The sequence below is a fragment of the Dipteris shenzhenensis genome, chromosome 10 (assembly GCF_047967505.1).
Source record: "Dipteris shenzhenensis isolate YYH24624 ecotype China chromosome 10, Dip_SZ_1.0, whole genome shotgun sequence".
Lineage (NCBI taxonomy): Eukaryota > Viridiplantae > Streptophyta > Polypodiopsida > Gleicheniales > Dipteridaceae > Dipteris > Dipteris shenzhenensis.
In genome coordinates this window covers 12,191,189-12,335,367 of record NC_141605.1, presented here as the reverse complement: position 1 = coordinate 12,335,367, position 144,179 = coordinate 12,191,189, and the positions used below count along the sequence as shown (strand labels likewise).

General features: G+C 43.6%; 1 protein-coding gene and 1 non-coding gene across 2 annotated transcripts; one reads left to right on the top strand and one right to left on the bottom strand.

Annotated features, from left to right (window-relative positions):
* The first annotated feature begins 33,962 nt into the window (after nt 1-33,962).
* On the top strand, nt 33,963-34,034 carry TRNAP-AGG (transfer RNA proline (anticodon AGG)). The gene has a single exon. It is a non-coding gene; the product is annotated as a tRNA-Pro (tRNA).
* A 2,999-nt stretch (nt 34,035-37,033) lies between these two features.
* Nucleotides 37,034-142,408, bottom strand: LOC147897409 (Asparagine synthase family protein). The gene is made up of 13 exons (XM_087380420.1): nt 142,195-142,408; nt 141,783-142,113; nt 134,313-134,530; nt 133,448-134,200; nt 98,144-98,276; nt 67,085-67,190; nt 66,876-66,969; nt 41,486-41,658; nt 38,694-38,793; nt 38,423-38,539; nt 38,277-38,333; nt 37,926-38,063; nt 37,034-37,550 (listed from the first exon to the last, which is right to left on the bottom strand). The coding sequence occupies exons 1-12, from the start codon at nt 142,261-142,263 to the stop codon at nt 37,956-37,958; spliced, it is 2,259 nt and encodes a 752-aa protein (XP_087236546.1). The 5' UTR covers nt 142,264-142,408; the 3' UTR covers nt 37,034-37,550; nt 37,926-37,955.
* Nucleotides 142,409-144,179: the final 1,771 nt, after the last annotated feature.

The following is a 144,179-nucleotide window of genomic DNA, read 5'->3' as shown; positions in this document are numbered from 1 at the left end:
CAGAGAAAAGATGTCTAAGTTATTGTTTAAGCTATATTATCCATGTTAAAAATCAAATCCCTATGGCAATGATCTTCTCCAATGTAGGCTCCAATTTTCACACTTTCATTGCTTCATTACTATTATTATTTACTAAACTTGAGCTTGTACGAACAATCGATTTTTGTTTTCCTTGTATGGCATTAACATTTTGCCTTAAAGGAGCTTTGGCATGTTCTTTTTTGCATGTTTGGTCACAAAAAAAGATCTTTGGTATACTCAATAAAGCTATTGTTGATTTGTGGTTATACTCTTTGAATTTTATCATCCATTATACTATCCATGTCCTAAATTAATCCAAGTTTTGCTAGTAACTTTTCCATTGTTTTGTCATTTAATTATTTACTATACTTTGGCTTTAGCAATAAATAGATTTATTTTACGTTTAAATCCATTTGGCATTCATACTTTGCTTTGAAAATTTGTTTCATAAACGTATTCTTATAAACATGAATGTGTTGTGAGCCAAGATTAACTGCAAAAGAGTACATGAATTGTATACTTAACCATAACATATTGTTTTTCTATCTTCTATTGTTTATACTCATGTTCTCTTTCATGAAGAAAGTTACTATAATTAATGTTCTACTACCATATATAGTCCAATAGCCAATGAGAAGAGCATTTATAGTCCAATAGTCAATGAGTATGCAACCAAATTGGTTCCCAATCATGTCTCACATCAGTCTTCTTATTACATATAGGAAATTAGAAACATTGAATAAAAATTTGTATTCCAATCAAATGAATTATGCTTCTCCTTGTCAATACCAAATAGTAAATAACTCATTAGTATTGACAATTAGTTGGACAACAAATTTCATGTAGTCGGCTGCACTTACCCAGCTTATTGAGTAAAATGAAACATAAGAGTTCACCAAAATGTGGCAAGTATGGACTTTTCAATTGTTTCATAAGCTCCCTTGTGTCTAAATATGTGAAAGGTTTCTCATGGTGTCTTGTGAGGAACCCACCAAAAGAGCAAGAGTGAATAGGCTTAATAAAAGCACAATAGCTAAATAGAAGCAAGTATAATGAGCAACAATTGTAACCAAGTGAAGGTTCACCAATACGCTTATAAGATACTAATCAAGAGAGTAAGAATTAATAAGCTCAATAAAAGCACAATAGTTCAATAGAGCCAACCATAACTAGCAATAGTTATTAACCAAGTGACAACTGGTAGCATGGAGTAGCTTAAGAGATCACATATAGAGCCATTCCAAAGTTTTGTTTGCCTACCACACTTATTTACAAAGCAAATGGATCCAACAACACTACAAGACTCTCACCAAGCAATCCCAATGCATAAGCTTATGAAGGGCATTAAAGTGATCTACAATTGGAAAAGGGATTTATCAAGAAGTAGAAAAGAAAGTAAAGCTAAGAAGAGTACCGAAAGCTTTGGTGATACATACTTAAGCTTAGAAAAGGAAAGCTTATAGAGGCACATTTTTGGGAAGCTCACATATGTTGACAAGGATAATGCCTCAAAAAATTATGTGGCTGAAGACTAGTCCTTTCTAGTATGTAGATATGATCCCAATCTTGAGGTCAATTTACTCAATGTGAGTGACAATTCAGATGCAATTTCGTATCTTAATAATGGTGCATCTAGGCATATTGCTTCCAGGAAGCATTTATAAATTGATCTGTAGCCTACACCTATTGGCAAAATAGTATCCAATGCCAATAATTCTTCATATTCTACAAAGGGAGTTGGGAAGATTAGTTTTTCACTAGATAATACAACAAATTTTTGTCTTCTAGATGTCTGTTATGTTGTAGGAATAAAGAAGAAAATACTTTTGGTTTCCTCTTTTGGTAGAAGAGGATGTGCTCTCATATTTGAGGATGATCATTGTAAGAGATAGAAAAAAGACTACAAGAGAGTCACTGCATGCAATTTACATCATGGTTTATATCAATTGGATACACATGATAGCAAAATGCAAAATGCTGGTGTGGAAACAGTGATATTCACAATGACATATGCAAATTTGTGGCATGCTAGATTTGGGCATGTGGGCTATGGCAAATTTGTAGCTTTTATAGAAAACATAATATGTTATTGAATGTGCCTACACTAGAGACCCTTTCAAACATGTCTATGAATGATGCATTTGGGGAGATGCATACGATTTCCTTTTTAGGGGATGAATTAGTTAGAGCTCTCAGAAAATTGCAACTTATACATAGTGATATGTGTAGTTGCATGAGGACACCATCCTTGGAAGATTTTGTACATTGTGACCATTATTGATTATTTATGTGCTTTTAAGATTTTGTTACCATGGATGAAAACCAGATATGGTGTGTGGCACAAAATTTATGAACATATAGGGGGAGAGTACATTCAAATGCTTTTATGGCATAATTGTAAGAGAAGGGCATTAAGCATCCTTGTATAATGCCACACACGTTAACAAAATGGTGTTGTTGAGAGGAAAAATAGATCTTTGATGATAATGGCAAGCTAAATGATCAAGGGTAGAATCGTGCTCATCAAATTTAGATGGAATCCATTATGTGTGTCACACCTATTTTGAATATGTTCCCAACCAAAGCCTTGAAAACCATCACACCTTTGAGGCTTGACATGAGAGGAATCCCAAGGTTAGGATAGGGTGTTTGGTTGCATAGCATATGCACATGTGCCTCAATGGATGAGAGGCAAACTAGATGATACAGTAATGAAATGCATCTTTGTTGGCTATACCAGTGAAGTAAGTATTAGTTATACCCACCACATCCAATATGTGCTAGTAGATTGTGTAACCAGATAGCCTCACATGTTGCAATTGTTGTCCCTCTATATTTAGCCTTTGTAGAAGACAATGCAATGGTTGGTTGCTTCTTTGAAGACCATGACATTGCAACCCCTCTAAAATTGAATACATATTGTGACATAGATCTCTTATTTGCACTACCTTCCCAATCGACATCCATGCATACATAAAGGTCGGGCTCTACATCAACCTTGTAGTGCACACCATATCCAAGTGCATTCTTGACATACCGCATGATCTTGCCAACTGCATCGAAGTGTGGCTTCCTGGGTGACTGCATAAACTAGCTAACTACTCCAACTGCATAACTAAGACCAGATGAGTAATTATTGAGGTAAATCAAGCTTCCTATCATTCTCTAATACATGTCTGGATCCTCTATCTCATCACCCATATGTGCTGACAACTCAACATTTCGATCAAGTGGTGTACTCATGGGCTTGGCATGCAGTCATGCCATATTTTGCAAGCATGTCTAAAGCATATTAACGCTACAACATCACCTTCCTTGATGACCTCTATGCTAAGAAAGAAATGTAGCTCTCCAAGATCTTTCATCTCAAACTGAGCTTTCACTTGTGTCCTGTGACTATGAGATTGTCCACAAACAGAATGAAGGTAAATGACAAACTAGCCATATGTAGAGAGAAGTAGTTTTTGAATTACCACTCTAATTATTAAGTTTCTTACAGTCTCAAAGTTTAAGGATCAGAAACCATTTGAGATGCACATTTTCTCATTTTGACCATGGACGACGCATACCTAAAATGTGTATCAATATGCCTATATCATACCTCTATGTATCTAATAGTCATGAAAATTTTGAAAGACCTTTAAATACATAATTCCCTTATACTTTCAAAAGTTCATAAGAATTTTACAACATTTGTATGGTGGGACATGCAAATTTTCTCATTTTTCACTATGCATTGTGCACAATTGTCAAGAAATCGTGAATCAAAATGCTTATACCATACATGTGTGTATGAAACTTTGAAAATAAATTTCAATGAGTAATTAAATTAATGATTGAACATCATTTTCATGGTGGGATGTGCTAATTGTCTCATTTTCAAGCATACATGGTGCATAAGTGCTGAAAAATTATGCATCAGTGTGCTTATACCATAGGTGTATGTCTTTGATGGTTACTAAACTTTGTAAAGAGTTTTGGATAATTAATTACTATACTTGGAAATTTCGATAAGGTTTGGACATAATTTGTAAGGAGGGACATGCACATTTTCTCATTTTCGACATGAACTTTGCATTGTTGCCAAAAGACAAGTAATATGGGTATACCATACCTCATGTGTCTAATGGTCATGAAAATTTTCAGAGTGCTTTCAATGAGAAATTCCATTATATTTGCAAAGATTCATAATTATCAGGCGTCATTTATATGGTTGGACATGCAAATGCACATTTTCTCATTTTCAACCACACATTCTATGCAATTGTTAAGAAATTGTGAATCTGCATGCTTATACCATACATGTATGTATGATATGGTCATTAAAACTTTTCAAAGACATTTCACTAAGTAATTCCCTTATACTTCCAAAGTTTCATAAGGACCATACACTATTTGTATGGTGGGACATGCACATCTCATGATTTTCTAACACGTATGGCACATGAGTGTTTAAAAATGCACATTTGTAAATATGCACCATATATGTATGTGTCTAATGGCCATGAAAATCCATAGGATGATATTTTTTATATATGCAAAATTTCATATGAATAGGACATCATTTCTTTGATAGAGTATGACAAAGCATGCATACTTACTCATTTTTTACTCTGATGGCGCATAAGTTCTAATAAGTTTTATTATTTATTTTTTATATATTCATTATGCATGTATAGGCTTAATATCATTAAAATATTCCATGAATTATACTTTGATGACATGGTAAGTAAAATAATCTTAAGTGACTAAACTATTAAGTACAATTTAAATGAGTTAATGTGCTAGATCAATTAACTAAGAATAACAAGCATTGACTTAGACTTAACCATGGATTGTTAAGTTTCTAATGAGATATTAACATAACTTAAGAGGGTCCTAACTTGAGATGAACTTCAAAACATTGTTTGGATTTCAAATAACAAGGTCCCAAGCTAAAACATAAAAAGGATTTAAGATTTAGAGTGACGTATGCACGAGTGCAACCGTGTGGTTACTTGTAGCTTTAGGGTTTAGATGCTCTAGGTTCAACAAGAAAAACCTAATATATTGATCCACCCCTCACATAAATCATTCATTCCATGACTCACCACTCATTCTATGCAACAAAGATGAATTGACTTGAGGAGTGAAACAAGCCCATTTCTAATCAAGGTATTCCTAGATCCTTTGCTCTTGTCTTCTTAGCTACTTGGTTTTTTTCTTCTAGAAATTTCCTCCAATATATGCAGCCGCCTTATAGAGGGTTGGCTATGTAGCTTGTGTGCCTACGACTCGGTGGGCTATAGCTAGCCCTATATAAGCAGTTCTCTATGATTGGCTCTCACCCCTTTATAATGACTCTCACCTTTCCCATAGTGCATTGATTTCATCACCCCTTCCATAATTTACTCACTTCATCACCCCTCCATAATGAATCATTATATGCAGTAGAGATGAAATCAATGTGAGGAGAAAAATGAGTGAAACAAGTCCATTTCTAATTGAGGTATACCTCGATTCGTTTCTCTTGTTTGTTTTCCAACTAGTTTTTCCCCCTCCATGTTTCTTCAAACATTTTCAGTAATCTAGGCAGCCCCCTAACCATTTCCTCCAATATAGGTAGCATTGTATATAATCAAGGTGGCCCCCCTTATAGAGAACTACTGCATTGGTTATAGCCATCCCTCTATAAGGGGGGACTACAACCCCCCTTATAGAGGGTTTTTCCAAAACCTGCATTAGCCACGACTACACGGACTACAACAAAAACTCTATAAGGGGGCTTAAACATGTTATGAATTCTCTCTCTCATTGAATTCTCTCAAACAAATTTTTTAGGGTTTGAATGCCCTCCAAAAAAGTTGTCAAAACAAAAACCTATACATAGCCCCTCACCCCTCTTATAACTCATTCATTTCATCCAGATTGAGAAAGAAGAGGAAGGAAGACAAAGGAATCAAAGTGCTAAACAAAAAAACATGAGGAATCAAACATCCCTAGTTGATTTATTCCCAAAAAAATCTCTCAACTTCCTAGAGTTTCTATAGATATTAAATTATTGATTATTGTAAATTTTCCTATAATCCGATGCCCCCTTATAGGGGCTGACTATAAGTTGCGAGTTGTATGACCTTGATCTAGGTCTTCCTTATAGAGGGATGACTATAATTTTTTTATAGAATTTCTTTGTTCGTAAAGATAAAATAGACCAATTGTGATCCGATGCCCCCTTATAGGGGCTAACTATAAGTTGCGGGTTGTAAGACCTTGATCTAGGTCTTCCTTATAGAGGGATGGCTATAAATTTTTTATAGAATTTCTTTGTTTGTAAAGATAAAATAGACCAATTGTGAACGGGAAAGGAGAGGTAATGTGATAAGCGAGTGAATGGTGAGTGAGAGGAGGGGTAATTAAATAAAGAAAGGATGGAAGAGTAAGGCAATGATTTCAAGGAAGGAAGGGATCATTAACAAAGGGTAGATAGGGGAATGATTTTGAGGAAGGTGAAAAGGGATAATTAACGAACAAATGTGTCCAAGGAATGACAATTAAGAGAGCCAACAGAGGGAAGGTAACACAATGGTTTTGAGAGAACAGAATTGACAGAAGTAGGTCTACTAAAAGAGAGAACAAAGGGAAAGTATTTATGAATAAAAGATAGGAATTAGGGAAGGTAATGGAGGGAGGACAGAGGGAAGTAGCTAAGAGAGGACGTAGGAAACATATAGTCGTGAGTGAGTCAAAAAAGGATGAAGATTGGAAATGTAGGTAATAGATAGTCATAAGCGAGTTAGGAATGGATGAAGATTGGAAAGGACATAAGGATTGACTATCTACCTGATAAAGGAAGAGAAAGAAATGTATTTTCTAAAAACCCCATAATATCCCATACACAAATAACTCTCACCCCATACCAAGGTATTTATAATTCATACCTATGGTATTTACAATGATCCATTCCACTCATCCTCTCAATCCCATAGAATATCTTAGAAAATAGAAATAAGTGAGAGCCATTAGGCTATCACTTAAGCTCGAGCATCCCATTAACAGAGGTGAGCGGTGATGATGAGGGATTAGGCTTACACGGCTTTGAGAGGGACAGACAAAAGGAAAAGTCTTTTCCTCTCCTACTCTAAAACATAGTGTCTTTTCTTCCCCCGCGCTAAAAAAGAAATGTATTGTCTTTAAAAAATGATGATGCCTTTTCCTAAAAAAAGAGGAGGATACGATTTGTTTTGAATTCAAGTAAGTAAGATTTTTAATTTATTTATCTTCTCACACCTTTGTTTATGAAATTTTAATTTAATCATTGTTTTTTAAATTCTTTTTTGAAACTTGTGGTTATAGTTTAAGTCAAAGGAATTATTTGAACACAAGGGTAGTTAATAAAAAGGTGGGTATTTGATCTTTTTTTGACACATTAACAAGTGGTTAGAGTCTTGCTTCTATAGGGTATTTATCTTATAGGAGGTTGGGGATTTGATTTTTATTGATCTATTGCATGCAATAAGACACTTGACTCTTGTGTAGGGTCCCTATACAAGTCGATTTGTTGTATGGAAAGTTCGGGATTTGACTTTTTATGATCTATTGGCAATCAGTAACACCCTTGCTTGTTTAGGGTCCCAAGTAGGTGAATAGGACCTGAGTAGGGTCCAATGTAAAGGGTCCCTAAACAAGCGGATTTATCATATAGGAAGTTGGGGATTTGATTTTTCTTGATTTGTTGGCAATGAGTAACACCCTTGCTTCTGTAGGGTCCCAAGTAGGTGCACAGGATCTGAGTGGAGTCCAATGTAAAGGGGTGAGATTGGAGAGAGATTCTTCAGACCATAATTTAATAATATTAGTTTTAATAGAATAGATAATATATTATATTATTTGTAATATAATAAATGCCATATTATAATATTATAATATGTTTAATTATTTTATTTGTTAAATGAAGGCTTTAGGTAATCAAAACTAGTATATTATATGATTTATAAGATAATGTAAACTTTTAATATAATAAATTTTGTTAAGTATTTTTAAATAAGTGCTTACGCTTTTATATTATGTTTATAAACGACGCTTATAGTTACCAAAATCTTTATTATGTTTGGATATATATGATTTGAAAATTATGGATCTTGACCTAGATTTACCAATGCTTTTGTTGTTGCCCTTAATGGTCTGTTGCATTGAGGGTTTTACTAAATATGTTTGGGTTGCAAGCGTCATATTGGGAACTTTGGATATTTTGAAACACTGTGGAGGATGTAGGCGTCTTCGGTGTTGACTTTTGGCGTCCCTTGTAGTCCCTCCTATAGACATGATTGGTTGCTTATGTGTGTTAGTATAAGGTGACATGGAGGTAAGTTCTCTTTATGGAAGTGCATCTTCAGATGTTGTGTTTTGGTTGTAAGAGCCCTCATGTAATTATCCTCTTCCATGGGTTGCGCTCCATAGGTAGAGGATTTCTCCTTTGAAATGACTTGTCACAAAAAGATAGAAAGACCATATAAATTATTAAAGCTACATTGGCCTACCCTCCAATAGGAGAGTGCCCATGTGTGGACGACATGTGTATTTTCGCTAGACCAACCTACATGCAAGGGATCATTCCGAATGAGGGGAAGAATGTGGATCTAGGGCAAGGCAAGTGACAATGAGACAAGACTTGAAAGGGTAAGGTAAGTGATAATGGAGGGAGGGATAGGTAAGTGATAATGAGACAAGACTTGAAAGCGTACCACCCTTCTATTAGTAGCCCTTAGGATCGAAGGCCTACATATCTCATTTATACTACTCTTAGCCTATAACACATTTAAACCTACCTTTCAAACACACCCATGTGTCCTACCCATTCCTATGCCCTAGGATCTAGCATATGTCAATGGTCATAATTTATTATTACATCAAATATTCAAATACATAATCCATGGCTCTTGGCCATTATGCGTACCTAACATACCTTTCATGTTAACACTTTTCATCAATTAGCCTAATGCAATCTATGCAATAAATCTTGTCATGACTGATAGAGAGCTTTTCACTCACACCAATTGAGTTAAGTTCAATGGTGAGTAGCCATGTGATACGAAATACATGTTTTATTTGAAACTACCTTTGACTAAGGTTTTGTAGTGCAGTATAATTTACTTTATGATGTTCATGTAACTAGTAGTGCCTGAGAACTCTTTGGTTATTGTTCATTTACCTTTCTCATCAAAGATCTCTCTCTCTCTCTCTTTTGTCTCAATGGTAAAATAACAAATTGACAAAATCCCAATGCCACCAACGGGACATTTTATTGATTGCAACCACCACCAAGCTAGTTCTCCTAGAAATTATGTACACCAAGTTTGTTAGAATGCATAACTTAAATGAGTTAGCTTTTGGAGAACATGAATTTTCCAATCATTTGAATAGGACGCTTGAGATAATACTTTGCTTGGGTCCACTAAAAAATGGCTGTTGCACAAAGGATTGGCATGCATGATTGTTAGCAACAATGATTGATTGGAATTACTAATACAATAGTGTTTTTTTTTTTTTGCGGTAGAGTTCATCTTGTATTAAAGTAAAAAGCAGAAAAAAGACAAACCTCAAAAAAATGAGGTAGGAACCTTCAGTTCCAAATCTTTCCTACAAAATTACATGTCTCATTCTTTTTCCCAAAAAACTATATTGCTTTTTTCGTGTCCTCTATGATGGCTATAGTCACCAGTCTCCCCAAGTGTGGTCTGTGAAATGCAAGGTTATTTCTCTGTCTCCACACATGGGTTATCACGTGCCCTCTGATCACTTGCAACACTTCACACATGGGGTCAGTCAGCCTGCATCTGTCCCCTAGGAGTGCCATTTTCCAGTTCATTTTGAAGGTAATGTGAGCTCTTGCCAGGCTGAGTCCAATCTGTTTCCACACATCCCTGATAAAGAAGCAGTCCCAGAATAAATGCATATGAGTCTCCTTGGCATCCTTGCAGAACAGACAAGTCGAACTTACATTTGGATTCCATTTAGCGGTTCTTGACCTCACCGGCATTTTTCCCACTATAACCCGCCAAAGAAGAAAGTTCATTTTGTATGATGGTGTGGCCTTCCACACCCTATTGAGGCGTGCGACCCATATAAGAAATTTGTCATTTGGGGCATGGAACCTCCACTGTCTACTTGCAGATAGGGGGGCCTCAAGAGGAGAGTTCTCCTTAAAGTCTCTTAAGCATATTCTAGAGAATGGTTTTCCTTGATTCCAAACAAACCCTCTGAAACCCAGTTCTTCTTGAAAATATTGGCTAGTAGGCCAATCTCCCTTAATCCTGCTCAACAAAAGAGTAATTACCTCACCTTCCCATGCCGTTAGCCCATATCTCTGCACAATGGTCTCAGCATATAGCCACTTTAGCCCACCAGGATCCCAAATTTGGACAAAGGTCTGAATCCCCTTCTTGAACATTCTAGCAGCCAGCCGAGGGTAGCTCTTAAGGAGAGCTGGGCCTGTAATTAATGGCCAATCAGATAACCAAATTGACCTCCCAAGAGATGCATCACCATGGAGCGACCTTAGTCCCCCCACAGACAACCCGTCGATTTACCCTTCCATATTTGCACTAGCCTTGCAAGAAGTTCAGATTGGGGAATCTTAACTGTAAATTTTGATAGTATTACATCTTGCCAAGGATAGTCAATCTTTTTTGGAGCATTCAGGCAAATGAAGAGTCTTGAGATTGTTGCCATGGTTGACTGCTACCTAGCTGTAGTAGCCACTTGCTGCACAACACGCCATTTTTTCCTTTCATAGAAATCAACCCTAGACCACCATTGTCCTTTGGAGCTGTCATTAGCTCCCACTTCATTGAGTGCCATCTCCCCTCCCATATGAAGTTCGCAATAAGTCTGTCAACAGTCCTTAGATTTGTTTTGGAAAAAGGAGTAACAGAAAGAACATAGACCAAGGTAGACTCAAGCATATGCTTTGCAATTGTAATTCGGGCAACAAGGGAGAGGGTTTTCCCAAAACATCTATCAAACTTGTCCTTTATTTTCCCGATTTCCCAGTCAAATTTATCTTTTAGGGAAACTCCTACCCCAATTGGACACCCAAGATATCTCAAGACTTGTCCTTTTGGAATCCAATTGAATTCAAAATTAGCTATCCATGGAGGTTCCTCATCCCAGCCAACAAGCCAAAGAGCTGTCGTCTTGTCCTTATTGACTTTAGAGTCAGATAGTGTAGCAAACTCATCCATAGTTTCCAAAAATCTATTTATGTTCTCCTCTGTTCCTGCCAGAAAATTGGTGTTGCCATCAGCGAAAAATTGCAAGCAGAACATCTTCCCACCTGGCATCTTTAAGCCCTTTAGGCTTCCACTGTTGAGTGGCCTATCAATCTGCACTAGCAGAGGCTCTGTGACTATGGCGAACAACAATGGGGCTAATGGGCAACCTTGCCTTATCGATCTTTTGAATTCAAACTGTTGATAGTGATAGCCGTTTACTGAAACCATAGCCCATGCATTTGTGAACATGTTTATCAACCTGCAAAATCCACTGCCAAACCCCAATGCATCTGATTCAGAACTGCTTCGTGAATGTTTCTGCCAGTAACAAACCCAAATTGATGCGGGTGTATGAGCCCTGACAACATGAACTTGATTTTGTCAGCCAAAATCTTTTTTATCACTTTATAGACCGTGTTGAGCATAGACAAAGGCCTCATTGCCCCGGAGATAGCTTGTTATGTGACTTCAGAATTAGTTTTATAACACCCGTGTTTAACTCTCTAGGCATCACACCCTTAACCCTGCACCAATTTATGAGCTTAACCAGCTGAGTTTTGCATGTATCCCAATCTCCTTGGCCTTGTATAACCGTGTATTTAATCTCACCTTCAGAGAATGGTCTCTGCAGCATAGTCGCTTCAAAGTCTTGCACTTTGCGAGGCATATCAGCCAGGAAGGACCTCATTCTAGTTTCGAAGTCGACTGGCTTGTTGGGTCTTGAGCCTGAAACCTTTGCCAAAAGATTAGCAAAGACTCTTGCAATATCCTTGCAATATCCTCATCTCTGGTAACCATTTTTCCTTCATCATCCTTAATCATGGTGATGGCCTCTCTCTGTCTCTTTTCCTTTACTACTTCAAAAAAGAATGTTGATGGCCTATCTCCCCCCTCAAGCTATCTGAGTCTAGACTGTATTTGAGCGGCTGCAAGTCTAGGGCTTTCCTGAAGGGCCTGTAGTAATGCCTCCCTTGCCATACGGGCATTGTGCTCTGCAAATTTGTGGAGCTTTGTCCTGTCCCTGCCAACTTCTTTTGCAACCGATACTACAGCTCGGGTGCACCTATTCCACACCCGTACAGGATCCAATAGCCTCTCTCCAAGCCAAGTGCACCTGATCATCAAAGTGCTTATGTCCCATCATAGCCGAATTCCATTTGAAGGGCACAAGCCCTCTAGCCGGGGCTTTTGCATGTAGCAACTCAAAAAACACCAAAAGTGGGAGATGATCAGACGCGAACGAGTCACTCAGAATCTTACCATGCACTCTAGGTTTTATCCACCATGCACCTTGCGAAAAGTAAATCATATCCAGGCGAGCAGCTCTCCATGTACTACCTGCTTGCTTATTATTCCAAGTGAAGACTTGAAGGCTATTGAGATTATCAAACGAAACCCAGTCGATCAGATTACAGCTCCTCTCAAAGAGTTGCCAGGCGTCCATTTTGTTGGCTGTACCTTCAGCACTTTCGTGAGATCGGTCTCGAGCACTGAGGACCGAGTTCCAGTCCCTGAGCAACAAGGCCTGTTTCCCCTCAATAAGTGTCCTTAGCCTTCCCCATAAGGCTGTTCTCTCAGCAGAACAGTTCGGGGCATAAACTGAGATGCCCATGAACTTGACCTCCTAAAAGGAGAGCTCCGCGGCTATGTATTCCCCCCTGGAGCGGTTTTGATAGACAGCACTGAGAGTTGTTCACTAATGATGAGAGCAGCCCCCCCCCTTCCCACGTGAGAGTTGTTTTTTGATGATGAGAGCAGTCCCCCTTCTCGCGTGAGGGCAGTTGCTAATGCAATTGTAGCCTCGAATACAGATTCCGTCAAGATTTCTGTCTCCTGTCTTGAACTCCTGCAAGGACAACACCTTCGGCTTATGTACACTAAGTAACCTCCTGACCACTTGCTGTTTCTAGAGAGCACATGCACCTCTTATGTTCCATGAGATAAAGGCTAAGTGTGGCCTTCTGGCCTGCGCTTCATCCCGCATCATAATCTTCACCTCTATCCATCTCCTCCACCAGTGGAGCATAGATATTGACAAAAGCTCTACCTCTTCTTGCTCTACTCATAACATCTCTGAGGGATTCGGCCCTTCTGAGGCTCGATTCTCCCTGGTTATCTTCATGCAAGGTTTTCCGTTCCAGCTTCTTCTTCTGTGCCACCTCCATAAACTTCTTGAGCATTTCAGATCTACCCCTGGGGTTCGCTTCAGGATGTTTACCTTGTTGAGGTGCTTCACCCAGAGCCTTCTCTGTTTGGGCACGGCACTTGCCATCCATGGAAGTGCATGCAGCACCTGCATTTTCCCTGTGTCCTCAGTCACCGGACCTTCCATCGTCTTTTTTTCTTCCTTCCCCTCCGGTGGAGCAGCGGGCTCATTCTTCTCAGGACCGCCACGTTCGGGGCATTCTCTTGTAAAGTGGTCGCTTCTCTTGCAGAAGTAGCACGCGTCAGGGAAGAATCCGAAGCGAACTTCAATGAAAACACTCCATCCATTAGGGAGTCCAACTCCAGCGCCTCGAATATCTCCCTTCTCCTAAACCCACAGGAGGCATGCTTTGGGGGATGCTCTTTTGGGTTGCACAGGAGGCAGATAAAGAGCCTTGCCGAGGGACGATGCCACTGTGATAAGCTGAGGGATGGTAAGCTCATTGAGTCCGGGGAAGTGCACCCACACAGGGCATGGGCATTCATGTTGCAAGAACTCTTCAGGAGTAAATGAAGCACTCCAAGGAATTACGTACACCAGGTTATGGGATCTCTGAGGCTCAAGAGGCCTCCTATTGTCAGAAAGCATGGCTGAGCGAGCGAGCTAGAGCTCCTCAGCTCCTCTCATCCCATTCGAATAACATGATTCCACACAAGAGCGTGTGGTTGAAATCAAGTGCATCCTCCATCCATTTGTATATGGGAAGATATACAATTTGTTACCAACCCTTGAGCTCCTTGAATCTTCTATCTTCTATCTATTCTATAAGGAAGGAGGAGGGAGAGCCACGTGGCGGGAGGGAGGAGGGAGGATGGAGAGCCACGAGGCAGACTGTGCGAACTCAACTGTGGGAGGCAGACTGCGCGAACTGCCACTGCGGGGGACTCAGACTGCGAAATGCGCTACGAGCATCGATGAAGGTGCCACGTGGCACACAATGGGCGGGACTCGCAATTGAATGCCCGCCGTCCCGCCATGCAACTCTGACCAGCAGACTGCACACAGCGCTAAGGGAATGAATATGCCATGTGTCGCGATGGGAGGGGGAGACTTGAACTAGTCGCCAGCGTCGCCATGCATGCCAACGCCGCCACGCCATTAATCCTCCAGGCTCTCCCGCTCTCGCTCTACCTAGCATCTAGGCTCTGATGCGCCTCTCTCTCTCCGTTCGAGGAGTCGAGGTAGTGAGGGACTGTGAGGCTCCATTCTCCTCCTTTTGACGGATGTGCCATTCTCTTGCCTTCACTCCCACATCGTCCTCTACGCTTTGCGCAGCCTCGCTCTTGCGCATCGTCCTCCATCCACTTGCACGTCTTCTCCAGCACGTCCTGAGCAAAAATAGCGCCTCCTCTCCCGCATGCGACCTTCCAGCAAGGTCAGCATGGTCCTTGCACAATTGCACTGTGGTGTGACTGCGCCATCTTCAACTACCTCCTCATTGTCCTCAGCAGACTTAGGCTCCATCAACTCGCATGTCCTCTCCTCAGAGTCTACAGCCTATCCGTCCACTGCGGCATCCTTGGCGTCCTTGCACTGCGTGATTGCCTCAACGAGCCCTTCACGAGTCTCCACTCCAGTCCTCTCGCATCACATACCCAGCTCTCAACTCACGCCGCCAGCTCTCGAGTCTCGCCTAGGTGTGGTTGCCAGGTCGGTTATTCTTTTGTTACATAGGTGTGGATGCCTCAAGGGGTGTTCTCAGCAGTGCTATATTAAAACTTTTGTATGGGCCATGGCAAATTTTTTATGTTCGAAAGTTTATTTGTTTATTAAATGATAGAGAGAGAGAGATTTGTATGTGGTTCTAATAGCTATATCTCCACATTTGAGAAAGAGAGAGAGAGAGAGAGAGAGAGAGAGAGAGAGATTGTGTGTGTGTGTGTGTGTGTGTGTGTGGTCATCCTATCCCCTCTCAACACCTCTTTATGCATTCAAAATAATCGAAAGCATTCTGATCTTATAATTCGTGGATGCTTAGTTTTTTGGGAGGGGAAATTGAACTGAGAACCATTTAAAAAAAAAGATAATGAAGGAGAGGGGGAGAGAGAGAGAGAGAGAGAGAGAGAGAGAGAGAGAGAGAGATGGAAAAATATAATGGAGGCTTGAATTGAAATATGTTTTCAAAATCAATGAAACCACATTGATCCTTTAATTCGTTGACCTCAAAATCATTGCAATACCTTGGGAAGGGGAAACTGAACTAAGAACCCTAGAATATTGTTTTCTTATTCAATGGACACTTAGATTCTTGAGAGGGGAAAACCTAAGCAAGAACCATTTTTAAAAAAAGGTAATGGAGGAGAGAGAGAGAGAGAGAGAGAGAGAGAGAGAGAGAGAGAGAGAGAGAGAGAGAGAGAGAGAGAGATGGAAAACTTAAGCACGCACCATGTTTCGAAATAATCGAAAGCATTCTAATCTTATAATTCGTGGATGCTTAGTTCATTGGGGGGGAAATTTAACTAAGAACCATTTTTTAGAAAAGATAATGAAGGAGAGAGAGAGAGAGAGAGAGAGAGAGAGAGAGAGAGAGAGAGAGAGAGAGAGAGAGAGAGAGAGAGATGGAAAAATATAATGGTGGCCTGAATTGAATTATGTTTTCAAAATCAATGAAACCATTATGATCCTTTAATTCATGGAAATCATTGAAATACCTTCTTGGGAAGGGGAAACTGAACTAAGAACCTTTGAATATTGTTTTCCTATTCAATAGACAAAGCAGTTAGCCTATTTAAACCAACTTTGAACATTGACACCTCAGTGGACAGTAGCTGAACTTGTTCTTTCAGCTTATCAACTTGTAGTCTACACCCATTCTCACATACAACTGCCCCTTCTCCACCTCTCCCCAAAATCTGCTGCATCCATTGATTAGATTCCTTAACGCTATTCTCAATTTGAGAAATCCTTGCAATGAGAGTTCCAGGGAATTCTGCCGTGCCCTGCGCTATTACTGCAGCACCATCTGAATGGATTTCTCCCCACAAAGACCCCAAATATTGTGTGTTCATGGCACATGCATCCTTATTATTCTCGCACATGGCTTGAATGGACTTTAAAAGATTGTAATGACTTGAATGCTCAGTTGCATGGGTTGAAGCTCTCCCCCTTGTAAGTCGTTTCATTATATTAGCAGTGCGACGTTCGCAGCTAGACTTAAAACGCTTTGAAGGCAACTTGGGACCGTGATTTGCTCCATGGGTTGAAGTCTCGGCCCTTGCCAAAACTTGATTTATCACATGAAGGCTATCTGGCTCAGGAAAAGATGACAACACAATGTCAGAAATTGCAGAGCCCTCCAACCTAGCAGCTTGCTTCATTGCCCGAAGGCTTTGTCGCCCATGGAAGCCCGACTCCCCAAGATTTGGAACAACGGTAGAAGCCATTTCTGGAGCTGCATCCATAACAAAATACAAAAACCTTTTCAGGTATGTATTGGCTCAATTGTATAATTGGATCACACAGATTCCATAGAACAAACATGAGCAGAAATGAATTGCCATAGGAGGTAGATACCCAAAGATTGTAGCCCATCTCCTCTCAGCAAAGAATTTGGAATCAAGTTGGATGGATTGAGATATTTGTGAATGAGCTCGTGCCAAGCACTCGTGCAAATATTTTCCGATTCAAAGGCGGTAAGTTGCTTAGAGTGACCAAGGATATGGTGGTAGGAAGTCGAAATCATAGGACATGTTAAAAGGAGAAATCGACATGGAAGGCACATGGCCCTAGCGTCTATTTCAAAAATCAAATCCCCCTAACCTCCCCTTGCCATGCATTAGCCTCCTCTAACGAACCCTAAATCTAAGACCTTAGTCCTATGATTTCTACTTCCTACAATCTTACTATCTGCTCATGAAGGTGCTCCTGAGAAAGATACAATTAACTTTGGACCTTTCATATCCAACCACATCATGGACTTATTTCACTTCTGTCCACCATTATATTTTGCTCTGTGTGTGTGTGTGTGTAGCCCCATCTATCATCCAATCGCCTCATCTCTCGAGCTTAGTTCTCATGGCTATAAAGCACATGACGTGAAACACACTTAATCCTTTACTCTCCTTGAGAAGCAAGACTAACTTCTGAAAGAGGTTAGATTAGATCACTTAGGGAAGAGGATGCTGGCTTATCTCTAGACATACTGCCAGCTCGATGCTCCTAAGAAAATACAAATACCTTGAATGATTACTGATCCAAACACATCATGGCCTTGTCTTATTTCACTTCTGCCTACCATTATATTTCTCGTCTCCTCTCTCTCTCTCTCTCTCCTCTCTCTCTCTCTCAATGTAGCCCCACCTATCATCCAATCGCCTCATGTCTCAAGCTTAGTTCTCATGGCTATAGTCCACATGACATGAAACATATTTGATGCTTTACTCTCATTGAGAAGCAAGGCTAGCTTCTCAAAACAAAGGTTAGATTAGATCACTTAGGGTAGAGGGTGCAAGCTTATCTATAGACATATTGCCAGGTCATCAAGATGCTCCTACGAAAGATACAATCACATTTAATGATTACTGCTCCAACCACATCATGGCCTTGTCTTATTTCACTTCTGCCCTACCATTATATCCTTTCGTCCTCTCTCTCTCTCTCTCTCTCTCTCTCTCTCTCTCTCTCTCTCTCTCTATGTGTGTGTGTGTGTGTAGCCCCACCTATTATCCAATTGCCTCACGTCTCAAGCTTAGTTCTCATGCCTATAGTCCACATGACATGAAACATATTTGACGCTTTACTCTCATTGAGAAGCAAGGCTAGCTTCTCAAAACAAAGGTTAGATTAGATCACTTAGGCTAGAGGGTGCAAGCTTATCTCTAGACATATTGCCAAGTCATCAAGATGCTCCTAAGAAAGATACAATTACATTTAATGATTACTGATATCCAATCGCCTCACCTCTGGAGGTTACTTCTCATGGCCATAATGCACATGACATGAAACATACATAATCCTTTACTCTCCTTGAGAGGTTGATTAGATCACATAGGGTCCAACCACATCATCGCCTTGTCTCTAACTAATACACTAACTTCATTCACTTCTGTCCATCAATATATTTTCCCTCTCTCTCTCTCTCCCTCTCTCTCTCTCTCTCTCACCTCTATTATCTTTTAGTTCTTCCGTCTCAATAATATAATCATCTAGAAACTATAAGATCATAATGGTTTGCATGATTTAAAAAATGTAGCTTACATTTAATGATTACTGGTCCAATCACATCATCGCCTCCATTATCTTTTAGTTCTTCCATCTCAATAATATAATCATCTACAAACTTAATTCCTTTCTGTCCACCATTATATTTTCCCTCTCTCTCTCTCTCTCTCTCTCTCTCTCTCTCTCTCTCTCTCGCCTCTCCTAAGAGATATGCACAGACAAAGCAGGCATGGAGGTATGAGACTCTACACACAGAGCAGCACAACCACATCATTGCCTTGTCTCTAACTAATACACTAACTTCATTCACTTCTGTCCATCAATATATTTTCCCTCTCTCTCTCTCTCTCCCTCTCTCTCTCTCTCTCACCTCTATTATCTTTTAGTTCTTCCGTCTCAATAATATCATCATCTAGAAACTATAAGATCATAATGGTTTGCATGATTTAAAAAATGTAGCTTACATTTAATGATTCTCGCTCCAATCACATCATCGCCTCCATTATCTTTTAGTTCTTCCATCTCAATAATATAATCATCTACAAACTTAATTCCTTTCTGTCCACCATTATATTTTCCCTCTCTCTCTCTCTCTCTCTCTCTCTCTCTCTCTCGCCTCTCCTAAGAGATATGCACAGACAAAGCAGGCTTGGAAGGGGAAATTGAACTAAGAACCATTTAAAAAAAAAGATAATGAAGGAGAGGGAGAGAGAGAGAGAGAGAGAGAGAGAGAGAGAGAGAGAGAGAGAGAGAGGGAGAGAGAGAGAGAGAGAGAGAGAGAGAGAGAGAGAGAGAGAGAGAGAGAGAGAGAGAGAGAGAGAGAGAGAGAGAGATGGAAAAATATAGTGGAGGCTTGAATTGAAATATGTTTTCAAAATCAATGAAACCACATTGATCCTTTAATTCGTGGACCTCAAAATCATTGCAATACCTTGGGAAGGGGAAACTGAACTAAGAACCCTAGAATATTGTTTTCTTATTCAATGGACACTTAGATTCTTGAGAGGGGAAAACCTAAGCAAGAACCATTTTTAAAAAAAGGTAATGGAGGAGAGAGAGAGAGAGAGAGAGAGAGAGAGAGAGAGAGAGAGAGAGAGATGGAAAACTTAAGCATGCACCATGTTTCGAAATAATCGAAAGCATTCTGATCTTATAATTCGTGGATGCTTAGTTTATTGGGAGGGGAAATTTAACTAAGAACCGTTTTTTAGAAAAGATAATGAAGGAGAGAGAGAGAGAGAGAGAGAGAGAGAGAGAGAGAGAGAGAGAGAGAGAGAGAGAGAGAGAGAGAGAGAAGAGAGAGAGAGATGGAAAAATATAATGGTGGCTTGAATTGAATTATGTTTTCAAAATCAATGAAACCATTATGATCCTTTAATTCATGGACCTCAAAATCATTGAAATACCTTCTTGGGAAGGGGAAACTAAACTAAGAACCTTTGAATATTGTTTTCCTATTCAATCGACATAGATTCTTGAGAGGGGAAAACTTACGCAAGAACCATTTTTTAAAAAAGGTAATGGAGGGGAGAGAGAGAGAGAGAGAGAGAGAGAGAGAGAGAGAGAGCGAGAGAGAGTGTGTCTAGAAGTAAAATACGTTGCTATATTAGATAGAGACAAGCTACATTTTCAAAATCGTTGAAATGATTGTGATCCTAAAAATTTTGGATGCTTAGATTATTATTTTAAATGATGCAAACACACACACACACGCACAAATGTTTAAGACAAGGTATATTTTTCAAAGTAATCGAAAGCATTCTAATCTTATAATTCGTGGATGCTTAGTTTATTGGGAGGGGAAATTGAACTAAGGACCATTTTTTAAAAAAGATAATGAAGAAGAGGGAGAGAGAGAGAGAGAGAGAGAGAGAGAAATATAATTGTGGCTTGAATTGAAATATGTTTTCAAAATCAAAAAAACCATTCTGATCCTTTAATAAAATATTTACTTACTAATAAATGTTTGTAAATATAGCCACAATAATATAATCTCCCAATACGCATTTGAAGGCTCTCTCCTGCTTATTATTTTTAAAAACAGCTTCAATGCAAACGCGATTTTTGTAGTATTCCATTGTTTAGAGAGAGAGAGAGATTATATGTGTGTGTGTGTGAGAGACACTGTGTGTGTGTGGGGGGGGGGGAGGCGGGATTTTTTATAGAATGTTTGTATGTGGTTCATTTTGAGAGAGAGAGAGAGAGAGAGAGAGAGAGAGAGAGAGAGAGAGAGATGTGTAGGGTCCATCGATACTAGGGGAAGATGAGAGGGGCTTGAATATCTAAGGAAAAGAGAATTTGAAAGAAAATGAAGATAATGGAGGAATGAAAGGAGGAAGATTTGAGCAAGGAAGGAGAGAGGAGAAGAGGGAGTGTGCACCCTATGATAGACACCATGTAGACACATATGCTCCACCCTCCTTTACCTTCAACTAATTACTGATTTTAGTATATTCCTTAACTTGCTGGCGTCAGTCTTACGTGCATTTTGGGAGATAATGGTGTTAGAAGTTTTGTACTTTTGTGCCTCTAGCCTCTATCTATAGCATGCTTAGAAGTGTACGTGCCATTTTTAAAGAGAGAGAGAGAGAGAGAGAGAGAGAGAGAGAGAGAGATTATGTGTGTGTGTGTGTGTGTGTTGAGTGGCATTAGTCATTTCAAAAACCCCCGCCCCCCCACTCTCTCTCTCTCTCTCTCTCTCTCTCTCTCTCCCCCTCCCTCCCTCCCTCCCTCTCTCTCTCTCTTTAGCGCTCTCTCTCTCTCTAGCTACGATTTTATGTGTGTGTTTAGTCATGGCATTAGTCATTTGAGAGAGAGAGAGAGAGAGAGAGAGAGATGTATAGTTATACGAGCGCCCTTGAGCATCTATCTTCTATCTATTGCCTTCCCTTCCTTGCCTCATCCCATGCTCCTCCAAGCACATAACAAAAATCACTTCAAACATCCACTTTGAGACATAACTGAGCATCATCTGCCCAAAAGTGAAGGAAAAGTATCCCCTCACTCATGGAGGTACATTGGAGGTTTGCGGCATAAAGAAAAAGGTGAGGGAGTGTGATTCAGTTTATGGAATCTAGACCATGGAGGGCCCATGTAGTGAGGCGAAGGGGTGCAATGACTATTTCATTACATGCACCGAAAACAAAAGAATATGGATTAAATCAAATAAAAAGGTGTAAGGCATTAGCTTAAATTATACGTGGGGGTGTATGTCATTACGTATTTCTATGTGTGAGAGAGAGAGAGAGAGAGAGAGAGAGAGAGATGTACAGTTCGCTTAGCTTTACTTTTTTTTGGGGTTGTTTTTCTTGCAGGTGCTTCATTTTATTGTTGGACTAGCACTAGCTTCTCTCCACAGCTTTTGTTTATCCAGGTAGGTGATCACTTTTTTTCCAATTGACATTGTGTGTGTGTGTGTGTGTGTGTGTGTTTGCATCTTAAACATTTTCAAAATCATTGAAACCATTTCGATCTGATAATTCATGCATTCTTTGTTACATTCCTGAAACCATTCTGATCATAATTCGTGGACACTTAGATTCTTGGGAGGGGAAAACTGAACTAAGAACCATCTTTTTTCAAAAAGGTAATGGCGGCGAGAGAGAGAGAGAGAGAGAGAGAGAGAGAGAGAGAGAGAGATTTAGAAGCTACATTTTTAAAATCATCCAAACCATTATGATCTTATAGTTTCTAGATGATTATATTATTGAGACGGAAGAACTAAAAGATAATGGAGGCGAGAGAGAGAGAGAGAGAGGGAGAGAGAGAGAGGGAAAATATAATGGTGGACAGAAGTGAATTAAGTTAGTGTATTAGTTAGAGACAAGGCGATGATGGGGTTGGACCAGTAATCATTAAATGTAATTGCATCTTTCGTAGGGGCATCTTGATGACCTGGCAATATGTCTAGAGATAAAAGCTTGCACTGCCTACCCTAAGTGATCTAATCTAACCTTCATTTTGAGAAGCTAGCCTTGCCTTTTAATTGACTTTGCTTTCTATTTGGAATTCTTTGCTTCCTTAGGACACATTGTGTGTGTGTGTGTGTGTGTGTGTGTGTGTGTTTGCATCGTTTAAGACAAGCTACATTTTCAAAATCATTGAAACCATTTCGATTTGATAATTCATGAATTCTTTGCTTCCCTTAGGACACATTGTGTGTGTGTGTGTGTGAGTTTGCGTCGTTTGAGACAAGCTACATTCATTGAAACCATTCTAATCTTATAATTTGTGGACGCTTAGATTCTTGGGAGGGGAAAACTAAACCAAGAACCATGTTTTTTCAAAAAGGTAATGGAGGTGAGAGAGAGAGAGAGAGAGAGAGAGAGAGAGAGAGAGAGAGAGAGAGAGAGAGTATTGACGGATTTATCTCTCCATATGTTTGCATCGTTTAAGACAAGCTACATTTTTAAAATCATCCAAACCATTATGATCTTATAGTTTGTAGATACTAGAGGCGAGAGAGAGAGAGAGAGAGGGAAAATATAATGGTGGACAGAAATGAATTAAGTTTGTAGATGATTATATTATTGAGATGGAAGAACTAAAAGATAATGGAGGCGATGATGTGGTTGGACCAGTAATCATTAAATGTAAGCTACATTTTTAAAATCATCGAAACCATTATGATCTTATAGTTTCTAGATGATTATATTATTGAGACGGAAGAACTAAAAGATAATAGAGGCGAGAGAGAGAGAGAGGGGGAGAGAGAGAGAGGGAAAATATATTGATGGATAGAAGTGAATTAAGTTAGTGTATTAGTTAGAGACAAGGCGATGATGTGGTTGGACCCTAAGTGATCTAATCAACCTCTCAAGGAGAGTAAAGGATTATGTATGTTTCATGTCATGTGCATTATAGCCATGAGAAGTAACCTCCAGAGGTGAGGCGATTGGATATCAGTAATCATTAAATGTAATTGTATCTTTCCTAGGAGCATCTTGATAACCTGGCAATATGACTAGAGATAAGCTTGCACCCTCTACCCTAAGTGATCTAATCTAACCTTTGTTTTGAGAAGCTAGCCTTGCTTCTCAATGAGAGTAAAGCATCAAATATGTTTCATGTCGTGTGGACTATAGCCATGAGAACTAAGCTCGAGACGTGAGGCGATTGGATGATAGGTGGGGCTACACAGAGAGAGAGAGAGAGAGAGAGAGAGAGAGAGAGAGAGAGAGAGAGAGAGAGAGAGAGAGGTTGATGAAAGAATATAATGGTAGGGCAGAAGTGAAATAAGACAAGGCCATGATGTGGTTGTACCAGTCATCATTAAATGTGATTGTATCTTTCGTAGGAGCATCTTGATGACCTGGCAATATGTCTAGAGATAAGCTTGCACCCTCTACCCTAAGTGATCTAATCTAACCTTCGTTTTGAGAAGCTAGCCTTGCTTCTCAATGAGAGTAAAGCATCAAATATGTTTCATGTCATGTGGACTATAGCCATGAGAACTAAGCTTAAGACGTGAGGCGATTGGATGATAGGTGGGGCTACACCGAGAGAGAGAGAGAGAGAGAGAGAGAGAGAGAGAGAGAGAGAGAGAGAGAGAGAGAGAGGGGACGAAAAAATATAATGTTAGGCCAGAAGTGAAATAAGACAAGGCCATGATGTGTTTGGACCAATAATCATTAAAGGTATTTGCATTTTCTTAGGAGCATCGAGCTGGCAGTATGTCTAGAGATAAGCCAGCATCCTCTTCCCTAAGTGATCTAATCTAACCTCTTTCAAAAGTTAGCCTTGCTTCTCAAGGAGAGTAAAGGATTAAGTGTGTTTCACGTCATGTGCTTTATAGCCATGAGAACTAAGCTTGAGAGGTGAGGCGATTGGATGATAGATGGGGCTACATACACACACACACACACACACACACACACACATAGAGCAAAATATAATGGTGGACAGAAGTGAAATAAGTCCATGATGTGGTTGGATACGAAAGGTCCAAAGTTAATTGTATCTTTCCCAAGAGCACCTTCATGAGCAGATAGTAAGATTGCAGTATGATTGCTTGGTGATGATCATAGGACTAAGGTCTCAGATTTAGGGTTGGGTAGAGGAGGCTAATGCATGGCAAGGGGAGGTTAGGGGGATTTGATTTTTGAAATAGATGCTAGGGCCATATGCCTTCCATGTCGATTTCTCCTTTTAACATGTCCTATGATTTCTACTTCCTACCACCATATCCTTGGTCACTCTAAGCAACTTACCGCCTTTGAATCGGAAAATATTTGCACGAGTGCTTAGCAAGAGCTCATTCACAAATATCTCAATCCATCCAACTTGATTCCAAATTCTTTGCTGAGAGGAGATGGGCTACAATCTTTGGGTATCTACCTCCTATGCCAATTGATTTCTGCTCATGTTTGTTCTATGGAATCTGTGTGATCCAATTATACAATTGAGCCAATACATACCTGAAAAGGTTTTTGTATTTTGTTATGGATGCAGCTCCAGAAATGGCTTCTACCGTTGTTCCAAATCTTAGGGAGTCGGGTTTCCATGGGCGACAAAGCCTTCGGGCAACGAAGCGAGCTGCAAGGGTGGAGGGCTCTGCAATTTCTGACATTGTGTTGTCATCTTTTCGTGAGCCAGATAGCCTTCATGTGATAAATCAAGTTTTTGCAAGGGCCGAGACTTCAACCCATGGAGCAAATCACGGTCCCAAGTTGCCTTCAAAGCATTTTAAATCTAGCTGCGAACGTCGCACTACTAATATAATGAAACGACTTACAAGGGGGAGAGCTTCAACTCATGCAACTGAGCATTCAAGTCATTACAATCTTTTAAAGTCCATTCAAGCCATGTGCGAGAATAATAAGGATGCATGTGCCATGAACACATGATATTTGGGCTCTTTGTGGGGAGAAATCCATTCAGATGGTGCTACAGTAATAGCGCAAGGCATGGCAGAATTCCCTGGAACTCTCATTGCAAGGATTTCTCAAATTGAGAACAGCGTTAAGGACTCTAATCAATGGATGCAGCAGATTTTGGGGAGAGGTGGAGAAGGGGCAGTTGTATGTGAGAATGGGTGTAGACTACAAGTTGATAAGCTGAAAGAACAAGTTCAGCTACTGTCCACTGAGGTGTCAATGTTCAAAGTTGGTTTAAATAGGCTAACTGCTTTGATGACTAGGATGAGCCATAAACTAGAGCAGGTCGCAACCCGTGATAATTAAGAGACTCCTGAGACTTTTATGTCACTTTTTGTACTGGAATCCCAAATGCTTCTATGGGATTCATGTACTTGGGTTGCCCTTATGTTATTTGGCAAGACAAGTTTGACTCCTGAGACTTTTATGTCACTTTTTGTACTGGAATCCCAAATGCTTCTATGGGATTCATGTACTTGGGTTGCCCTTATTTTATTTGGCAAGACAAGTTTTTTGCAAATGATTATATTTACTTTCATTTGACGTATATATGGCAATGGAAGCTAATTTAATTCAATATTTGAATTGCCTATTGTTCCTTCCCATTTTCATTTTATTTAAGATATACTCAAATATTTGTAATTTTTTTGCATCATGACTTCGCATAAATGCTGATGCAATGCTTATACTTTTTTTGAGATGGTCAACTTTGAGTTTTTTTAGGTATGTTAGCTTTGGTTTTTATGTTTCAAATGATGGTTGCACATATGGTATTGTATTTTGCTCACATGTTGAAAAAATATGAGCATTACTCTTACCAAAGATAGTGAGACACTGAAACTTGGTCATGGGACACTATGAGTTCAATGCATAGATGGTCCGCTCTCAATTTTAGATAGATGGGAAAGGGATGGCTTTGCTAATTAACCTTGCTTCTTGCCTTTCTAAATTATTTTCTTCCTAGGGCACATTTGTTGAGATCCATCAATTTTGTCATGGTTAGGGATGATGCATAAGTTATTTGATTAAGCTATTTTTCCCTTTGAGGAATAGATATTTATGTAGTTGGTTGAGTGGATACAGAAGATGGCAAGACAAATAGAAGAGAGGCTACATTCAATACATTCTCATAGGAGAAGATTGTTGGATTCAATGCGGGTGGCCCGTCGTGCTTATGCTATACAAAGAACAAGGTCTAAAACACAAGGTGCTAGAAGCATGAGGGTGGTTGTGGAATCTATGGGTGTAGAAGTAGGAGTTTGCAGTCAACATAATCGGATACATGGATGCAGTAATGTAGCGTGCATTGTGGCTGAAAATACACTGGACCTCAATACTTCAGTAACAGTAGGTAGAGTGCATCAACATGCTTCAGTGATAGGTACACCTACTCAAATGGATTCAACGCAGGCGGCCCGTCGTAATTATGCTATACAAAGAACAAGGTCAAAAACACAAGGAGTTAGAAGCGTGAGGGTGACTGTGGAATCTATGGATGTAGAAGACGGCCTTCGCAAACAACAGGACCAAATGTATGGGCATAGTAATGTAGCGTGCATTGCTGAAAATACAATGGACATCAATACTACTCAAATGGATGCAACCAGGGATGCTACTCATTTAAGAGCCCGAAGGCATGTTGTTCACAACAGGGCTGTGATTTTGGGTGTAGGGGGAAGCCTCTCTACCTTGCATACTTTTCCGTTAAGGGAAAATGTAGAGCATCCATTTTGTATCCACTGGTCTTCAATGCTCCTTCTCTTCATGCACTCGGATCCATGGATCATACATGCAGCTTTTGCCAAGCTCAACTATGGAAACAAGAGATGCGAATGCATATGCATCAAGTTGTGGGCAAGCACTATTGCAAAGTTGGTCGTGTGTCATTGTTGCCATTAGAAGAACCACTAGAGATTTTGAGAGTTCTACTACACGGACATGATGCTAGAAGCAGACTGTTTAAGAAAAACATTAGGGCTTATAATAGTGCCATGGCATTTGTTTCATTGGGAGCCCATGTTGATCAAATGTTCCATGGGAATGGGGGTATACAAAACTTTCGGGTCCATGGTAGTGTGTATCATCGGGTTGGAAATTTGTTGCCCGATGAGGCTAGGAAAGAGATGCCACGTTTTGCACAGTTGTATGTGTATGACACTGATCATGAACTAGAACACCGTTTACATGGGATGCCTGGTTTGGATCCAGGCATTTTGGAGTTGTTGCAGAGGATGATGCACGAGTGCAATCCATATGCCAGTGCATTGATGGCTATTGGGCAACGGATGGTTATTTGTGAGAGCCGCTCCACCTCAAGGCAATACTTGGCTCCTATGGCTAGCGAGGTTGCTGCAATCATGCCAGGACAAGGGGATGACTTCGATATTGGAAATCGGGACATTCAGATTTTTAGCCGCAATGGGTTTGTGCATAGAATATCTAATTTTCACCGATCATACATGCCTCTCATGTATGTTCTTTTGTTCCCTTGGGGGGAAGATGGTTGGCATCCATATATCCCATATAGTGATGTTCCTAATCACACACCATTGCACGAGATACGTGGACAGAGTTGTGTCACCCAGAGACAATACTACGCATATCGTTTGCAAGTGAGATATGATACAAATGCATGTCTTTTGCGTGGGGGTAGATTGCTGCAGCAATACATGGTTGATGCCTACAGTAGCATGGAAGAGTCCAGGTTGGTGTGGATACGAAACAACCAAGCTTCCCTACGCGCTGAAGTCTATCAAGGGTTGATGGACATGGTGAATACAGCTAATGGGACACGTACTGTGCTTGGCAATGCTGCAGGGCGTAGGGTGGTGTTGCCTTCTTCTTTTACGGGAGGGCCTCGGTATATGTGCCAGCTATACCAAGATGCTATGGCACTTGTCAGAAAAAGGGGAAAACCTGATTTATTCATAACATTCACCTGTAATCCCAAATGGCCTGAAATATCTATAGCATTGTTGCCGGGGCAAACTGCGCAAGACCGTCCAGATTTGACAGCCCGTGTGTTTTTCCAAAAGCATAAGGACATGATGCAGTCAATTACAAAACATAATTTGTTTGGGAAGGTGGCTGGATATGTGAGTGTCATAGAGTTTCAAAAGAGAGGTCTGCCACACTCACACATATTGTTGATATTAGAAAGTGGTTTCAAACCCGTGGAGATCGGTCACTATGACCGATTAGTGTGTGCGGAGTTGCCAGATAAGGCTATGTTCCCAGAGTTGCATGATATTATTGGGCAATGTTATGTCCATGGTCCGTGTGGTGCACTAAATCCATCTGCAGCTTGCATGGTTGATGGAAAATGCATTCGTCATTATCCACATGGATTCTCACAGATGACTATTGTTGGCAACGATGGCTATCTAGTTTACATGCGTCGTGATGATGGTAGAAAGATACAAGTGAAAGGGGGTGTGATTGATAATCGTTGGATTGTGCCATTTAATCCTTTCCTCTCCGTGAAGTACAAGGCACACATAAATGTTGAAATGTGCTCCACAATCACTGCAGTTAAGTATTTGTATAAATATGTGTACAAAGGTCATGACAGAGCCATTATCAAGATGCAGCTAAATAATGTAGGAGAGCAAGGGCATTTGCACAACATAGTTGATGGTGGCATTGATGAGATTAGTAGTTACTTAGATGCATGTTACATGTCAGCATCAAAAGCATGTTGGCGGATTTATGAGTATGCCACACACGATGAAAAACCCGATGTGCAAAGATTGTAGGTTCATCTAACGATGCACAATAACGTCATCTTTCAAGATGATGATGATTTGCAAAATGTTGTAGGCAGGGAACAAAATCAAAAGACCACCCTCACAGAATGGTTCACTTATAATCAGTTGCAGTATGACGCAAGCAACTTGCTGTATGGTAACTTGCCAGACAAGTTGGTTTGGAACAAAACCAGTAAGCGGTGGACTAGAAGACAAAAGGGGAATACCATAGGTCAGATGTACAATATTTCCCCCTCAGCTGGTGAGCTCTACTTCATGCATATGCTTCTTAATGTGTGCACGGGATGCAAGTCCTTTGATGACCTATGTACTTTTGACAGCCAAGTGTACCCTACTTTCAAGGCAGCATGCATAGCACGGGGATTGTTGGAGAGTGATGATGAATGGATTGTGTGTATGCAAGAGGCTATGTTTTATCAAAATAGTGCACAACTGAGACACCTATTTGTCACAATATTGGTTTTTTGTGAGCCAACGTCTCCTCAACTTTTGTGGGAAAAATTTTCCCTTGAGCTTTCGAATGATTTTTTTAATATATTGAAATCAAGTATGGGGAATTTAATTGGTCATCGTGAACTAGAAATAAAGAAGGCTGTATTGCACTTGGAGCACATTCTTCAAGAACATGGGCGAAGGTTGTTGGCTGAGTTTGACGGAATGCCTGTTGTAGATAGAACATTTTTGTTAGAAGCTGGAAATGGCTTATTGCAAGAAGAAAGAATGTTTGATTGTGTGAAAGAAGCACAGACTGCCCAGCAAATGGAAATGTCCTTGAATCACTGTCAACGTGCTGCATTCGATCGGATTTTGGCAAGGGTCTATGGAGATGGTGGTGAGGTCTTTTTTCTTGATGGTATAGGAGGGTCTGGAAAGACCTTTCTCTACAATTGCTTGCTCTCTCGATTGCGTGGGGAGGGGCTCATTGCTTTGGCATGTGCATCTTCTGGGATTGCTGCATTATTGCTACTAGCCAATGGATGCACGGCACACTCACGATTCAAGATACCGTTGGAGCTGGATGGTACTAGCAGTTGCAATATTAAAGTTAATAGTCAACTTGCAGATGTTTTGAAGATGGCTAGGCTGATAATATGGGATGAGGCACCCATGACTCACCGGTTTGCTTTCGAGGCACTAGACAAAACTTTGCGAGATATCATGTCCTTTTTGGTGGGAAGGTGGTATTGTTGGGGGGGGATTTTAGGCAAGTCTTGCCAGTTCTTCCAAAGGCAGGACGAGAGGACATTGTCAATGCTACCTTATGCCACTCAAGGATTTAGGGTTGCACTATAGTATTGAAGTTGACGCAGAATATGCGGGTCCTTCGGAATGGTGATAATTGTGCTGAGCAAGAGTTCATGCATGGGTTCTGGACATTGACAATGGGATAAATAGATGTACAAAAGAAGATAATGTTGTGATTCCATCGCATATGCTTTTAGAGACATAGTCCATGGAAGGCCTCATTAGATGGGTGTATCGAGGGCTTGCAACTGTTTTGGATTGTGCACCATACTTTCGAGAGCGCGCTATTCTTGCACCTCAAAACATCGAGGTTGATGCAATTAATGCTACGGCATTGAAGGCAATGCCCGGTGAGGAAAGGGAGTACCTAAGTGCAGACTCAGTGGACAACTTAGGGGGAGATTCCTTTTTGTTTGTAGTCGAGTATTTGAACAGTCTTGATCTTGGTGGTGGATATCCCCCGCATCGGTTGGTTTTGAAAAGGAATGCTTCTATAATTTCGTTGCATAATTTGAATCCTCGCCAGGGTTTGTGCAATGGGACACGGTTGATATGCAAAGAGTTTCACACAAAAGTGTTAGAAGCTAAAATCATTACCGGTAACAATGCTAGTGATAGAACGTTTATTCCAAGGATAACATTCATTTCGACCAACCTTATACTTCCATTCAACATGAGGAGATGGCAATTTCTTATCCGATTGGCATTTGGCATGACAATCAATAAGTCACAGGGCCAAACATTGTCAGTTTTGGGGCTATACTTGGCGACACCGGTATTCAATCATGGCCAATTATATGTGGCATTTTCACGTATCCGAGCATCAAACGCTGTTAAGGTTTTCATTTCGCAGAGTGCGTCTGATGCCATGGGCGAGGAGATGGATAATACTTCTACCACAAATGTTGTGTACAAGGAAGTTTTGCAATTGGCAACAGGAAGAGCCTAGGAGTATGACATTGCTCTTTCAAGCCCTCCTCAGACTTTCTTGGGTGGAAAATCTTCATTTCGGTAATCTTTGTATAGCTTTTTTTAGGTTCTTTCAATATTCCAACTATCATAGGTCTTTGGGAATGTTGTCTATTTATACAAAGATGAAGTGAGACGTAATATTTCATGACTTTGTCCTTGATAATGTTTGGATTTCATTTTTCATTTGAGTTATGGGTTTGCAATACACTACAGGCTATTTTCTCTTCAAAGCCTATTGTTTTTTTCCAGTATATGTAGATTGACACGTGCATTCTTTTTTTGCAATGTGATAGGATGTCTAGGCAGTTCACGTTTGTCACCAAAACAAGAGCACAGGTGCAAGGTACATAGTTGCTTGACAACCACGTTTTATGTTGACATGTTTAATAGTATAGTCACTCACTTTTAGAAAATTGTAGATCCTACGGGCTGGGGATCTCTAGAGAGCGCACAACTGTTGTTGGATTTGCTTGAGCTGGAGAGCTACCTTGGGTAAGAACTGTGTGCATTGTTTAATGCTTTATTTTTGTTAAAACAAAAGTTTTTTTGGATTATATTTGAGTGGGAAAACATGCTATTGTTTGTCTTTTAGGACTGTTCCTGATTCAAGGTTTCTAATGAATCTCCACGTCCACAATTCTTTGGATGGACGAGTCCATTTGGGATATTATGCTGTCCTGGCTTACCAGCTTCATAGGGATGATGGACCACAGACCATCACTGTTCATTGGCTGGGATACTATGAATGTGTGCAGACACGAATTTTCTATCAAGGGCAAAATGGAGACTACACGTACACCTTTGTCAGCGTTGTTGACAGCCCTTTGCATCTGAGTAAGTACTCTAAAGAATGAGTTGGGTTTTACCAACATACATGTATAAAAGTTTTATGGCTCAATAATTATAGTTCCTAAATTATCTTTCTATGTGATGCTGGTCCAGATACGATTGTTGATACTCCGTTGTATGTTTGTAGTCGCGGTGGACGGCGCGGATGTGGTGGACGTAGACTGAATGGCCGTCGCAGGCTTTTCCCTGCAGTACATGGCCGTAGACTTTTCCCTTAGGGATGTTTGTGTGTGTATTGTAGATTTTGTATGTTCAGTTATGACTTTATTTTGCGGCTGTGTATTTGGATATATCAATCAGTTCTTTGATGTAGCTATTGCATGTTCAGACATGTGACTGCACTTTTGGATGTGATATTTTTTGAAGTACTCTGTCATAGAGAATTTTTTTTTGGGACATGGCGGATGTGGAGTACATGGCCGGCACAGGCTTTTCCCTATAGTACATGGCCGCAGACTTTTCCCTTTAGGGATGTTTGTGTGTCTATTGTACATTTTGTATGTTCAGTTATGACTTTGTATGCGGATGTGTATTTGGACATATCAATGAGTTCTCTGGTTTCACTTTCGGATGTAATATTTTGAAGTACTATGTCATAGACATTTTTTTTGGTTAGAATATGTTGCTAGTTTCAGACATTTTAGCATCTTGAGACCCGGCGGAGCGGGTTGCTAGCCCGTCGTAGACGGGTCAGGTTACTCATTCCTATTATCCACAACATGGTCACATCATACCGCCTCCTTAGGTTCCATTGATAAGTTACTCTTCATTATTGTGGCTTTGTTTAAATTATGTGTATCTCTTGTTCTTCACTCTGCTTCCTTAGCAAAATGTTTTACCATGATGAGCATGGAAAGTGCGTTATTTTTAATCATGAACCCCACAAAGGGGTCCTTTGTCATCTTGGACCTAACATTTATGAGTCTTTTTATTGTTCTTTATAAGAAAAGTAATTTATCTTGTTGTTGCCTAGTACAACCATATCCTTCGTACAAAGGTCACTTAATCAATAGTTACCATTAGAAGAATTTTTAAAATTATATGAATATAAATCTAATTTTCCTTTTTGCAAGAAATATGGGGAAATTATTTTGGGGTTTCGGTTTTGTTCTTGCAATTTGAAAGTGGAGCTTAAGTTGATGACTAATTCTTAGAGGTACTACTACTTTCCCCTCTAATATTAAATGTGAGTGGTGGGATGTTGTGATGTGGAACAATAATTACGAACAAAAAGGTTTTCAATTACAAGGGGGAATTTGAGGTCAAAGAAGAGAAACTCTTGATGTAATACAAGCATGTTATAAATAGGTTGGCAAGGTGACTCTTCGATACCATGTTAGAGCAGAAGAGAGGAGGAAGGATGTAAAATATAAGAGAAAACAAGAGATACTACTCTTGTAAGGAGGAGGAGAAGAGTGTAGGATGCCAAACTAAGTACGGATTGCGTAAAACTAGGTGTTATGAGGACCCTAGAGGGCAGCGACAACACGGTAAGTCAAAAGAGCTATATTGCATATATAGGTAGAGCAACGCCATACCGACCCATTTTTAAAATGGCAAATGATTAGTGAAAAGAAATAATATAAGTGCGTTTATATTGCCAACCAATGTCACATCAGGGCATTTGGTCTAGTGGTATGATTCTCGCTTAGGGTGCGAGAGGTCCCGAGTTCAATTCTCGGAATGCCCCTTTTTTGAAATCTCAAAATCAGGTTTGATTTCAGTTTTTAATTTCAAGCAAAACTCCATCTTCTTCGAATGAAGTAGAGGCTTGTTAAAGTCGCATCTTATCATAATCACATGCTTCACATTTGTTAACAGAGCCAATCTCCGCAAAACAGTGTTAAATCTTGCAATGCATCTTCAAGAAAACCAATCGTTTATATCCGTTTAGCCTAAAGCTCTCTTTGTTACATGAAAACAAATCTGCGCAAGACGAATGCATATCGTTTAGATGAGGTTGCTGATGCCAAGGAAGACAAATATAAGTTATGTGAATGTATAAAGCCAAAGAAAATGTATTCCATCCGAGGCCTCGAATGGAATATTAGCTGATGCAGGAAAATTTTCAAAATCAACGTCAACACAATCGCAAAGCAGGAAAATGAGGCGCAGACAGAGAGAGGAATAGAGCGAGAGAGAGAGAGAGAGATAAGGGCAGAGCACAAACAGAGTGTTTGAAAGGACACACAGAGGATAAATGAAACCACATGTCGGCATATTCATAGTAAATGAAACCATCGGCATTCCATGCTACATGCTATGCATATATCTCGAGTCCTTCAAATAATTTACTCAGCTTTAAGAGAATCCATGGTTTACATCTTTAGATAATAAAATCCAAGAGAAACATTATGTGCTATATGATTCTCAAGGTATCTCTTAAGGGAGGCATCCTCTATCTCTATATGAATAGCATCTAGAAGAGAAGTGTTACATACTCCTTTTGAGGATGTATCCATTGAATTCCTCCTAGAGATTAGCAAGGCATTTGATCATCTCATAAGGATCCGCAAGTTTTTGAACGAGAACGTGTATTTGCATGAACTTCCATATCCAGGTACACCAATGTAAGTTTTATACACTATACATAAACTTCAAAGCTCATATATCTTGAGCAAGTGTGGTCCATGTTGTCTAAAATATATTCATCACATAGATTATTTGTCAACAAAACCCTTCACAAAACTTATAGACAACAAAACAAATGCATGAGCATACGCTTGTTTATACCATAATAAAAATATATGAATTTAAAGCTCAAATTATTAGCACGTTCATGAAATAGCATAGGGTCAATCCAATAATCCATCTACATGCGAAAGAGATTGAGAGGCATACCTAATGCAATCTCAAAGCAAATGATGCACTGAGGCATACATATAAATTCCTCAAGCAAATAAATTATGCCATCCTTATTTAGAAAATGGTACACGAATGCCAAACTCATTGTTGTGCATCACATAATTATGGGTTTGCAACACCCAATTGATCCTAAAATTAAAAAATATTCATATAATGCCACACACAACATGCTATGATAATTTCATACACATCCCACCACAATTTATAACCACTACTCCTATTATGACACACTAAAAGTCCCACAAATGCTAGAAGATAGATACTTCATGGTGGAGTAGTCTGGCTATAGTCTTAATTTGGCAGTTTGTCCAACTCTCAAGGTTGCAAAAGTCAATCAAGACTACAATTCAACACAAACACGAGGAAGATACAATTAATCAATAAAACTAAACATTAGGAGCAGAAGCCTTTCGTTTGCCTCGTCCAAAATTAAAAACAATAATACTATCATTATATTCACTATTGACCTGACCAAAGAACCTCTCATTTACAGCCACAACAAAAGTAGAACAAACCTGCCAGGGTTTGCTTGAGTAACTATGTTAAAAGTTGGATAATAGAATTATTAACTTACAATCACGAAGCACCACAGTAGTTACTAAGCAAACTACATATGGTTTTCAAAAAGAATTATACATTCTTTGCCCACATTCTAATCAATTTCTTTGAATATACTCCCTTTTCAATGCTTTTCCCAACCAAGTATCATGCCAATTGCACATATATAACATAAATGTGGGAGCACGGCCTAATGCAATGTAAGCACATGCAATATGTATACATGTTAAAGAAATCAATTAGTATTACTCCTATTACACATATTGGATGCAATGCATAATGCATTAATGCAATCACTCATCAAACTTATATGCACTAATGCTAACCTTACATGTGCAACTCAAATACAATCAAAAGTTTGACTTTCTGTTCTTTCATGTGTCACAAAGTACAATGTGAGAATTATAAACGTTTCAATACCATCGCAAAGAATTTGATATAGTGTAGGACACTATCTCATGTGTGTTAATTGTGTAGGCGTCACATCTTTGTGCAAACACTATTCTTGCTACTAGACATTTATGATCGAACGTTGAAGTAAATATTTATGACATACTATATGCATGTGAATCTTAGTTAATGAGTATAAGTTTTTATCCTAAAATTATAGTACTTGAACCCTCATACCACTCCCTAATTGTGCTTCTCATCCTTATATTCAAAAGTTCCTACGATTGCAACATATTTTTATTGAGATGTTCATCATCATCTCATTCCTTAATGACTTCTATAGATAAACGTATATTCCATCTCCAACATACACACATTATGCACAAATACTTATACCTACTTTGACAAACAATGTAATGAATTATTCAAGCTAAGGACATCAGAACAACATATAGAATAAACACATGGAAAAATACCTAGACTCCATGCAATCCATCCAAGTACATGCAATGTGTGTTAGCTGATTGGATGCTTATTTGGTTAAGTGAATTACCTTTCCTCTAGGATACATCAATTACATAAGCAATACATATGATAGCATGATATTTAAACGTGATTAATGAAACTGATTTGGGATTAAATTAAAATTAGTCATCACTTCATGTAAAGTTTGCCTTTACTATTTTGCAATCGTATTTGGATGAGTTTAAATATCTTGTGGCGGATTTGGCATTTCGATGGATAACATATGATTTTAAAAGAGCAAAAGTTGATAGAGATTCCACCATTACAAATCAAAAGCATATTTGTCCTCCTAACAAAACCATTATTCAATGAATAGTATGCGTACCAATCATTCATGTCAAAGATTGGAAATTGACTAACATTGATCTTGGAGAATTCTTTCTTAGGAAATAAGTGGATCTTGTAAATGCATGTCTATGCACAGAGAGAGATCATTATGGCGTGATTCCAACACCCTGGAAGAGCACGAGAAGGGTTGACTATGCCCTTTCCATCGAGTGGTAATAATACTACCCACAGAAACCTCTCGTATACCACAGAACCAGAGGCATTTTTTTCACAATGCAAAAGTCTGAAGAAATACTGTCCAAGACACAAGACATTCTCAAAAGCCCTCTGTACCTCTTCCAGCAAAGGAATTTCTTAAGAGACTTGAACATGTGTGACTTTAAGCAGAATGTCAAGTCCTTGATTGCAACCATGCTCAGAGTACTAGCAGATGTATGAAAGTGTAAAAGCTATTGATAATGCACTCTTTTTCCATGTGGGCCCTAGTCATTGATCATCTTTCTCCCTGGACTGTCAATTTTGGCACAAACCCCATGTCTGTAACTGCAAGGGTACAGAAAGATCGTTCCCCATACTTAACCTGCATCCATGAAAGGAAAGTACAATTCTCAAAACACCTCAACACTTCAGAAGTTAGCACAGACAAGATCAAACAGAAATAAAAATTTAATAACTTCTTATTCTGAATACGAGATTAACCATGAAAGAGTGTGTGGGTAGACTCTCAATTGCAAATACAAACTTCTCATTACTAAATATACTTCAATATAAGAATAATCATTCATTTGATACATTGTGTTTGTCTGCAACACAGATGCACATAAAAGAATTTGCGAAATAATATATACCCTCGTTTAAGTCTGGCTGCTAGGTACCATTCTATTCCACCATCGACATACACATTAAAAATAATAACGAATTGTGGAAAAAATGGTTAGGCAGAAATAGAACACACCTAAATACAAGCAGAAAATAAAAAAGATATTTATTTCTGCAAGTATCCAAGGATCGCACCACCCGCAGATGCCTGATTAGCTGCACGGTTACTACCAAAGTTCCTTTGATTTGACTTTTGGGCTATGCGGCTACCAAACTGCAACAGTAGGAGAAACATTTTCAGAATTTGTGCTGAAACATCACAAACCAAGAATTTTCCAAAATATCATACACAGAAAGAGAAAATTACACACTTCAGCTTGCACTTGAGGAATATCAAATTGAGCAAAGCAATGTCCGTAGAGAAAAACTATGATAAGTCACTATCTTCTTATCCTTATTTTCAAGTTTATAGAGGGATGAACGTAACCTGGATAGCACGCTTTGGCAGAGACGCGGCGAACTTGAGGCCCAGATATGAAGCAATCTGGAAGAAGATGCTTTGATTATATTGCGCTGAACACAGGAGAAATATTCATATATAATTTGAACTGGCCTTTCATTTGAAAGCAATACCTTTCTGAGAATCTTCTTATCACCCTGTCCTAAAGGCTGTCTAAGGTCAGCAATTTCCCACAATGGTACATTTAATAGTGTCAGAATCACATCCTCATCCAAAAACGGAAACCGAGCCTACAAAAGCCACAAAACATTTCTTGTTCAGGTCATAGTGCACTTTTATCTAAAGAGATACAGCAAGCACTAGCAACATATGTTCATGTTCAAAAATTCCAAATGATGGAGCCTTCTGGTCTTCATCATTGGATATGGACTCCTTGCAACTCACCTCTTTTCCATGGTCTGCAATGCACCTATCATCTCGTCCCAAATTCCTCTTCCACAGTCTTTGCACATCAAGCTTCATCTCTTTGTGCAGTGCCTCCCACCTGACAGTAGAAACAGAATTATCAACAGCCAACACTCTTTACCTAGTATGTCAAAAAGGAGACGACATAGCATGTGCTCAGATGCAAGTCATTTATTTATCATCCTGTACAATTCAAAGGCTAATTTAAAGATGGAGCCACAAAGATTGATATGACATCATACTCGACTCAAATTTCCTAAAAAAGACAGTGGATGCCCTGGTCTGACACAAAGCTTCTGCCAGAAGACCATGCCGGGTAGCGCCCAAGGATAGTCGACACCACTCTGTCTCTGAGGGTGCTGGGTCCTTCATGATATTGCGTTGGATTCTGCTTTGTACTCTGATGACATATGATGATAGTGGTGATAAGGAGGGCCATACTGATATGGACATCATGTTGACTATGTAGCATGTAGCATGGGTGTTGATGCTCGTTTAGTAGCTCCACCCTTTCAGCTTGTTTGTATCTGGTTTCTCACAGTGTCATAGACCCACCGGTCTTTCGAAGACTCTAATAAACTTTCTTTCTTTCTTTCTTTCTCCCGTTGCACTAGGAACCTTCACCATCTTTAGGTCTGGTTTCTACACCGACTCTCCTCACGATGTCATAATTCCTCCATGTGGATGATGATACCCATATGTAGGAAAACCAGGTACCTTGCTCATAGTCCTCTTCCATAGCAATAAAGTCCTCTTCCACAGCAATAAATTTAAACCCAGTACCTCCTTTGTGGGCTCTATCATCATGGTGAAACTAGAGACCACCTGTTTCTCACTTCTTCAAGTTCTGCGTTGCTCCTGTGTTTGGCTTCACCAAGGTCTGTCACCAAGCTCCTGGGACTGGAACTACGCTGGACCACACAATATCCAAGCATTAGTATGGACCAAATTTGATCATCGATAGGAATTCAGTCAACAGGTCCCCCGTCATTATCATTCATCCTCCCGGTGATAGGGTTTAGGGTCTCACTATCATGGCAAATGGTCATGGGAGCTTTAGGAGGGGGCCACTTAGCATGGACACCACCTCATCATCTTGGCTCATTGCTCATTGTCGATTTGCTGGTGTGTTATGGCCATCCAATGGATGACCCTCCCTAACCTGTAACTCGTGTAATGGGTACAGGAACATGAGGCAAACTACTCTCTCACTACCCCATAGGCATCACTCTAGGCGGAAGCAACTGGAACTCAACCACATGTAACATGCATCTGAGTGATGATTGTGCAAAGAACCTACATGCAACTGCCCGGTGCCATAGCATATTTGTTCTACTAATATAAAAAGAGGTTACAACTGTTGGTCAAGGCTGGGAGGCTTCCGAAGGGGAGAAGTGAGGAGAGGCAAATTACCTTCCCTTCCTCCTTTACAGCTAGGAAATAGAGAGGCACTCTAGCTGAATATCCTCACGGAACTGTGGAGGCTTGAAGTTCTGCTGTAGGGGCTCAACTGTGGCTATTTGTTGAGGCTGGCTGATGCTGGAAAAATGAGATTGAGCTTTTTTTATAGGCTGAAAGAGCCTGGGTAGTAGCCAATGAGATCTGGGAACTCTGGTAACTTGCCGACCTGCCACTGATTCACAGACTCGACTCAGTCTGTGGATTGCCAACTGCTGTGGGGGCTCTGAAAGCTACTGTGCTGCCACGTGGTAGCACCCACACTGACTGCCTGGCAGTCCTGTACAGACCCGACCAGATCTGTGGCTGCAACTAACCTGGTCTGGACTATAAGTACCCAGATCTCCCTCTGGCTTTTGCTGTAGACCTGCTGCAAGATCACGGGATGATGTGCCTGCATGGCTGCTCCGTGGACTTTCCTTTCCTGCTGTACTGCCCATGTCTGCCATGTGAACCTGTCGGAGTAGATGGAGACCTGAGGCAACCCCATGGGTTGGCTGCCATGTGTCTAAGGTTCCTTGCACTGTAGCCAGCATGCCATGGGCTGAGGATGCCCATGACATTGAGGGAAAGGGCAGGGGTTGTAATGACGCTCAATGCCTTGAGAAAGGAATTCAGCATACACCATAGTGGAAAACAATCAAGCCCACCATCAGAGATATCCTAGATGTCTTTGCGGGATTCATCATCAAAGTACGTCTCCTCGTAGAGATCTTGGGCAGGATTCATGACTTAAAATATTGCTCTAGATCTTTTGGGTCAGGACAGTAAATCCGTGTCTTTCAATATATAGAAGGCGATTCTCATTTACATTTGAAGGTTTTGATTACAATTAGAAGGTGATTCTCCTCATAGCAATCTCAGGCAGGATTCATGACTTAAGATAGTGTTCTAGATCTTTTAGGTCAGGCCAGTAATTCCACGTCTCTAGATAGATAGAAGGTGAGTCTCATTTACACTTGAAGGTGGTGAGGGAGAGATAAAGACACTACTTTATTGGATAGTGATAGGAACTGAATGCTTGTCATCCTGCTCTCCATCTATTCAACTCCTTGTGCTTGCTTGCTTGTGTGCATTTTCGTGTTCACAGCATGAGGAAGAGGTTGACTTCAGCTAACATGACCCATTTCTTGTATGACGATGTCACTCCCTAGGCATAAGGACATGTTCCCATATGACTATGAACCAAAACAAGATGCACATACATTTATCAAGACATTGAAAGAGACTTAAACGAGTCAATTACAAACAAATTTACTGATTTACTTTTACAATAATTTATAATACCGACAGGAAGAGAAGAATTAGCATACCCTCCTCCTCTAAATTTAGTGCGATGCCTTCCATAACCAGCACATTGTTCATCTGCTCCTGTACCGACTAGAACGACTCTGGCCTCTGATTTATATTTCTTGCGTATAGATCCATCCCTTACCCACCCATCACCACGGGCTGCCAGCCATAGGGCTGTTCCAATATTCAAGTCCTAAAGAACATAAGACGACACACAAATACAAGAGCTTGAATTATAAGCTTGACATTGCTGCAGTTTAAGATAATTTTTTATAGCTCACTTCAGAGAACCTTAGATTTTCCATTTTTAGCTAGTTTTCCAAAGCCATGTCCACAAAGCAAAATAATATTACAAATACAGCAACGAATTTCAAAAAACTCCCACATAAAGCACATTAAGTCAAGGAAAACCTCGTTCACTGAAGGCTGCCAATGTGGCAACATCCTAAAGCCTACTCACATCAGTATAAGATAAGAAGAAAGCAAAATGGGTCACACTAACACAAAAGGCTTCCAAGCTTACAGACTAAAATTTTCCTCTTGGAACCAGATAACATTCACAAGGATAAATGTAGCTTTCCATATATCGCAGGCTGCACATCTGGTTGTCATTACATGCCCCTGGCAATGAACTGCAGCGGATCGTACTCGTAACTTCTGCATAATGCATAGAGATGCAGTAAAGATAAACGTGATAGCTGACTCATGAAAGGATCTGTCTCAGTGGTATCAGAGCAAGACTTGCCAAGAGAATCACAGTGGAATGAATAGATCTTTTGGTTGTGAGTAGTTGTGTCTTTCTTGAATCTTTGTGCTTTGAAAGAAAAAAGAACGCTTTGCTTTTCCTACTTGTTAATGGTAACTGGAAAAGTTTATTTTATGTTAGTCTATCTCATGAGAGAGATCTAGCGCATGCGAAGCGAGAAAACTACTAAAGATTAAGGGGGAGAAGATGGTGCTGAAGCACTGTGTTTTTACTCTATTAGCCTCTTCACAACTCTTAGAACCTAGTGCCTATTGCTAACTATTGAAGACTAAATTCTAGAGAACTTGGTGCCGCGACTTTGCAACCATGGCGAGCATGGTGAAATCTGATAGTGACATCTTTGAATGGGTCTTCAAGAATTGGGATGTAAGGGGGGGGGGGTGTATGTGTGTAGATGTCCATGACTAATTTGGAATTTGGAAAGCATCCTATGGAATCCTCGCGATCGCAACATTGACTATGACTTTGCTCTTTAATTAATTTTTGCTTACAAATTAGAATTCTCTCTTAATCTTTAGAATTATCTACTTGTATGAAAAAACAAGAAATATGTCAATAATTGAAAGATCTAGCATATATTCATCTAATTGTACACAAGAAGACGAAATATGATGGTATTTGTCACAATAATTGGAAGATCTAGCATATATTTCCCAAAAGGAATCTATGAGTTGAGGTGGCATTACATAGAGCGTTTTGATCAACTGGGCCTAAGTTGAACTAGAACTGTTAATGACTCAATCTAACCTAAGCATCCACTTAGAGTTGGCATACAATAGTATAGGACGCCATGGTCAAGATTCATTATGTGTGGAATATATGTGAGGAAGATTGGATGTAGAGAGAATTGCCAATTCAAAGAGAGTGGTTTTCCCTACTCCATGTACACGGACGTAAATACTTCATGGGGAAGTACGTTACGTCCTTGGCTAATCAGCGTTGCCAGTAGCTATCCCAAGGGCTAGGGGAGACGATAGAGGAAGCCTAGGGTGGAAGCCCATGGCTAAGTTTAAAAAATACGTTTGGATTAGAATCTAAGGGATAAAAAGCACTCGGGATATATTTAGCCATGGCCTAGGCCATATATTGGCATGAGGGCTTGGGCCATGGCCATTCATGGATCAGTACCTACATTGTGGATCTTGGCCATAGGCATTGGGGATGTCTGTGGTATGTCACACGAATGTCACTATGGTCAAGCCCTAGACCTTATTCGAGACCTCTATGTGCTCGGGATTGAGGTGAAGTGCTCTGTGGTTGGGTGGTGAGTCCCAGATGGTGTTTCAATTCCTAGTCTCTGGTTTGATAAAGGTAAACATGGTAACTAACTCATGAAAACAGCAATCTGAGTAGTATCAGAGCAGGTCTTTGCCGAGAGAATCAGAGTTGGAATGAATGGATCCTTTTGGTTGTGGGTAGTTGCACCTTTCTTCGTTATTGAAGATCACTCTTTGTGCTTTGAAAGAAAAAGGAAAGCTTTGCTTTTCTGACTTGTTAGTGGTAATTAAAAAAAATTGTTTTATGTTAGTCTATCTCATAAGAGAGATCTATTGCATGAGAAGAGAGAAAACTAATAGACATTAGAGATGACACTACAGGGAAGAACCAAAGCCATGAGAGCCTTGAAGTTTCTAGAAAGCTGACAAACACGGCAAAATCCATCAATGGGGGAGAAAGTGATGCTTCAGCATTGTGTTTTTATTATATTAGTTTTTTAATGCCTCTTGGAGCCTAGTGCCTATTATTGATTGTTGAAGACTAAATTATAGAGGACCTTGCAACCACAACAAGCATGGTGAAATATGATAGTGACATCTTTAGATGGGTCTTCAACAATGGGGATATAAGGGTGTGTGTCTATAGATGCCCATAAACTAATTTGAAATTTGAGAAGTATCCTATTGCATCCCTATTGATGACTTCGCTCTTTGATAAATTTTTGATTACTTTTTAAAATTCTCCCTTCTTTTTTAACAATTCATCTACTTGTATGCAAGAAGAAGAAATACATTGGTATTTGGGAAAATAATTGGAGATCGAGCATATATTTCCAACAAGGAATCTAGGAGTTAAGGTGGCATTACATAGAGTGTTTTGATCAACTAGAGGCCTAAGTTGAACTAAAACCATTAATGACTCAATCTAACTCAAGCACCCTCTTAGAGTTGACTTACAATAGTATGGGACGCCATACAAATTGGTTAGGAGGTTTTTATAAACTACCAAATCAACTTCTAAAAGTATCAAGACTTTGGAATGCATGTTCTGGAATATCTGTTAGGAAGATCGATATGTAGAAAGAATGGCCAATTCAAAAGAGCGCTTTTTCCTACTCCATTTAAATACCTGAAGGGGGGAAGTATGTTACATCATTGGCTAACCAACATTGCCAGTAGGTAGCCTAAGGGCTAGGGGAGACGCTAGAGGATGACGCTATTAGCCTAGGTGGAAGCCCCAGGGCTAAGTTTAAGAAATACTGTTTGGATTAGAAATTTAAAGGATACACAACACTCAAGTTATATTACCCTATGGTATCCTACGGCTATTTGAGATTTGGAACATATCCTATAGTATCCTCGTGACACTGATGATGACTTAGCTCTTTGATTATTTTTTCCTTTTGCAAATTAGAAATCCCTCGTATTCTCTAGAATTCATCTACTTGTATGCAAGAAGAAAAATATGTCACTATTAGTCAAAATAATTGGAAGATCTAGCATATATTTCCAAAAAGGGATCTACATCTGTATGGCCGCCGTAAGCTTACCGTACGGCCGTACGAACAGGCCCGCCTCATCCCTGTGCAGCCCTGAGCAATCCCGCTCTTGTTTGCCTCGTTATCGCTGTTCCCTTTCTGAAGCTTCTTCCGTACATCCGTACACCCCTGCCCTTTTCCGTACAATTTAGTCCCCCCGTGCTCCGTCAGAATTTCCGTTCAGTTTTTCTTCCTCCGTACAGTCTCTGCGTGCCCTGTCAGCATCCCGTACAGGCCATACAGTCCTGTATATCCGTACAGTCCGTACAGTCCCGTCCTATCCGTACTGTTTGCCCTATACTTTTCCCGCGCTGTTTGCCCTGTACAAACCCTGCCGTACAGTTCTGGTTTTTTCTGCCATTTCATCAATTCTGCCCTGCTTACCTCCATGGAGGACCATCTTAAAAGTTATTCCCGGAAGGACTTGTCCCAGGACTCCAAAAGACAGCAAGTCGACTTCTCTACCTCAGCCTCTGTAGATGCTCACTATGTTTTCGACATGCTCAAGGATGAATTTCATCATAGCCGGAAGGAGTGGGCCAAACCTCCCCCGGCCCTTAAGTATAAGCTGAAGCTGCCCTCATTGGTCGCTCCTCTCCGAAAGTTTTCTCAGCAAGCAGTTATCATTTTCTTCCCAGGGAAGCTACCTTCAGCAAATGATGTAGCTCAGTGGGTTCAGGCTTTGTTGGGAGGTTGCTTTGTTGAAGGAGTATACTTTGCTTCTCAAGGTTTTTATGAAGTGCACTTTTTGGATGCCTCATATCGTCAGCAGATATTGGAGATGTCCCCTCTATTCTATGGCAGACAAATGGTGCATGTCATGCCATGGTCGCCAAATAAGGATTATCACGGTCTCATTCGACATCACTGCCCTGTATGGGTTGAGGTAGTGGATTTTCCGGATTATATGAGGGCTGAGTTACCAAGTCTGGCAGCTACTTTGGGGCAAGTTGTATGCCCACCCCGTCCTTCGGGTAATCGAAATCGGTTTTGTGTTCTTTGGGATACAGATCACCCAACCCCTCCTTCCATTGCGGTAGAGGTGGAGGATGTTCCCTTGGGTGAAAAATATTTTGATTTGAAATGGGGAGTATTTGCAGGTGCTTGCTTCACATGTCATAAGTTTGGCCACCTAGCCTCACAGTGTCCTGCAGTCCTGCATCAGCTCCCACCTACAGCTATTGCTCCAGAAAATACTTCCCCTTCAACTTATGGTCCGGGGCCTAAGGCTATGCCTAGCAAGTTGGGTGATGTGGCATCTAAATCTGTCCCTCCCAAAGAAAATGTGGTTCAGGTTTCAGCCAAGCAAAAGGATAAGGGAAAGGGCAAAATTTCAGAATCTCATGCCTCTCCCCAGGGTGCCTGGCAGCAACCCAAAAAGGTATTTGCGCTCAAGCCACGACCGTTACAATCTCGCCATTGGGATGCCTCTACTTCCACCCTTGGTCAGACCTCTACCCCTGCTGATAGCCTCACTTCTCAACTGTGGGTTGATGTGCTCAAGAGGGGCAGCCCTGTATGTGACAATGATGAAGATTATAGAGCTAATGATCCAGGAGGCCAGGTGGACGTTGATGTCATGGCTGAGGCCTGACAACTTATACCTTTACTATGCCTTTTGGTTCGGCTGTACATATCTTCTATGTCTACTTCAATCACTTGTATTACATACAATGTTCAAGGTCTTTGCAATGTCAGTAAGTGGAGACTTTTTTGGCACTATGTACATAGAATGCACCCCGATGTAATTTCTTTACAGGAACACAACCAACACTTCTTGGCTGGCCAGCAAGGCCACTTTGCTGGTCATGACATCTTTTATGCTGGTACAATGCACTTTTCGGGGGTATGCATGCTGGTGAAACATGATATGCAGCCCACGGTTGCTTACAATGACCCCCAGGGTCGCTGGATGGTGATCAGATGCATCTATCATGCTGATCTTTATGAAATAGCATCTGTCTATGCCTCTCAAACTTCTGCGACAAGAGCTCGAATGTGGGCCTCCCTCAAACAATATCCATGGCTGTCTAATGCCTTTTTGTGTGGAGACTTTAATAACTCGCCTGCCATCCAAGACAACACCACTCATCGTTCTCACATGATCCCCACTGAGCTTCGACATTGGGAGGATATGCTTTCTTTCTTGCATGCAGAAGATTTATGGCTCTCAACAAGGGACAGCGATATGGGTTATACATACCGTCACAATGCCTTTACTCATTACTGGGCTCGACTTGACAGATGGTATTTGTTGCATGCTCAGCAGTATGCTAGTTTCACATGTGCACTATGGGTTGATCATTCCCTCTTGCTATCTGATCACTTTCCAGTATGCTTGACATTATCTATAGCACGTTTGACAGATGATATGCCTTTTTTTGGTCGTCGCCTACTCCATGTTAATAGTGCTTATTTGCTTCATCAACAATTTCAGAACATGGTGAGAGTGGCTGTCCGCACCCTCCTCTTACATGCTCAGGAGGACATGGATTTTGCTTGGATCAGTCTTGCCCATCGTTTGCAGGCTGTTATTCAAGATTATGGACGGAGTTACATGGGAAACCTCAGGCTTATGCTGAAATGGGCTCAATCTCACAAGCAACAAATGGATGTAATCAGCTCTCATAGGCAGCTCACCTCCTCTGAACAGGATTCTTGTGCTTATGCGGTTCATATCATCCATCAAAATGATCTTCGCAAATTAAAGAAGTGGCAAATCCGAGCTCGCACGAAACCCCTTTTGGATAAGGGCTGCTCCTCTAAAGCCTTCTTTAAAAGCCTGCATGCGGATAGACGAAAGGAGGATATTTGCAGGATCAGGCAAGATGATGGCACCTGGACCACCTCCAAATCAGAATTGGAATCGCAATGCTCTAGTCATTTTCAGCATCTCTTTTCTCCTCAGCCTGATCATTCAATGCAAGTGAATGCAGCTAGGTCTCAATTTCTTATGCATGTTCAGCCTATATTGTCTCCGGAACAGGCTCATGCATTGGAGCAGCCCTTTATGCTTAATGAACTGGATGATGCTTTGAGTCATTTACGTAAAGGCAGCTCTCCTGGTTGGGATGGATTGACTGTTGAATTTTTCCGTGCATTTTGGGGTGATCTCAAGAACACTCTGCTTCTTATGATCAATCATGCTTGGGCAGCACAATCTCTTCCTCCCTCTTGGAAACATGGCCTTGTCAAATTGATCCCCAAAAAAAGGTTGTGTGAGACAATGGCTGATTGGCGGCCCATATCTCTTATGCCAGTCATTTACAAACTCATTGCCAAAATGATTGTCCTCAGGGTTCGATTTATCTTGCAAGCAAGACTTCATCCCAGGCAGTATGGGTTTGTTCCTAGAAGACAGATTACTGACAATATCTCCAATGCTTTGCTTGCAATTGAGTATGCCAAATATTCTAAACAAGATGTTCTCATTCTGCAAGTGGACATTGCGAAAGCATTTGATACTGTCCATTGGGATTTTATTTCTCAGACTATGTATAAATTGGGATTTGGTCCTCGGCTGGTCCATATTATTTACTGGTTCTATTCTCATGCCACTGCGCAGTGTTTACTTGGTGGTGGGTTGTCAAGAACATGGACTATGACCCGCTCAGTGAGACAAGGTTGCCCTCTTAGTTCGCTACTGTATGCCATTGCTACTCATCCGTTATTATTGCATATGGACCATCTTGCAGATACAGGGCAGCTTCATGGCTTGCAAATTCCAGGGGCACAGCCGTTTCTTGCACAGGCATATGCTGATGATTCATATTTCATGCCCAAGAATTCTCAAAATGATCTCTCTCATTTGATGCATACTCTGAATGATTTTGGCATAGCTGCTGGACTGCATATTAACTTTCAGAAATCGAATCTTCTAGCATTGAAAGAAGCTGATTGGCATGCACTTCTTTGGCCAGGCCACATTATCTCTTCCCATACTATTGTGAGGCATTTAGGGTATCCCATTGGCTGGAATATTACCCCTCAACAACAGCTCAAATGGGTGCTTCAAAAGATAAACAAGAAGCTGGAATACTGGCATTTGTCCACTTGGCCTCTACATGTTCGACTTCGGATAGTACAGTCTATCATTATGGCATATGTGCAATTTTATCTTCCTCTTCTTCCCTGGTCTTTTAAGCATTTGGCTTCCTATATGTCCCAGGCTATGGAGATATTTTGGAAAAGCAAATCTCACAAAAAGGCTTTGCGACTACTTCCCATGCAGTCTGTTTGTTCTCCTAAGACTCATGGGGGACTGAATATTCTCAATCTTCAGTTTCATATGTTGGCAAGAAAGAGCACTATGATTGCTGATTTTTTTCAGCAAAAACAGCCATGGGCTATTATGCTAGCAGCTATGTGTGGAAACATGACGACCCATGCATATGGCCATTGGATTACAGATCACTGGGAAGCAGTCATGACCATATTTCAGGGGAAAATTCCTGGTTGTCCTGTTTCTACTGCTTTTATTCATGATTGGAAGAGAATTCTCTCTTATGCTAAATGGTCAGGTGCTTCTTTCCATCATGGTAATTCTCTTCGCTTGGAAAGCATCCATTGGAGCAAGGTGTTTGAATCGCCTCTTGCTATACAGGCACCTATTAAAGCATATAATCTTATGAAATTGGGCATAAGATTTGTCACAGATGTTGTGGATCAACATGGATATGTGCTTTCATTTCCACAAGCTTGCAGGACATTCCCCTTGGGCCTGCATCATAGGCCTATTTGGAGAATACTTACAACTATGTTGCAGCCATTTGTTCCTGTTCCTCCACTGTTTGTACAGGACAAATTACTGGAATGGAATCTGACTTCCTTATCTCCCGCTATCTGTTCACTTTCATTGGATAATCTGGCCTCCTCGATGGTCTACAGATTTCTTCTTCCACCGCCATGGATTGATAAGCATGCCAACACTCTTTGGAATTTGGATAGGCCTTTATCTTGGTGGCAATCACAACTCAAGAAAAGTTGGAAAGCTAAATTGCCATTGAAACAGAGACTTTTCTTTTGGAGATGTATAGTGGGAGCTTTTTCCATTGGGGTGAAATTGGCAGCACGTCGCATTGCTTCCCCTTCTTGCCCCCGTTGCTCTCATCACCATGAGACAGTTCCCCATTTGTTATGGTCTTGCCCGCACTCTCAGATATTGATCACTCATGTCTCTCATTTGCTGCGGCTTCGGTTTCCCTCTATCAGATTCAGGAAACTCTTCTGGGTGTTTGGATGCTTCTCATCTCAGATGTCACCATTCCTCCTTTTCTTTCACTGGGCTCGTTTTTGGGTACTATGGACTATTTGGACACAAAGATTGCATTCTAGGATGGGACAACAGTTTCCTCAGGCATATGCTTTCTTCAGAATGTCCCTCAAGCAATCTTTATATGATAGTTATGCTGCCAGGGACTTGGATGCTACTAGCCTTGAAGTGTTTTCTGATTGTTTTTGAGTTCTTCCATTAGGCTCTCTTTTGGAGTCTAATGTCATGTACATTGATTCCATGTTAATAATATAGTTACTGGTTTCACAAAAAAGTGTGTGTGTGTGAGCTTTGAGCTTTGGCGCCTTTGCCGTTTTGCCTCTTTGTGTAAAGTTTCTAAGCCCCGTTTGGTCTTTGTACAAGCCTCGGCCAGCCCCCCGTGCTTTCCCGTACAGCCTGCTGCCCTCTCGTACGGACTTGTACGGCCCATTTTTCTTTCATCGCACGTCTTTATGTCCACTTTCCGTGTTTCTTTGGCTCTGTCGTCCGTACTCTTTGTACAATCCCCGTCCAAGTTCTGTGCATAGGTCGTCCTTATTTTTTGTTCGCCGTACAATTGTTTTGGCGTTTCATCCCGTACACAGTCGTCTGTACATGCGCGTCTATACATAGGCATCCGTACACAAGCATCCTTTCATTGTTTTCCTGCATCCGTACACAAGTTGTCCGTACTGTTGTCCGTACTCGGGTTGACCTTTTGCAGCTCATCCGTTCTTAGTTTGTCTGCTTCCTTTCACAGGTCGTCTATTCTGTTGTAGCTGTCGACGATCTTCAACCTTCCTTGCCTTTCTTGCTTGCTCTTCTTCCCTTTCTAGGTTTGTCTATACTCAAGATGGCTGCCTATGAATATGACAAAACGTTTCACAAAGAAAGATTGGGACAATACAAGAAGCAGAAGCAGGTTGAGGGTCAGGATGACCCTGTTCATGATTCATTTGAAGCTAGGTTGGTATCTGATGTGATGCATGAAGGCTTTGAGGACACACGCAAAGCTTGGAAAGATTAAGTCCCTACAGTCGGCCTTAGGGTCGAGGTGGATGACATAGTTGATCCTGTGCGAGACTATGCAAAGCATGTTGTTATCATTTTCTTTCCAAGTCGTATGAATGTTGTTGCAGATGTTGGAAATTGGTTGACCAAGACACTTGGTGGTTCTTTTGTTCGCAAGGTCCATTCTACGGCCAGGGGTTTCCTTGAGGTCATCCAGACAGATGAGAAGCATAAGCAAATGCTATTGGAGCACTCTCCTCTTTTCTTTGGGAAGCAAATGGTACATGTCCTTCCATGGTCACCGACCAAGGATTATCAAGCCCTTATCAGACATCACTGTCCGATTTGGGTAGAGGTGGTGGATTTTCCACAGTGTTTGGCTTCCCTGTTGCCTTAAATTGCATCCTCTTTGGGCAAAGTGGTTTGCCCTCCAAGGCCAAATGGGAATTCAAATAGATTTTGCATCTTATGGGATATTGATAATCCCACGCCTGATTCTTATTCTGTCACAGTGAACAATGTTGATATGGGGAGTGCCTTTTACAAGCTCAAGTGGGGTTTATTTGCAGGAGCTTGTTTTGAATGCAAAAAAATTGGGCATATGGCTTCACAATGTCCTTTGCGAGTGCAAAAAATGCCACAAGAAGCTATGCCTACACATATACAAAATAAGGATACTGGTGGGTCTTTATGCAGCACAAGACAAAGGTAAAGCACCGGCTGCTTGTAATGGGAATGCTTCTGTCTTGCTGCCCTCCTCTTCTCAATCAAAAGGAAAAGAGAAAAATTACAGGAAGCTTGGCAGACTCCGAGGAAAACTGTCATAGTTAGAAGGCCTTTACCTCCCCTGGAATGGTACTTCCTCTAATGGTTATACCCCTGAAGAAAATGCAAGTGTTGGCATTACTTGGGCGGCTATCACACCCAGTCGTACTCTCAACAGAAGTCTTTATTATCTCAGGATAGAGGCCCTGATCCTAAGGTGGATATGCAGATTTGACTCAATCTTGCTTCAGCTGTATATATATTGTAAATATGCTGTCACAAATCAAATGTTTGACACTTAATGTACAGGGTTTGTGTGATGCTAGGAAATGGAAGTTAGTTTGGGTGTATCTCAATAATTTGCAGCCTGATATAGTGGCTCTACAAGAGCACAATCAGCATATGTATGCGGGACAACATGGTCACTTTCATGGCTATGACATTTTCTATGCTGGACAACATTCTTTTTCAGGTGTGGTCTTCTTGGTGAAGCCCGATCTTCAGCCAACTGTTGCCATGGGGTTTGGACTTCTTCTAGAGAACAACTTGCTGCAGCATGTGTTGCTCATTTGTCTAGACAATTTGGGTTTGCAGATTCCCCTACACATCCAGTTCTCGTAGCAAGGAGCCAACTCTTACAATATGTCTTTCCCATTGTTACTCCTACATAGGATCTGCAGCTAGAAGGCCCTTTCACTAAAACATAATTATTTGATGCAATAAAAGCTTGTGGCAAATGGAAATCTCCAGGATGGGATGGCCTCACAGTTGAGTTTTTTCTTGCATACTGGGATATCCTAAAGTCGACTTTGCCTTGTTGGAACCTCATCGTTGGGCAATTCTTTTGTATACATCGTGCAGCTCAGAGAACAACATCTTGCAGATCTCCTCCTGCTCAATATTCAGAGGAGTAAAAAATGAATCATCAGCATATGCGAGCAATCATAGTGCTGCTTCCAGGAATCCCTAAAACATGCAATGTGTCACTCGCCACCAAATGATCCATGTATTGAAGCATGGGTGGGGGGCAATAGCATATAGAAGCGCATTAAGTGGACAACCTTGACGAATTGAACAACGAAGAGTCCAAGCTTTAGAAATATCCCCAAACACTATGCAGGCAGCTTTACTGTCACTGTATAGCTAGTAAAATAACATGCTGCAATTTGTGACCAAAACCCAATGCATGCATAGTCTGTGAAATAAAATCCCATTGGATCGTGTCAGAAGCCTTGGCAATGCCAACCTGCAATAATAAAACATCCTGCTCTGTGTATTTGGCATATTCTATTCCAACATAAGCATTCGCAATGTTATCTGTGATATGCCGTCGAGGAATAAAACCATATTGTTCAGGATGAAGGCCATCATGTAGATACCCTTTAATGCAATCAACCAGCATTTTGGTGATGATCTTGTAAATGACAGGCATGAGAGTGATAGGCCTCCAATCAGCCAGGGATTCACAAATTTTTTTATTGGGAAAAAGTTTTACAATCCCTTTTTCCCATGAAGGCGGCATATGCTGATTTTCCCAAAAAGAATTAATCATGCACTTGATGCATGCATTATCATTATATGGTCTTGTTACTGGTCTTCATGTAAATTTTCAGAAATCCAAGTTACTGCCCTTGCATTCCAAAGACTGGCATTCCATCTTATGGCCGGGGAAAATTGTCCAACCTACTCAGTTGGTTCGCCACCTTGGTTACCCTTTAGGTTGGTCAATTACTCGTCGCCAACAGTCTAACTCGGTACTTGCCAAGCTAAAGAAAAAACTTGAATACTGGAAATTAGCTACTTGGCCTTTACATGTCAGGCTACAGATTGTTCAATCCATTTTAATGGCATAGATACAGTTTTATTTGCCTTTGATTATGTTCAGCAAGGGAGACATTACTTCTTTCATGTCTATGGTTATGGAAACCTTCTGGTGCTCCAAACATGGCAAGAAAAGTTTGCAATTGCTTTCGGTGCAACATCTATGTTCGCCAAAGATGCATGGGGGTCTCAATATTCTATATATCCACGTGCATATTCTTGCTCATAAAGGTAGATTGATGCTGCAATTTATGCAGGCTTCTCAGCCTTGGGCTGACATGATGCGCCATTTAATTTCATGTCTCACAACTCCTGCCTTTGGACACTGGCAGCCCACTCACTAGGATTTCCTTCTTGGTTGTATTGATGGTAAGATCAAAGGCTGTCCACTAGTATCCCGCATGTTGATGGTCTGGAAACATATACTCTCGCACTTGGAATGGCATGGTAGGGATTCATTGTAGGGCAATTCTCTACGAGCCGAGAGCATACATTGGTCAAGGGAATTTACCCATCCGCTAGCTTTGCAAGAGCCTTGACGTTTATATTTTCTAAGTTTTGAAAGGAATCCACTCGATTGCAAATGTCATACATGATGATGGAACCCTTCTTTCTTTCCCTTTGGCTGCTGCAAAATATAACCTTGGTATGCACTATCGTCCTATATGGCATACTATTACTCATATGCTTCAGCATTTTAAGCCAGTACCCCCACTAGAGATTGAGGATCGGATTCAAGATTGGACTCTTCACTTGCCAAGATCGACATGCCGTCCTTTGTGGCTGTCCCACATTACTGTCTCTTCCTTGTATAAAGTCCTTCTACCCTTGCCTTGGGTTTCACAGAGGGCAAATAATCTTTGGCAAATGAATCGTCCTGTAAAGTGGTGGCAAAAACGACTACGAGGGATTAAGCATTCAAAAATTCATTTGACAACACGTTTTCTTGTGGAGAGTCTTGCTAGGGATTCTTTCTTCTGGGCAAATTTTGGCACGTAGACATATAGCTCCGGCTATTTGTCACGATGTTTTGCCTCACCTACTTTGGCATTGCTCCCACACTCGTGATTTTCTAGGTTTCCTTGGGCAGTATTTGAGAACCAGATTTCCGAATGCTACTTTTGGAAAATCTTTCTAGATTTTTGGGATTCACCCATCTAGATGGGAGTTTGATTTATTTTTCAGTTGGGTTCGCTATTGGGCTCTCTGGACTCTATGGAAGGACAAAAATCAGAATCTTTGGTGACCCAACTTTTTCACTTTTCTTCTTTTTCATGCCCTCTTTGCAGCAATCCTTTTATGATTGTCTGCAAACTCACTATATAGACTATGATGTATACTTGTCGTATATTGAGATCTTCTCTTGATGTATTTAGGCACTTTCCTTTTTTTTGGGATAGTGTCTTTGTAATATAATGCCAAAGAGATTTCACAAAAAAAGTGTGTGTGTGTGTACAAGAACCACAGAGTCCTTTTTTTTTTTTTTCAAAAAGAGACTTCTATTAAGTATTAAAGAAAACCGTTAGAGCAAGCTCCATACGGGATACACCATGCAAAAAGAAAGGATTGTGTCTGATAGTGCCATCTCAATCCGGTAGTAACCTCCAAGAAAAAGGAAGAACCCCTCCAAACTTGAAGAAAAACAGTCCTCCTAGAAGAGGCTGCCCGTGAAGGGCCCTGCATGCTAGCCCAAATGGCTATCAACGTGTGAACCGTGTCAATCCAAATACCCATGAACACTTGTGATGGGTGTCTCTGCCATCCAAGGCCTCTGTACATCTGGCTCTCCAAATGTGCCAAGAGAAAATGCTAGCCAAAATCTCCCAAGAGGTGTCCACTGAAGCATGGGGAGCTCTGAAGGGAGTAAGTGGTACATCTTGAAGAGAGCAGGGCTCTATCACCCGCCGGCAAACTGAGAGTGCCCAAGAAGAAGGCTCACCCTTATAAAACACCTGGGGCCTAGTAAGGGATAACCATGCGACCGAGTCCCAAGTCATGAAGAAAGGGGAAGTATGAAAAATGCCGAGTATCCGCGCAACCCCTTTCCAAATAGTCCTCGCCTGACTGCAGTCCCAAAGGCAATGTCGCACTGACTCCTCTGCAGAATGACAACAAGGGCAAGTGGGATCAGCCCCAAATCGTGATCTCCACTGGTTCACTGCAATCCCTCCATGAATAGAAAGCCAAAAGAAAAGAGTGATCTTTCTATTTCTGAGGGATTTCCAGAGCCTCCTCTAGAAATTCCTACGCAAATCTGCGGTGATGAAGAAGCTGTCCCAATGGGGGGCTCTAGAGGGAATCCAACCCCTACTGTTCAGCTGAAATCTCCTGGCATTACCAACCGTGAAACGAAAGAAGGGATCCCCCTCTCTCGGTGCCCATGATCTATCCACTCCCACTCTCCTGGGTCCCACTGCAAGCACCTGATAGGTGCACCTCCATATAAGATCCCAGGGCCAAGAGCAGAGGGTCAGGGTCTAAGTACCACTGCAAGCCCGCTCCATGGTCCACAAAACCAGCAATCTTGACAGGCTGAAAGTCAACCTCTAGAAGGATATCATCCGTGGATCTAGAGAGTATACCTCCATCCCCAACATCAAAGACCAGTGCATTTTCCTCGAGACCTCGAAGAGCGATCACCTGTAAAGGAACTGCTGTCCTTGAAAAAGCTCCCATTCAAGTGGTGAAAGTAATAGGCATCTCAACTGTCCATTCCACCGGAATGGCTGCACCTATCTGCTGAACCCTGCGTGCTACTCCTCTGAGGTGACTCACTGATTGTAGTCTCTAATCCTCAGGTAGCCTGATAAATGCCTTCCAAGTGCCTACTGTGTAGGCGGGGCCTCTCTCCCATCTAGACCACTGCATGTAATGGAAAATGCCCTGGTTCACTACCATAACTCTAGATGCAAGGTCGAATTTGGTTGAGCTCCAAAAAATGACCTTTTTCCTTATACTTTCCAGTACTGGGGCAAACTGCTGTGCTGGAGAGATGCCCAATCCTACCTGGCATCCCAAATATCTGATAGGAACACCCCTCTGAATCCAAGAAAAGCAAATGTCAACTCCCCAGCCTGGAGTGTCCTCATCACTGATCCAAAAGCCAAAGGATTTATGCCAGTTAATGTGTGTCCCTGTAGCTGAGCAAAAGATATCCAAGGCTGTCCGGAAAGAATCAAGTGACTGCGAAGAGGCCTCAATAAAAATAGCAGTGTCATTAGCCAACTCATAGTCAAGAAGCTCCTGCTTTTGTCTCAACGGCAATCTCAGCCCATAAAGATCAGCCTGAGATCTAAGGAAGATAGTCATAGCTTCTGCCACAAAAAGAAAAGGAAGGGGGCTAAAGGGCACCCCTGACGAACTGACCTCGAAATTTGAAATCTGTCACCCCTTACTCCTCCGATCAAAACCTGGCTGTGGGCTGATCTGTAAAGGGAGGCCACCACTCTAATCTATGCATCTGTAAATCCAAATCGTAGAAGAGTGCCCTCAAGAAAACCCCAATCTACTTTGTCATAGGCTTTCTCAAAGTCCAAGAGAAGAACTGCCAGCAGCCTCTGCCTGCTCTCTCTGCCTGCTCTACATAGCCCACTTTGTGGCTTCCCAAAAGGAAAAGATATTATAAAAAATGCTCCTGCCATGCACAAAGCCTGTTTGAGTATCATGGATGAGGTCTGGAAGAAGGGGCTGCAATCGGATGCTGATCGCCTTGGCAAGGATTTTGTATAGAGTGCCCAAAAGAGTGATGCGTCTCCAATGGGATACAAAATTCCTATTGCCACCTTTTGGGATAAGGTGTATGAGTCCCTCGGTCAATGAGTCAGACATCTCACCTGAGTCCCAAATGCCTTGCAGGGCTGAAGTAATATGATCACCTATCATATCCCAAAAGGCTGTTAAAAAAAAAGGATGGAGTAAGACCATCGGAACCAGGGCACTTGCCCTTATGAAGGGCGGAGAGAGCAGTCCTGAACTCTGTGTTGGTGAACTGTGCATCAAGTGAGCATATCATCTCTGGTGTGACCAACACAGGTAAACTCTGCCAAACTACATCTCTAGCCACATCTGCAGAAAGAAGGGAGGCATAAAAATCTGTCGCTAAGTGCATGACGGTATCCGGATGAGACTGCAAAACGCCGTCACAGTCAATAAGCTGCCTGACACTCTCTCTACTATGTCTGGGTTCAAGTGTAGAGAAAAAGTGTTTATTGACTCTCCCTCCCATCTGTATCCAAAAGGACTCCCGTGCATGAAAGGCATACTCTGCTCTCTGATCAAGCAATGTCTGCAAGTGAGCCCTTGCTGTAGCAAGGCGCTCCTGTATCCAAGCATCTGATGGTCGTCTATGCTCCTCCCTCTGCAAGGCTGCCAATTGCCGGCGGATACCAATCTCCCGCTTGAGTACCTCACCTCGCCGAACACTAGCGACAGAGTGATAAAAGTCGCAGATACTGGCAAGTGCTGTGGCCACATGTGAGGGACCTGCCACCCCCCCTGCAAGTGAGAAACCCAAATCTCCAAGACTGCCTCTGTGAGAGTCACATTTGTGTATAAGGCATCGGGGATCCTGATACTGTGAGACCGTCCTCTTAGATGGGGCTCTGAGATAGACAAAACTATCAAAAAATGGTTGGAGGTGGAGACACCAGGTGCAATGCAAACTATCTCCCCTCTATCAAGAGCCTAGTCATCCACATAGAATCTGTCAATCCAAGCATGGACAGGCATCTGCACCCTACGGTTCGACCACGAAAACAAAAGTGACTGAGACTGAATATGAAAAGCACCATCTGACCAAACATCTCTGCCACTGAACTTGAACAAGAAGGCATACCAAGCTGCTCTCTCGAGGGAATAAATACCACCTTCTCTGCCCCCTTGCTTATCGGATGGTGCCTCAACCATGTTGAAGTCACCTCCAATAATCCATGAATCAGCAATGTCAGTCCACGAGAGCAACTCTTTCCAAAAAAGAACATGGTCCCCTCTGTTGTTCGGAGCGTAGAGGTTGAGGAAACCAACCTTACGTCCGTCAATCAAAAGTAAAACCCACTGGGCCCTGGAGGGGGTGATGGTACCGTGTCTGGTACCGTGTCCAATGACCAGAGGGAGAAAAGAATCTGAAACTGATATGCATGTACTTCCTCTGGTTCCCAAGGCAGGAAGCCAAAAAGTCCAGCCTGAAAGCAGCTTACTTGACTTGGGGCAATCTCTGGCATCCAGTTTGTGTTCCTGAAGAAAAAGAATGTCTAAGGAACCACCTGACACACCTGGATGGAGCTGATTCCTGATCAGCTGTTTGCGACGGCGATAAGGGATCCGCCCAACCCCTGTATATTCCAATTGGCTATCCTCATCGGCAGGAGGAAGCGGGTTGGAATACCTTACCCGACCTGGTGGTGAAAAAAGAACCCTCCACCAGAGCTGATCACCTGCCATACACACGAGGTCCAAGGGGAGGAAAGTCCATAGGTGAGAGAGAAAGATCTCTCGATAGGGATGCCGATAACTGGCTCTCCGAAAGTAGAAGGTACAAAATCATCATCTAGGAGGTCAGAGAGGTCCTCAAGAGCGGAAAAGGAGTTCCACTGAGCCGAAACTGGGGAGGGGGTCCGAAGGATTCCTACCGAAAGAGATAGAGAATGTAAGACCCCCTTCCCTCTATCCACGGAAGGAGGCACCTGTACTGGGTCCTGATGAAGAAGTGCTGCGGACGAAGTACCAACAACCGAGGCTGCTGAGGGAGGTACAGCCTGATCCTGGGGTGGAGTGGAAGAAGGCTCCTGGACACTAGGCTCCAAGGCGATAGCCTCCCGAGGCTCCAAGGGGGATGCCTCCGAAGCGGTGGAAGTATGCTCTGAAGTAGAGGGCCTAACCCACCGTGGGCCAGAGGTGGTGCAGGGTGTAGGAGGGACTTGAGCAGCCCTGGGAGGAGGGGGAGCTCGTGTCTGAGGCAGTGCCTGTGGAGCGGTAGGTCCTGCTCTTGCTCTCTGTCGTAAGCTAGTACGAGCTGGTTGCTTTCTAGGCCTCTTTTTCTTCTTTGGGCAATCTCTAGCGAAGTGTCCTGAGGATCTGCAAATCCTGCACTAGTCCTGCCGACCTGCAACCTTGAATCTCTGCTGGAAGAATGACCCATCGAGTCGCTGTAGCATGATGTGGTCATCTGAAATATTAGAGTCTTGGACAATGACCCTAACCCTAGGTACCCCATCCATCCTGACCGCCTCAGCAGCTGAAGAGGGCTCGCCAGGAAGAGGGGGGGATCTCTGCTACCACACCAAACCTCTCACCAATAATTGAAAGAAGCCGATGATAAATTGAGGGGAGACCAGGGAACCTGATGAAAAGAGAAGCTCCCTGCTTGTCCTCTTCAACTGGGTCAAAGCCCAGTTGAAAGGGAAACAAAAAAATCCTCCTATAGCCTAGAAATAGAAACCCAGCTTGTAGCAAGTCTCTCGTGACGTCCGGGGAATCTAGGCACACGTGAAAGAAACCTCGTCCCAACAAACGAACATCCTTAAGGTGGGGGGCGAGCTCCTGGGGAAGCGCCACAAGCATCCAATCTCTAGCCTGTGATCTGGAGGGGTGTAAACCAAAGATGCATGCGAAGAGAGTCGTGGAACACTCATGCTCCAAGTCCTTTTGCAACTGCTGCAGCTCGTCTTTTGAAACTGTGACGGTTCTCGCGGCCGGTGTGTGCGGTAATGGATTGACTCAATGGGTGCCCATTCGTCAATCGAGGTGGGGAAGGCCGACTCAAACACAATAAAAAAACTCGGTCCGCTTTCTTGATGCCCAGGAGACCCCCGAAAAACGGCTGTACACCTGAAGGGAGAGGGTGAAGGAAGGAGGGAGAGAGGAGAGAGAGCAAGTCAAAGAAGAAGGGGTAGGTTGAAGGAGGAGGGAGGTTGAAGAAGGGGGGAGCTGGAAGGGGGAAGTGGGAGGGCAGCAAGGGAGGGGACAGCAAGAGAGGGGGAGGAGTGAAGAGGAGAGAGGGAGGGGAGGAGAGAAGGAGGGGGGGAGAGGAGGAGGAGAGGGAAGGGGAGGGGGAGGTGCAAGCAGCAGCACAGGGGGGGGTGCGGGAGAAGCAGCGGGGGGAGCAGCGTAGGCAGCAGCGCGGGGGGGGGCGTAGCACAGCAGCGGCGGGTGGGGGTAACGCAGCAGCAGCGGGGGGGGCAAGGGGAGGGGAGGAGAGGGGAAGGGAAGGGGCAGCAGCAAGGAAGGGAGTCGAGGGAGGAGGCAGCAAGGAGGGGAGTCGAGGGGAGGGCAGCAGGAGGAGCGGGGAGCAGCAGCAGTTCTGTTCTTCTGAGATTTTCCAGTTCCGCATCAAAAGCTTTACCACAGAGTCTTTTGTGATCCAGTTCTTTCTAAATTTGTTTTCTTCCGTCGTTCTTTGCAGCAATCGCTTGATTGTCTGCAAACTCACTACATAGATCATGATGCATATTTGTCGTACACGGAGATTTTCTCTTGATGTAAACTTTTGGCTTACCAGTTTTTTCTAGAATAGCTATCTTGTAATATAAAGTCTTCAAAGTTTTCACCCCCAAAAAAAGAAAATTGTGTGTGTGTGTGTAAATGGGAGACACGGGCACGGCAAAGGGCTTTTTTGGGTTAAAAAAGTTCATCCAAAGCCTTTTTTAAAGGCTTGCACTATAAGAGACACTCTCAAAGTATTTGTAGGGTTCTTCTCTCTGATGGTGTTTGGACTTCTTCTTGAGCACAGCTTGCCGCAGCTTGTGTTCATCATTTTGCTGCTCATTTTGGTAAAGCAGATCCTCCTTCACAGGAGGTTATTTCAGCAAGGCAGCAATTATTACAGCATGTCACTCCCATTGTCTCACCCACATAGGCTTTGGATTTGGAAGCTCCTTTTGCTACTCATTTTGCTAAAGCGGATCCTCCTTCATAGGAGGTTATTTCAGCAAGGCAGCAATTATTACAGCATGTCACTCCCATTGTCTCACCCACATAGGCATGGATTTGGAAGCTCCTTTCACTGAAAGCATGTCACTCCCATTGTCTCACCCACATAGGCTTGGATTTGGAAGCTCCTTTCACTGAAAGAGAGTTAAGTGATGCTGTTAAATCATGTGGTAGATGGAAATCTCCCGGCTGAGATGGTCTCACAATTGAATTCTTCTTGGCATATTGGGATCTCTTCAAATCTCCTTTGCTGCAAATGATAAATCGTGCTTGGCAACATCAATACATGCCAGATTCTTGGAAGAAAGGACTTGTAAAACTCAGGGTGAATCTTTGGCCAATTGGAGGCATATCACTTTGATGCCTGTTATTTATAAGATCATCACCAAAATGGTGGTTGATTGTATCAAATAATATTTGCACGAGGGCCTTCATCCGGCGCAGTATGGTTTTATTCCTCATAGGCACGTAACTGACAATATTGCAAATGCCTATATTGGGATTGAGTATGCCAAGTATACTGAACAGGATGTTCTTTTGTTGCAAGTAGATATTGCAAAGGCTTTTGACACCATCCAATGGGATTTTATAGTTCAGACCATGTGACCTTTGGGCTTTGGTCGGAAATTGCAGCATATCATCTTTTGGCTCTACCGTGACAGCAAAGCCGCATGCATCTTGTCGGGGGATACTTCTGAAGCTTGGACACTCCGTTGTGCAGTTCGTCAGGGTTGTCCTCTTAGTGTTATTCTATAAGCTATAGTCACGCATCCTATGCTTCAATATATTGACCATTTGGTGGCCACTGACATGTTACATGGCTTGCATATTCGTGGAAGTCGCCCTTTAGTTGCTTAGGCCTATGCAGATGATTCCTTTTTTGTGCCACAGAATACTGAAAGGGACCTTTCTTCGCTTATGCAGGCTCTCTCACTGTATGACCTCTCAGTGGGAATTTCTGTTGGGCAGTATTGAAGGCAAGGTCAAAGGTTGTCCTATTGTTACTCAAATGTTTTTGGATTGAAAACATATTCTCTCGCATCTCGCTTGGCATGGCCGGGACTCCTTGCAGGGTAACTCTTTGAGAGCTGAGAGCATCCACCAGTCACGGGTTTTTTCTCAGCCATTAGCTTTACAGAAGCCCAAATGCTCATATTTTCTTAATTCAAAAAGGATTTCCTCTGTGGCAGATGTCATTCATGATGATGGCACTCTTTTATCCTTCCCTTTGGCTGCTGGAAATGCACTATCGTCTTGTATGGCAGGTCATTACTCGGATGCTTCAACCATTTCAGCCGGTATCGCCTTTAGAACTTCAAGACAGGCTTCAAGATTGGACTCTTCTTCCAGTACACTCGTCCATTCGTCCTTTGAAGCTGTCTCATATAACACTCTCATCTTTATATAAAGGTCTCCACCCTGGGCGTCAGACATGGCTAATCAGATTTCGTGTTTGCATCGTCCGGTTAAATGGTGGAGAACTGATTTAACACTCCAATGTCCCTCTACGACAACAGGTCTTTCTATGGCGTGTTCTGTTGGGGGTTGTTCTATTTGGACAGCTTTTATCATGCAGATGTATTGCTCCAGCTATTTGTCGTAGGTGTTTAGCTCCGAGGGAATCTGTATCTCATATTTTTTGGCACTGCCTCGAGACACGGAGCTCTTTGGGCATCCTTCGGTAGTAGAGTTTGAGACTGAGATTTCCTCAAGCTTCTTTTGGCAAGCTTTTCTGGCTGTTTGGGATCTATCCTTGACGGCCGTATTTTAAGTTGTTCTTTACCTAGGTTCGCTACTGGGCACTCTGGACTCTCTGGAAAGATAGAAACCACAGCGTCTTTGGTGATCCAATTTTTTCTACTTTTGTTTTCTTCCGTCGTTCTTTGCAGCAATCACTCGTCGATTGTCTGCAAACTCACTCCATAGATCACGATGTATATTTGTTCCACATGGAGATTTTCTCTTGATGTAATCTTTCAGCTTACTAGTTTTCTGGGATAGCTATCTTGTAATATAAAGCATTCAAAGTTTTCACCTTTTTTTTTTTTTTTTGGGTGTGTGTCCTCATACACACACACACACTTTTTTTTATAGCTCTCCCTTTCTGGGATAGCTTCTTTGTAATATAATGACTCAAAGATTCCACCCAAAAAAAAGTGTGTGTATGTCCCCTAATGAATATCAGGCCATGGTTAAGGATGCTTTTCAGCACCTTTTGTAACAGTCGCACTTTGACATTAACTATGCTTGGGAAGCTTTTGTTGCCAGAATGCAAGCAATAATTCGGGATTATGGCAAAAGTTATATGAAGACCTTGAGGGAGAAGGTGGCCCAGGCTAAAGTTGATTATCAGTCTTTGCCTGAATTCAGTCATTTCAGGCCTCTTTCAATGGAAGAAAATCAGAACTTATGCCAAGCTAATATTGTCTGCAATGTAATGACAATAGAAAATTTTCTAAATAGGAGACCCGGGCACGACAGAGGGCTTTCTTGGATAAAGGATGTTAAGAGGCACTCTGAAAGTATTTGTAGGGCTCTTCTCTCTTATGGTGTTTGGACCTCTTCTCGAGCACAGCTTGCTACAGCTTGTGTCCATCACGTTTCTTCTCAATTTGGGGATGCAGATCCACCCTCACAGGAAGTTATTTTAGCAAGTCAACATTATTACAGCATGTCACTAATTTTCTCCCTCCAGCATAGGCTTTGGAATTGGAATCTCCTTTCACTGAAATGGAATTAAGTGATGCTGTTAAATCATGTGGTAGATCAAAATCTCTTGGCTGGGATGGTCTCACTGTTGAATTTTTCCTTGCATATTGGAATCTATTCAAGTCTCCTTTGCTACAGATGACACCATTCAATGGGATTTCATTATGCAAGCTTTGGGTTTTGGTCATAAGTTGCGGCATGTTATCTATTGGCTCTATAGTGACAGTAAAGCTGCATGCATATTGTCAGGAGATATCTCAGAATTTTGGACACTCTGTTGTTCAATCTCCCAGGGTTGTCCTCTTAGTGCCATCTTATATGCCATAGCAACTCATCCCATGATTCAATATATGGATCCATTTGTGGCGACTGATAGGTTATGGATTGGAGATTCCTTGAAGTCAACCTATGGTTGCTCATGCCTATGCAAATGATTCTTTTTTTGTGCCACGAAACCCTGAAAGGGATCTCTCCATGCTTATGCAGGCCCTTTCTTTGTATCGACTGGCTGCTGGCCTTCATGTGAATTTTCAGAAATCTCCCCTGTTGCCCTTGCAATCAAAAGACTGGCATAGTCTTGTATGGCCAGGGGGAAATTCTCCTGCCCACTCAGCTAGTACATCATCTTGGTTATCCTCTTGGGTGGACGATTACTCGTCGTCAACACATTGATTGGGTCCTTGTCAAATTAAAGAAAAAGCTTGAATATTGGAACCTGACTACTTGGCCTCTACATCGGCTCTGAATTGCTCAATCTGTCTTGGTGGCATATATTCAATTTTATTTGCCTTTGATCTTCTTTACCAAGGCATATCTTACTTCCTTTATGTCCACTGTTATGGAAATTTTTTAGCATTCAAAACATGGCAAGAAAAGCTTGCGCTTACTTCCTTTACAGCAGTTATGTTCGCCAAAAATGCATGAGGGATTGAATATTCTTAATATTCACATGCATACTCTTGCTCATAAGGGGAAAATGATGCTTCACTTTCTATGTGAAGATCACCCTTGAGCTGCTATGATGCGTTTTTTGCTTCTACATACCACCACCCCTGCTTTTGGTTATTGGAGGCCTACTCAATGGGATTTTCTGTTGCAAAGTCAGAGGTTGCCCTCTTGTCTCTCAAATGTTGTTGGATTGGAAACATGTTCTCTCACATTTGGCTTGGCATGGCCGTGACTCCTTCAAGGGCAATTCTTTGAGAGCTGAAAGTATTCACTGGTCCCAAGTTTTTTCTCTGCCATGGCATTGCAGGAGCCCAGATGATCATATTTCATTAATTCAAAAGGGATCTCCTCTGTGGCTGATGTCATTCATGATGACGGGACTCTTTTATCGTTTCCATTGGCTGCTGGAAAATATGGGTTAGGGATGCATTATCGCCTTGTATGGCAGGCTATTTTTCGTATGCTCCACTCTTTTCAGCCGGTTCCGCCTCTAGAACTTTAAGACAGGTTTCAGGATTGGACTCTTCTGCCAATAAATTCGTCCATTCGTCCTTTGAAGCTGTCTCGTATTACAGTGTCCTCTTTATATAAATGTCTATTGCCTCCACCTTGGGCTTCAATTCGAGCAAATAAGATTTAGGGATTGAATCGTCCAGTCAAATGGGTGGCGGCAGCGCTTGAGGCAGATTTGGCATTCCAAGCTCCCTCTCTGACAATAGGTCTTTTTTTGGCGCATTCTATTGGGGGTTTTTCCTTTTGGACACCTGCTCTCATGCTGGCGTATTGCTCTAGCTATTTGTCGTCATTGTTTTGCACCCAGGGAGTCTATGTATTATATTTTCTAGCATTGCCCTAACACGTGACTTCATCGGCATTCTTCAACAGAGATTGAGTTTACACTTTCCTCATACTACTTTCGGCAGGTTCTTCTAGCTTTTTGGGATTATCCTCGCCGACCGGAGTTTGTGTTCTTTTTTTGGGTTCGTTATTGGGCACTTTGGACTCTCTGGAAAGATAGAAACCATAGTCTATGGTGATCCTAGTTTTTCTACTTTTGTTTTCTTTCGTCGCTCTTTGCAGCAATCTCTATTTGATTGCCTGCAAACTCACTACATAGAGTATGATGTATATTTGTCCTACAGTGAGATTTTCTCTTGATGTATTTTCCAACTATCTACTTTGGGACTTATGTACTTTGACATCTCCTGTTTGGGATAGTTACTTCGTAATATAATCCAAAAACGTTTTCACCCGTGACCCAAAACAAAAAAAAGTGTGTATGTTTGTGTGTCATAGAAGAACTCTTTATATGTATATGTATATGCATATGTGTATGTGTATGTGTATGTGTATGTGTATGTATTTATTTATTTCCTACCTTGATGGAAAAGAACTGCTTCAGTGAACAACATAATGTTTTCAACATGTGAACAATCACATCACAGGTGAGAAGAAAACCATGTAAGTTTTGGATGGACAAATCAAGGAGAGAAGATGGCTATGCAGCTTGCCTAGACAAGAAAGGTCACCATCCACTTCAACAAGTCTCCACCTGGCATGCATGTGAACACCAATACCAAAAGATTGTGAGGCATAGCAGCATTTTTTGAAGCTGCAGTCACCAAATCTGAATAAGAAAACAAGTAAGAAGAAGAACTAGCTGACACCTTCGTGAAGGAGAGATATTTTCAAGTTCCTTCACGCCAGCAAGAGCAGAAATCCTATCTGGAGCTGATTCACCCTCAAAACTTACGTTCAGCAGATCAATTGAACCTGAATTTGTGAATAAACAATTTACCTCTCTCTCTCTCTCTCTCTCTCTCTCTCTCTCTCTCTCTCTTTAATAAAATTTCTTTCTTTCTTTCTTTCTCTCCATACGACTCTCTGAGAGTGGGGCAGGTACAGCATGGTTTGCACGCGTCACCGCATGGTTTGCCAGTCACGGCATTTAGATGGATCGGCTTCCCCTGTTTCAGTATAGCATGGATGCACCACCCGAGTTGATCCCACGAGATGAGATTAACCACATCATACGGTTAGATCTCCTCCAACTCCACACATCTCACACTTGGGGGGGGGGACCAGGAGTTCCCCACCAAGACCCAGCTCTACTATGACCACTTTTTGAGAGTATCGGAAGATGGGCTCATCATCGGATCTCAGTATCTTGAGGACAGAGGAGTCTCACACGACCTGAGGATTGCCATCGGACACATGCGGGCCTTGTCCCATCAACTGAGGACATATCACATGAAAACGTGTTTCGTCCTGTCGAAAAGCGATGAAACGTTTCGAAACGACGAAACGTTTCGAAATAGGACGAAACGCTCTGCACGAAACGCTGTTTCGACCAAATCCTGAAATATTTTTTAAAACAATTTTTTTTCATTTTTTCAATGATTCAATGTTCATATATACATATGACTTTCAATCCTTAAAGATTGATTTATCTGAAGTTGAAACTTAAGAATCAAGATTGAAAGCTTGAAATAATATATATATATATATATATATTTCAAGAAATAGACTTCTATTAAGTAAGAGAAAAAACCCACAAGAGCAAGCTCTAAGCGGAATACATCATGAAATCATGAGGATAAATAAACCCCCTCAAAGTGAGGTGGAAAACAACCAAGGCTGAGGATAAAAGTGCCACCTCAACCCTGTAGGAGTCTCAAAGAAGAAAGGAGAATCCTTCCATTCCCTGAAGAAAGAAGCCCTCCTAGCTGAGGCTGCGCGGGAGTCTCCCTGCATACTCGTCCATATGGCCATCAAGGTATGTACGGTGTCTGTCCAGATAGTCTGTCCAGATACTAGCCAATGTGTGAGAGGGATGAACCTGAGTTCCCTCCAATGCCTCTGTGCATCTAGCTCTCCAGATATGCCAGGATGGTATGCTTGCTAGAATCTCCCAAGAGGTATCCACAGAGGCATGTATAGCTGCAAAAGGAAGGTGTGGTATCACATCCAACGAATAGGACTCAACCTGATGATGTTGAATCAAAATGGCCCGAGAGGAGTCAAGTCTCTCATAGAATACCTGAGGCCCTGTAAGAGAAAGCCAAGCCACTGAGCCCCATGTCATAAAGAATGGGGAGTGGGCAAAGTGACTGAAAATCTTGGCCACCTCCATCCAAATCATCGTTGCAGACAAAAATCCTGGCCACCTCCATCCAAATCATCGTCGCCTGTCTGCAATCCCATAAGCAATGTTGAATAGTCTCCAAAGCAGAGAGGCAACGAGGGCAAGTAGGGTCAGCTCCGAACTTGGATCTCCAAAGGTTCACTACAATCCCACCATGGATAGAAAGCCAAAAGAAGAGAGTGATCTTTCTATTCCTGTGGGATTTCCAGAGTCTCTTTCAAAAGCACCTCTGGAAGGTCTCCAACCTCTACTATTGAGTTGGAATCTCCTGGCATTACTGACCGTGTAACAAAAGAAGGGGATGCTCTTCTCTCGATGCCTTGCGTCAATCCACTCCCACTCTCCAGGATCCCACTGCAAACACCTAATGGGAACTCCCCCGTAGAGCCAAAGCCTCCAAGATCCAGTGGAGAGTAGCCGAGGGTCTGGGTCGAGGAACCACTCTGAATCTTATCCCTGCACCAAAAGCCCTACAACCCTGATAGACTGAAAAGCAGACTCAAGCAAGATGTTCTCTGTGGACCTGAGCAATCTACCACCATCATGCACACTAAAAACTAAAGCATCCTCATGTGCATCTCGAAAGGCCAAAACCTGAAGAGAAACACCGCCTCTCGTAAAAGTACCTACCCAAGTGGAGCAAGCGAGTGGCATATCATCTGTGTCTACCCAATCTGCTGGAAGGGCTGCCTCAATCTGCAAGATCCTCCCTGCACTCCCTCTGAGATGTCTTGTCAACTGAGATTTGGTCTCCTCTGGAAGGCTGCGGAAAGCTTTCCATGACCCCAAAGATGATGCGGATCCCCTCTCCCACCTGGACCACTGCATGTAGAGTGAGGCACCAAGTGGTCTACCATGATCATCCAATATATTGTCGTTCCACATGATTGGTTGCCTATCAATCTCTTCACGAGAGGAAGGAGGAATCCTCCGAAGAGTGCTCCTGAAACTGACCCATGCTTTCAGTATGGCAACCATGAGAGGGGACGAGGGTGATCTGAGATGTGCTGTGGTGAAAATCCACCTAATACTGCTCATCTAGTCTCGTCTTGAAGAAGGTGTGCATGCCTGTATGCTGCTAATAAGAAATGCCTTCCACAGCTCCTGCCCTGGCATAAGTCCATGCACCACCATCTTGCAGAGTAAAGCTCTGCACTGTAAATCTGGATCAATAATATTGAGACCCCCTTCCTGTGTAGGGAGGATGAGGGTCTCCCAAGCCACCCTGGCTAATGCATCTGCTGTGCCATCAAGCCCACTCCAAAGAAAATTTCTGATAGATCTCCTGAGCTGAGTGATGCAATCCCTAGAACGGCACCAGCATGAACAAACAAACCAGGCCGTGGCCAAGAGGACCTGGTTGACCACCACAACTCTAGAGGCAAGATCCAGCTTGGCTGAGCTCCAAAAAAGGAGCTTCCTCCTGATGCTCCAAGACGGGAGCAAACTGCTGCATGGAAGAAATATCCAAGCTGACCTGGCAGCCCAAATACCTGACAGGCACACCTCTCTGAACCCAAGTGAATCCTATGTCAAGCCCCCAAACTAGAGTGTCCTCATCACTGATCCAAAAGCCATTGGATTTATGCCAATTTACATGCGCCCCCGCCACCAAGCAAAATAAATCCAATGCTGTCCTGAAAGAAGTGAGCGTCTGTGGTGTGGCATCCAAGTAAACTGCTGTGTCATCTGCCAACTCACTGTCAAGTAGCTCCTCTTTCCTTCTGATGGGAAGTCTCAGGCCAAAGATGTCAGCTTGAGATCTAACATAGATACTCATAGCTTCAACCACGAACAAAAAAAGAAAAGGAGCAAGGGGGCATCCTTGACGGACTGATCTGGAAATCTGAAATCTCTCACCCCTTATCCCACCAATAAGTACCTGGCTGTGGGCTGATCTGTACAAAGAGGAAACACCTCTGATCCAAGCATCAGTAAAGCCAAAACGTAAGGATGCCCTCCAAAAAACCCTAATCTACTCTGTCATAAGCTTTCTCAAAATCCAAGAGTAGAATGGCTAGATTCTGGCCGCTCTGCATGGCCCACTCTAAAGCTTCCCAGAAAGAGAAAATGTTATCAAAAATACTTCTGCCATGCACAAATCCCGTCTGAGTGTCATGAATAAGATCTGGGAGAAGGGGCTGCAATTGGAGGCTGATTGCCTTGGCCAAAATCTTGTAACATGTCCCCAAAAGTGTGATAGGCCTCCACTAGGACACTAAATTTCTGCAACCTCCTTTCAGGATAAGGTGGATGAGACCCTCTGTGAGCATCCCGGGCATCTTGCCAGAGTCCCAAATGCCCTGCAAGGCTGATGTAATGTAGTCTCCAATCATATCCTAAAATGCAATGAAAAAAGAAGGGGTGAGGCCATCCGAACCTGGGCACTTGCCCTTGTGAAGGGCTGAAAGTGCAGTCCTGAACTCTGTGTTGGTGAAAAAGGTGCATCAAGCAAAACATACATATCCGGTTTCACCAACAAGGGGATGCTATGCCAAATAACCTGTCTAGCATCCTCTCTATCCCGTGTGTCAGGATCTGCAGTAAGAAGGGCGGCATAAAAATCTGAAGCTATGCGCATGACGTCATCTGGATTTGCCTGTGAAACCCCATGTGAGTCAATAAGCTGGGATACACTCTCTCTACTATTTCTAGGGCCAAGAGTAGAGAAAAAGTGTTTATTGACTTTGCCACCCATTTGAATCTAGAAGGACTCCCATGCATGAAAGGCATACTCTGCTCTTTGATCAAGCAATATCTGCTGATGAGCCCTTGCTGCTACAGCAAGGCGCTCCTAAACCCAAGCATCTGAAGGCCCCATTTCTGCTCTTCCCTCTGCAAAGCTGCCAACTACTGGCGAACACCAATCTCACGTCTAAGAATATCTCGTCTCGTGGTACAAGCAACTGAGTGGTAGAAGTCGCTAATACCAGAAAGGGCAACAACTACATGTGATGGATATGGCTGCCCACCTTCGACATGAGAAACCCATATCTGCAAGGCTGCCTCTGTAAGGTCCTCCTCTGTGTACAAGGCATCTGGAATCCTGATGTTAGCAGACCGGCCTCTCAAGTGAGGCTCTGAGATAGCCAGCACAACAAGAAAGTGGTCTGAAGTGGAAACCCCAGCAACAATGCATACCGATCCACCTCTGTCTAGTGCCCAATCATCTACATAGAATCTGTCAATGCGTGCATGAATAGACATCTGCTGCCTCCTGTTTGACCAAGAGAACAGGAGGGACTCTGGCTAAATAAGAAAGGCATCGTCCAACCAAGTATCTCTGCCACAGTAGTGAAAAAGGAAGGCATCCCAAGCTGCTCTCTCCAAAGAGTGAAGTTCTCTTTCTCTACCTCCTTTTTTGTCTGACAGTAACTCAACCATGTTAAAGTCACCTCCAATCACCCATGAACTTGAAATAAATTTGAAGAATGTGTTGGTGTTTTATATATCTTTTTTGGGTGTCTTGACTTATATTCTTCTTTGTTAACTCTAAACTTCTTGACTTATATTCTTCTTTGTTAACTCTAAACTTCTGTATAACATATCTTAGTAGCCATAGCCTTGAATATATATATTATCATTTCGAAACCTATCCGTTTTGTCTGACAACACGAAACAAAACCTGTCGAAATGGCAAAACCGCAAAACAGACGAAACGTTTCTTGTGACTATGGCTGAGGATCGAGACAGGGAGAGCTACACGCATACCCGGAGAGCAGCGGACTTGCAAGTTGTGCACGATGGGGGTGATCAAGACAGAGGAGCACTTTCTATGTGTCTCCCTAGCCTACTATGAGATCCGAGGGCACTGCCACTGCCTTTTTCAGGAGGGGTACGGCTTTGGCCCACTCTCACGACTGATCCACTTCCAGGACCAGGTCTGTATTGGGCTCTACCTGATGGAGATGCGACGACACAGGGAGATACTGCTATGACATATCAGAGAGTAGGAGGATGGGACCACTGCACCACAAGGTACTGAGGTAGACCGAGTGTAGAGACAGGTCACGGATTTATATGCATTTGACTCATCCTTGGGCACTCTGGGATAGAGAAGGAGCTAGCCGACATGAGAGAGATATGGATCAGTGGAGGGAGCTGACACAGCACTGCCAGACGAGGGGCACAGAGACCGTACACGGCACGATAGGCGACCAGAGCACACACGATCAAGGTCCGACCTATTTAAGCTCTCCTTAGGGGAGATCGCGACCGAGGTGAGGCATCACCCTTGACATAGCTCATCATATCCAGAGATCGAGGAGACCACGTCCTCCACCACCACCACAAGAGACATCCTGACAGATGCAGATACGTGAGCTCTTTGCATCTCATCAGAGAGCCATCATGGAGCCTGGATACGTGCAGCCGGTTCATACACTTGGGCTGAGTACTTGATATCTTCATGCCACTCTCATGCTATTTTGCTATTTTGTACTAGCATGGCATCATAGTACTCAGCAAGGGCCTTAGTTAGCCCTTTGCCTCGGCCCACAGTGGTCTATATGAGCTACTTGATTCAGTACTTTGTCCCATAGGCCCGCGAGGCCTCCCGTGGACGTTAATATCCCACAGAGTTCTTCCCATCGAGTGACATTGATCGTCCAGACTCTAGCCATAGACGTGACAGAGACCCCAACCCAACGACCGCAGCACGACACACCAGACATCGAGGGGACACACAGATCACTCTGGGGGACCTCCCGTCATTGTTTAGACCCGGGATACGTCCCACAGGAGTCACGGTGGCTCTGGACTTGCGTCGAGCCTCGTTCAGGAGACCGAGACGCACATCACTCCTTGACGGGCACTAGCGTGCCATCACCGGCTATGCACCAGCCAGGGCGACATGACATACGGAGGATTCCACTCCGCTCCAGTCTTTTTCTTTTCATTGTTACACTCAGATGTATTTGATTATGTATGATCAGACTTAGGATTCAGCACGGGTGATGATGCTCGTTTCAGTAGCTCCACCCTTACTGTGATTTGTATCAGGTTTTCTTCCAATCTCATAGACCCATCGGTCTTCTGAAGACTCTAATAAAATCTCTCTCTCTCTCTCTCTCTCTCTCTCTCTCTCTCTCTCTCTCTCTCTCTCTCTCCTCTCTAGTCAGATCGCACGAGCCTTGCGGCCACTGATAGCAGGCGCAGCAGAGATCCATATCTTGAGACACGCCGCACTTGATAGCGGACGGACATGCAGATCGCATTGAGTGACCTCCCATCCATGTTCGGGCCTGGGACACAACCCTCAGGGGTTACGATAGCCCTTGTCAAGAGTAGAGTCATTGCCAGGAGATCGAGACGGGCAGCACCCACAAAAAGTCGCCAACACTCCATCACTGGCTATACATCAGTGCCTCTTTGACACACATATACCCTTGTGGGGCATTGCATTGGCCAGAGCCAACCAACCTTGTTGGTGATTGACTCGATGATCACGATGATGATGATGTTGATGATGCCATTATTGATTATATGACTATGTACTACTTAGCACTTAGCATTCAGCATGGGTGATGATGCTCGTTTAGTAGCTCCACCCTTTCTGCTTGTTGTATTAGTTTTCTATCAGTCTCATAGACCCATTGGTCTTTCAAAGACTTTAATGATCTCTCTCTCTCTCTCTCTCTCTCTCTCTCTCTCTCTCTCTCTCTCTCTCTCTCTCTCTCTGTGATTATGATTTTGTTAGCATAGATTAGTACTCAGCGTACCCTTTGCTTCAGCCTACTGAGGTTTGTATGAGTTCGCTTTTTGTGTACTTTGTCCCATAGACTCGTGAGGCCTCCCGTGGATGTTAATCTCTCTCTCTCTCTCTCTCTCTCTCTCTGTAAAAACAGGTGAAAGGAGGGAATCCCAAGAGACGACAAGGTTTGAGATACAGGATAAGGACCAAATACAACCCTGTTGTTTGGCACACATCCGGGAAAAGTGCAGCACCAAAAAAAGATTAGGGAGTCAGAACATGGCACACAATCTAGCTAGCATCTTTCAAGAACAAACAATAGCTTTGCACATCCCTTGTCTATGGAGTACTTGAGGCATTTAAGAAAGCTATTTTTAGAGCTGCAAGTTGTAACTGGTGTTAATGGAGTATCCCTTCCATCCCAGCATTTCCAAAGGATTCAAAAAGTTGTGCTATATCATATCACCTCTCTCACACAATAAGAAAATACTACGCATTGGGGAGCTACAAGAAGATTGCCTAAGGTTGCTTTAATGATGATGAAGGATACAATCAAGAGGAGAGAATTGCATGTCTCACGAAGGAGATAATACAAGTTGAATGGGATGCAAATGACATGAGGTGTATCACTAAAACGGGAAAACAGCTACAAGTTTATTTCAAAGAGAGGGTAGGAAGAGTAAAGATCTTCGCCAGACAAACAAGCTGAAGGGAACACGAATATGGATATCCAAGAAGCTTACTCCAACTCAGCTCAAAAAAAGGAATATCGAACTTACTAAAGTGATGGATGCACGTAAAGCTGGACATGGGCAGTCTACCAAGATGGATTGGCATTAATTAGAGACTTCAAATCTCACCCAAAGACCCTCAATCTTAAACTGATGTAATGAAGGCCATTTTATCATAGGATTATAATTTAGATGTGTGCTGTAATAACCCAGAGCTGAGATGCTCTGTGCACTCCTCGACTCTTTGGTTTATCCAAATGTTGTAAGTCATTCTAACATTTTACCCCATAGGCCCGTGAGGCCTCCCGCGGACCTGTGTGCGTGTGTGTGTTTTTAGTAACAACTCTAAGGACTTCTTGCAGAGATTTCTAGAGGGGTGGTCCCCCTCACCACTCACAGACACTCAGATCTGGTGTAGCTATGGATGCACGCTCTACAATATCCTAAAGCAGCCAGCTCCCAACCTCTCACACATACCCTGACCTACATCCTGCACACTCTTCACTAAGGGGGGAGTGAAGGATGCTGTAATGAAACTTCATAATGGCCGAGCGAAAGACCATGACGGCCTATGCACTGAATTCATTGTATAAGGGATTAATCTCCTGGCCCCGCCGATCTTAGCAAAGCTCTTTAATGAAGCTGTTTGTTTGGAGTTTCCACACACCTGGACTATTAACACTATCTCACCCATCCACCAGGCAGGGGATCCCATGAGCCCAGAGAACTACAGGACCATTATGATCATACATGACATGTCCAAGATTTATGCATCAATGCTTAATTCTGAGGTCAGTCGATTCGCAGAGTGCCGGGGACTTAGAGCAGCCGGACATGTTGGATTTCGACGCGATCATGGGACCATGGATCACATTCTCACACTCAGGTGTATCATCAAGGAAGCGAGGGCACGGAAGCACAGGGTATATTGTTGCTTTGTGGATTTCTACAAAGCCTTTGATACGGTTCTGAGAGTAGCCTCCTTTGATGCTTATAGGATTTGAGGTATGACCAGGAGATCATCTGGGCCGTCATGGCACTTTACGAGAGTCTCAGACAGAGTCTGGGTAGGGTCGGGGTGGACAGAGGAGATCATGAGCACTATTGGATCAAACAAGGGTGTCCTTTATCACCCACCCTGTTTGGCCTCTATATTGACGACCTTGAGATAGTTATGCAAACAATGGGAGGAGATGGGTGCTCTCTAGTTGGCACACTGTTTTGGATATTGCTATGTACAGATGACGTGGCACTTTTGTCTTCATCAGTAGAGGGCCTCCAAAGACACCCTGATGCACTACAGTCCTTTTGTGAGTCCATGATTTGAAGGTCAACAACCAAGGTCATGATCTTCAATACGTCTCGAGCCGTTATGCGTCGGGAGCAGTTCACGTTTGATGGGTCGCTTGTTGAGATTGTTTTGTCATATACATACCTTGGGGTTATCTTCTCTGAACCTATCTTCACTATGAGACCCGCGGTACAGGCTTGCATGAGCAGGGGATACGCTTCATTAGCCAGATTAGAGAGGCAACGCTTCCACTTACACTTTTAGGATCCGCGGACCAAGGGATTGTTGTTTGACTCCTTGGTCAGTCCAGCGGGGATGTACGGAAGCCCTTGTTGGGGGCTAGATCTGTCAGATATAGAGTGGGCTCATGTGGAGCGACTACAGGTTCTCATGCTATCGTGGATGATCCGCAGTAAGCTGTCCGTCCCTCACTAGATTATGTAGGCTGAGTTTGGGTCATCCCCACTACAGCTGGATGCAGTATTTTAGGTTGTCACCTACCTTTACTAGGTCAGGGGGTATAGGGATTGCACTTCTGGGCGCAGCAAATTACCATGGCTAGCATTGTCCTCTTCTATGGCACTATTAGCAGCAGGTGACCAGAGATGCCAGTATGCACGCACAGAGAGATGGTTTGAGCGACTTGGGCTTCACATGTATAGACCCCCTCCCTTCCAATATAGCATTGACACACCGTTCTCTCCTCTCTTATCACATGAGGTCAACCAGGTCATCCGCGAGGATCTTTTACAGCTACACACATTTCGGACCTGGTTAGGACCGAACAAGCTTCCAGATTCACTTACCCCACTCACTAGGATTTCTATTGGGTAGTTTCGGGTCTCTTCACATAGATTGCACATTGAGAGTGGCAGGGCAGAGGGTCTACCCCGGGAGAGGTGCATATGCACATTATGAGACACACACGAGGTTGAGTCGGAGAAGCATTTCATTTTCAGGTGCCCAGTTTACTATGAGATCCGAGGGCGCTTCTACTGCCTCTTCAGAGACAGTTCTGGGGTGTTGTTCTGAATTTCTCTTCTATCCAGACCTAAGATGCTTGGCGGCTTTAATCCATGAGGTAGTCAGGCACCGTGAGTGTTTACTTCAATCATAGAGACAGGAGCAGACCTCCTCCTTGGTAGACCTTTCTCAGAGCTTGATCACGGGGTTCTTCCAGCCAGAGCATATGGACCCCATACTACGAGGCCCCGACAGGATCCAGAGCCAGCGACACGACAGCTCAGACAGAGGGTTGACACACTAATTACACTTGGGGATATCCCCTCTCTGTTCAGAGTGGAGCCTCGACCAACAGGGGTCACTGTAGCCCTTGTTAGGCGCAGAGCTATGACCAGGAGACGACACAGGACCACGCCCACGAGCAGTCGACAACACTCTATCACCGACTTCATGCTTCCACTGTCTCATCCACCTAGATGACCTGATGATGATAATGAGGATGATCCTGATGTTTAGTCGATCACTCTGACATGACTATGTTGTACTTAGCACTAGCTTTTTGCATTATGCATTGGTGTGGATGCTCGTTTAGTAGCTCCACCGTCACAGTTTATTTGTATGAAGATTCTCACAGTCTCATAGACCCATCGGTCTTCTGAAGACTTTAATAAAGTTTCTTTCCTCTCTCTCTCTCTCTCTCTCTCTCTCTCTCTCTCTCTCTCTCTCTCTCTCTCTCTCTCTCAGACGACACAAGACCACTCCGCAGGTAGCTGCCAACACTCTATCTCTGACTTTATGCCCTCACTACCTCATCCCCCTTGACGCTCTGATGATGAGGACGTTAGTGTTGTGTAGACGATCATCATTCTGACATGACTATGTAGCACTCAGCACTTATCATTTTGCATTCTGCATTGGAGTGGATGCTCATTTAGTAGCTCCACCCACATAGCTTGTTTGTATTAGGATTTTTCAAAGTCTCATAGACACATCAGTCTTTCGAAGACTTTAAAACTCTCTCTCTCTCTCTCTCTCTCTCTCTCTCTTGACTTTTGTTTAGTAACAACTCTAAGGACTTTTGGCAGAGATTTCTAGAGGGACGGTCCCCCTCACCCCTCACTGACACCCAGGTCTGGCATGATTATGCACACACACTATATGACATCCCAAATCAGTCAGTCCCTAACCTCTCACATATACCATGCCCCACTTCCTGCACCCTCTTCACTAAGGGAGGAGTGAAGGATGCCGTAATGAAACTTCATAATGGCCAAACGAAGGATCATGAGGGGCTATGCATTGAGTTCATTGCATACGGGATTAATCTCCTAGCCCCGATCTTAGCAAAGCTCTTTAATGAAGCGGTTTGCTTGGGGTTTCCATGCACCTAGACCATTAACACTCTCTCACCCATTCACAAGGTAGGGGATCCCATGAGCCCGGAGAACTACATGACCATTATGATTGGACATGTCGTGTCCAAGATTTATGCATCAGTGCTTGATTTCGAGGTCAGTCGATCCGCAGAGTATCGAGGACTTAGAGCACCAGGATAGGCTGGATTCCGACAGGATCATGGGACCATGGATCACATTCTCACTCTCAGGTGTATCTTCGAGGAGGCGAGGGCATGAAAGCAAAGGGTTTACCATTGCTTTGTGGACTTCTGCAAAGCATTTGATACGGTCCCGAGAGCTCGCCTCCTCCGGCGCCTACATGATTTGGGTTATGGCTAGGAGATCATTTGGGGTGTTATGACACTTTATGAGAGAGTCTCAGGCAAAGTCCAGGCAAGGTCGGGATGGATAGACGAGATCATGAGCACTATTGGGGTCAAACAAGGGTGTCCTTTATCACCTACCCTGTTTGGCCTCTACATTGACGAACTCGAGACAGTGATGCAGACACAAGGGGGGATGGATGCTCTCTTGCTGGTACTCTGATCCATATATTGTTGTATGCAGATGATATGGCACTTTTGTCTCCCTCAGCAGAGGGGCTCCAAAGACACCTTGACGGACTACACTCCTTTTGTGAGTCTCATGATTTGAAGGTCAACCTTGGTAAAACCAAGGTTATGGTCTTCAATACATTGCGAGCCATCATGCACCAAGAGCAGTTCACGTTTGATGGGTCACCTGTTGAGATAGTTTCATCATACACATATCTGGGGATTGCCTTCTCCAGACCCATCTTCACTATGAGACCCTCGATGCAGGCCCGCCTGGGTAGGGAATACGCTTCACTGGCCAGACTAGAGAGACAGTGCTTCCGCTTGTACTTTCAGGATCCACGAACCAAGGGGTTGCTTTTTGACTCCTTGGTCCGCCCAGCGGGGATGTATGGGAGCGCTAGGCTTGTCGGATACACAGTGGGCTCGTGTGGAGCAGCTACAGGTTCTCATGCTATCGCGGATGATTCGTGGTAAGCCATCAGTTCATCACAAGATCATTCACGCTGAGTTTGGGTCATCCCCATTACAGCTAGATGCTACATTTCAGGTCATCACGTATCTACACCGAGTCAGGGAGTACAGGGATTACACTTCCGGGCGCAGCAGACTACCTCGGCTAGCTTTGTCCTCCTCTAAGGCACTTTCAGCAAGGGGGGACCAGAGATGCTGGTATGCACGCACTAAGAGATGGCCAGATCACATGGACACCCACAAGACGAGGCTTCGACATGATCGCGACCCAGAGCTAGTAACCCGACAGCTCAGATAGAGGGTCAACGTGCAGATCACACTTGGAGACATCCCCTCTTTGTTTAGAGTAGGAGCCCGACCAACAAGGGTTATTGTGGCCCTTGTTAGACGCAGAGCTATGACTAGGAGATGTCATAAAGCCACACCTGTGAGCACCCGACAACACTCTATCGCCGATTTCATGCCTCCATTGCCCTATCCACCCTGATTTCCTAATGGCGATGATGATGATGATGATGTTGATTTGTGGTCAACCACTAGCATGACTATGTTGTACTTAGTACTATCATTTTGCATTTTGCATTTTGCATTCTACATTGGCATGGATACTCGTTTAGTAGCTCCACCCCCACAGCTTATTTGTACCAGGTTTTTCATCATCTCATAGACCCATCGGTCTTCTAAAGACTTTAATAATCTCTGTCTCTCTCTCTCTCTCTCTTAGATGAAGTGGAAAATGAGGCACATGTTCTTTTGACATGTCCGCGATATGAGCATCTAAGAGAAGATTTCAGCAATGTCACGCAGCATCACAACAGTTTGGAGAGCTTGCTTTCCCATCCTCACCTCGCAGCCTTGGGCAATTACATTACCAAGGTCCTTGCATACCATGACCAATGTATTACACAGGTAGCAACATGCTAGCTGTCCACTCCACCCTTCTTCAAAGAAGGAGACTTTTTGAAACATTCCATTGGGTCCCATGGGTCGATTTCAGCCCCCAGAGGACGATAATAATAGTTTCTTTCTTTCTTTTCTTTCTCTCTCTCTCTCTCCCCCCCCCCCCCTTACAAGTAGAGGAGAGGCACACGCTTCTACAGCAGCGAGACAGAGCCTGCAAGGAGGGTTGTGATTTGAGATGGGCGGCTTTTTTTTTCTTTTCAAGAAAAGTACTTCATTAAGTATGAATAAAAACCGTAGAGCAAGCTCAAGTGCAGGAGTACATCATGTCAAGCATGAGAAAAAATAGCTCAAAATGAGCAAACAAAAATCCTAGGTGGCAGCTGAAAATGCCACCTCATCCTTGAAGGAGAGTCAGAGAAGAAAGGATAATCCTTCCAGACTCTGAGAAAAGCAACCCTCCTAGTAGTAGTAGTCCTGGAGGTCCCCTGTATGTTTGCCCAAATGGCCATCAAAGTGTGTATAGTACATAGTTGCACGAAACGCCCGTTTCGTGGGCAGAAACGGAAACGACGAAACGGTAACGGCGTTTCGTAAAACCTACTTTTGCCCTAAACCCTAAAAATGCGATTTCGTTGCTTCTCTTCATCTTTCGCCGCCTCCCGCCCGTTCCACTCCTCTTGTGCATCCTTGCTGCTCTTTCCACCTTCTCTAAGCTCCATCCTTTGCTCTTGGACCTCCATCCCTCCATCCTTTGCTCTTGGACCTCCATCCTTCTCTCTCCATCCTCTTCATCCTTTGCTCCATCTTCTCCATCCTACAAGCTGCAGCTTGGCAGCCTGCTCTCCAGACTCCATCCCTCCATCCTTCTTCTCTCCATCCTCTCTTTAATCTTACCTTCTACCTCTCCATCCTCCTCCTCTCCATCCTCCTTCACTTCTACCTCTGATCCTCCAGGCTCCTTCCACCTCTCCATCCTCTTTTACCTCTATCTCTCCATCCTCCTTCTACCTCCCATCCTTTCTCACTTGTGACCTCTCCATCCTCCTTCTCACCTCTCCATCCTCCTCAATGCCGAGAGATGCTTATTGGGTCCATGTCTCCCTCCTGGATAGTTATAAAGGAGGCGGTGGCTCCAAGAAGTGGAGATGCAACTATTGCGGCATAAGCAAAACGGGGTCTGTCACATGGGTGAAAGACCATCTAGCAGGTGTTCCCAGCAAGGATGTAGGACCTTGTGAGTTCGTGCCTACTCCAGTGAAAGGTGGCCTAACAGAATGGAAGCGTGTGCGTATGGCAACCTTGGCTGCAAAAAGTGGAGGACAAAAGGTGACACATCAGCTGCATAAAGAAGAATCCTGATGATGATCCTGGCAAGTGAGCAACCGGTCCCTCCGAACGCCCCCATGAAAGTCTCAAGCTCATCAATGTAGAGTCCAAACAGGGTCGGTGATAAGGGACAACCCTCAAGCTCATCAATGTAGAGGCCAAACAGGGTCGGTGATAAGGGACAACCCTGTTTGACCCCTATGGTACTCAAGATCTCATCTGTCCAACTTGCGCCTATCCGAACTCGGCCTGAGACTCTCTCATACAGTGCCATAACTGCCCATATGATCTCCTGATCAAATCCCAGTGTCTGTAGGCGTGTGATGAGACGAGCTCAAGGTGCTGTGTCAAAGGCTTTGCGGAAATCCACAAAGCAGCAATATACCCTCTCCTTCCGTGATTTGGCCTCCTCAATGACACTCCTGAGTGTGAGTATGTGATCCATAGTCCCATGGTCTCGCTTGAAACCGGCCTGACCCTCAGCTCTGAGCCCTCTCATCTTTGCGAACAGGCTGACCGACGCATCCAATACAGCTGCATAGATCTTGGACATCACACGTCCAATCATGATAGTCTTGTAGTTACGGGTCCATGGGATCCCCTGCCTTGTGGATGGGGGTGATGGTGTTGAGTGTCCAAGTGTGGGGGAAGCCAAGGCAAACAGCGTCATTGAATAGCTTTGCTAGGATCGGGGCTAACGTGTCGATCCCATATGTGATAAACTCAGTGCATAGCCCCTCGTGATCCTTAGCTCGGCCATTGTGCAGTTTCAATGTTGCGTCCTTGACTTCCCCTCTGGTGAACAACGTGTAAGTGGTGGGGCGAGGTGTATGAGATCTGGAGTGGGCTGGTCTGGGACATCATAAAGATGGTGTGCATACGTGTGCCAAACTCTCGTGTCGGTGAGGGGTGATGGAGACCTACGCTCAAGGAATCTCCGCAAAAAATCCTTAGAGTTATTGCTGTACAAGATGTGCAGCAGCTCCTCCTCATTTCGACGAATGAAGAAGAGGGCTGCTGACACTGAGCCATTGGATGATGCCAGCACATTGGGTTCTGCAAAGAGAAGTAGAGGGGCATCAACTACATCAAGCGCGGGTCCTAGTGCCACAAGAACACCCTTGCCACATGGATCAATTAGTGTGGATGCTAGTGCAGGGAAAAGAGGATCACTACAAAGGTCTAGCATTCAAGCACGCTTGCAAAAGCAAGCAGTGAAGGAGGCCACTAGTGAGCTCACAAAGCTCTTCATACAGTGTGCAATACCCTTTCATGTGGCGAAGACTACACGATGGAGGAAGGCCATGAGAGCCGTAAGCTGAATGGAAAGGGCCTACATATGAGGCCTTGCGGACAAGAGAGCTAAGAAGAGAGAGGGAATGTGTGGAAGACCAAATGAAGCCCTTGAAAGAGACTTGGAAAAAATATGGATGCACACTCTTATGCGATGGATGGTCAGATGCACGCAAGAGGAATGTGTACAATATTTTAGTATCTTCTTGCAAGGGAACCATGTTCTTGAGAGCCATAGACGCTTCCACTGCAGGTACAGTGATTACAGGGTTGTATATTTGGGAGCATTTACGGGCAGCCATTATGGAGATAGGTGTTGAGCATGTGGTGCAGGTGGTGACAGATAATGGCAGCAATTGTGTGTCAATGGGTGCCATGTTAGAAGATGAGTTCCCTAAGATTGTGTGGACACCCTGTGCCTCACATTGCCTTGATCTTTTGATCGAGGACCTAGGGAAGATACCTTGGATTGATGCCATCTTCTCCACAGCCCGCAGTATCGTGAAGTTTGTCACGAAGAGACCCAAAGTCCTCAGCATCTATCGGGCTTACAGTGACCTTGAGCTATTGAAACCTCCAGCCACAAGGTTTGCTTACATGTTCATAGTGGTGGAGAGGCTTGTGCGAGTGCGCCAAGGCTTGTTGCGCACGGTTGTGTCTCGGGAGTGGGGAGATTGGGATGATAGAGGCCAAGCAAAGTCTATTAAATTTTTTCGCATGATCATGGATGAGTCTTGGTGGAATCAGGCGGAGGCATTAATCAAATCGATTAATCCTATCTACACGGTGCTTCGCATCACGGACATGGAGGGAAGCACATTAGGGCTCTTGTACGAGTTTATGGACAAGATTGGAGAGGCCCTCAACAGAAACACTTCCCTATCGCCTGATAAGTAAGACTTTTTACTTTTGTGATATGTATAATTATTGCAGTTACTAAATGGCAATTTGTTATCATGAAGCCTGGAATTTTCAGATATATATTATGTATGTACTATTATCTATAGTCTATGAATTTTGCATGCATAATGCATTCTAATTTCTTGTGGCATGATTTAGGGTGAGTCCATCCGTGCTATATGGAATAAGCGGTGGAATCGGTTCCACCGCCCAATCCATGCGGTGGCACATTGTTACGCTCTAGCCGAGGTAGCATGACCTCGGAAGAATCAGTCGACATTTCCCTTAAAGGATCTATGTTTGTAATTATTTGTTTGCGCTTCATGTAAATGATCGGGAGGGAATTAATGTCAAGGTCCTAGGTGAGGGTTGATAGCACCAGACTAGGTGGATCTAAGGCTAAGGGCCTAATGCAAGGAATGTGCCTAGGGGCAAAGGATTTTAATGCATCCCAAGAGAGGGGTGAAATGTTGCATTAGGAAGGCCCTGTGATGATGACATGTGGCATCTAGATCCATCTAGGGAGATGGGGCTTGTTGAAGCTAGAGAGAGAAGAGAATAGTGATTTTCACGTATGTTTTGATTCGTAACTCTCTGTCAGCTCGAAAGCTTCAGCAGGATTTGGCTGGGTGGATTAACTTCGGTGTTGCTCCCGTGATCTGCAGTAGGAATAGTTGTATTGTGTGTTACATTTGGTATCAGAGCCCAAGGCTAGGAGTTAGAGAGGGGACGGATTTCGAGCGGTGGTCATCCCGCACTGCCACCACGAAGCTGGACGAACGGGATGAGAAGTGCAGCGTGAGCTCGAGTTGCAGGCCTGGACCGCCCTGGTGGGCTGACGACGTACGGCTAATTCCCTGACGGGATCGATGCTGATATACGACGGAAGGTTGGCTGTTGGGGCTGCCCGTGACGACGGACAGCAAACGTGGAGCGTAGAGGTTAGCGCTGCCCATGGTCTAAGGTGGACGTAACAGGAGCTCGTGAATGAGGGAGACCCTTCGACGCAGATAGCCCGTGACTGACGCCAGATCAACGAAGAGCCCAAGGGAAGGTACTAGGAGCGTGGAGCGATTCGGCTACTACTGACCTGCGACGGATAGATGAGCAAACAGAGATACGTATCGAGGGATTCCAACGTGCAGCGTGGCGTGACGCAGGGTGGAGCGCTATTCGACGAGAAGCTGGCCATGATTCAGAACTCGAACAAAGCTCTTGGTTGCAGACTAGTCGCAGGAGCACAGGGGCTTGAACAGTGCAGGAGACTGTTGGCGGGATTTGCATGGAACCAAGAAGGCTGTGACAAAATCGTTGATGACCAGGGAGCTCTCTTTGACCTCCATCAGTTTCGTGTTTTTTTTTCTTCTCGATTTAGTGGGTTGATGCTCTACTTTCATAGACAGGATCTCGTGAGTGATCAGCCTGCATGAGGCTTTGATGTTGTAGCAGGGACAGATTATGCTTGAGGTTATGCCTATGTGCTACAGTCAGAGTTAGTTTGCAAAAGCTTCCCTAGGATATGGAAAAGCGCTATTTGGGATATATGCCTGTATCAAATGCTTAATTAGTGTGAATCTGGGTGTGAATCTGGGATTGCAGGAATTCCCTAGTATAGGGAATTGTGTCAGAGTGTCAGTACACTGAATTGCGTCAGTTTGTAAATACAGTTTTCTAGCAGTGTTTTAAAAAAACAAAACAAAACAAAACAGAACAAAACACCCAATGAACTGAATGGAAGCAGAAGAAGGAGCTTCCAGGAGGGACCCTGGTGAGTCAGGAGTCCGGCCGACCCAGCAGGCGTCGCGCCCAGTAGCTCATACCTTATCTGGCAGGATTGCATTGCTGGAGGATGCCTTGCAACAGTTGTTAGCGTAGCAGTTACAGGCCAATGAAGGGCAGTCTGAACTTAGGAGAGCGATACACAGTATGTCTGCCAGACCTTCTCGAGAGGAGAAGGGAAAGGCTCCAATGGAACCGGAGTCTAGTGTCCATACGGTCGAGCCTAGGAAGGCTAAAGTGCCAAATATTGCCAATTACAGACCGGAAAAGTATTCTGGTCGGATGAACGACCGTAGCTCCGATGTCATTGAGACTTGGTTACACAAATGGGACGAGGCGTTCGCCATTTGTGAAATCAGAAATGACATCAAGAAGATCCGTGAGGCCACCCACATGTTTAGTGAGGCAGCGGATCGGTGGTGGATTAAACAACAAAAATATGGTATAGCATCCACTACCTGGGAGGGGTTTAAAAGAGAATTCAAGAAACACTTCTTACCTCCTGACGAAGCATCCCGAGCTTGGGATCAATATAGGAACCTTCGTCAGAGAAATTTGTCAGTGGCAGAATACACTGATAAGTTTCGAGAGAGCGTAATGAAGGTCTGCCTCAATCAATCCAAGTGAAAGATTTCATATTTGGATTGAATGATCGAATAAAAATGGAAGTTCGGGCTAAGTACGCGAACATGTTAGATGATGCAATAGCCATAGCCCTGAACTATGAAGATGCCAAGGGCAGCAGGCGAAGTGGGTTTGCACAGGTCGGAACCCAGTATGGGTATCCGAAGAAATCTGGGTTTAAGAAGAAATGGATTAGTAGAGGGAGTGGTTCTCAGCCGAGTGGTCAAGCCAAGCAAGCGAAACCGGCTGAAACTCCTAAACCAAGTACTGCCATTGGAGTGAAGAGGAAAGTAACCCCAATGGCAGCCCGGGCTTGGTCTAAGTCTCCCTTAAACCCAGAACAAAGGGAAAAAGCAAGGAGAGAAGGCTTATGTTTTGGATGCCTTCAGCCTCATCAGTAAAAGGAGTGTCCACGTAACAAAGATCGTCGGATGGCTTAGATGGTGATCTCAGAATGCGACGTGGAGATGGAGGGAAGTCCCAGAGCGGAAGAGATGCAGATTCAGCTAGCGGGATCTTCTCAGAGGTTAGTCCCGTGTTTGTTATGTGTGTCTATTGCTAAGCTAGTGACGAGTGCACCTGATAACATCCTATCTAAGCCCACAGCAACGGGGTATACAGCCTTTAATGATACGGAGTTAATTAAAATGAAAGGGCAAGTGGCCAATCATGATGTCATTGTGTTGTTTGACTCGGCGTCAACTCACAATGTGATTAACTCCAAGCTCGTGAAGAGGCTGAAATTAAAGACTAACCCATCTGACTATGCGTATACAGTCAGGATGGCAGACGGAAGTTCAACTGAAGTATGGGACCAAAGGGTTACCCAGTTGGAGCTTCGGATTCAGGACTATGCTGAGAAGCTTGATTTTGAAATGACCAAGCTTGCTCATGCGGATATAGCCCTGGGTATGGCGTGGCATTCTAGGAAGAATCCAGCCATTGATTGAAAAAAGCACGTATATCAATTCAAGATGAATGATGTGCTTTATGTCTTGCGAGGTGAAAAAGATATACCTCAGGGATCGTTAGTTTCCGTGATGGAAATCCGAAAGGCTCAAGAAGAGTTTTTATTCCTTTGCACAGCATCGGTAGAGCCGGTTGATGATTCTTCGGCTAGCACTGATGTTACGCAAAGTGGTGAGATGGCCAAGCTGGCTAATCTTATAACAGAGGAGTTCTTTGAATGTTTTAGGGATGAACTACCTTATGGGTTACCTCCAGTGCGGAATGTTCAGCATAAGATTGAACTGATTCCGGGGGCAGAACCTGTAAATAGACCTCCCTATAGAATGAGTTTTACTGAAGAGACGGAGGTGCGTAGAGAACTGGAAGAATACCTCAAGTTGGGGCAGATTCAACCAAGTTTCTCACCTTTTGCTTCGCCAGTGATATTAAAGAAGAAAAAGGATGATACGTTTCACCTCTGTATAGATTACAGAGCATTGAATAATATCACTGTTAAGCACAGGTATCCGATGGCTCGGATTGATGATTTGCTAGATGCATTACATGGAGCCGTGATTTTCAGCAAGATAGATCTTAAGTGTGGCTACCATCAGATCCGGATTAGAGCCGAGGATGTGCATAAAATTGCTTTCAGAAGCAGGTTTGGTCATTATGAGTTTTTGGTAATGCCCTTCGGACTTACCAATGCTCTGGCTACATTCGTCATGCTTATGAACGATTTACTACGTCTGTATATCAGAAAGTTTGTAGTACATTTTATTGACAATATCCTCATATTCAGTAAAAGTATTACTGAGCATCGTGAACACTTAAGAGTAGTGTTCAATACTTTGAGGAAAGCCAGTCTGTATGTAAATAAAAAGAAAACTATACTGTGTATGGTTAGGCTTGAATATTTAGGATTCATAATTACTCCACAAGGGGTAGAAATGGATCCAAAGAAAGTGGCTACGATACTAACTTGGCCAATCCCTCAGAGTCTGACCGCGTTGCGATCATTCTTGGGATTTGTCCAGTTTCATAGAAGGCATATCAAAGGATATTCCGAAATAGTATCGCCATTGACTAATCTGACCTCAGATAAAGTACCTTTTATATGGGGACAGAATCAACAAGAAAGTTTTAACACCATAAAACAAGCTGTGGTCACAGGACCGGTGTTAAAAATAGTTGATCCCCAGAAACCGTTGTTCCTGGAAACCGATGCAAGTGGCATTGCGGTAGGAGCAGTCCTCCTTCAAGAGGGAAGGCCAGTAGCCTTTGAAAGCAAGAAGCTTTCTCCCTCTCAAAGGAATTGGCCAACTCATGAATTGGAGTTGTATGCTGTTATCCATGCTTTGAAAACATGGAGGCATTATTTGTATGGTTCAGAGTTTTATGTGGATGTGGATCATGATACTCTAAAACATTTTTGTAAACAGCCTGACTTGAGGGGCCGCCAAGCTAGGTGGGCAGAGCTCATGCAGGAGTTTAATTTAACGATTCGGTACCGAAGAGGAAAAGATAACAAGGTTGCTGATGCGTTGTCTCGCATTATGCACAACCTGAGTTTCACGGTATTAGAGAGTGCTCTAATGACCGAGATCAGAGAAACTCAAAAGGTGGACAAGTTTGTCCAGAGCTTATGGCCTAAAGCTCATGTGTTAAAACCCGGGGAAAACGAAAAGGATGACCTGGCATCCAGAAAAGGCCAAACATATGCAAGATATACCATAAGGGATGGTATGCTGGAAAGAAATGGCAAGGTTGTAGTACCTAGTCAGAATGATCTCAGGCAGAGAGTCATTCGACAGTGCCATGACAGCTCGTGTGCGGGACATCCAGGAGTCGAGAAGACATATGATCTCGTGAAGCGAGATTTCTTTTGGCCAAAGATGAAAAAAACATATTCATGAATATGTGACACGGTGTTTCTCGTGTCAGGTAAGTAAGGCCGAGCGGGTGAAGCCACCCAGACTTTTACAACCCTTGGAAATACCACTGAGTAAGTGGGAGAGCATTTCCATGGACTTTATTGTAGGGCTGCCTACGACACAAGGAGGGTATGATTCTATCCTTGTGGTGGTTGATCGTCTAACCAAGATGGCTCACTTCATTCCGACTAGGGAGTCTGTTAGTGCCCCGCAAGTGGCGGATTTGTTTATTAGACATATATTTCGTCTGCATGGATTGCCTAGATCCATAGTGTCAGACAGAGATGTCAGATTTACCGGTCATTTTTGGACAGCGGTATTTGAGACACTAAGGACTGAGTTGGGAATGAGTAGTGGGGATCATCCTGAGACGGATGGTCAGACGGAGAGAGTCGACCAGACTTTAGAGGATATGCCGAGGGCATATGTGTCATTGAGGCAACATACGTGGGACAAGTGGTTGCCATTGTTAGAGTTTGCCTACAATGATAGAAAACATTCCTCTACAGGGTTCAGTCCGTTTGAGCTGAACTATGGTTATAGACCAGCCAATCCAACTATAGTTGGAGTACCTCAGAAAGTGCCTAGTGCCGCGAACTTTGTGGTTCAGATGTGGGAGATGCTAGCACTTGCGAGAGCTAATATCCGCCAGGCTATGGATAGAGCCAAAGTGTATGCGGATGAAAACCGGTCTATAAGAGTATTTAAGGAAGGAGAAAAAGTTTTTCTCAGAGTTTCTTCGCACTCGAAGTCGTTGACTTCAGGAGAGTGTGCTAAGTTATCACCTCGATACTGTGGGCCGTGGTTAATTCTAAAGAGAATAGGCAAGGTAGCCTATAAATTAGAATTGCTACAGGGGTGTAAGGTGCACCCGGTTTTTCATGTTTCACGCTTAAATAAATTTTTACATACAGGTGACTCACTAATCGAAGGTGTGGTTTTGTTTTAGGAGATAGAGGATAATGCGAGGCGCAAACCAACAAGAATCCTGGACCGAGGAACAATGCAAATACGAAATCGAAAGATACCCACGGTGTTGGTTGCATGGCATGGTCAAACTCTATCCGAAGCTACCTGGGAATCCGTGTACCAGTTGCGGAGAGTGTTCCCAGACTTTATCATTGAGGACACTGATGTCTGAAGAGGGAAGGAATGTTACGCTCTAGCCGAGGTAGCATGACCTCGGAAGAATCAGTCGACATTTTCCTTAAAGGATCTATGTTTGTAATTATTTGTTTGCGCTTCATGTAAATGATCGGGAGGGAATTAATGTCAAGGTCCTAGGTGAGGGTTGATAGCACCAGACTAGGTGGATCTAAGGCTAAGGGCCTAATGCAAGGAATGTGCCTAGGGGCAAAGGATTTTAATGCATCCCAAGAGAGGGGTAAAATGTTGCATTAGGAAGGCCCTGTGATGATGACATGTGGCATCTAGATTCATCTAGGGAGATGGGGCTTGTTGAAGCTAGAGAGAGAAGAGAATAGTGATTTTCACATATGTTTTGATTTGTAACTCTTTGTCAGCTCGAAAGCTTCAGCAGGATTTGGCTGGGTGGATTAACTTCGGTGCTGCTCCCGTGATCTGCAATAGGAATAGTTGTATTGTGTGTTACACACATGTATTGCATCCGCTCTGGCGCAGTCAAGAGCAATATGAGAATGGCGAGTTGGAGGAGGGGATGCAACAGTATCTACAAAATTGGACGAGTGGTGACTTGGAGATGCAACGAAGAATGGAGAATGAACTTCTATTGTTCCGCAATCACAGCCTCTCCTTTGGTCGACCTACGGCTAGGCTCCGAGAGACACAGTTGCAACCTGTCTCCTGGTGGGAGAAATATGGCAACTGTACTCCTACTTTGGTAAGAGTCTAAGAGACAAGTTCCAACGCCACTAGTTAGAGCGTAGTCGTTAAGTAATTTGAAGTTTTATCTACTACAAATATGTTTAAAGTTATCAAGTTCCTGATACTTATCTCGGCTTAATTGGCTTATGGCAGAAACGCCTTGCTATACGTGTTCTCTCACAGGACTACAGTTCCGGTCCTTGTGAGAGGAACTGGAGCACTTGGGCCCTCTTTTACACAAAGAAGAGGAACAGATTGAGCACGGCTCAATTGGAGCCGTTGGTGTTTTGTCATTGCAACCTCCGTCTCCTTGAGTTCACCGCCGGCTGCCCCGAACCTGATGTAGACAAGGTGGACGTGGAGAAGATGAAGGCCATACCAGATATCCCACGGGAGGAGCTGGACATATACACCATGTTGTATGAGGAGCTGTCAGCACCAGCACACCACACACGATCATACACTCAACCATCTGGAGATGGTGCTAGTACTTCAGTTGCACCTGATGGTCCTGATCCTGATGTTGATGATTCTTCTTCAGACAGTGACACGAATGCCTCAAGCTTATCTGAGGACGCACAGGATGACGATGACGAGGAGTCCATGGATGATGCAGATGATCAGTAGTCCTACTGCTTTTTTTAATATCATCCATGGGTGCTTTTATTTTGAGTCTTGCATGACTCATGAGTCATGAGTCATGATCATGAAATTTGTGGATCATGAATCATGATCATCTATGGAGTCTGGACATTGGATACTTTCAAGTTTCAAGTTTCAAGTTTCAAGTTTCAACTTGTGTGCTAAGTTTAAACTTTAAAGTACTTCAAACTTCTAAATTTCAGATTCTTGTAATGCCAAACTTGTTAGTCATGACTCATGATACATGTTGATTTCAGATTATTGAAGCATCATTCAAGAATTTAGAATCATAGAGGCATGAATGATGCATTGATGCTTGAAGGCTGAAGCTTCAGCCTTCAAGTATAGATAATTGTAATTTGTATTATGTATGATTTGCACTCTATTGATAATTATATTATGTATAAAAAATAAAATTTTATACATAAATTGTATCATATTGCTGTTTCTTCCGTTTCCGTTTCGGCGGGGCCCGAAAACTCCGTTTCTTCCGTTTCTTCCATTTCCGTTTCTTTCGTTTCCGTTTCGGCTGGTAACTATGGTATAGTATCTGCCTAGATATTGGCCACAGTCTGAGAAGGGTGAACCTCGGAGTCCTCCAAAGCCTCTGTACATCTGGCTCTCCAAGTATGCCATGATGTGATACTAGCCAGAATCTCCCAAGATGCGTCTACAGAAGCGTGGGGAGCTCTAAATGGAGTAAACGGAACATCCCAAAGGGAGCATGACTCCACAAGATGTCGTCGAACAAAAAAAGCTGTGTCTGTGTCATGTCCCTTGAAAAAAGCCTGTGGACCAATGAGTGACAACCAGTGAGATGGGCGGCTTTTGATAAGCCCCTAATGGTCCCCCTACATAGGGACACGGGGTCTATAAGATTCACATCACTGAGACCCTAATCTGCGCTGCTTGGAGCTTTAATGGTACCTTATGGTCAAATCCATGGTACTTCTTGGAATCTTACACAAGATGAGATATGTCTTTCTATACAAAGACCCATCAAAGCCCAAAGCACCCTTTGCCCATAGTCAGTGGATACACATGGGAGACAACCTCTAGGATGACACTCGGGAGACAAGTGGAGTGTGTGGATCGCTAAGGAGTGGCAATACTTTATAGATCATCTCTCATTAGCATAATAACTATTGAGAGACGTGACACACATTCCAGATACTTGAAAAATTCCGATCTGACGCCCATCTCGACAAGACCTCCTCATCGCAGTATGCTACTTTCTCCTTGAGACCTTACACTTTGCTAGACATCTGCATGAGGAGGCTAAGACTCCACCGTATACATCTCAACATCATGGGTTTTTTTAGCATCGTCGCATCCTACACATATTTGGGGATTCTTTTCCCTAGTCTGATATTCACGATGTGACTAGTGAGTAAGCGGTGGATATGCCGCACTTGCTAGACTTGAGCGACGGTGCTTTCTTGAGCGACGGTGCTTTCACTCCCATTTCCAAGATTCATGGACTAAGTCTCTTCTCTTTGGCACCTTAGTCCACCCTGCAGGCATGTATGGCAGCTCTTGTTGGGGCCTGATCTATCAAAGGTGGACGGGGCCCGAGTAGAGAGGCTTTAGGTTGTCTTCTTGTCACAGATGATCCATAGTAAGCCGTCAGTCCCACATCAACTCAATCTGGTTGTGTTTGGAGCATCTCCACTATAGCTTGATGCAACATTCTAGGTGATCACAAGTCAGGGATCATGGCTCCTCGACCTTAGGCCAGCGCTGGTTACCATGGCTGGCCTTATCCTCATCCATGACTTTAGCAGTTAAGGACGCTCAGAGATGTCGGTAGACACGTACGTGCACATGGTTTGAGAGTCTAGGGCTCCACATGGACAGAATACTCCCCTTTCAGTATAGCCTTGAGGCCCCTTTTGTTATGCTCACTTACCACAAGGCTAACCAGGTTAACCAAGAGGACCTTGTATAGCTACACACATTCAGGACCTCGTTAGCCCAGGAGGAGGGCCTTCACCAACCCATTGATAGGTTTAAAAATGTAGAAGGCTTTTGTGCATAGCATGTATATAGGGGGTAGACACTTAGACGTACATAGCTAGTGTAGCTGGGGGCTTTTGGTACTGGTTGCTTTTTGGCTAGAAATTACGGACTGCTGTAAATATTTCAAGTTATGAAAATATGTTTTGCAGGGACTCCTATGGGAGATGATGAGTTGCCGTGGGGGTGCACCAAGCACTCCAAAGCGTCATGGTATCCAATGTCACATGGTGTGGTTTTGGGATGACACGTGTCTATCATTGTTATCTGTCGTCATGTGTGGAGCCCATCTTATTGTGAGTCATGTGAACATCCATGTGATGGAATGGGGTTAATTTGGTGTGGTCAAATGTGGGCATTCATGCATTAAATGCCTTGCATTAAGTTTGTGTGTAGGGGTGGTGCCTAAGATCTAATATTTGTGGTGTAATTGTCTTGGCCTAAGTTTTTGAGAAGGGAGTGGGAAAGTGGTATATTGATATGATGACATGGCTGGAAATCAGGACAACGTGCATGTTGTATGCAAGGTGGCTACGTGATTCTCCATACTTTTGGATTGTGGAGTTGGTGATGGTATGTGGTGATGGGATCGAAGGAAAGTTCCAAACTTTGGATCAAAGAAGAAAAGGAGAGCATTTGGTGGAGACACACAAGGGAGATCGTTCCAGACATGAATCGTGGAAGAGGAGCAATCAACTTGGTGTGAGGTGTGGGCTGTACGCACGCAAGAGCTCCAGGGCTGAAGCCACAGGGGCCCCTTTTGGATCACGATTCTCAAAATCCTTTGAATCACGAATGATTTGGTCCAGCACTCGATTAACGGTAATCCGTATCGAAGGGCACAATGATCCATGAGGGGTGGCGCGAGGCAGAGATATGTTAACAACACAACAACATGAGGCAGAACGGACGAATGGGAACACGAAGAGTAGAGACAGAAAACACAGAGAACAAACGTAACTTCTCGGGAGCATGACAACGTTTGCACAATTGTCTTTTACAAACCTGGAGGAGTAACATGGTTTTCCATTTGGAGCCCATGACGCATATGGCGCTGAAAATAGCCGGAATAACCATCAGATAAGCTGTACATCTCATGGCCAGCTATCCTATCCAAAATATCATCTAGATGTGGTAAAGGATAATGATTCCTTTTGGTAACAGTATTCAAGGGCTTGTAGTCCACACACACTCTCCATTTTCCATCCTTCTTTGGCACTATTACCACTGGGCTGGCCCGATCTGAATGAACCACAGGATAAATGATATCAGCCTTGAGTAGTTTGACAATCTCCTCTCTCAACACCTCTGTTTGCTCAAGACTCAACCTCCTCATTTTTTGACATATTGGTTTAGCATTCTCCTTCAGTTCAATTCTCAATGGCCTCCCCTTGAATCCTCTTATATCCTCATATGATGTGATAAACAAATTAGGATACTTCCAGAGCATCTCACAATATTCTTCCTTCTCCTCTCTAGAGAGATTAGGGCTCAATGTCTGCTCAACCAATTCCTGGGTGGACTCTTGAGGGTTCTTGGGCTGCATAAACCTCTCTATCTTCTCATATGGGTCCTCTTCTTCCTCATTTACAGTAGCTGTCTCTTGATCCAATTGCAAATCTTCCACACCACCAATGAATGCCACTTCAGCCTCATCACTTTCTGAAGTTAAACTACTCTCCTCTTCACTGGATGTTTCACTTCCTCTTCCCCTTTTTCTGCATCTGAAATTTCTGCATGACTTACCATATCAAAGCTCATCTTTTACCAGAAGAAGCATGCATAGTGATGACTCCATTACCCCAATTCTGAATTGCTCCCATTTTTCGCAGCCATGGTCTCCCCAAAATCAAAGGATAGGCTCCCAAACCAGCAGGCATAACATGACAGTCAGCCTCACAATGCACATTAAATACTTCAACATCCAGCCCCATCACTATTCCCAAGGTCTTTATCTTCGCATGGTTGGCCATTTGAATGCGGAAACTTGAGGGAGAAGATATCTTTAAGCCCAGCTTCTCAACACAAGACTGAGTGATAACACAAATCTGAGCACCGCCATCAACGTATGCCTCTCCAAGCCCAAAACCCTTGTGCCAGGCCTCCACAGAAGGGCAAATGTCAGGAAGTTCATAAATAGATATTACCTTTCCAGCTTCCTTTTGAGCATTCTTTTTGCTAGGATTCATTGCACGCTGCCACTCCTTCAGTTTGGGACAAAGACCAATCATCTGCCCAAAAGTAATATCCGTCTTCCTTCTAGAAAGATCCTCCACCAAGTCATACTCTCCTTGCTCTCTACCAATAGGATAATCCACAGTCTTATACTTCCTCCTTGTTTCTTGGTCTTTTTCCTTTGATAGGTAATGACATCCTCAACATGCTTACCCTTCTCTGTACTTGGCCCCGCTTCTTCATCACGGTCACTCTTTCCTAAAGGCATGATTGTCACATCATCCTCTTCCAGCCCAAGTAGATTCACAATCTTTCCCTTGCCTTTCTCCTCTACAATAGCCTTAACAGTTACACTTGCACTTGGCTGGCCTGCATCTTTCACTTCCACACTATGGTCATTAGCACGATTATTTAATGCAGATGGCAATGGGTACATATCCCCACCCATACGAGGAGGCTTATCACAATGAGAGCTGTAGTGATCCCAATCACCACAATTAAAACATTGGACATTAAGAGCAAACATACCTCGGCCACGGCCTGCCTGCCATGAAGATGGGGCGCTAGAAAAAGTAATACCTCCTAATCCTCGACCACTTGGAGCTCTGCCTTGTCCTCTACCACCCAGCAAGTTGAGATTAAGATTCTTCATGAGTTCAGACATCTCATTGATCAGGATACCTGACAGTCTCCTCTTCTCTTTCGGACAGAGGAGACACGATGGATTGCTTGAGAGACTAGACCGTTTCTACGTTGGGGACCGGGCATTGCATAGAGGCGGCTCTATCGGGATTTTGGCAGGTACCAAGATGTCAGACCACTCTCCTGTAGTACTTCACTTAGATCAGCCCCAGTGCATGATAAAGTGGGTGACTGAATTACAAGAGTACTCATTTACTTTTCTAGTTGCGAACTCTACCAGAGCATCATTGGCTGATTTGCTTACTTATAAGGAGAGTCCTATTCTTGTCAAGGAGGGTGAAGAACACACTGATAAAGTGGAGGAGCAGGTATTGGATGATGCATTTGTATTGCATTTTGATGGTTCTTTCAAGAAGAGCTTGAATCAAGCTACAGGATATACATGATCCAGTAGGTAAAGAAGTCCAAAGGATGGGTTTTCAGCTCAAGGCAGAGAGCAACAATCAAGCTGAGTATTCTGCATTGTACTAAGGGCTGAAGGTATGCATTAATATGGGAATTAGAAGGCTTGCAATTAAAGGTGATGTTTTTCTGCTTGTTAAGCAGGTGTTAGGTGTCTTGGCGGTTGCTGGATGCCCTTACAATTAATGGTAGCTAATGCGGTCCAATCCAATCCAGCTTAGGTTTGGGTTTCTAGACATACATGTCTGGCAGTTGTTGGACACCCCTACAATTGGCCGTAGCTAATCCGATCCGATCCAGCTTAAAGATGAGTTTCTAGACAAGAGCAGCCACGACTCATCTTTGGTAATCACAAAGTAGCAAAAAGATAAAGGAAGCATTTGACTATCTCACATAGCAGTGTTGTCAGTTCCCTGTAAGTGCATAATTGGAGCAGGAATTTTGGAACTAGAGGCAGAAAGGAAAGATATCGGAAGTGTGTGGTTTTGCTTTTTCCAGTGCTGACACACAGTTTCTACCTGTCGAATGTATACATTTGCTTTAGTGCACTTACATGAATCTACCGCTCTGACAGTTAGCTGTCCAGGCCTTTGCAGAGACATAACCCTGAAAGATACCCTAATGCTGATCCTAGGAGATGCAACCAAGACCTCTGCTCCTCGATTTACCAGGTTAAGCATAGCTTTCTGTGTTGTCTGACTATGGGTTTGAGCTGCAACATGTCCACTCAACATAGAATTTGTCCCCTGCCTGTGACTATACGGTATAATTAAGCCAGGCCCTTACTCAAAAATCCATAAAAAAATGGAATGGTTATCTCAAACGAAACAATGATGCAAATTGATGAAACTGATGAGACCCACTGTAGTATAAAGAAGATGACCCCATTCCCCAAACACTTTTTAAAATAGATGAGATGCTATTGAAAGATACACTCTTAGAGAAATTTTGAAAAATCCAGGCCATGCTACAAAAATCACAAGAACTTACACTGTGGAGGGAGACACTGATCGACAAGAGCTGCCAAGATCATAGAATCAAGACCCCCAGAGAAAAGAATTGCAAGTGGTGTTTCTGAACTCACTTCCACATTTTTTTGTGGTACAAAAGTCTCATCCTTTCCCTTTCAAGATATAGCAATCAAATAACAAGCGACAAAGTACAAGTGAGCCCATATTTCAGGTGTTAATCCCTTTCAAGTCAAACATGCCATAAAAGTGTGTGCACTGAGGATGACGTGATATTTCTTGATGGGGTAAAAGGGGTAGCAATTCCATATCCTATCAAACAATTATGACATCGTGATAATATCTCATGCAAATGATGCAATGCTGATAAATTAAAAACGCATGTATATACCTCATGCTCTTAATGCCTGCCTTAATGGTGCCTACACACAACCACCAACAAACTTCAAAGCAGCAGCATTTTTCAAAAACATTCAATGCACAGTGTCTCCCAGGGGAGGACTTAATTCCTTCAAATTGAGAAGTTTTTGAATTGCATCTTTTATGTATAGAAAACGATTTTGTCAACTGCTGCAGTTTACACGACAGGCACACCTTACTTAAACGTCTTTTGTAATAAAGTCAGCATGTTGTCCAATCTTGTTAGAACCAAGGTGAACATGGTCCAATATACCAAGTCTTTCTTGAGAATCCAACCACTCAAGAAGACATCATGAAGCCATCATTTCAGAGTCTAGTTCACAGGGTCACTCTTTTATGTGATCAAATCTGCTCAATCCAAAATGAGCCAACAATCTACCACCCAGACAGAAAGAAAAAACAGCACTCTCACTTCCAAGCTGTAAAGAAATTAATGCTCTTTGATACCCTGCTTTGACCAATTGTGAGAGTCTGGTGCCAGGAGTGTGGAACCAGGCTGGTCCTGCAGCAACGCAACCTTTGGTGCTGTGGTCTATAGCTACACGTTGTAGCTAAAATTAACACGAAGAAACACCTATTTCTACAGCTTCTGAAAGCATATAAAGGCAGTTGTTCAAAGGATAGCAGAATCCAGAAACAAGTGTCCACCACTGCAAGCTTCAGGGGGCTCACACTTCTCACCTTCTCATGCAATACCTCCCTCTGCTCTAATTTAACATTGAGTCACCCTTTCTTGAGCTTGCCAGAAGCAACTCAAACTCATTAGCAGAAACCATTTCATTATGAAGGCTACATACACCAGACATGCAAAATATTTTTGCACCAGGATATGCGATTTAAATTTCGCGGACTGTTCAAATGAAGGTAATCAGACTCAATTTCTACCTTCAGTACATTCATAAATTGTTTTAAAGTATAAGGATTTAACTAATCAATTTAAGTCCTATAAGACATGCTAGTACTAGTACTTACAACCCATAAGACTAAGCTGAACCAGAACTTACTGCTATTGCAAACAGGAACAACTCTATAATAGCAGAAAATAGAGACAAGGTAAAGAGAATAGAGAGAAAGAGAACACTATTACTTGGTAAGAGGGCATGTGACGAATGGCAGCTCACATGTGGCTGGCTAGCAGTAGCTACTATTTTTCTTCTCGTGTTTTCAACCGCAAAGAGAGAAGAGTGTGGGAGCACACTTTGAAAGTACAAGCAGAAAAGATGCCAATCATAAGTTGTCCCTTTATATATATGAGAGAGGCCCAGCATAATTTGTAGATGGGAGGAATGGGCTGCCCCATGACACATGGCATGATCTCATTTGATTCCCCAATAACTACAAAAGTACCAGAGTATTTGTAGAACTGTAGGGGGAAAACTCTTACAATGTAGCCCCTTAATACAGAAAATAGGGGTCAGCTAAAACGAACTACCCTAACATTTCTTAACATTACAATCCCCTCCTGCTCAGAAGAACCGTGTCCTCAAAATGGAAATAGATAGCAAGAATAGAAGGCCTGGGATAATCTTGATAAATTTCGAACGTCGCTACTGTAGATGCAAAGCAGTAGACATCCAAAAAAATTCACATAACAGCCTTCCAAACGTGAATTGAAGTATCCTGCAGGTCTGCATCTGGGAATCTAATGCCTTAGGTAGCAGTGATGTAGAAGAGACCATTGATGGAAGCCCATGCACCTTAGGAGACTGCAGAATAAGAGCATGTCTCAATGCATGGAGTGGGAAGAGGATGGCTCCCTGCCTGCACTCACTCTGCTAGCTCCTTCTCTATGCCTCGTCGTCCTGCCCTTCTTCCCCATCGTCAACTCCCGCACCACCCCTCTGCTATCTGCTTCTCTTTCTCCCACCCTTTGGCTCCTTCCTTTGCTGTTTCTGTGCAAGATTCGGCGCCTTCAGCCCGCCTCACCCCCCTGTTGGAAAATAGAGGATAGAATCACTCACACCTCACTTACTACCTAGCTCATACAACACTCAGAAAAACTGAAAGAGAGATAGGACACTCAGATATATTCCTCCACAAAAGTGCGTAAACAAAAGCTCAAGGATGAGCATGTACAAACAGCCCGAGATGCTGTCAATGATGCTAGGTCTATTCCTCTCCCTGTGCGCTTGCATGTGTGCAAGAAGGCAGTTTGTGCAGGTGATGATGAACAAAGGGGGGAACGGGTGCTTTTTATAGGAGGGGCTAGGCCCCCTCAAACTGGCCGACCAGGGAGTCGGCTCCCTCCCCAATGCACCGACCTGCCAGCCCACCAACCGACCAGACTGGTCGGCCTTTGCTGGCTGATCAGGCCGGCTTGGGCCAGGCATATGTAAGGGCCCATAAGCCCTGCTTATGGGCTGCTGTTGCAGCTCCCAACGCCGCCCGTGTGCAGGTCTAGGAGGCACCTAGGATGCCACGCCATCTTCTTGCTGCAGCGTGTGTTCCCTACCAGGTAGGCCTGCTGCCTTTTACCTTCCCCTACCCCCTATGGTCTTCTGCCCCCTTGTCCCCTCAAATCGAGGGCTCACAGGTGGGGCAGTGACCTTCTAACACCCCCTCTCAATGACACAATTGTGGGCCGATCCCCATGCGTCGAATGAGGTGTTCCAACTGCTCTCTGGGAAGCGCCTTCATGCAGACATCTAAGATGTTGTCGTTGGTCGGGCAGTATATTAACTCTATGACTTCTTCGTCGATGAGTTCTCGAACAAAGTGGTAGTGGACCTCGATGTGCTTCATTCGTGTGTGAAACACGGGGTTGTTGGCGATCGCTATGCAACTCTAGTTGTCGCACATAACTGCAGTCGCATCTTCTTGGGCTACATTCATGTCCTCCAAGATCCACCTGACATGCCGTTGTACCGGCAGCATTGTACTCCGTCTCTATAGATGAAAGGGGGACAGTAGGTTGTTTCTTACTTAGCCATGACACGGCTCCTGAAGAAAGTAAGAAACAATATGCAGAGGTCGATCTTCGGGTATCAATGTCACCTGCCCAATCACTATCACATAAACCTCCCAACTCAATCCCTCTGGTATAAGTGATGCCGTAGATGCAGGTACCCTTCAAGTACCTTAGCACCCTCATACTTGCGTCCCAATGAGCCTTCTTGGGTGTGGCGAAGAACTAACAGAGCAGTCCAACTGCAAAGGAAATATCTGGTCAGGTATTGGTGAGGTAAAGCAAACTTCCCACCAAGCGTCGATATAGTGATGAATCAACCGGCTGAGATGGATCACGCATACTCAGCTTCAGACTAGTTTCCATGGGAGTCACTGTTGCTTTGCAATTTTCCATCTCAAAGCGTTTGAGTAGTTCCCTGCAATACTTCTCCTGTGAAATAAAGATACTACTCTTTCCCTGCTTCACCTCAATCCCAAGAAAGTAGTGAAGTATGCCTAAGTTAGTCATCTCGAACTCCTCCATAAGAAGTCTCTTGAACGGAGCAATTTTATTATTATTTTTTGGGAAGAAAAAGTTTTTGTTATATTAGAATATCATCATCATCATCATAGGCATTTACATGTTCTTTGGTAAAGAACAACTAGCCCCCATGGGGAGAGTTTCATAAAAACATTTCTAAAGTAAAACATAAACAGTAGCAGCAAAATCAAAAGAGAGAGACATAGGAGTCCTCAGTGTCATCTGTATTGTCATCATTGAAGTAATCAGAGCAATTAAAACTCTCTGAATCTCCAGAGCTGTCAGTGTCATTTGCCTGGTCTTCACAAGATGAGTTAGGTTCCTTTTTTACCTTTGTGGAGGGTACCTGATTAAGAAAATCAGTGATCTCAGCAGGGACTTCAAAGGGTGTGGAATTATCAATCCCAAAGTAGCTTTGAGTGTGTTCTTGTAAGTCAGCACTGAAGAGGGCAACCTCTGCTTAGAAAGTGTGGATTACTTCTATGATTTTCTTCTGGTCCTGTTCAGCCAATTAACAAACAGTAAGTCAGCTTGCAAAATAACTTGATTAAACTGAAGATTATTCCTGGTTACCCATATAAACCAAAGTGCAAAGTGCTCTCAGGGGTAACCAGGTGTCTTGTTTTGTCCTTGAAGAGTCTCCAAGCAAGATGGCCTTCCAATTCACCGGCTCCCCTGTCCCCAGTTGGACTATTTTCCATACCTTTCTAGCCACTGGACAAGCCACAAAGAGATGGAAGATATCTTCACTGGTAGAGGGACAATTCAAACATTTACCATTACCCTTTCCAATCTTGAGTCCTCTGATATTGGTCCACACAACTTTATGCAATATGAGCCACATCAAGGCAAATAGTTTGTCTGGAATTGAAGGAGACCAGATGGCACAGAACCTGAATTTCCATTTCTCTTTGGAGTCATGAAGTTTCCACATGTCATTAAGAACCCTACAGAGATCACTTATGTCCCTGCTTGGTGTGGGTATAGGGAAGAAAGAGGTACTTTCCACCAAGCTGAATTCCCTACTATAAACAAGGAAAGATCCCCCCTTCCACTGTTGGCTGCCACTCCAAAGTTGTATTCTACTCAGAACAAGTGACTGGCTTTTGTTGTTTAGACTGAACTCTCTCCTAATCTCTACCCAAGTTTTCCACCTTAGTTCAGATCTGTTCCACAGCTGCCCCCAGCTTTGCAAACCCTTTTTAAAGAGAAGAGCTGCCTTGGCTATCTCTTCATCAAAAAGCACAGCTTCTTTGAAAATAACAGAAATCCAAATTGAGTCCAAGTCATAAAGGCACCTTTACTTGAGAAGACAATTTGGCTTTTAATCCCTTCAAAAGCTGTCCAAAGAGAGACCCAAAGCTAGCTGCCTTTAGGTTTGCAAGGTTATGGGTTATAAATAGCTGACAGCATGGGGTAGTTTTTCCACTTGAGGACTCTGAGGGGTCTTAGGGAGCTGACATTCCTAAGGAGAAGTTGAGCCAAGGGTTTAGGATTGCCTTTAAAATCCAGGTTGAGGAGAGTTTTCAGAGCAGCCTGTTCTATGTCAATAACTCCTAATCCACCCTCCTGCTTGGGTTTGATACGGAAGTCCCACCTGACCTTGGGTATCTTGCCTCCCCACAGAAAAGATCTGCAAGTTTTTATGAATCTGTTAATTCTAGCTTTGGAGGGGGACCAAGCTATGAGGTAGAAGATAACAATAGAATAAATGCAATGATTAAGAACAGTTCTTCTTCCTGCCATACTAGCCTGAAATCCTCTCCATTTCTCCATCTTGTTTTGGAATCTGTTCATGAACCAGTCCCACCTTTGCTTGAGGGAAATATCAAACCCCATGGGGATACCCAACAGCCTGAAGACTGAGCCATGCTTGATCCTCTGGCCTCCCATCCCTTCCAACACCTGCTGTTCATCACCTTTAAGAGTTGCATATCTAGTTTTAGAGTAATTGATTTTGGACCCAGAGGCTTTGCAAAATATATCTAAAGACTCCATGGCCACCTTGATATATTGTGGCTCATTCTCGAGGGTTAAGTTTGTATCATTAGCAAACTGCTGACAGATAAGGTGCTTGCCTGAGGGTAGCTCAATACCTTTCAACTTGTTTTCTTGGCTTTGTTGATGGAGAAGCCATCCCAGGGAGTCTGCTGCAATTGCAAAGAGTAAATGGGCAATAGGGCACCCCTGCCTTATAGATCTTTTAAGCTCAAATGGTTGGTTCATGATCCCATTAACACAAATCTTTGCTGTAGCATTTGTGAGGAGGAGTTTGATAAAAGAAATGTTGAGGGGGCCAAGGCCCATATCAACCAAAGCTTGGATGATGAACTCCCATTTAAGTCTATCATATGCCTTGTCAAAGTCAACCTTCAAGAAGCATATGTCCTGTTTTGTTTCTTTGGCATACTCACATCCCTCCCAAATGTTGATGATAGCTTCAAGTAAATGTCTGCCCTTTATGAAGCCTTTCTGCCCCACTTGGCCATTCTGTTTTTAATCCTCAGAGCTAGAGCTTTAGCAAAGATTTTATAGCTACAATTAAGCATAGTCAGAGGTCTCCAGTTTCTTAGCTCGGTCTTATCTCCTTCCTTAGGAATAAATTTTATAACACCACAATTAATATGTGTAGGCAGGCACCCACTTTCAACACTTTCCTGCCATAAGAGAAGGAGGTATGGGCCAACAGTGGACCAGAATCTTTTGTAGAATTCAATTGGTAGTCCATCCTATCCTGGTGTTTTACCATCAGCCATCACCTTGACAGCTTCAAAAAGCACCTCTATAGTCAGAGGTTTCTCCAGGTACTTGTTATCAAAGCTGAGAACACTGTTTTTTCTAGCTTCCTTGCAAAGTTCTCTGGCTTTAATCACTTCATTGTCTACTTGAATGGTGGAGGACAGTAAACTCTGAAAATGAAGTTGAATGAGGTCAATGTTCTCCTCATTACACAGGGCCAAAGAGTTGTCAGCTTTTCTAAGAAGAGGTACCTCTTCATTAGACCTTTTCCTTCCAATTCTTTTGAAGTACTCCTTGGTTGGTATGTCAGCTTTGGCAGCCCACCAATCTCTGAAGTATACTTTAGAGTCATTTAGAAGAATCTGCTCTTGAATCCTAAACTCATTTCTTTTGAGCACCAAGTCAGCCTGTGCATGAGGGTCCCCCTGTCTAGCTAGGGTCTCCAGGGTAGTAATCATGCTCTGAATGCTGTCCATCCTTTTGGCCCTAATTTTAGCTCTATCCTTTCTAGCTTTTCTGAAAAACTTTTGGGTCTGGTCAACTGCAGTATATCAGGATTCACTGGGAAAAGGAGACTCAGTGAAAGCCTTGAGCCAAATAACTTTAACACCTTCTTGAACACTCCTTAAGTCAAGAAATTTGGGATCAGCCTTAAACCATGATGTGGTTTTTTGGCCCAGGCCAAAGTCACACTTGAGCAGGATTCGCTTGTGGTCTGAAAGAAAGAAAGAGGAAAAGACTTGAGTCTGGCAAGAGCTGGTTTGGCTAACTAGATCTTGTGAGACATATATCCTGTTCTGTCTGGCCTCTCTTCTGTTGTCCCCCACTTGACTGTTTGACCATGTGAAGGTGTCCTTCATCCCCATGTCCACTAGACTTAGCTCTTCTTTCAAGTCCTCCCAGAAAATCAGTTCTCTGCCTCTGATGACTGTTCCTTTACCCATCCATCTGTCCTTGGAGCTTTCCACCATGTTAAAGTCACCCGCAACAAAACATTTATTTCCTGCCAGCAGGAGTGATTCCCAGCTAACCAGTCTTTCCTGTGAGCTGTTAGAAGCATAAAGTGACACCACTGTGAATGTCTGCCCATGTATCATGCATTTAACCATAATCCATCTGTTCTATGTATCCACTTCCACATCCAAAATACCTTGAGCATAGTTAGATAGTATACCAATTGCTACCCCACCCTTGCCCTCCTCATGGTCAGTGAAGTATCATTTCCTTTTCTTGTCAATAACAGTCAATCTCTTCTCTTCAGAGACTTTAACTTCTTGTAGAGTAAGAAAAGTAGGAGAAAGAGCATTAGTTCTCAGCCAATAAGCTAACTCTTCTCCTCTGCCAGGGTCAGTAAGCCCTCTGACATTGAGTGAGAGGATGGCTATTGGTTTACTTGACATTCTTCTTTGTTCCCTTTCTAGCCCTGGGATTGGGGCTGTTTATCTGATGGGAGGCATTTTTTCCCTGAGAGAGTTTTCTCTTGCTTTATACCTAAGTTAAAGCCTTACCTTGGTCAGCAGTATCCTTTTCAGCCCCCATATCTTGGTCATCTCCTAGGTCTTCCTCAAGAGACCATCTCATCCTCTCTATTTATATCCTCCTCAAAATCTTTTGACCAGCCTGTTTCAATCTAAGAGTCAATGTCCAGGTTTTGATTTTTTCTTATCCACTCCTCAGTTTCACTGTCTACCAGGGTGTCAAAAGCATTGTTCAGAACTATGGTGTCATCAATCATCCCTTTGCCTTTATCCTGGGGGAGCAAGGGTTTGACAGGGTTTATCTTTTGGAGAAGGGTTTTTTCAGTAGAAATTGGCTTGGGGATCCCTTTTTCAGCTTGTTTATTGCTGGTGGGTGTAGGATCCTTGGGCTTAGTTTTGGTCCTCCTCTGTGGGAAGTTCTTAACTGCATGACTAGAGAGTCCACACAGGAAACAAGAATTTGGAAGATTTTTATAGAGAAGGGGTTCTTCACTGTACACACTTTCATTCTTGTTGACCATTACCAAGGTGTTGGGAAGGTCCTCAGCAATATCCATCTTAATATACACTTGCGGGTTAGCTCTAGGATTGATGAAGTTTTCCTTCTCAATTCCAACTACCTCACCCTAACAGCTGCACAAGGAAGCTAGTTGGTTGTAGAGAGAGGGGCAGATCTGGGAGCTCTATCCACACATGAGTAATAGTGGATTTAGGGAGATCAGGGTTAAAGTTATGCTTCCACTTCTCTAAGTAGAGAGGTTGGTGTCTGACAGTCTAGAGGGTGTAGTTGAGAGCCTTGGAGGCCATGCTGGGAGACTCAAATAGAAAGACAAAGAACCCTTTCTTAAAAAATCTAACATTGGTAACACTAATGCCTTGTCTAACCCAATTTGCTCTCACCCGATTCTCAAAGAAGGCTAGAGAAGGTCTAGGCCCTGGGAGGAAACCAATTAATGCATGGGTACTAAGCCATTCAATGGAATCAGAAAGCAAGTCTTCATTAATGAAGGCAGCAATCTGCTTACCTCTTAGAGATTCTTGGCCCTCACCACAAGTAGCCTCTTCTTCTTCAGCTGGTTTGGTGCTATCTTTTGGGATCTGAGAGTCATTCTTTTCCTGCTCGCGGTGAAGGGCCTCCTTGTTTCCTTCTTCTTCTCCCCCTTGGGGTCTGTCGCTCCCGCTTCGGTGGATTTTGGCTTTTGGAGAGGTTCCAAAGGTTCCTCTTTCACATGCTTTGCTAAGATCGAAGAGCTTTGAACTGCTCTGGGGGGCTCTAGTTTCTTGTGGGTTGGGAGCTAAGGTAGAGGTAGCAAGCCCTTCCTTGGCCTCCTCTGTCCTTCCTGAGCTAACAAAGCGAGTAGTAAGCTCCTTTCTCGCTGGGAGGGAGAAGAACCCTCCTCTAACTTTCTGAGCAGCCGCCGAGTAAGATATCGTGGCGCCTCCCCTCCCAACTCTGAAATATGACGCACGTCCATTCTTTTCCTGAGGTATTGGCTTTTCACTCAAGGTGGAAGAAAGTCTGTCTTGTCTGAGGGTCCCTGAGCCCCTTTTCAAACTCGACTGGCAGAGGTTGGCTGCGAGTATTCTTTCTCTGGCAAGTTTTGGAAATGTGTCTTCAAAGGTCACATTAGAAGACCAATTTAGCTGGGATCGATGATCCTGTCGAGTCAGGCCGTCAGTTCTGTCTACTAATACCAAATCTTCATAGTCATTTCCCAGACCTTGTTCTCTGTGAGCACTCAGTGGTGGGTGGGGGAATCTAGTATGTAATCTTCCGTCTTCCTCTCCATTTCTGATGTTGTGTGTGGTTATTTTGCAGATGAGGGGTTTCAGGAGTGCTGGGACGTGTCACAAGGACTTGACTTCGACGAGACCTTTGGCCCGACCACAGCTAGGATAGTGACTATGCAGACAGTCATTGCCTTGGCTGCTCATCATAGTTGGCCTATTTTTCAGATGGGCGTTAAGTCTATATTTTTTAATGGTAACTTGAAGGAGGAGATATATGTGGCATAGCCACTAGGATTTCAGATTCCAGGATCCCCATCAAAAGTCTGCAAACTGAAGGCCTTATAGGGGCTAAAACAGGCCCCCAGAGCTTGGTACCAACAGATAGATGTTTTCTTTCAGAAGATTGAGCTTCAGTGGAGTCCAGCAGAGGCAAATCTCTATCTCAACACAGAGGGGGATTTGCGGCTAGTATTGATTCTATATGTGGATGACCTCATCATTACCGGGGATCATACAAAATTGCTCCGGTCAAGAATGCCAAGATTCAATAGATGACTATGATGGAAATTGATGAAGGATGTCCCCCCGAGCCACGAGCTGAGCTACTGGCACGAACTCCCAATCAGATCCAAACCAACCTGGTGTCCCATACCACCAGGTGGCGCTGTGAAGCCCTGGATCTGCCACTGGGCCTTGGGCTACGCTAAGATGCAGGCGCGCGTCCGCGACACAATCCAGGATCAGACCTAGCACCTGGGAACGAGACTTGCTCCCAACTGCACTCTGAGAACTGAACCCCTTGGACCTCTTTTATAGACTCGGGCCCCGGCGCCAAAAATAGCGAAGACCTATAAATAGTTCGTACCCTTGCCACTCAACCCGAGAATCAAGCCTGCCTAGCTCTAAGCCTCCCCAGGCTAACCTGAGCTAGTTCTGTGTAACTAGTACACGTCAGATACCACTCCGTGCACATGACATACTCCCCCTCCTCTAAGAACTCACTCCTGAGTTCGCTAAGAAATCGGGAAATGTTCTTTGGAGGTTTTGTAATGTCTCCCATGTTGCATCCTCCTCAACACGATCCTTCCACTTAATCTTGTATTCCGTGATAGTACGATTTCGAATCTGTCTTTCACGGAATTCAAGAATAGATTCAGGTTCGTGAGGAATAAAAGTTAAATCTGTAACTTCTATATTCTCATGAGGAGAAACAATTTGATCATCTGCACCCAATACTTCTTTCAGTCTACTGACATGAAAGACTGGATGTACTTTAACATCAGGAGGCAATTCTAGTCGATATGCAACTGGTCCAATTCTTTTAATGACCTTGAATGGGCCACAGTATCTGGGGGATAATTTTGGAACCAAACCAGTACTTAGGCTCTTGGATTCCTTAGGAATTCTCAAATATACCATCGTTCCTTCAGAGAACTCTCTAGGTGAACGATGTCTATTAGCATAAAATCTGTCCCGATCTTGGACACTTCTAATAGACTCCTTGGCAAACTGCAACATTTCCTGCATGTCTTGCAAGAAGTTCTTAGCAGCATCATTTTGAATCCCTTTTAATCCAACCATAACTGGTGACTTAGGTTGAAACCCGTACATAAGCATAAAAGGACTATAACCTGTACTAGAATGCTTTGCACTGTTGTAAGCAAATTCAATCATGGGTAGATAATCTTCCCATGAAGACTGTCTCTTAGATACATATGCCCGAAGCATGTCTTCAACCAACTGGTTGACCTTTTCTGTACTGCCATCAGATTGTGCATGATCTGAGGAACTCATACTTAGAGTAGTTTCCAACTTCTCAAATACAAGTGTCCAGAAGTTACTTGTAAACTTTGAGTCCCTGTCACTGACTATGTTAGATGGCAAACCATACAGCTTGAACAAGTGGTCCACAAACTCGTGAGCCAACTGAACAGCTGAAATAGTTGTTCTTGTAGGTAAGAATCTAGCCATTTTTGTCAAACGGTCGACTATGACCCAAATAGAGTCATGACCCTTGCGCGTTCGAGGTAAACCAGTAATAAAATCCATGGAAATACTTTCCCATTTGTTACCTGGAATCTGTAATGGCTGTAATAAGCCCGCGCTCCTAAGGCGTTCAACCTTAGTAACCTGACAAACTCGGCAACCTACCACATAGTTCTCTACGAATGCACGCATCTTAGGCCAATAAAAGGTATGCTTCACAAGAGACAGAGTCCTATGTATACCTGGATGTCCCGCACTAGGAGCATCATGACACTCCCAGAGAATCTTGGATTTTAGGTCCAGAACATCAGGCACACAAATCTTTTCATTCCGGAACAGCAAGCCGTTTCTAATCATCCACTGACCTCCCGCCGCCTGTATCCTAGGTGGCACAATCCCTGAGTCCTGGTCAACCATGGAATTCCCATCCTGGACTCTCTGCCAATAAGAACTGAAATGACTATCAGTTGCGTATAGCCCTCTCAAGGATTGAAATAGGTCTGAGGATATTTCCGTAAATGACAAAGCATTTACAAACTTAACCCGACTTAAGGCATCCGCCACACTATTCAACGAACCCTTACGATAACGTATTTCGAAATCAAAATCCTGCATTAACTCTGCCTATCTGGCTTTCCTTCCTCTCAAGTCTGATCCATCACACACATACTTAATTGACTGGTGATCAGTCAATACAAGGAACTTTGAACCATACAAGTAGTGTCTCCAAACCTTGAGAGCATACACTACTGCATAAAGTTCCTTCTCAAGTGTGGGCCAACGATACTGAGTGTCGTCTAGCTTCTTACTCTCAAAAGCTACAGGTCTACCTTCTTGGAATAGAGCTGTCCCAATCGCATAATCACTCGCATCGGCCTCTAAAACATAAGGCCGAGTAGGATCGGGTAATGCAAGAACGGGTGCTTCCTTGATAGATAACTTCAAGGTTTCAAAAGCCTTGTTCATTGCATCATTCCAAGGGATCGGTTGAGTAGACCTGCGTCCACGACCTTTCAATATGTTGGTCAAGGGTACCGTGATTTGTGAATAATCACGGACTGACTTCCGAAGAAATACCGTAAATCCTAGGAAAGAGCGAAGTTGTTTCACAGTCTGAGGTATAGGCCAATCTAAAACCTTCTGGATACGATCCAGATCAATGCTAATACCTTCAGAAGAAATCTTGTGTCCTAAGTAAATGATCTCCTTCATAAAGAAGTCACATTTACTCATCTTGGCATAAAGCTTATGCTGTCTTAGAACAAGTAAGACAACCCGGAGGTGTCCTATATGATCCTCAAGCGTTTTACTATATACCAAGATATCATCTAAGAACACTACAACAAATTTGCCCAGATAATCTCTGAACAAATCGTTCATCATCTGCTGAAAAGTAGCAGGAGCATTGGTCAAACCAAAAGGTAATACGAGGAACTCGTAATGACCATACCTAGTCCGGAATGCGGTCCTATCTATGTGTTTAGCATAGATACGGATTTGATGATAACCCGTACGCAAATCAATCTTAGTGAAATACTTCGCTCCGGCCAAACGGTCTATCAAATCATCAGAACGAGGTAAAGGATAGCGGTTCTTAATTGTAACTTTATTTAATCGTTTATAATCTATACACATCCTCCAGGAAGAATCCCTCTTCTTTCTTAAGAGGACAGGTGCACCCCAAGGAGATTTACTTGGGCGGATATAGCCCATATTCAGGTAATCCTGAAGCTGGATAGCTAACTCATCCTCCTCTACCTGGCTCATCCTATACGGTGGTACACTGATAGGTTGAGCCCCTGGGACTAAGTCTATGCGATGATCTACTGCCCTTTCTGGAGGTAACCCTACCGGCAGTTGAGCTGGGAATACGTCCTTAAAATTATCTAACAACGTTCTCAATTCTCGGTGTTCAAACACACTTAATTCATTTTTGTTAATTACCGAAACAATAAATGAAGAAAGTGGAATCAAAACACACTGATAGACATCATAATGAGAAGTGTTCAATATATTCCGAAGCTGCATCGCAGATACAATAGGCCCCTGAGAAGGGGTAATCTTATCACACTGAAAACAAAATTGGGTGCCCTTGTCTACAAAAGAAAGCGTATGCTCCGTCCATCCGATCTGGATATTGTGGGTTTTAAACCACTCTATCCCGATCAGCAAGTCTACATGCTCTAGATGCATAACATAACATGTGAGAGCTCCTGTGTAGGCTTGAATCCGGATGGGTAGCGCTTCAACCTTGCGATCCCAAAACTGCTTCCCGGCTGGAAGCTGCACCTCGTAGGTGTGGTCGCTAGGTACTGTGGACAGCCCCATCTTCTGCACAAATTTGTAATTAACAAAATTGTGAGAGCTGCCCGGATCGAAGAGAATGTGAACCTGTTGGTCCCTAACTTCTCCATAAACTCGGAAAAGATCATGGGAACCAAACAACGAAGTATTAAAGGTACAATTACAAGAAAGGGGGCAGGTAATGACATTTACTGAAATACCTATCATCGTAACCTGGTTGGCTCCCTTGGCTGCGGTACGTGGACCTGCCTGGAGCTTCGGTCCTAGCACCAATTTCTGGTTCTTCCGCTTAGGACACTCATTCTTCGTGTGGCCCCGCTCCTCGCAATAAAAACATCGGCCCTCTTTCTTGAGCCTGAGAGTGCGAAGGAAACGGGCCTTACCATTCTTCGCAGGAGTTAAGCTTTTCCTGGAGGCGTTGTCCGTAGACTTCGTCTCCCCAATACCAGTCGCATGCTGAAAGAACTTGCGTTTGTTCTTTCTGCTGGTCTCGGTAACTGTGGTTGCCTTGGTACCGGCCATGGTATCATCATATATGCGCGCATATGTCATGGCCTCCTGCAATGTTGTGCACTTGTTATTCTTAATCTGTAACTTATAGGAGTCTGGCAAACCATCCACGAAAAAACCTAACAAGGTTACAGGATCCATTTTAGTGGCCCTGGTTTGCAGATCCCTAAATCTTTGAAGATAAACTTCAAAAGTTAAATTTAATTTTGACATATCGAGGGCCTTGAGCTTGCCGACGATATCATAGTCATCTTCCTTCTTTAGGAACTCCTTCCTGAAGATACCCTCAAATTCTGTCCAAGTATCAGGCTTAGGCTGAAGTTCTTTCCACCAAAGCAAGGCTTTACCTGACATAAACCCTGCTGCTAGCTGAATCTTTTTCTCGTCTGGATAGGGGTGACATTGGAAGTGTACTTGCCACTTGTGCAACCAAGTGTCAACCACCTCCTTTGTTCTTGATTTCTGGTCACCTGGAAAGGGATCCGGAGTGATATTCGGGCCTAGCACGGAGGCCATGGCATCCACATGCGTGAGTGCCTGAACCGTGCTAGCCAGAAGAGTCAAAGTGGCTTGTATCCCTTGGAGTTGCTGTGTCAACCCCGATTGATTAGCATTGACCTGCTCAAATTTACCATCCAGAGCAGTCGTGAACTCACTGAAGGCTTTCTTAGTGATCAGGTCGTCATAGAGACCCTGATCATCCTCTCCCACGGGAGTGTAATCTAAGTCTTGCTCTCCCATAGCGAACTCGGGATTTGGAGCATCAGACATGGCTGAAATCTGATTTGATTACAAACGGAGAGAAATAACTGACTGAAACGAGCACGGAGGGAGATGGAGTAGAAGAAAACCGTCCCAGATGAAACTGACAGAAGAGATGCTGAAATCTGGAAGACCACGAGTCCTGGTGCCTCCCCGAATCTGCTAACCGGATGCGCAGTCTGCAATAGGAGCTGTGCGGACTGCTGACGTGGCCTGTACGGCTGCTGACGCAGGCCGTACGGTGGCTGCTGGTGCTGACGCAGCTGCTGTTCGGTACAGCAGCAGATACAAAAACAGGCAGGACAGTTCGTACAGGCTGTACGGCTGTCGCTGGAGCTGTATGGGCTGGTATGGCAGCTTCGGGAGTTGCGCAGGGCTATCGCAGGCAAGGGCGGATGCAGGAAAGCTGTTCGAACAGGGCGCAGGCTGAAGGGCGAGGCTGGCTGGCACAAATTTCGAGGTAGCTTCTCGAATCTTGGGGCTGCTTGTGGGTTGCCTAGCACCCAGCCCCCACCTATATAGGGTGCAGGGCTGCCTGATTTGGAAGCTAGGCTTCCAAAAAAGGCTAAGCCCCTCCAGCTTTGGAGGGGTGCTTTTTCGAAAAAAGCACCTGAGCCCCTCCAACTTTGGAGGGGTGCTTTTTCGAAAAAAGCACCCTGTTTCAGCGCAGGCTGCTCGCAGCCCTAGGCGCAGGCTGTTCGCAGCCTGTTGCGCTGGCTGTGGACAGCCTTTTACACAGGCTGTCCCGCCACACTGCCTCGCCTACAGCTCCCCTTCCTAAGCTCCGCATCCCCTACTCCCTGGCTGTCTATTTCCTGCACTTCTCTCCTTCTTTTCTGCTCTCCTTCTCCTCCCTCAAAACTTCTCTCCGTAGCCTTCAGAAATTTCGATTCTATTTCACTCCTCTTCTTCTTCCTTTTCCAGATATTTCTTCACCCCTTCTACCCCAGGTAGACAGCAAAAACGCAGCAGGAAATCTCGAATTTTAGGGCATACCTGGAAGAGAAATCCGTCAAATTTCTCGCATCAGAAGTTCCTACCTCAGGAGTTGGCTCTGATACCAACTGACACGTCCCAGCACTCCTGAAACCCCTGATCTGCAAAATAACCACACACAACATCAGAACTGAGCAGGCTGCTCACCACCCAACCGTGACATCTACGGGATGTGATCCCGAATCAGAAGATGTCCCCCCGAGCCACGAGCTGAGCTATTGGCACGAACTCCCAATCAGATCCAAACCAGCCTGGTGTCCCATACCACCAGGTGGCGCTGTGAAGCCCTGGATCTGCCACTGGGCCTTGGGCTACGCTAAGATGCAGGCGCGCGTCCGCGACACAATCCAGGATCAGACCTAGCACCTGGGAACGAGACTTGCTCCCAACTGCACTCTGAGAACTGAACCCCCTGGGCCTCTTTTATAGACTCGGGCCCCGGCGCCAAAAATAGCGAAGACCTATAAATAGTTCGTACCCTTGCCACTCAACCCGAGAATCAAGCCTACCTAGCTCTAAGCCTCCCCAGGCTAACCTGAGCTAGTTCTGTGTAACTAGTACACGTCAGATACCACTCCGTGCACATGACACCTTCTGACTGTGCATAGCCTTTCACCACCGTGAGATGAAGTTGGGAGTAATAAGCTTCACACACCTTTTCACTTTCGAATTGAGTGATAGAGATATTTATCACTGGGAGAATGACATTAAAAAGAAGCTTTTATACAAAGAGACCACACCATACTTTCCTCCCTTAGATGCGAATGAAGATGGTAACATCCCAAGTGATGTTGTACTCAAGCATAGGGAGAAGGAAAGGATCAGCCAAGGCCATAATCTTAGCAAGCCAATCTGCGCCAAAGAGAAGAGCAATACGTCGTTGAAAGAAGATCTTGCGGCTCAACATGACATGAACTGATATATATCGAGGAGTTTGAAGGAGCTGATTGGGTCGGATGGGTAGGTTCCGGGGAAACATTGCACCTCCTTCATGAATACCTTTACAATTAGCTCAAAACACGAAGAGGAAGTAAAAGCTCCAAGACTACTCATAGACAGAGAATGAACTAGAGAGAGATGGACTCAAGAGTCTACATAAGAGAATATCTACAAGAGGGAGAGAAGGCTCGTGGAAGAGGCTTGAGGAGACTAAAGCTACAACAACATGAGGCCTAATGGTGGAAGAGATAATGAACAAGTAAGAGGAGGGCTCCTTTTATAGAGATTTTGTCATCCTCCTCCACCCATTTACAATTGTTGCCTGTAGATTCCTTTTCCCATCAATCACATAAGCCCGTATGTCACCATCCATGTCCCTTTTGGCTACTCTTGCCATGTGTCCCATCAAAAGATGCTCAAGACTCTCAAAATATTGAGAAAGTCAAGAGTCTCCCCACATGGAGCCCATAGGGGCTCTCTTTTTTCCATATGTCCACATCCTCCTTATTTCACATAGGAATTCTAGAAGGATTCCTCTTGACTCCACACTCCTCCACATGCCTTTCGCATGCTTGGCACGTACCTCTCTTATATTATTGGAACACATGGACATGAGCCCACCTCTTTATATGACTCACTCTTCCTATTTTTTAAAAATCCCATAATATCCCATACACAAATAACTCTCACCCCATACCAAGATATTTATCATTCATACATATGGTATTTACAATGATACTCAAACTCTTATCAAACATAGAGATAAACAATACCAATGCCAAATAAAAAATATCGATTTTTGGCTCACATCTTTTCCCCCCACAGCAGATCCTCTCTAGTGACAGAGAGAGTCTGTTGGCCCTCAAGGTGGTCGAGCATAGAAGAATTAAAGGTGATACTCATTGGTGCATCCAGGTATCACCATGCCGTCAATATCCTCAAGCTGATAGATTTCACCATTGGTGAACTTCTTCTTGACTCGATATGGTTCCTTCCATCGGCCGATAAACTTTTTGTCTAGCCGCTTGTCCAAATGGCTATCAAATCTCATGACCAAATCTCCTTTTGCAATATCTTTCTTCTTGCGTAATTTGGTGTCAAAACGGACCTTGCGCCTTTTTTGAGAAGCTTTCAAGTTTTGTAAGGCCTGTAATCTGCATTTATCCAAGGCTTCTAGCTGTACCAAGCGTTGAGCATAGGCATCCTCTTGTCCTCCTTTTCTTGCAACAACAGTGCGAAGACTATGTATCTCCAATTCAATGGGCAAAATGGCTTCTATTCCATACACTAGTTAGAATGGTGTAAACCCAATAGCTAGCTTGTGTGTGGTTCTGTAAGCCCATAAAACTTCTGCCAAGTGCCTATCCCAATGTCTTTTCTTGGTGTCTACAAGCTTTCCCATTGAATTGCACAACAATCCATTTGTTTTCTCAACCAAGCCATTACATTGGGGATAGTATGGCATGCACATGCTATGATTTATTTTTAGCTTATGCACCACGTCTTCAATTAGTTCATTTCTAAAAGAGGTTCCTCCATCAGTGAGAATTTCCAAAGGACAATGAACAAATTTGATCAAAGAGAAATTTTGCAACTGTGCTTGCCTTGCTATTAACAATGGCCTTGGCCTCTACCCACCGAGTCGCATAATCTGTGGCCACCAATAAATAATGCTTGCTCTGAGATGAGCGAGGGAGTGGTCCCACAAAGTCCAACCCCCACCTCTCAAATGGTCCATTAGCTGGAATAGGCTTCACGGGCCCAGAAATCAATTGTCGCCTTCCAAACTTTTGGCATACTTTATAACTCCAACACCATTTATATACTTCCTTATGGAGGCGTGGCCAAAAGTAACCTGCATTAAGAATTCTCCTAGCTGTGCTTGCTCAAGCAAAATGACCAGAGCATTCATGACACATTTTTAAGATTCTCCTAGTCTCCATGGGATGGACCACCCGATGTAGCACCTTATCTTTTCCCAATTTATAAAGAATGTCATCAACAATAGTATAAGGACAAGCCTTCCTTACCAATCCCTGCTTCTGTTGTGGAGTTAACCCTCGAGGAAACATGCCTTCTTTCACATATTGTTGAACATCTTGTAGTTCTGGCCATCCAGTGTCTACCAAAGAAACCACCCCCCGGTCTTGTACTACAATGACTTGAGTAGCTAGCTCATCTGCCCTTTGATTTTCTTTTCTGTTTATATGAACAACTTACAAAAATCAAACTGACTACATAGTGCCATAGCCTTTTGATTAAGCTCCTTCAAATGAGAACTTCTTGTCTTGTAATGCCCTTGCATTTGCTTTATAATAAGCTGAGAATTTCTTCTTACTTCCAATTGTTTAACTTGACTTTGAAGACAACCCTTCAAACCAAGAATCAAAGCATTATACTCAACTGCATTGTTAGTTGTGATACCTGGACGCTCTTGTCCTCTAGCCCATACTTCTTGACCTTCAGAATTCATCAAGACCATCCCCCCGACTCCTTGTTGGCGTGAAGGACTAAAAGCCCCATCAAAATAGAAGACAAAAGCTGTTGGTGCTGTCTCCCTTTCATCATTAATGTCCTCCTTATATTTCTTTTCTTCTCTTAGATCCTGCTATCCTGTGAGCAAAACTGCCATAGTGGACCTAGTGGTATTTTCAGTGACAAAAGAGGAAGAGAACTCTTGAAGCTCTGACAACCATTTTGCAAATCTCTCCCCAAGATTAGGCTTGCGAACTAGATATGCTAATACAGACTGAGAGGTAAGGAAGAAAAATAGTCGAGATAATAAATAGGAGCGAATTTTTCTGACTGAAAACACCAAAGAGAGAGCTCGCTACTCCATTTCTTCATACCTTGTTTCCACCTCTGTAAGATGTCGGCTGACATAATAGATGGGTTACATTCTACCTGCCTCTCCTTTTTGTAGCAATACAGCACCAACTGAATGCAAAGATACACTTGGATGTACATATAAGTCTTGAGACCACCAATCAGAGGGCTTCAATATTGGGCCTTTACTCATGGCCTCCTTAAGTTGCTGAAAAGACTCATGTTGCTCCACACCCCCTTGGAAAGAAACTCCTTTTCTTGTCAACAAGTTCATAGGATGCACTATCTCTGTGAAATCATCACAAAAGCGTTGATAATACTTGCTTTTTCCTAAAATTCTGCGAACACTAGTGATACTCTAGCACTTGGCAATGCCATGATTGCTTGAACCTTGTCAGGATCCATTTGCAGGCCTTCTTCAGACACAATATGCCCCAATAAGACTACTTTTGTTTGAGCCAAATGACACTTGCTAGGATTTAGACACCCTTTTGCTTCATCAATCCTAGCTAAGGCCATCTTTAACTTCTCCATGTGATCTATGCGCCGAGAATAAATGCAAAAATCATCCAAAAACACCCTTATGAACTTTCCCAAGTTAAGCTCGAGCACTTGACTCATGAAGCTTTGAAATGTAGCTGGTGCATTGGTCAACCCAAAAGGCATCACTCTGTAAGCAAAAACTCCCCAAGGTGTGACAAATGATGTTTTCTTTTGATCTTCCTCTTGAATACAAATTTAAAAGTACCCAAAATATCCATCACATACAGAATACATCTCATGCCCTACTACTTAGTCCAGTATTTCATCTTGGAATGGCAAAGGAAAATGATCCCTCTTAGTGCATGCATTCAAAGGACGAAAGTCCACACAAACCCACCAGTTATTCCTTTCTTTGGTGTGACAACTATAGGAGATATCCATTCTGAATCATCAACATGAAAGATGAATCCCGTCTCAAGTAGTTGTGTTACCTCTTTCTTTAGTGCCTCAGCTTGGATCACTCCCAATCGCCTTAAGCGTTGCACAACTAGCTTGCTTTCTGGCTTCAACTCAATCTTGTGCTCCACAAGAGAGACTGGTCGAACCTGTAAATAGCTTGTTGCAAAGAGATATGGAAAATCATCTAGCATATCCAAGTACTGGAGCTTCTCACTATCTGATAGAGAATCACCAAGAAGCTCTTCATTGCATTGGCGTCGTTTAGTGTGCTCCACATCCTCCACCTGAAGTATCTCTACAAGATCTTTTCCCTCCTGACTCATCCCGATCAGCACCAAGACAAAGACCAAAGGCCACTCCTTCCACCTCACCCTCTGAGCTGGACTCCTCGAAGCTACACCCTATCTCTTCTTCTTCATCGGTTAAGTCAGAGATCAAACTCTCTGATGTTGAAGACTCCTTGACAACTTCTTCTTTGCGACTTTTAATATTATAGCGTACCTTCTTATCATTTTCTTGCAAAATCAATTCTCCAGTATCCCACTTTTATACAGCCTTCACCTTGCGTAGCCAAGGCCTTCCCAAAATCAATGGATAGGCATGTGCATCTGGCTTGGTAGGGATCGTCTTTAAAGTAGTTGGCATAGAAATTCTACATGCATCCACTTCTAGATTCTTCACAACTACCAAGGTCTTTAGCCTAGTGTTGTCAGCCAATCTGACGCGATAGAGAGAGGTAGTACTAGAGTATTTTAAATCAGCATCTATCATGGTCTTCTCGCTCATGACATTAATCGATGCACCTCCATCAATGTAAACATTAGAAATCACTTAACCATCAATGATCACATCAACCACAGGTACATCATCACGAACCTCTATATCTACCTTTTGAACAACAGGAATGGTACTTTTCTTCTTTTTCTTCTTTGACACTCTTGTGCTTGCTAGCTTTCCTCATTCTTTCTGTAGTTTTGGAGACAAACCAAGTAATTGACCAAAGGTAATATGAGCTTTCTTTTCTTTAAGGTCGGACAACAAGTCATAGCTTTCAATGCCTTGTCCTAAAGGAAATCACTTAACCATCAATGATCACATCAACCACAGGTACATCATCACGAACCTCTATATCTACCTTTTGAACAACAGGAATGGTACTTTTCTTCTTTTTCTTCTTTGACACTCTTGTGCTTGCTAGCTTTCCTCATTCTTTCTGTAGTTTTGGAGACAAACCAAGTAATTGACCAAAGGTAATATGAGCTTTCTTTTCTTTAAGGTCGGACAACAAGTCATAGCTTTCAATGCCTTGTCCTAAAGGAAAGTCTGATTTGCTAATTCTCACCGGAATCTACCTATCCGACCGAATCAGCTCCTTCAAACTCCTTGATATATATCAGTTCATGTCAATTTGAGCCACAAGATCTTCTTTCAACAACGTATCGCTCTTCTCTTTGGCGCAGACCGGCTTGCTAAGATTATGGCCTCGGCTGATTCTTTCCTTCTCCCTATGCTTGAGTACAACATCACTTGGGATGTTACCATCTTCATTCGCATCTAAGGGAGAAAAGTATGGTGTGGTCTCTTGATATAAAAGCTTCTTTTTAATGTCCTTTTCCCAGTGATAAATATCTCTATCACTCAGTTCGAAAGCAGTAGGAAGTGAAGAGGTACGTGAAGTTTATTACCCCCAACTTCATGTCACATCTTTTGGTGGAGACGCCGGGTACGTTTGGTATTGGATTCATCCCACCTTACTAAACGGTCTCGGGTGTACTTGATTGCATGTTATGCCTAGTATAGACATGTGTTTTCTGATGTGATAAAGAAGATGTCTGGAAGAACTCCGTTAAAAGAGATTGCAGCCCGTTTAAGAGAACTAGAAGATTGTGAAGGTGATGCTCAAGCTATTCGCACGGTCATCATAATCATATCCTTTATGTTTGCACTCTTGAATATGTTGGTGAATCGACAACGCCATCAGCAGGCACAATGATAGATTGGGGATTGTTTCATGCACTGGCAGCTTGATATGAAGAAGAGTTGAGTCTTTGGATAGTTTTTTACTATAACAGGGGAGTGGTGATTCTCAATGCTTTCAACTTCTTTTGCTATGTAAATGATGAAGAGTACAATATCTTGAAGCTATTATGTGCACTTCCAATTGTGACAAGGGTGATTCTTGAATACATGTATACACAATGTTTTCATGGTGTTGGCTGGTCACTTATTTTTGAAGATTTTGTTGAGGATTACATTGTGGAGGATTTTCAACAAATGGTTAAGCATAATAAGTTCGTCTTGGTATACTAAGGCTCTGTGGGATCTTGTTTGGATCTTGTTTGGGATATTATTTGGATCTTAGAGTTTCGAGGGACCCAAGGGGAAGACCCGGAGTCTTATCTTCGGGATTTTGTTCAAGGATGCAGTCCATGAAGGATCGGGTGGAGATTTTGCCTGATTTTCTTGAAGGTGTAGCCTTGAGTTGGCATGAGACCTTGTCGGACTCTACCAAGGAGGACTGAGACCAAGTGGTGGCTGCAATGAAGTAGAGATTTGGGACAGTGGAGTCGCCAAATGCTTTGATGTTACAGTAGACCGGTTCTATCAAGAGGAAGACCCGGAGTCTTATCTTCGGGATTTTGTTCAAGGATGCGGTCCATGAAGGATTGGGTGGAGATTTTGCCTGATTTTCTTGAAGGTGTAGCCTTGAGTTGGCATTAGACCTTGCCAGACTCTACCAAGGAGGACTGAGACCAAGTGGTGGCTGCAATGAAGTAGAGATTTGGGACAGTGGAGTCGCCAAATGCTTTGATGTTACAGTAGACCGGTTCTATCAAGGAGAGGGTGAGATGGTCTCTGCATTGGCAATTCGATATGAAACTTAATGGACACAGTATGAAAGGGCAGCTTTGCGAGCTATGGCATCTGCATCATCGGTCTCTCAAAGTCTCGTAGGGATGAAGCACTTAAAGATTATCAAATTTGTTATGGCTTTGGAGCCTCGTCTTCGCTCGAAAGTAATGAGTAATGATCCAACAACATACGTGGAGGCACTTCGCATTGCGACCAAGAAAGAAGCTTCTCTAAAGATCGAATCCTCTTTTGTGTCTTCAACAGCTTCAACTTCTAAGGTGGAGGTAATGAGTACTCCTTAGGTACCAAAGTCCTCTAAGTTAAATCATAATATCTCCCAATTAATGGCAGAGTTTACTGATTTGAAATTGCATTTGGTTAATGCACGACAACCTAGAGCACCAAAGAGTAAGGATAGGCCTCGAGATAAGAGTGGGATCACTTGCTATGAATGTAATGAAAAAGGTTTCTTATCGCCCCGAGTGTCCTAGATTGAGAAAGAAAGAAGAAAAACAAGTATCCTTGTTAGAAGCTTCTTCAGGGGATAAGGAAAGAGAGGTAATGATGGCCAAACGGGGACGTGGTAAAGCAAAAGAAGAAGAAGAAAGCAAGAAGTAGATGAGGAACATCAAGAAGAGAAACACCGTATTAAGAAAAAGAAGGCATCTAGAAGGACATTGCACCTCCTTCATAGATACCTTTACAATTAGCTCAAAACACTAAGAAGGAGCGGAAGCTCCAAGACTACTCATAGAGAGAGAATAAACTAGAGAGAGATGGACTCAAGAGTCTACATAAGAGAATATCTACAAGAGGGAGAGAAGGCTCATGGAAGAGGCTTGAGGAGACTAGAGCTACACCAACATGAGGCCTAATGGTGGAAGAGATAATGAACAAGGAAGAGGAGGACTCCTTTTATAGAGATTTTATCAGCCTCCTTCACCCATTTACAATTGATGCCTGTAGATTCCTTTCCCCATCAATCACATAAGCATGTATGTCACCATTCATGTCCTTTTTTGCTACTCTTACCATGTGTCCCATCAAAAGATGCTCAAGACTCTTAAAATATTAAGAAAGTCAAGAGTCTCGCCACAAAGAGCCCATAGAGACCCTCTCTTTTCCATATGTCCACATCCTCCTTATTCCACATAGGAATTATAAAAGGATTCCTCTTGACTCCACACTCCTCCACATGCCTTTCACACACTTGGCATGTGATCTCTCTTATATTATTGGAACACATGGACATGAGCCCACCTCTTCCTCTTTATATGACTCACTCTTCCTATTTTCTAAAAACCCCATAATATCCCATACACAAATAACTCTCGCCCCATACCAAGGTATTTATCATTCATACACATGGTATTTACAATGATCCATTCCACTCATCCTCTCAATCCCATACAATATCTTAGAAAATAGAAATAAGTGAGAGCCACTAGGCTATCACTTGATACTCAAACTCTTATTAAACATAGAGAAAAACAATACCAATGCCAAATAAAAAATATCATTTTTTAGCGTCACACCACCAATCTTGCTTTGTACTTGTCCAAGCTCTAATCTGACTTGAACTTAAGCTTGTACACCCCCGATAACCTTCTGCTTGGCTGGTTTGGACACTAAATCACAGGTGTCATTTTTCAAAATGACATCCATCTCAGCCTTCCTGGCTTCCTGCCATTATCGTACATCCTTCACTTCCTAAAAGAAACGGAGCTTCGCGAGTTGAGCTACCAAAGCGAAGTTCATGGAGAGAGTCTTCATGTTTCTTTGAGACCGCCGTGCTCCGGAACTGCTCTTACGAATGTCCGTGACCCGTGAGTCTGCTAACGTCTTCAAATTTTATAGAGGTAGCTTCTTCTCAGATGGAGGTGCTTTGGACGGAGTTGACTTGGGAGCTGGCTCTGGAATGGCATGCTCCTCCTCCTCCTCCTCGGGTTCTTCAGTTGGCTTCACCTCGCGGATAATGACTTTGGCTGGGGTAAACGCTGGAAGTTCTAGGACCTCTTCGGCAGGCTATGGCTCGGTCTCTTCAAAGATCACATCCCTGCAGATAAGGATCTTCTTCTTGTCCAAGTCGAATAGGCGGTAGGCCTTGGACTCTTCGATGTATCCCACAAAGATACAGCTCCGACTATGGGGATCCAGCTTTGTTCGCTCATCTTTGTGTACATGCACAAATGCTTTAGAACCGAAAACCCTCAGATGAGATATGATTGGCTTCTTAAATAATAAGCTTCGTATGGAGTCTTGCCATCAACAGCCTTAGTCTTGGTTCTGTTGAGGATGTGAATGGCAGTATTCACGGCTTCATCCCAGTAGGCTTTCGAGAGATTCCTTCCTCACAACATGGTCAACCCTATCTCTGTGACGGTCCTGTGCTTCCTCTCAGCAACTCCATTCTGCTGAGATGTGCGAGCTGTAGTGAGCTGTCTCTTAATCCCTTGCTTCTTGTAGAATCCATTGAACTCGATAGAAGTGAACTCTCCCCCTCTGTCGGTATAGAAGGCTTTGATTACCTCCCCGCTCTCCTTCTCTACCTGGGTCTTCCAGTCTTTGAATTTCTCAAAATCCTAAGATTTCTTGGCCAGGCAGAATACCCATGTCATGCGACTGAAATCATCAACAAGTAAGAGAGAATACCGTGAACCTGCCAATGAATTTATCGACATTGGGCCGCAGATGTCCGGGTGAACCAACTCGAGTGGCTTCTTGGCCCGTGATGAGGCCTCCTATGGGAACTTGTCCCTGTGTTGCTTGTCTTCCACACAAGCCCTGCAGACACGATCATTGCTTGCAATCAGTGGAAGTCCATCCACCATCTTTGTCTTCTGCATCTCGGAGAGAGTGCCATAGTTGATGTGACCGAACCGCTCATGCCATAATCTGGATCTTCCATGGTTCCCGTGCACCAACAGAGCATTGAGCCGATATAGCCCATGCTCCTCGACACCTTGAGCCACCACCTGCCCGTTTGCCTTGGATGTGACAGTGACCTTGCCATTGTCGAATAATACCGACATATTGTGCTTGTTCATTTGACTGACTGACAATAGGTTCTTGCACAAATTCAATACATACAGTACACCAGAAATCAACTCCTCGTTTCCTACAATCGTAATGAACGGAATACTACCGACATCCTTCACAAGGCATGACTAGTTATCCCCAACAGTGACCTTGGAATTGGGATGCGTACCTTCCATGGTTTTGAACCACTCCTTGTTGGACATTTGCTTTGAAGCTCCACTGTCCACATACCAACCTTCCTCTCCTTACTGACCACATAAGCGGAGCAGTACTCAGTGATGATGACGAGAGTGCCGGTTGTGACATTTGCCGATTCGGTCTTTGGCTCCTCCTTGGACTTGGACTCCTCCTTCTTGAGGTCCGCCTTCTTCTTGCGGCAGAGTGACCAAGCTTCTCACAGTAGAAGCACTTCATCTGCCTCTTTTTCTCTGCATTGTCGATCTTGTTTTTGTTCTTGGAGTCTTTAAACTTACCCTTGCCGGGCTTGTCCCTTGCCACGAGAGCCTTCTCATCCGATTGCGTAAATAATTTTTCCCGAGGCTCTTCCTGCAATAGTAAAGGCCCAAGCTCCTCGAAGGTGAGAGGCTTGGTCCTCTGTCCTACAATGGTCACGAAACTCTTAAAGCTTCGAGGTAGCTTGTGTAAGATCAATAGTGCCACTTGACTTCAATCTACCTTCTGACCAACTGCCACGAGCTGGTCCCTTACCATCTTGACTTTTGTCAGATGGTCATGAACATTGTCTGACTCATTCATATCCAGATTGTACAGTTGGTGTTGGAGCATCAGAATTCGAGATGTATTGTCTGTTTCATACAAATCCTTCAAGATAGCCCACGCCTCTACAGACATCTCGGCTCTCTAGATGTGTGGAAGAACAGAGTCCACCGTGGTCCCAATGATTAATGCTAGGGAGTGGGCATCTCTCTCTTCCCAATTCTCAATCTCTTCATAATCCACTGGGATGAGAATCTTCCCCTTGTTGTCCAACAAGTCTTCCGTTTTGCCTCCACTCCCGTTGTTAGCTTCCACAACTTCCAGGCCACAAGATGGCTCCGGATTATCATCTTCCAGATCGGGTAGTTCGACCCATCTAGCTTCCCTGACCCTTCGAAGTTCGGAATTGTGAATGAGAAGAATCTGGAGGAGGAGGAAGGAAGATAAGGGGCTGAAGAGGCAACACTAGAATCTTTGTCCTCCATCCTTGCTGTAAGAAAGAACAATAAACTGAATTTACAGCGGAGAACTTGACCACGCAACAAACCTGAGTGTCAATTGGAGTCACCTTCTAGCAGAGGTACTCCGATCTAGAGCTGTGAACCTAGCTCTGATACCATGTTGGAAAATAGAGGATAGAATCACTCACACCTCACTTCCTATCTAGCTTATACAACACACAGAAAAACTGAAAGAGAGATAGGACAGAAACTCAGATATATTCCTCCACAAAAGTGGGTAAACAAAAGCTCAAGGATGAGCGTGTACAAACAGCCCAAGATGCTGTCAATGATGCTGAGTCTATCCCTCTCCCTGTGAATGCAACCTGTGCGCTTGCATGTGTGCAAGGCAGTCTGTGCAGGTGATGATGAACGAAGGGGGAATGGGGGCTTTTTATAGGAGGGGCTAGGCCCCCTCAAACTGGCCGACCAGGGAGTCGGCTTCCTGCCCAATGCACCGACCTGCCAGCCCACCAACCGACCAGACTGGTCGGCCTTTGCTGGCTGATCAGGCCGGCTTAGGCCAGGCCTATATAAGAGCCCATAAGCCCTGCTTATGGGCTGCTGTTGCAGCTCCCAACGCCCCCCGTGTGCAGGTCTAGGAGGCACCTAGGATGCCGCGCCATCTTCTTGCTGCAGCGCGTGTTCCCTGCCAAGTAGGTCTGCTGCCTTTTACCTCCCCCTACCCCCTATGGCCTTCTGCCCCCTTGTCCCCTCAAATCGGGGGCTCACAGGTGCGGCAATGACCTAACAACCCCCCCAGCCTCACCCTTTGGCTCCTTAATTGGCTGTTTCTGTGCGCGATTTGGCGCCTTCAGCCCGCCTCACCCCCACTGCCTTGCAGTCCCTTCTTACTGTTTCTTGCTGCTGCTTCATCTGAAGTAGCCCCTCCAGCCACTGGCTTTCCTTTAGCCCGTTCAAAGGAGCTAGCGTTCAAGGTGCCCCTTCAAAGGTGTGTTCCAGATCCTGGATGTTTTTCTTGGCCTGGCTGACCCATTGGCAGCTAGACTCCCCCCAACTTTTGTTGGAGGTCTTCAGAACGATTTCTCTTGCTTCAGCCCTCTTAGTGGCTCTTCTTTGTAGGGCCTTTTCCTCCAAACCCATCCTTTTTCCTTTTCCATCCCTTTTCCCTCCTTTTCCTCTCCGCCTTCCTTCCATTCTTCTCTGCTAGCAATTCAACGCTTTTGCTTTCTTGACTTCTAGGAATGCATTGGTCTAGCAAGAGGGGGTCTCATAATGGCAGCACCCTCAACTCCCCAAGGCATTCGGATTGCACTTTCCCTGAAGGACAAGAGGTGAAGCTCACCGTCCTATCCCTTTCAGGACAGAGAACTGGTGTGTAGTAGGACTCATGCCCTTGAGGAGTCAAGTCCGAGATTGGATCCAGGTGAGCTTAGCACTAGAAGGTGATCACATACAAAAAGGTCACCTTTTACAAGAGGGGAATTTTGCTTCTCTAGCTGAGCTCCCTCGATGTCACTCAGGTCCTTGCGGAGCAGAGCCCGATCTTTCTTGGTCCCCACCTTGTGTTCCTTATCCCGTGGTATCATGGTTTCATGGTGGATGATATGGATTTTAGTCATCATGTCCCACACTTCCTGACGACCCTTAGGGTCCCCGATCCATTTTATCATCTGTTCCAAGTTGCTTTCGCATTGTGCTAGTCGCCACCCATAGCGGCGTCAATTCTGACAAATAATGGGTCCTTCAAATCAGGTTGATTTTTCAATGCAAAGTGGCCGGAGACCCTGCCGGAGGAGATCTTTATGGAGACCTTGGATGGAGGCAATTTTCATCAGAGGGTTGAGGTTTCCGGCCTCCCAAGGCAATGCCTGCATTGCAAACATGGGCACCTCCTGAGAGCCTACTCGTGCACTACAAGTAGAGCCGCCGCCCAGTCACCTCGAGCAGGAGGGCCGTGCGGCCAGGCTTACTTCTAGGGACAGCAGCACACGACCCAAACTCCTTGGGTTGAGCCTTCCGATAGGAAGTGGACTTAGGTAGCACGAAGAAGGCTGACAATAGCGCTCGGAAGACCCGCAAACGTCGTGCACGCCATCGTCAGCAAGTAGAGTTGGATGTGGAGGCAGCTCCCATGCAGGAGCAGGTTGAGGGAGCCCTTATGGTCGGCCCCAAACACCTAAGGGCGAGATGTTCTTCAACAATCCGGTTTCGCCCGCTGAGGGCCCAAGCTTGAGGGAGAGTCCCCTTGTCCATGTCACTCAACCTCCCCCCTACCCCCTCCCCTTGACCTTGTTCCCCCGCCCCCCTCCTACTTTTGCCCCACCTTCCTCTTCCCCGCTTTCACCTTCGCCTCCCTCTCCCCCCACCCTCCCCACTCTCACCGTAGTGAGGTCTGGGATCACCCTCAATACCCATTCCCCTTCCATCCCTCCCATTTCTTCTACTCCTCCATCTTCCCCCCCATCATACCGTTGCTTGCTCCTCCTTCCGCCCAGCCAACCGTGTAGCGTCCATCCCTTCCTAGGCCCTCCAGTCTAAGCATAGCTTCTTAATCTCATCCCTCTTCCTTGCAAGGTCAAGATGGGAATCCCGCAGAGCCAATACAGGAGTTAGCCTTGCCTAGGACAGACTCTCCTATCGGAGTTTTGAAGGCTTGGACCCTAGAACTCTCTAGATATTCATAATCGTACCCACTAGCACTCGAGGTATTAGTCCTGATTTTGCAACCCCAAAAAGGAGACACCATTGCTGCTATTGGAAGCCCGACTCAACCTTTTTGCGCTTCAACTTTGTGGCCGCGAGTGAGGAGTGGTGACCTCCCATTCTCTTTTATTGATGTTAAGAGATCATATGTTTAGGATGATGGACAAGTGGCTAGGGCAACAGGGGAAGCACCTGTGTATCACGCATAGAGACATAGTTACTTTTGGTTAGGCTTTGATAGAGGAGGTTTGGACTTAGTAGCAGTACTATGCAAAATTGGGGGCATATCTTCAAACCATTTTCTTTCCGCAATATTTTCACTAGATTTAAAACGCTTAGGGCCGGATGCACATCGTAGACAAATGGTTCACTAGCCACTGAACCAGTGCGCTAGTCGGTTGGATTCAGAGTTTGTTGATGAGGGCACAACAACCAATCTAGGAGTCACGGGAGCCTTAGAGAGGTATTGCCTGGTCTCCCGAGCAAGGATTAGCTGGACTAAATCAATTGGCTTCCTCACAGCCACGATTGAGGAGTTTCAAGAGATCCTGGATTGGGGGGCTATGACATGCTTGTGATGGATTTGGTGAGGGTAGACTGTGCGCTACCTAGGTTGTCAAGTTGGCATTGACATCTCCATATTGCCTTCGTGTTGGAAAGTGTGTGGGGCAAGCTTTTGTTTTGAAGCTCGGACAAACCCTCTCTTGCAAGCACGGCCCTAGTGACCAAATAGATCCTCTTGGCTATGGCTTGGTATAGCACCTTGTGTTGGTGTTTTCACAAAGCCTGCATGGGACAGCTTGGGCGCCTTGTGCGCAACTTCTTGTGGGCGAGATCGGATGGCACGTGGAACACTAGAGCCAGGGTCCCTTGGCAGACGGTGATGCTACCTCAGGCAAAGGGAAGGTTGGACATCATGGGCCCGAGCTGCAGAGTAGTAGAGCCCTCTTGGGCAAGTTGGTAATTCGTTGTCTCACTCCAAGCTTGGAACTTTACTTCATCATGGGCTTCTCGGGAACACTCCCCACACATGGATCTTCTCAAAGGCTCCCTTCATAGGGAAGGGCTCCCCCCTCATGCAAAGCCTTCAAAGAGCGTGGCAATGCTTAGTTGGAGGTCTCATTCGGGCCAGCCCGTGATGTGGGAAGGAGTTTGAGCAGCAGGCCATCATATGGTACCCGGACGTCCGAGGTCAAGAGGGTCTCATGCTAGGACAGAGGACTCATATTTGGTGGGCACAGTGGGAGCAACATGAGCACATGCGCTCTTGCACCTGAGGGGGCCAGCATCACGATGGTGGAGATTGACTTGGCGATTCTAGAGTCATGGTGGGAGGGTTTGCACTCAGCCTTGGACCCCCCACGCTGGTAGGGGCATTTCTCCAGGATCAGGGTGCCCCTCAGGATCCAATTTTTGCAAAGAACCCCAAGCCCCTACTGCTCTTGACGGTACAAAGTGGGAAATGGAGGCATTCTTCAGCCGGAGAACAAGAGATTGATGTTGCCTTGGATTTGCTTGAGTGGCAGAGAATTAGGGTAGTGGGCCCCTTAGGCAAGGATTGGACATCGGCCCAGTTCTAGGCTCGTCAGGCAAGGAGGGAGGGACTAGTGGCTTTGGTTATGGGAGGGCCAGCCTCTTCACGAGGTGTAGTGGGGGTCCAAGAGAGTGGTTTTGGCCTACACATGTAGGGCACTCGGATAGAGAGGAGGAGGTGCCCTTCTCCTACACGAAACGCATTGGTTGGCATATGTGGCTTAGAGTCGGCAGCCTAGACTCCCTCCATAGAGCAGCATTGGGTGGAGCACGGAGTTCCTTTGGAGGTTGTTTGCAGATTTTGGTCGCGCCTATGGACCAGCCGCAAAGCGGGAAGATTTCTTACTTCTTTTGGATGGTGGCTCATGGCGGCTTACCCATTGGTCTGTGGTTGGAGCAGATGTAGGTAGATGGCCGATACCACCATTGCACCAACGAAGACTTGGAGACAATTTCTCATAGTCTTTAGAGCTGCCCCGCAGCATAGAGGATGTAGTTGGGGTCCCTCCGGATTGCTGTTAGGACACAGAGGATAAATTGTGACTTCACTTGGATGATGGTTACCTAGCTAACGGAGGGGATTCATGTCTCTCCAACGTACACGATTCAGGGGCATCAAGTCCTAGGGCTAAGGAACATGATGTGACGCTTCCCTACAGTGTCTACTACCCTCACCAAATGATAGCCTATGGGGGATGGTGTCCATCATTACTGCTTGGAACATCTGGGTTGCCCGTTGCAGTTTTGGGATGGGAGACCGAACAATTCTCCGGACAACTACCCTAGTTGCCATATGGCAGGACACCATCTACACCCTACATGCCATATGGGAGCATGGGATGTTAGGTTCTCGGGCAGCCATTGAGAGGCAGGCACATTTCTACAAGGCATGGCCTGCAGGTTTCTTCTATGTATTCATGGAGCAAGGCATTCCTGAATGTATAGCCCTCCACCCTGGTTGCTAGCCCCTGTTTCCGAGATGCCATAGGCAGTGTGCTGGGTTCTTTGGAAATGGGCTGGTTGGACAACAAAGTTTTCCTTGTTTTCTTCCTCAATCAACAACCTTCTTTCGTTGACTGATTTGTATGGCTGCTTTTCATGAATAGAAAGTACTTTTCTCTAGGAAAAAAAGGGAATTTGCAGCATAATTGTCCCTTACACAAAATTGCATGTCCTTTCATACATCAGTCCAAGAGTTGAGGATGTTCTTCAAGTATTGAAACTGGCTGCCAAGTAGCCTCATCATCTAAAAGTCCCTTCCACTGATGTAGTACTCAACCACTATCTTGTTTCTCATATATTTGTCCCTGTAGCAATGGAAATTGGCGATCATTAGGTCATATGAAAGATACTAGCAAGAGGATTCAGAGATTTTTATAAGATCACATTTTTTTTTGTCCAGGATCAGATACAGCACAGCAGTCCAAGTTGTGGAATGAGAGATTTGGGCACATCAGCGATAGCACTCTCTTACAAATACATGAGGCTGGTTTGGCATATGAACTACCACCTATCACATGCAACCCAAACTTGTGGTAGTCTTGCAAGGAGCAACATATCCGAATGGCGACTTAAGGTTTGAGCGTGTTACCAAGGACCAGGACCTAGAAAATCGTGTCAAGATCAGGTCAAGTATACATGCAGATTCTCACATCCATGCACATACAAAGACGTACGCATCGATCAATCATGACTCAAACATGAGAGATTAAGGAGCCTAGGCCTACCAAAACGAAGATCAGCCATGGAGGCAAGACGGAGTCCATTCTGAAGAACGACACTTGAAATTTGGTTGAGACAAAAAGTTATCGGCAACAAATGGATTTACAAGGCTTAGTACAAGTTCTACAGCCCTTCAGACAGGTACAAGGCCTGGATGATTGTCAAAGTGTATGCACAAATAGAACATTCGACTACTATGAAACTTTTGCGAATGCCAAAGCATTGGCAACACACAACAGCTGGCCCAATGGGATGTTAGGATTCCGGAATGAAGACCTAGAGAGGGCCGCATTTCTATAACCAAGATCGAAAGGGAAAGTCTTCCGGAATGAAGCCATAGAGAAGGCTGCATTTCTATACCCAAGATCAAAAGGGAAAGTCTAGAGAGTTCACAAGGCATTGTATGGGCTGATACTAACCTTAAGAGCTTGATACCAAAGGATCAAACAACTTTTTTACAAAGATTGGTCTCTTATAGTCTCTCATGTGCCAACCTATATCGCTTTTTAAAGGAGTACATGCATGTTGTACATGGATGACCTAATCAGCACCAGTGACTACATGGAGAAGTTCCAGGACGTTAAGGGCCTATTTCAAAAGGAGTTTAAGATAACAGATTTGAGACTTCTTCCTTATTTCCTTGGCAAACAGGTCTAGCTGAGATCAAACAGGAATTCATAAGTATTGTTTGGAATTTTTGCAACATTTTTAAGTGAACTGTAAGAAGGCAGCTATCTTGCTGGAGGTCGAGTCCGTGTTGAACAAAGAGGATACTTCTCATTTAATTGACATGACTAAGTATTGGAGCTGATGTATCTTACCAATACCAACCACAACATTCAGTGTGCTGAGTGTGCTGAATCAGTTTTTATCAAAGCCCAGGGTGAGTTTGAGGAAAGCATTAGGCTTCTCAAGTATCTTTGAGATTGGAAACAGGTTCATGTACCTTGTTCATCTACTTTCTGCTGCAAACTAGCACTAAGTGTGCTTGACAGGGTGGAGGGAGGCCATCCAGGGGAGGGCTTTGGTCAGGGATCCTTCCTGCGATTGAGTTTTCTCTAAACAGAGAATTAGCTCTTGCCTGGTAGCTAATCATTAGTAAGCAAAATTTGTACGATGTTATGTAAAGTCGATTTATGCAACCTTGACTTCAAAACTGCTTTGAAAATTTCCCTTAGTTGATATAATCATTTGCTTTCTAGCTACTAGATGCATAATAATTTTTAAAAACTTACCCAATCATGTCTGAAAATATTAGAGGTGCGCTTCTTCACAGACTCCTTCAGAGCAGTTAACACACAAAACAAGATTTCTTTTTTATGCTCTGATGTTGTGTAAAAGAAGTCATATAAACCGTGATGATTATGGACATCAATGCAGTTGTCTGCTTCCTGCATTCCTGATGTACTTTCAAAACCCCCCACATTTCCAGCACACAGCTGACCTGCATCCAAATCCCTTTTTCCACCATCTACGATGCAGTTTTGTCCAGTGTTGCAAGCACTCTGCGAGGCAATTTCTGCATCATCCACAAAGGGCTCTAAAACGTCTCTTTCCCAAGCTGTTATCTTAATTAAAGTTGGGTCTATCCAACCATGTTCCTCGAGCCTCCCTTTCTGAAGATAAAACCCTGATTCCTTTTCATCCTGTAGAATCGTATTGCTGATCTCAATGCAAATACTATATATTCCACACTGTAACTCCTCCCAACAGTCAAACATGCTGGATTCCTGAGCTGTCAACTCTTTCCCAGATGCAACATCCATCACTTCCTCACTGGAACTCGTTATTTCTGGACAACTCAGATCAGGAATTTTCCATCCATCATCCCCCATGGTTGGCAGTGGGATGGCCTGCTTAGATTCATTGCTGAGAGAAGTAGCTACTGACGAGAAAATGATGTGTGCATTCTCTTGGGATGGCCAATGAACCAAGAGACTACGCCGTCCTAATGCATCTCGACCAAACCATATTGTCCTTGATTCAGCCTGAACCATCAAACTTCACTTAAAATGAGTGTGATAAAGGTTATATAATATTTACTCCTAATTACTATGGGACCTACAACACTGCACATGATAAGAAAATTAAAATACCCACCTGCCAATAAATTAGAGCCCAAGGACCTTTTATACTAGATAACAGCTCTGGGACACTCGTATGACTGTCTCCAGAACTCCCCTCCTCAGTACAGGAACAATGCTGCCTGCTGGCACACCTTGTATGGCAGAGGCAAGAACAGCATCTATACAATGAATCCATGATCACTTGAGCATCATTTTCATCTGATCTAACAGGAAGCCCACCAAATACTTCACCTAAAACCATGGGAGCAATAAGCAATGGCCTAAATTGATAAAGTTGAAAGTATCTCCAAAGGAAAACATAAGCAAGGGAAACACAAAACTAGTACAGCTGGTACGTCTGGATTCAAACAAATTGACACTTGAGAAAATTGGCACGACGAACTCCTGGCTAGGTTGACCAAACAATTTATCAAGATAGATTCAAACTCCAAATACTGTCTAAGATTTTCTCTATGAAGCAAAATACAATAAAGCATGTGCTTTGGAGACGTTGCACCCAATAACGTGGCCACACTATCACTCGCTGCCATTTTATTGGTAGACAGTACCAAATGAGCACGTGAGACTGGCATACTATGACCAATTAAGTAAATGTTGAAAAGTGTGTGTAGATTACAGGGTTTAAACAGCAGGTTTTGCATTCCCTGTATAGATGACATCCTATACCGTCTCAGCCAGACTGATCTCGAAATTGGGTATTATGAAATCGACACGAACCCCTCTAACCTTTACCTCACGAAGTAACGACCTTCAAATTTACACAGCTTCTAAGAATCATATCCAGGGCTAGGAATCTCAGATTGAACCATAACTTTACCCATGTGATACCTATCATGTACCTGTGATTTGGATTAAATGTGAGAGAAATACAGTGCAATACAGATTGAGTTATATGACAAGTCTTGACTCTTAACTATTTTCAAGGCCTTCAAATGGATGTCATCCGCTTATATTCTTGGATCTCTCTCTCTCTCTCCACCTAGCTGCCTCCTCCCTCCTGCCTGGCTGCCTCCTCTCCATCCTCACCCCCCGTCTGGCTGCCTCCTCACCCTCATCCCCCGCATGGCTGCCTCCTCCCTCTCCCCTAGCCACCTCGTTGCTGCCCCTGCCTCCCTTGCACTGCTCCCCGCTCTGCATCCCCCAACTAGCACTCTCCTCCCTTCCCGCCTAGCTGCCTTCCCTGTCCTGCCTCTCCTACCTACCTGGTGCTCCTCTCCGACTGCCTCTTCATATCCATTGCATCTCCGCCCACGCCTCTTCCTGCTTGTATTCTTGTTTTTATTTTCAAAAAGAGATTCTATTAAGTATGAATGAAACATCGAGAGCAGAGCTCAAGGGAGAAGTACATTACGTGACATGCGAAAGTACCCAAATAGTTCAAAATCAAGCTCCTATTAAAGAGCTAGAAAATATCCAAGGTTTAGGCTGAAAGTGCCACCTCAACCTTGTCGGGAATTCCGAGAAGAACGGGGAGCCACTCCACTCCCTACGAAAAAGCTTCCTCCTGGTAGAGGCTGCTCGTGAAGACCCTGCATGATTGCCCAAATGGCTACCGATGTGTGTACCATGTTGCTAACATATGTGTGGGGTGGACTTGAGAACCATCCAAAGCCTCTGTACATCTGGATCTCCAAATGTGCCACACTGATATGCTCAAAAGAATCTATCCACAGATCCATGTGCAGGTCTGTACAATGAGCCAGGAACATCGTCCAAAGAACATGAATCAACCAAATGTTGTCAAAAGGAAAGAGCCCAAGAAGAGTCCTGTTTCTCATAAAATGCTTGAGGCCCCGAAAGAGAGAAACCATGCTACTGGGCCTTCTTGCTTGTTTTCTGGGCTGCTAGTACTGCTGCATTCTCTCTCGCTGTCCTCCCTACTGCATCCCATAGGATGGTGAGCTGACACAGTGGACCATTGGATAAGTGGACACTACCCTCCACTTTATCCTTTCACCTTGGACCCTTCCACATGGCCCGAGAAACAGAGAGAAGGGAAAACACAAACCCAAGGACAAGAAGAACAAGGATAAGGCAGAGGGAATGGACATTTCGAAGACCAATTTAACACGTGGACAACTCGTAGTGGGAATTAACATGGATAGCACATCCCCTCTCACAGACCCAACCATCTGGCACACTTATGCACACACCCTCTATGACATCCCCAACCAACTGACACCAAACATTCCAATGAACGAGCAAAAGGTCATGAGGGGTTATGCACTAAGTTCGTTGCACATGGACTAGTACCTTGGCCCCAATCTTAGCAAAGCTATTTAAGGAAGCGGTTTGCACCGGTTTCCCTCACTTCGACCCTTAACACCATTGTCCCAATCCATAAGGTAGGGGATCCCATGAGCCCAAAAAACTGCAAGACCATTATGATCAGACATGTCAAGTCCAAGATTTATGCATCAACATTTTGACACCCAGGTTAGATAGTTTGCGGGAACGTGAGGTATTCAGAACTGTGAGGTAGGCCAGTTTTCGGGCAAATCATGCTACATTGGACCACATTTTCACACTGAGAGCTATCATTGAGGAGGCCCGGGCACAAAAGCAAAGAGTCTACTACGGCTTTCTACAGGCTTTTGACATGGGGCCATGGGCCCAACTATTCAGACGACTCCTTGATCTAGGGTACAGTCATGACATCATTTGGGCTGTCCAGACACTAGATCAGCCAGTATTAGGCCGCGTCAAGATGTCAACTGAAGGACAGAGGAGATCATGAGCATGATTGGGGTTAAACAAAGCTGTCATTTATCACACACATTATTTGGTCTATACGTTCATGAGCTTGAGTCCTTCATCACAATGCTAGGTGGAGCAGGCTCACCTTTTGTGATTTCTCTGATCCTGATTCTACTATACGCAGATGACATGGTTCTACTTTCCCCACCAGCTGAGGGCCTTAGGCAACATTTGGATGCACTCCAAACTTTCTGTGACACACATGATCTGAAGGTGAACCTTGGTAAAAACCAAGGTCATGATTGTCAACACTTCTTGAGCAGCCGTACATCGAGAGTGGTTCACCTTCAGCTGTTGCATCTTATATGTACCTCTTCTCAAGCCCGATTTTCACGATGAGATCAGTCATGCAAGCCCACTTCAGCAAAGGGTACGCCACACTTGCTAGACTCAAGCGTAAGTGCTTTTGGTCCCATCTTCAGGACCCTAGAACCAAGTCTCTTCTTTTTTACTCCCTTGTTCACCCAAATGGCATGTACAACAGCCCCTTTTGGGGGACAAATCTACCAGACATGGACTGGTCCCATATCAAAAGACTACAGATTCCACTTCTCGCTCAGATGATCCATAGCAATATTCTGTTAGCAAAATTTGGGGCTACCCCTTTGCCGCTTGATGCAACCTTGATCACATATCGTCATAGAGTCGGCACTACGACGTTCGGACAGCGTAGGCTACCATGGTTGGCCTTGAGACAGCAAGGGATTTGAGAAGTTGGTATGCTCGTGCATGCAAAATAGTTTTCAAGCTTGGGATACACATGGATAGACTGCCACCATTTCAATATAGCCTTGAGGCTCCATCCACTCCACTCACCTATCAACAAAATCATCAGAGAGGACCTCCTATAGGTCCACACATACAGCACCTTGCCAGCACCTCATGAGCTTTCACTGAAGCTCAGCTTCTACAGAGATCATTGCTTGAAGATTTCGGAGAAGGGTTTTACTGGTCCCCCAGCTATACTTAGATCTATCTACCACATGCACTAATATCATGACTCTTTCTATATTACCACTACTTGCTAGGTGCTAACCCCCATGCATTTTTAATCTTAGTTCCTTTTTGGTCTTCACATTAATTGTTAGCCACTCACTTACCCCTAGGCATATGACTAAGAAAGTAACCCAAATTAATGCACATAGAAGTCCATAGAACTTTCTATCATCAAAGACCTTGGCAAACAAATGCTTGATCAAAACTATCGAATGCAATTATGCCCTCAACATATCTTCAAGAGTTTGATTGACTCTTTCTATCTGACCATCCAATTCAGGATTGTCCCCACACTCATTCCCAATTCAGTCTTTAAGTGCATCAAACACAACAGTCCATGAATCTATCTAGAAGCCATCTTCTAGTATCCTAATGGTGCTCCTCTCTTTGGGCTAGAGAAAATTAGACAAAGCAGGTCTTTCTTATGCAGAGGGGGCTCTAAAGAAAGAAGATATCCCTGGTTAAGTGGTCCTTCTGTACCAAGCCTAAGGCTGAAGGAGGGTTGGCGGTTGTTGATATTCAACAGGCAGCCCTTACACTCTCAGCATCTTGGGTCATAAAGGCTGTTCTAGACCCTGAGCCTGCGTGGGCTCAGCTCTTAATGAGGAACTTTGTTCATGCCAGCCATTGAGAGCTCCCAACTAGAGAAACTACCCCCTGCTCTCAGCCCTTTTGCAACCTGAACCCTGTAGGATGAAGGGAAGCCCCCTTTTGAAGATCCCTTTGACTTCCCTTGAGGCATTACAAAGTCAAATAATTTTCTCAGGTAAAGGGGCATTTATAAGCACTGATTCCATCTGGATGTCAGCTATTTTCAAGGCCAACACCCTCAGTGAGACAATGATTTTATTAATGCAAGTACATTGTTCAAAAAAATTCTACATTGTTGGGGGCAGATCTGGAAAAGAGATGAACTCAGGTGTAAAACCTGGCCTGAGATAAGAAAAGAGTTTGGGCTCACCATGTTGAGCAGCCTGGATTTATGGTCTCGTAACATTCAATGGAAAGGGGAAGGACTTCAACTTGGTGGGAACCTCTCATTTTTAACCCATCCCAACTCCCAAATCTGAGATAGATGAAGTGTTCAAGGTATTAAATTTGACATAGAACCTGATAGACAGTAGCCACTTTAGAGAAACACATTTCTAAAGATTTGGCATAGAGATATACCAGACAAAATGTCCACAATGCTCTCTGATCCTGCATAAAGATTTTCAGCCTAACTCTAGAGGGGAAAAGATTGGCAAGAATGATGGTAGGTGTAAAAGATGTCAAGGCCACAAAGAATATGTTTTTCATTTTTTTGTTGCTTGTCCTGATGCTAGAAGGATCTTTAAAAATTATAAAGATTCAACTAGGGGAGTACTAGAAAGCTATTCTACTAGGGGATGCCTGTACACTCAAACAAGAGTTCTAGAGTCACATCAAAGCACATGCAATCTGGTTCATCTGGGTAGCAAGAAACAGTTGTAAGTTCAATAATGTTGTTGCTAATAATGTAGAAGGATCTAAAAAATTATAAAGATTCGAGGGGAGTACGAGAAAACTAATTCTACTAGGGGATGCTTTTATACTCAAACAAGAGTTCTAGAGTCACATCAAAGCACATGCAGTCTGGTTCATCTGGGTACCAAGAAACAGTTGTAAGTTCAATACTGTTGTTGTTAATAACAAAGAAAAACACAAGGAGGTTCTGAAGTTCAATCAATGTCATGCTCAACTTCTGAAGGAGATAAATGAACATGTTCACGACTTTCTATGCAGGGACACAGAGAATCAAGAGCAGGTCCAGGAGAAATAATATTTCTTGACAAGGAAGCTTAAATGTTTAGAGCATAAATGTTGTATCTGTGTTTTGCTAGTTCCCACTTATTGTTCTTCATGATAGAATCCAATTGTAACTACATGGCCCTCATCCAATGCTTAGTGTCTTGAGCATCCTGAAAATCGCTTGGTTCATCTATATCGTTCCAAGCTTAATCAACAAAGTTTGCTCCACCTGTCCTTCAGCCAGCCCTTGTTCTACTGAAGAGAGGAGCTGAAAGTTTGCTGTCCTACAGAGTCTGTAACAGCCATCTATGGACTTTTCTAGCTTCCAATGAGGCAGCCCTCTCTCCTCTGACAACTCCTGCACATCCTCATGTGACTTTGTTGTACTTTTACTGGTCGTAACTCGGTCACCAGGAGTCACACCATGGTCTCACCTTGTTCACACCTAGGTCATACCTTGGGTCACACCTTGTTCACATCTTGGTCACTGGAGCAACATGCCCCTAGCCTGGTCACACTTTGTTCACATCTTGGTCAGGGGAGCAACATGTCAAGGATGGATAGACCTTGGTCACAATGTAGTCACATCTGGCCAATTTTGGTCATTCACTACGAGACAGGGGGGGGTACAGGATTGGAAGAGTACAGGTCTGGGCATGTCGAGCCTAGACCAACCTTGGTCAAAACTGATCCGCCCTCGGTCATCTCCCCTTGGTCAGAGTGAAGTACTGGTGCACTGGACTCTAGCAGTTAAGAGAGCACAGGTGGTGCACATGGAGGTGCACATGGGAAGTAGTCCAGCAGTTAAGGGAGCACAGGTGGTGCACAGGGTGGTGCAAATGGGAAGTAGCGCCACTTGCCACCAACTAGTGCCAGGTGCACATGGAGTAGACAGGAGTGCACATGGAGTACTTTACTCACTGACTTGGAGGAGGTTGGGGAGTTGCAAAAGACATCAAGGGACGAAGCGGCGGAACGGCTAAGGAGATAGGAAGACAACCAATAGGAAGCAAGGAAGGGGATTTCCAGCCAGGAAGAGCAGAGAGGGAGCGGATGAGGGGAAGGTGAAGAGGGGCAAAGGAAGGAGGATGAGGGCATTCCAGCATAGGAGGGAGAGAGAGGCTAGAGTCGAGCTCGCCTAGTGTGTATCTTCTCCTTGGTGTATCAGTTATTGTGTAACTCTCATTGGTGTATGATTCATTCCTCCTAATGAACCGTGCTTCTTCCTCGCTACTCCAACACTTCTCCTTGTTGTGTTCTCCTCCCCTCATGTCCCTTCACTTGGTATAATGGACCCTGTGCCATGTGGCTCGAGTTCTATTCCATTCATTACGAGGGTTGGCTCTTGTGATTTTGTTCTGTTCCAGTCTTTAGCTTTGCTCTTGCACTCGTATCGCTCACATATCCGTGACACCATCGTCCTTGCTCCTTCCATCGTTGACACCATTGTCCAACACTCGCACCATGCACCTTCGGTGACACCATTGACATCCTACTTGCTCATTGCACCAGTGGCCCTAGGCCTCCGGTGACACTTTCGGAAGTGGTGGAAACCCCACCCTCAGACAGTTTATGGGGATCACGATGGGACACTGCTAGAGTTGAGTAGCACTAGTGAAGTGGTCTTCTAGGGTCCTAAAAAGAGAGATCTTATGCCAAATAGTCATGAAACTTTTGAAGGAGCTAATGAGAGAACTAGGAGGTAGTTAAGGAGAGTGGAGAAAAGACTCCCGGCAGACCAACTTTTATTGTGTATTCAACAGAGCTTGGATAGACTCAGAAAGTTGAGGATATTGCACGGATTCATACAAGAAATCTGCACTCCCTAGTCTTGTACGTTGACGAAAGAGGTGATGAAGCTCACCAATATACTCAAGCACATTGTTATGATACAATAAATACGAGATTTCTTTATAAACTCCCTAGTCTTTACGTTGGGGTAAGAGTTGGTGAAGCTCACCGTTATAGACAAGCACATTGTTATGAGGATCTCTCAATGGCTGGGAAATTGGAAGAGCTCCTCGAAGTTGCAAAGAAGTTCCCACAAAGTCAAGGATGCCCTGTGAGTACTTTTTGTCACTGCTTATTAAGTGTGGATCGCCTTTCTCTAGCAAGGCGCTGGATCTTAAATGGAAGTTCACAGAATTGTCCTCTACATCAGTTTCAGAAATCACAGTATGCTCAGGCACAAAAGGTTTTATATTAATTGTGTGGCTGCCAATACGATCAGGACCTCTCCTTTGAAGCGCCTCGACGAGATGATTTGCAGTAAGACCGGCAGCACCCGGCACCTGCAGTGAGCATGGTTTAATATTTTTATGTGCAAATCATGAACATGAAATCACCCAATTGCAAATGAAAAGACAACTAACCTCATGAATAGTTCTGACAGGCTTGTTGGCAAGCTCAACGCCAGATACGATCAAGCCAATCCCACACATCTTTTTGAGCAGGTTAATCACGCTAAGACATATTTGAAATGTTTACTAGCAAGGCATCCATGATTCAATGGGAAATTTTGGTGTGCCTTTGATTCACCAATTTAGCCAGGAAACGAATGAAGAGGACCCTAGCGTAACACATTGATTTGAGCGTGTACTTTGGAATTAGTACCTACGAACTTAACTACTACCCATTTAAAGGGAGAATTCACAAATGTCCTCTCAAGAGAATGTGGACATTGTTTGATGAGCTTTGGACATTATTTTTTGAGCTAGTAAATGATTCTGGGTTCAATGGCCCACTTCTTCATATGTCCTCACCTTCTTCATATTTTTTGAGCTAGTAAATGATTCTTGGTTCAATGGCCCACTTCTTCATATGGCCGCACCTTGCCAAGGCCGCCCAACAAATTATCTGGTGGACAACAAAAACTTTTTGAATGACCTCTTAAAGACTACCATGGGGAAGTAATCCCCTATTCTAGACCCATGGGCAGATTTTTGTGAATCCTACCATATTATGGATAAAGTGTTGGATCTTTTTTCTCACAACTTTACAGTGTGATGTTCATGCTTTGAGCTTACAATCATAATGGCTTCTTCTTTTCAAAAGATTTCAAATGAGTATCCATGTTATATAGTTTAGATTTGGTGTTGACTATAAAAAAATACTTAACATGGGCCTTAACTACTAGTAGCATTCCCATGCACTTTAAAAAATACTTAACATGGAACCTAAAAAACACTTAAAATGGATCTTAACTAGTAGCATTCCCATAATCTGCCATTAAGATAAACCCTTAGCCCTTCACAAAACATCCTTAAGCACCTATTTTGTAGGGATCATTTTTTCAAGCATCCTTAACATAGCCCTTGAATCCCAATCTGAATGCACACTTTTATTAAAATCCTGAATTAGTCCTTCTTAATTGGTGATGGGAATAGGCATTCCGATCCTACTTTCCCTGAGTTAGGGAATGACATAAAAATCCACACTCTTCGTCTTGAGGTCTAGACATCGATAGAGGGCTTGGTTCACGGTCACTAGTGGTAGGAAAGGGCCTATGGGCACAAATTCCCAGTTGAGATTCACAAGCTGCATTTTTTTGCCTCTTCCCTTCCAAGAAGATGCTCCTAGGGGTCTTTTTGATCATGAAGGGCTCAAAGGATGGAGTGAGAGACATGTAGCATGCAAAGACCTACACATGCTGATAATTCAGGATGATTTGTTTTTAGGTGTCTGTCATTAAGTTGTGAGATTTTCTTGGATCATGGCTGAATGCATGTCTATGTGCGTGTGACACTGTGAGTGATTGAGTTAGTGTTAGTGGTGCATTTGAGAGTGAGTGAGTGTTGTGTGAGGCCAAACTGTGTGAGGACGTTAGTAAAATGCATGAGCTCTATGTTGTGCTCATTGAGTTTACATGGGTTCTAAGTTTGTGCATGAGCTCTATGTTGTGCTCGCCATGTGCATGCATGCATGTGTGTGTGCACGTGCGCGCGTGCATGTGAATGTGAATGTGCATGCGTGCATGTGTGCGCGTGAGAGAGAGAGAGAGAGAGAGAGAGAGAGAGAGAGAGAGAAGGGGGGGGGGGGAGTTTGTTCGTGTGCTTTTGTCAAGAGTGTGTGTAGTCTCTTTCATGCATCCATGTTTTGGAGCTTAATGTCTAATCCTGTGTGGTCTCTTATGTGGATCACTTTGTTATGATCGAGGACCCTTCTTTTTATTTTTGTCTTAAGCAAATTATTTGGATATGGTTGCAAACAATTGTTTCGTTATGGATCTTCAATCTTTAGGAGGTGATGCCATTATATTTGTCTATCTTCAATCTCTAAGAATTGATGTTGTTGAAGTTGTTGGAGACTTGTAGTTTTTGGCCTTCTGTATCAGTGGTTGTGTTGTTTTTGGGAATTT

What these genes read in the sequence shown, in the direction of transcription:
- LOC147897409 (XM_087380420.1), bottom strand. Translation starts at nt 142,263, where the DNA reads ATGTGTGGGATTGGCTTGATCGTATCTGGCGTTGAGCTTGCCAACAAG. An exon ending in GGGCTCTAATTTATTGGCAG is followed by an intron (nt 134,201 to 134,312) that starts GTGGGTATTTTA and finishes TTGATGGTTCAG; the next exon opens with GCTGAATCAAGGACAATATG. An exon ending in TTGCAGACCATGGAAAAGAG is followed by an intron (nt 38,540 to 38,693) that starts GTGAGTTGCAAG and finishes TGGCTTTTGTAG; the next exon opens with GCTCGGTTTCCGTTTTTGGA.